General features: G+C 52.2%; 3 protein-coding genes across 5 annotated transcripts; all 3 read left to right on the top strand.

Moving 5' to 3' along the window:
- The first annotated feature begins 77,659 nt into the window (after window positions 1-77,659).
- EEIG1 (estrogen-induced osteoclastogenesis regulator 1) lies at window positions 77,660-118,200 on the top strand. Of its 2 annotated transcripts, none has more exons than XM_011711479.3 (11): window positions 77,660-78,667; window positions 105,193-105,313; window positions 105,515-105,544; window positions 108,234-108,350; window positions 110,036-110,082; window positions 110,225-110,379; window positions 112,684-112,788; window positions 112,875-113,070; window positions 113,595-113,716; window positions 113,809-113,878; window positions 115,258-117,935. In XM_011711479.3, exons 1-11 carry the CDS (start codon window positions 78,522-78,524, stop codon window positions 115,301-115,303), a joined length of 1,155 nt encoding a protein of 384 aa, XP_011709781.1. In that variant the 5' UTR covers window positions 77,660-78,521; the 3' UTR covers window positions 115,304-117,935. The 2 variants fall into 2 exon arrangements, with proteins under 2 accessions (XP_011709781.1, XP_011709780.1); XM_011711478.3 differs by lacking the exon at window positions 115,258-117,935 and adding an exon at window positions 118,107-118,200 and having other exon boundaries at window positions 77,718-78,667.
- A 2,286-nt stretch (window positions 118,201-120,486) lies between these two features.
- On the top strand, window positions 120,487-123,663 carry LOC105463967 (dolichyl-phosphate mannosyltransferase subunit 2, regulatory). Its single transcript, XM_011711480.3, has 4 exons — window positions 120,487-120,625; window positions 121,256-121,345; window positions 122,121-122,223; window positions 122,991-123,663. The coding sequence occupies exons 1-4, from the start codon at window positions 120,623-120,625 to the stop codon at window positions 123,047-123,049; spliced, it is 255 nt and encodes an 84-aa protein (XP_011709782.1). The 5' UTR covers window positions 120,487-120,622; the 3' UTR covers window positions 123,050-123,663.
- A 4,226-nt stretch (window positions 123,664-127,889) lies between these two features.
- LOC105463965 (phosphatidylinositol-4-phosphate 5-kinase like 1) lies at window positions 127,890-137,859 on the top strand. Of its 2 annotated transcripts, XR_976610.3 has the most exons (11): window positions 127,890-128,009; window positions 128,841-129,038; window positions 130,246-130,296; window positions 130,512-130,666; window positions 130,959-131,083; window positions 131,408-131,442; window positions 131,531-131,586; window positions 133,154-133,266; window positions 133,873-134,026; window positions 136,499-137,241; window positions 137,534-137,859. XR_976610.3 is itself a non-coding variant. In XM_011711477.3 (10 exons), exons 1-10 carry the CDS (start codon window positions 127,980-127,982, stop codon window positions 136,764-136,766), a joined length of 1,185 nt encoding a protein of 394 aa, XP_011709779.2. In that variant the 5' UTR covers window positions 127,890-127,979; the 3' UTR covers window positions 136,767-137,859. The 2 variants fall into 2 exon arrangements, 1 of the variants encoding a protein (XP_011709779.2); XM_011711477.3 differs by having other exon boundaries at window positions 136,499-137,859.
- Window positions 137,860-140,135: the final 2,276 nt, after the last annotated feature.

Genomic DNA, 140,135 nt, shown 5'->3' with positions numbered 1-140,135 from the left:
ACAGAGTCATGCTCTGTCGCCAGACTGGAGTGCTGTGGCGCAATCTCGGCTCACTGCAACCTCTGATTCCCTGGTTCAAGCGATTCTTCTGCCTCAGCCTCCCGAAACTTTAATATTTTAAACCCTTTTGATAGCCTTTTGGAAAGGCATGCTTTGTAAACTGTATTTTAGGTGAGAGTACTTTCTTTTTTTGTTTGTCTTGAGACAAGTTCTCGCTATGTTGCCTAGGCTGGAGTGCAGTGGCACAATCATGGCTCACTGTAGCCTCGACCTCCTGGGCTCGAGAGATCTTTCCACCTCAGTCTCCCTAGTAGCTGGGACCACAGGAACACATCACATGCCCAGCTAATTTTTGTATTTTTTTGTCGAGACTGGGTTTTGCCATGTCAGCCAGGGTAGTCCCGAATTCCTGGGCTCAAGTCATCCTCCCGCCTCGGCCTCTTAAAGTGCGGGGATTACGGTACGAGCCATGGCATCCGGCCAGTTCTTTCTTCAATAATGTTTGCCCAACAGATCCACAAGGCAGTGCTGGGAATAGCTCGTGCTCAACAAATACAGCTGCTGTCATCATCATTACAGTGACCGATAATCCGAAGTGGTCACTATCGAGTCTTGATGTCACAATGGGAGCTTTGCGGTTTGAATGGGATTACAAAGGATGTGACCCTGGAACTAGAAGGTGGCAGGGGCACAGAAAGCAGAGTGGGAAGGACTTAAGACTGACTGGGGACGTGGGAACCAAGGCCAGTACAGGGAAGAGGCCACTGCCGGGAGGCTGTGAGTGCAATTTCTCTGAAAGAGGCAGGTGCGCGAGTCAGAAACTGCTGAGCTGTCCCCTTACCTTAGTCCGTGAAGACAACGGGCTACAGTGAAAGTAACAGTGAAGCCTGTAATTGCTTACTATGATGGCGTAAGCAAGAGGAGAAAACGCCACTCCCCTTATGTTCCATTTTTTTCCCCACAGGACAGCGCCAGGTAAGGGTGAGATGTATAACACATGGGGGTGTCTTCTCACTGCTGAGGGAATCCTCAGGAAAAAAAAGACTCCTGCTGTTTTATGGACTTGGTGCGGGTCAGAGTGGGACAAGAGGGAGAAGGGCTGGAGTGGAAAATTACTGATAGTAAAGTGTGTTCAAGATTCCTTGCACTGTTTGTGCTTGCGTAATCTCAGCACTTTGGGAGGCCGAATCAGGAGGATCTCTTGAGCCCAGGAGTTCGAGACCAGCCTAGGCAACATGGCAAAAACCTGTCTCTACCCAGAAAAAAAATAAAAATAAAAAAAGAGGGAAATACAAAAATTAGGCCAGGCACAGTGGCTCACACCTGCAATCCCAGCAATTTGGGAGACCAAGGAAAGTGGATCACTTGAGGTCAGGAGTTCGAGACCAGCCTGGCCAACATGGTAAAACCCCATTTCTACTAAAAATACAAAACTTAGCTGGGAGTGGTGGTAGGGGCCTATAATCCCAGCTACTCAGGAGGCTGAGGCAGGAGAATCGCTTTAGACCAGGAGGCAGAGGTTGCAGTGAGCTGAGATCGCACCACTGCACTCCAGCCCGAGTGCACTCCTGACGGAGAGCGAGACTCCGTCTCCAAAAAAAAAAGAAAGAAAAAGAGGCAGCTCCTCCTGCCACCCCACTAAGGCCTGCCAGGCTCAGCCTTTGTCATTGCTTCTGGCTGGGCCTGAGAGATCGCATGTAGGCTTGTAGCCAGGAACCTCGTTCCTCACAAGTAAGTGTTGGGACTTCTGAGTCCTCCTGTCTCTAACTTCCTGACTGTGCTCTGGGATGGGATTATTTAATTTCTCTAAAAGTCCTCCTCTGATAAGAAGGACGAGTGAAGTTAACAAGCTGTTGCTCACAGAACACGGAACACAGTGCAGGACACACAGCAGATGCTCAACACCAGGAGCTGCTTGCTTCAGTTGTCTTTGCTGTGTAACAAACCAACTTGAAACTTAGTGGCTGAAAACAATGATCATTTATTTGCTCATGATTTTGCAATTTGATCAGATCCCAGAGGGAACAGCTTGTCCATTTCTCAGTGGCAGCTGGACCCGCCCCACTGGGGCTGGGACTCTACCCCTAAGACGGCTCACTCACATGCCTTGCTTGGAAATCTCCCTGAAGTGCCTTCCTGACCCTTGCAGAAATTCTAGACAAATCGGTCGAGGTTCTCAGAGGGTGCGAAGGAGTGCCTGCTGGGAGGAACTGGCGGGGACAAACCCAGGCCTTTTGGTTAGAGATGATGAACTAACTTCAGTATGGAGGTTTACAAAGGGAGATGTGGTTCTCAAAATGGTCTGTCTGGCGGCAGAGCCCTAGAGGCTGTGCCAGAACGTGCTGATTCCCTGCCCCACCTCTTCCCCTGCCCAGCTCCTGGGTAGCCTTCAGGGCTCTGCTTGGACGTTGTTTCCTCAAAAGGCCTTTTTCCAGCTCCCACCGGTCCAGGCTAGCTCTCCCTGCTGCCCACACCCACAGTCCCCTGGAGGTCCTCTCTCTCTCATCCTATGTGGAGTTGCCCCTTCCCTTCCCTCAGCTCTCCCCTCCCCTCCTCCCTTCTCCTCCCTTCCCTCCCCTCCCCCTTCCCCTCCTCTTCTCCCCTTCCCCTCCTCTTCTCCCCTTCCCCTCCTCCCCTGGTCTTCTCCCCTCCCATCCCCTTCTCCCCTCCCCTCCCCTTCCCTTCCCTTCCTTTCCTCTCTCTCCCCCTCTCTCTCTTTCTTTTTAGAGAGAGTCTCACTCTGTCGCCCAGGCTGGAGTGCATTGGTGCGGTCTCGGCTCACTGCAACCTCCGCCTCAGCGATTTCTTCAAGCGATTCTCCTGCCTCAGCCTCCCGAGCAGCTGGGATTACAGGCATGCGCCACCACGCCCAGCTAATTTTGTATTTTTAGTAGAGACAGGGTTTCTCCATGCTGGTCAGGCTGATCTAGAACTCCCAACCTCAGGTGATCCGCCCACCTCGGCCTCCCAAAGTGTTGGGATTGCAGGCATGAGCCACCACACCCGGCCTATTTAGTTTTTTAGACAAAGTCTCACACTGTTGCCCAGGCTAGAGTGCAGTGGCGCGATCTTGGCTCACTGTAACTTTCGCCTTCCAGGTTCAAGCGATTCTCCTGCCTCAGCCTCCTGAGTAGCTGGAATTACAGGCGCTTACCACCATGTCTGGCTAATCTTTGTATTTTTAGTAGAGATGGTAGTTTCACCATGTTGGCCAGGCTGGTCTCGAACTCTTGACCTCAAGTGATTCACCTGCCCTGGCCTCCTAAAGTGTTGGGATTACAGGCATGAGCCACCATGCCCGGCTGAGTTGCTTGTTTTCCTCACTGGTTGATCTTTGGCTCTGAGACTTTGTCCATCTTGTTCTGAAGATGCTCTTCCTCCCTCCCCCACTCCCACATTCTGTCTCACCCATGATACCCACAGCAGCCTCCTTACTGGCCTCCTGCCTCCAGGCCCTGCTGAGGTCTTCTGAGGCCCTTCTGAGGTCTTCAGAAGCAGATCTACTCATGCTACGCCCTGTTCCATCCTTCAATTACATCCCTTAACTCCCTGGATAAACTATCAGCTCCTTAACGTGACCTGTCGCCACTTCCCTCCTTATACTCTGCATTCCAGTCACATCGAGAAAGTTTACTTCCTTAAAAATATTGGCCTCTTCAAGATCGTGCCACCGCATTCCAGCCTGAGTGACAGAGCGAGACTCCATTTCAAAAAAAAAAAAATATATATATATATATATATATGGCTCTTTTCCTTTTTTTTTTTTTTAATTTTTTTGGAAACAGGGTCTTGCTCTGTTGCCCAGGCTTGAGTGCAATATGGCAATCTCAGCTCACCACAACTTCTGCCTCCCTGGAATCAGCGATTTTCCTGCCTCAGCCTCCTGAGTACCTGGGACTACAGGCGCACACCACCACACCCATCTAATTTTTTGTATTTTTAGTAGAGATGGGGTTTGCCATGTTCCAGGCTCATCTCAACCTCCTGACCTCAAGCGCTCTGCCTGCATCGACCTCCCAAGCTACTGGGATTACAGGTGTGAGCCACTGCGCCTAGCCCAGGCTCTTTTTCTAGCTCCCAAACCTTTGCCTTTGCTGTTACTTAAACAACTTTTTCCCTCATTACTTTCATAACTCCTATTCACCCCTCACATCCAGCACGGATCTCATCACTTTCTATAGGGAACTTCGTTGGGTCACACCCGGCCTGTGTTTCCTCTCACGTGTTTATGCACACACATGTAATCGTAGGTTTAAATGTCTATGTCCTGCTATAGGAGGGTTTCTCAATCCCAACACGATTAACATTTTGGGCTGGATATACTTTTTTTTTTTTTTTTTTTTTGAGACGGAGTCTCGCTCTGTCACCCAGGCTAGAGTGCAGGGGCTTGATCTGGGCTCACTGCAAGCTCCGCCTCCCGGGTTCATGCCATGCTCCTGCCTCAGTCTCTCGTGTAGCTGGGACTACAGGCACCCGCCACCACGCCAGGCTAATTTTTTTTTTTTTTTTTTTTTTTTTGTATTTTTAGTAGAGACAGGGTTTCACTGTGTTAGCCAGGATGGTCTCCATCTCCTGATCTCATGATCTGCCCGCCTCGGCCTCCCAAAGTGCTGGGATTACAGGCGTGAGCCACTGCGCCCAGCCACTTTTTTTTTTTTTTTTTTTTAGATAGAGTTTCGCTTTTGTTGCCCAGGCTGGAGTGTAATGGCATGATCTCGGCTCGCCACAACCTCCGCCTCCCGGGTTCAAGCGATTCTCTTGCCTCAGCCTCCACAGTAGCTGGGTTTACAGGCATGCGCCACCACACCCAGCTAATTTTGTATTTTTAATAGAGATGGGATTTCTTCATGTTGGTCAGACTGGTCTCGAACTCCCGACCTCAGGTGATCCGCCCACCTCAGCCTCCCAAAGTGCTGGGATTACAGGAACAAGCCACCACGCCCGGCCCCTCCAGTTGTGACAATCAGATTATATTCAGACATCGCCCAATGTTCCGTGGAGGGGGGGGGGGCAAGATCACACCAGTTTTGCCAGCTGTCCTACAAAGACAACATCTATTTTATTCCCACTTTTCGAGTGCATAGCACAGTCCCTGAGCGGAGAATTTAATATACCTTTTATTGTGATGTCAGTTGCATTGAATGCCGACAGTCTTCCTGTAAGCTGTCTTGCATTTTCCACATTTGAGACAGGAAGAGACTAAAGAGCCAAAACTCACCTGATGCCACAGGTTTTGTAAGTGGCAGAACTGGGGGTCCGCCTCAGGTGTTCCTGGCTGCACAGCTGCCTTTGTGAGTCAACCTCCCATGACAGCGTGAGCATGAATCAGCCTTCTGAAGCTGATCCTGTCCCTGGACCTGGGACAGGTGGATCGGGAGCCCCACCCAGAGTAGCCCGGCCCCATCTTGGTGCTGTGACCTTGGGGAAGTCCCACCTCCTTCGCACCTCCATAGTGCTGCCATTCCCCACCTGTGTGGCCTCCGAGGGCTGATGAGAAGAGTCAGTGAATCAGTGAAGGCCATAAATGGTGTGAGGAGCTGCACAAGGGTGAGGAGGAGCCCCAGAGCCCTGCACAGGGCCTGGCCTGAAGACAGCAGGAAGGGCCCCACCTGGGGACCCATCACTAACTGCACAGCTCTCCAAGGATTCCGCCAATCCCAGCAGCATAAACTCAACTGCCTGCAGCCTACAGCCACTCAGGCAAAAATCCCTGGGCTCAGACAAGGGTCCCAAGCTTGCTCCTGCAGGAGGCCAGTGGAGGTTGAGCCTGGCTTCAGGTGATCTTGAGGATCAGGAATGTGGGCCTGTCCTGCCTGTTTCTTCTTTCTTTCTTTTTTTTTAGACGGAGTCTCACTCTGTGGCCCAGGCTAGAGTGCAGTGGCGCAATCTGGGCTCACTGCAAGCTCTGCCTCCCGGGTTCACGCCATTCTCCTGCCTCAGCCTCCCTAGTAGCTGGGACTACAGGCGCCCGCCACCACGCTCGGCTAATTTTTGTCTTTTTAGTAGAGAGAAGGTTTCACCATATTAACCAGGATGGTCTCCATCTCCTGACCTTGTGATCCGCCCGCCTCGGCCTCCCAAAGTGCTGGGATTACAGGTGTGAGCCACAGTGCCCAGCCCTGCCTGTTTTCTTTTTACAAAAGAAGCCAGAATTCCAGGTTTTAACTGGAATCTCCCGGTTTACACATATTGACAACTAAGTATTTGTAAGCCTCCTATAAGACAGAGTCTCACTCCATCACCCAGGCTGGAATGCAATGGCATGATCTTGGCTCACTGCAGCCTTCACTTCCCGGGTTCAAGCGATTCTCCTGGCTTAGCCTCCCAAACAGCTGGGATTACAGGCATGCAACACCACGCCTGGATAATTTTTGTATTTTTAGTAGAGATGGGGTTTCACCATGTTGGCCAGGCTTGTCTCGAATTCCTGACCTCAAACGATCCACCCACCTTGGCCTCTCAAAATGCTGGGATTACATGCATGAGCCACTGTGCCCAGCCTTTTTTTTTTTTTGAGACAGAGTATTGCCCTGTCGCCCAGACTGGAGTGCAGCGGCGTGATCTCGGCTCACTGCAGCCTCTGCCTCCCAGGTTTAATTGATTCTCCTGCCTTAGCCTCCTGAGTAGCGGGGACTACAGGAACATGCCACCATGCCCAGCTAATTTTTTTTTTTTTTTTTTTTTTTTTTTGAGACGGAGTCTCGCTTTGCGCCCAGGCTGGAGTGCAGTGGCCGGATCTCAGCTCACTGCAAGCTCCGCCTCCCGGGTTCACGCCATTCTCCTGCCTCAGCCTCCCGAGTAGCTGGGACTACAGGCGCCCGCCACCTCGCCCGGCTAGTTTTTTGTATTTTTAGTAGAGACGGGGTTTCACCGTGTTAGCCAGGATGGTCTCAATCTCCTGACCTCATGATCCGCCCGTCTCGGCCTCCCAAAGTGCTGGGATTACAGGCTTGAGCCACCGCGCCCGGCCTCAACCCAGCTAGTTTTTGTATTTTTAGTAGAGACAGGTTTTTACCATGTTGGCCAGGCTGGTCTCGAACTCCTGACCTCGCGATCCACCCTCCTCGGCCTCCCAAAGTGCTGGGATTACAGGTGTGAGCCACCATGCCCAGCCCTTCCTGATATTTTCTGACTGTGTTTTGTTTGTTTGTTTGGTTGGTTTTTTTGTTTACTCTCATTCTGTCACCCAGGCTGGAGTGCAGAGGTGCAATCTTGGCTCACTGCAACGTGCGCCTCCCAGGTTCAAGCAATTCTCCTCCCTCAGCCTCCCAAGTAGCTGGGATTACAGGCATGCACCACTATACCCCACTAATTTTGTATACTTTTAGTAGAGACAGGGTTTCACTATTTGGCCAGGCTGGTTTTGAATTCCTGACCTCAAGTGATCCACCCGCCTCGGCCTCCCAAAGTGCTGGGATTACAGGCTTGAGCCACCACACCCGGCCCTTCCTGATCTTTTCTGGCTGTTTTAATGCCTGCTCAGTACTCAGGCCTCATCCCAGCTGTGGCACTTGGTCTTGTTTTGGGGAACATCTTTCCTCCACTCTTAGTTGTAAAATGAAACAATCCAAATGTAAACTAACTCAAGGCCATTTGAACTTTAAATCATTCTGAGCCTGGAGAGAAATGTGGCTATGCAGCCTGAGTCATGTGATATACAGCTGTCACTTCTGCCTTTTTTCCTGTAAATAGTTAGGACTAAGTGGCACCACAGATAAGAACCCCTCAGATCATTGCCCCTCCTCAGGGAGAAATAAACGAAACTTCTTTGGAATGTAACAATCTGTAACCAATCAGATCACTGGGGTGTATGCATGGGTCTTCTGTGGAAAATGTAATCCTGCTAAAATTTCTGCCTCTGCCTATGTAAGTGAACGCTTAACTTCTCCACTGTCTTTTCTCTTTTCTTTTTTTTTTTTCATGGAGCCTCACTCACTATGTCACCCGGGGTAGAGTGCAGTGGCGTGATCTTGGCTTCAAGCAATCTCCACTTACCAGGTTCAACCAATTCTCATGCCTCACCCTCCGGAGTAGCTGGGATTACAGGGATGCACTACTATGCCGGATGATTTTTGTATTTTTAGTAGAGACGGGGTTTCACCATGTTGGCCAGACTGGTCTCGAGCTTCTTACCTCAAGTGATCTGCTCACCTCAGCCTCCCAAAGTTCTGGGATTACAGGCGTGAGACACCGTGCCCGGCCAACTTCTCCACTTTCTTTTTCTTTTTCTTTGAGACGGAGTTTTGCTCTTGTCGCCCAGGTTGGAGTGCAACTGTGCAATCTCGGCTCACTGCAACTTCTGCCTCCCGGGTTCAAGCAATTCTCCTGCCTCAGCCTCCTGAGTAGCTGGGATTACAAGTGACTGCCACCATGCCTGGCTAATTTTTGTATTTTTAGTAGAAACGAGGTTTCGCCATGTTGGTTAGGCTGGTCTCGAACTCCTGACCTGAGGTGATCCACCCGCCTCTGCCTCCCAAAGTGCTGGGATTACAGGTGTGAGCCACTGCCCCCAACCAACTTCTCCACTTTCAAATGCTGACCCCATTTGTTTGGATTTGGTGTCACCCAGGTGGCTATCCTCAAGCTGCAAACTCAGATAAATTCTCTACTTAATCATATTTGCTAAATCTCAATATTTAAGGTTGACATAGTCCATGCAGTTTGGAGACAGGATCCCATTTCTGGCTCCTATGGTGAGGATATGACCCAGAGCTGGCCCACAAGGGTTACACATCCTCTGCCCATAGTGATTGGTTCAGGTATGAGCACATGATCTACCCAGACCAATGAGACTCTGCCCTAGACTTTTGCTCTTTCCATTGAAGTTTTCAAGGTGGAAGGATGAAAACCTGAGGCTCTTGGAGATGGGGGTGTTACCCAGGGGAAATCTAAGCAGACGACAGAAAGATTTCAGCTGGATTTTTTTTTTTTTTTTTTGGAAACAGAGTGTTACTCTGTCACCCAGGCTGGAGTACAGTGGTGCAATCTTGGCTCACTGCAACCTCCGCCTCCCGGGTTCAAGCAATCCTTGTGCCTCAGCCACCCAAGTAGCTGGAATTACAGGTGCACACCGCCATACCTGGCTAATTTTTGTATTGGGATTTTGCCAGGTTGGCCAGGCTGGTCTCAAACTTCCGGCCTCAAGCCTCAGCCATCCAGAGTGCTGGGGCAGCTGGGGTTTTGATGCAGGGTATATAAGCCCCAAAGTGGGGCTTAGCCTGTGAAGGTTCTTGGCTTCACTCAGGAAAGAATACAAGGGCAAGCTGGAGGTAGAGGAAAATAGCTTTATGGAAGAAGCAGCCCTACAGCTCTGGTGGTGTCACAGCTCTGTGACTGCTCCTGCAGACGTGCAGCCCCATAGGCAGGGAGGAGCAGCTCGGGGCCGTGTTGCAGTCATATTTATACCCACTTTTTTTTTTTTTTTTTTTTTTGAGGCAGAGTTTTGCTCTTGTTGCCCAGGCTGGAGTATAATGGCGCAATCTCAGCTCACTGCAACCTCTGCTTCCTGGGTTCAAGTGATTCTTCTGCCTCAGCGCCCCAAGTAGCTGGAACTACAGGCATGCATCACCACACCCAGCTACTTTTTTGTATTTAGTACAGACGGGGTTTCACTATGTTGGTCAGGCTGGTCTCAAACTCCTGACCTTAGGTGATCCACCTGCCTCAGCCTCCCAAAGTGCTGGGATTACAGGCATGAGCCACCACACCTGGCCAACTCAGATGATTTCTTTTTCTTTTCTTTTCTTTTTTTTCTTTTTTAAGATGGAGTTTCGCTCTTGTTGCCCAGGCTGGAGGAGTGAAATGGTGTGATCTTGGCTCACCGCAACCTCCACCTCCCAGGTTCAAGCGATTCTCCTGCCTCAGCCTCCTGGCTAGCTGGGATTACAGGCATGTGCCACCATAAGTGACTAATTTTGTAGTTTTAGTAAAGATGGGGTTTCTCCATGTTGGTCATGTTGGTCTCGAACTCCCGACCTCAGGTGATCCACCCACCTCGGATTCCGAAAGTGCTGGGATTATAGGTGTGAGCCACCGTGCCCGGCCAACTCAGATGATTTCTATTACTTATAACCAAGAGATCCTTACCTAAGATGTAGTTTATTTCAAGGTCTCAGTTTCCTTATCTGCAAAATGACAGTGCTGTGATTCAGGACACCCTCCTCCGACATGTAGCTGGTCCTCACAGAAGAGCCCCCACTGAATCCACACCTTCCAGCAGGAGAGGTCTCAGTGACATAGGGTCCAGGGGACAGAAGGATTCTGCTACAACAATGTTTCGCAAACTTTGATGTGCACTGAAATTCCTGGAAACCCCCCTTTTTTTTTTGAGACAGAGTTTCACTGTTGTTCCCCAGGCTGGAGTGCAATGGCGCCATTTCAGCTCACTGCAGCCTCTGCCTCTCCTGTTCAAGTGATTCTCCTGCCTCAGCCTCCTGAGTAACTGGGATTACAGGTGCCTGCCACCACGCCCAGCTAATTTTTGTATTTTTAGTAGAGATGGAGCTTCACCATTTTGGTTAGGCTGGTCTGGAACTCCTGACCTCAGGTGATCTGCCTGCCTTGGCCTCCCAAAGTGCTGGGATTATAGGCGTGAGCCACTGCACCCAGCCTAATTCCTGGAAATTCGTTAAAATGCAGATTCCCAGGCCCTACACATGGAATCTGTTCTGTCTGTGAAACCATCACCATAATTAAGACCATGAAAATTGGCTGGGTGCGCTGGCTCATGCCTGTAATCCCAGAACTTTGTTAAGCTGAGGTGGGTGGATCGCCTGAGGTCAGGGGTTCAAGATCAGCCTGGTCAACATGGTGAGTCCCTGTCTCTATGAAAAATACAAAAATTAACCAAGTGTGCTGAGGCAGAAATTTAAGGAAAAATAAATGCTGCATTTATTCAGTCCAAGGAAAGTAAGGGTTAAGTGAAAAACACAAGCTTTTCACTGCTGCAAGCAAGGCTCTAGACAGGTCGTGGTGACCTAGCCTGTAGAAATCAGCTCCAGACACCCCCCGAGCAAGGTTAAAAGAAGAAAAACAAATTCTTTTACTGTCTCTCATGTACTGAACTATTAGTTATGACCATGTTTGCTAATGGTTGTATTTAGTAAGATTTGCAAAGTTCCTGTTGTTCTTTCGATGTAGCTGCTAGGCCACTGGCTATGCAAAGCCACAGGTTAGCCCCAGGTCAGCAGTTATGCTATGGATTACGTGACTTGTCTTTGTAAAATTCACTGCCTTTGTTTTGCTCTTAGATGCTAGCCTATGTAAGCTAAAATCTGTTTTTGTTCAATGCTCAGCTTTTTGGATGTGAATCCACTGAGCCCGTGCGCACCTTAATAACCATCCTCCTATATTCAACCATATTGGTCTCTCCAGTCCTCTGTTTCCTGCAACAGTGGTGGTGGATGCTTGTAATCCCAGCTACTTGGGAGGCTGAAGCAGGAGAATCACTTGAACCTTGAACCCAGGAGGCAGAGGCTGCAGTGAGCCAATATCATGCCACTGCACTCCAGCCTGGGCAACAGAGCAAGACATCGTCTCAAAAAAAAAAAAAAAAAAAAAAAAAAAATTGAGAATTGTCATAAAAAGCTCCATCACTGCCAAGTTTCTTGGTGGCCCCTGTATACAATCATCCCTCCTTTCCCATTCCCATTCCCTCTCCACGCCCTCCTGCCTCCACTCCAAGCAGTCACTGGTCTGCTTTCTGTCACTGTAGATTAACTGCATTTTCCAGAATTTTACATAAATGACATCGTGCAGGCTGTGCTCTTTCTCTGTCTGGTTTTTTTCACTTAGCCTAAATTTTTTTTTTTTTTTTTTTTTTTTTTTTTTTTTTTTTTTTTTTTTTTTTTTTTTTTTTTTGTGACAGTCTCACTCAGTCGCCCGGGCTGGAGTGCAGTGGCATTATCTCGGCTCACTGCAAGCTCCGCCTCCTGGGTTCACGCCATTCTCCTGCCTCAGCCTCCCGAGTAGCTGGGACTACAGGCGCCGGCCACTATTCCCGGCTAATTTTTTTTGTATTTTTAGTAGAGATGGGGTTTCACCATGTTAGCCAGGATGGTCTTTATCTCCTGATCTCGTGATCCGCCCGTCTTGGCCTCCCAAAGTGCTGGGATTACAGGCGTGAGCCACCGCGTCCGGCCTTTGCTTGTTTTGCTTTGTTTGAGATAGAGTCTTGCTCTGTTACCCAGGCTGGGGTGCAGTGACATGATCACAGTTTAATGCAGCCTTGACCTCCTGGGCTCAAACTGACGTCTCACCTCTCAGCCTCTGAGTAGCTGGGACCACAGGTGTGCACCACCACCCCTGGCTACTTTTTGTATTTTTTTGTAGAGGCAGCATTTTGCCATGTTGCCCAGGCTGGTCTTGAGCTCCTGGGCTCAAGCCATTCACCCGCCTCAGCCTCCCAAAGTGCTGGGATTACAGGTGTGAGCCACCATGCCCAGCCTATTTCTTTTCTTTTAGAGACAGCGTCTTAGCATTGTTGCCCAGGCTGGAGTGCAGTGGTGCCATCATAGGTCACCGCAGCCTTGAACTCCTGGGCTCAAGAGATTCTCCCCTCATGCCTCCCGAGTAGCTGGGATTATAGGTGTCCACTACCATGCCCAGCTAAGCTATCTGTGTATTTTCTTTGATGAAGTGTCTACTCTATTTGAATTGTCTTCTTCTTACTAAGTGTTAAGAATTCTTCATATTTGGTTGGTTAATTACTATTGGGTTAAAATAAAAGAATTATTTTTATATCTGGTTACAAGTTCTCTGTCAGATATATTTTTCACAAATATTTTCTCCCAGTCTGTTTGCCTGCTTGCTTTCTTTCTTTCTTTCTTTCTTTCTTTCTTTCTTTCTTTCTTTCTTTCTTTCTTTCTTTCTTTCTTTCTTTTTCTTTCTTTCTCTCTTTCTTTCTTTTTTTTTTTTTTTTTTCTGAGACAGAGTCTCACTCTATTGGCCAGGCTGGAGTGCAGTGGCATGATCTTGGCTCACTGCAACCACTGCCTCCAAGGTTGAAGCAATTCTCCTGCCATAGACTCCCGAGTAGTTGGGATTACAGGTGTCCATCACCATGCCTGGCTAATTTTTAGTAGGGACAGGGTTTCACCATGTTGGTCAGGCTGGTCTCAAACTCCTGACCTCAGGTGATCGATCACCTGCCTCGGCCTCCCAGGGATTACCTGGGATTACAGGTGTGAGCCACCGCACCCGGCTGCCTTTCCATTTTTCTAGCAAGCTCCACAGACAGTGGAGTCTGAGAATCTCTCTTCAATGACAAACAGTGCAAATTAAAACAACAGCGAGGGGGTGGCCTATTGGAATAGCAAAGACAAAAAAGAGGGTCCAGAGGCATTAGTGGTGATAAAGGGTGGGGGCAGCATTCCTCAGACTCTGTTAGAAGGGGTATAAATTGGTATAAAAATCCCAGGAGGACAATTTGCTGATGGCGTCTCAAAAAATCTTTAGATGCAAGGTTCTTTGACTCAGTACGTTCAGTTCAGTTCCAGAAATTTTTCCTGAAAAAATAAGCAAGAACAGTAGGTTGTCTGTCCAGGATCTTCAGTCCTGGGGGTTGTGCTGAGGGGGGTGCTGCAGACGTACTTGGCTGGCCGTCCTTGGGATCTTGGTGCTCTGTTCCTGGGAGGCTCAGGGCCCTTTTGCCGTCAAGCATGGGTGGAAGGCTCAGAGGGTCTGGGAGGTCATTGGGGTTGGAATTCGATCCGTCCCCAGCAGAGTGGGTGGAGGAAGGTGTGTGCAGGTCTCACTCTATCGCGTCCAGAGTCCAGATGCACTGTGGCCCTGGTCTGGCCATGAGAGGGCTCTGGGATTCAGGTTCTAACCAGCTACCACCAGTGCAAACTGGGAACTGGGGACAGGGCTGACACAGCTTCCTGGACCCTAAGAAGGGACAACCCTTTGCTCTTCAAGCACCAATAATTTCCCTGGGACTCAGGGAGCTGGGGCTTTGGCCAAGGTCTGGCCAGCTCTGCTGAGGACTGGTGTGAGAGGGGATCTGGGAGCCTGGAGACCTGGGTTCTAGATTACATCCTGCCCTGTTGTGCCATTTAGGGCAATCCACCTCCCCTTCCTAGGCACCAGTTTCCCTAGCTGGGCAGTGAAGGAGGTAGATCAGAGACTCAGTTCCCTCTGGCCCCTCCAGGGGGATTGAAAGCACAGGTGCTAGAACTAGCTAGACCCGAGGCCTGATTCTAGCTCCTTCCCTTCCCTTCCCTTCCCTTCTCCCCTCCCCTTCCCCTCCCCTCCCCTCCCCTTCCCCTCCCTTCCCTTCCCTTCCCCTCCCCTCCCCTCCTCTCTTCTCTTCTGATGAATTATTGCCCTGTCTCCCAGGCTGGAGTGTAATGGCTCAATCTCAGCTCACTGCAACCTCTGTCTCCTGGGTTCAAGCAATTCTCCTGCCTCAGCCTCCCGACTAGCTGGGATTACAGGCACCCACCACCATGCCCCGCTAATTTTTGTATTTTTAATAGAGACGGGGCTTCACCATGTTGGCCAGGATGGTCTTGAACTCCTGACCTCAGATGATCCACCCGCCTCAGCTCCACAAAGTGCTGGGATTACAGGCGTGAGCCACAGCGCCTGGACACTTTTTTTTTTTTTTTTTTTTTTTTGAGATGGAGTTTCACTCTTGTTGCCCAGGCTGGAGTGCAATGGTGAGATCTTGGCTCACTGCAACCTTCACCTACTGGGTTCAAGCGATTCTCCTTCCTCAGCCTCCTGAATAGCTGGGATTACAGGCGCACTCCACCACACCCGGCTACTTTTTGTATTTTTAGTAGAGACAAGGTTTTCACCATGTTGGTCAGGCTAGTCTCGAACTCTTGACCTCAGTGATCCACCCAGCTCAGCCTCCCAAAGTGCTGGGATTACAGGCATGAGCCACTGCACCCAGCCAGCTCCATCGCTCTCTGTGACTCAGTTTCTTTCTCAACTTAAAGCCCCGCAGTGGCTCCTCACTGCACTTTTGGAAAAGGCTGTGTGTGATCTCTGTTCCTTCCTACCTCTCTGGTTCCAGTTCGTGCCACATTGCCCTCATCCATCAGACCCCAGCCACACTGGCCGCACTGCCTTTCAATGCAGGGGGCCCTAAACTCCTCCTCCAGTCCCAGCGCTGTCGTGAATACTCTTGCCTCTGCCTTCCCTGTTTCTCTGACTCTCACTGGAGAGCTCCTATTCATTCATCACAGCTCAGATGCAACTTCCTCAGGGCAACCCTCTGTGACTCCAGACACAATCACTCCTATGGCTGACCCCTTTCATAGCACAACTGCGATCATTAAACTATTATTATTATTATTATTATTTGAGACAGAGTCTCACTCTGTCGTGCCCAGGGTGGAGTGCAGTGGCGGGATCTCGACTCACTGCAGCGTCCACCTCCCGGGTTCAAGTGATTTTCCTGCGTCAGCCTCCCGAGTAGCTGGGATTACAGGTGCCCGCCACCACGCCCGGCTAATTTTTTGTATTTTTAGTAGAGATGGGGTTTCACTATGTTGGCCAGGCTGGACTCGAATTCTTGACCTCTGGTGATCTGCCTGCTTTGGCCTCCTAAAGTGCTGGGATTACAGGTGTGGGCCACCCCAGCCGGCCTCATTAAACAATTTTATCTGCAAGATTGTTTGATGTCTTCTCCCCTGTGGCTCCCTGAGATCCCTGAGAACAGGGCTGAGGCGGTCTTGTTTGGGGCTGTGTCTCTTACCCCTTGCACAGGATTGGCATAGAATAGGTGCCTGTTTCAGGAAAAACCCTCTCAAACCACCACAACAGTCATCAACATAGAAGACTTCTGTGACCAAATGTCTGGGGGGGTTTCCCCATGCACCAAGCATCAGACACTAGGTCTGTGTCCTCCAATCCAATTCACACACTGTCTACCTGGAGATAGCATCAGATCCCACAGGTTGGAGGATCAGTCCCCAAGACTACCCACCACCCCCACTTCAGACACCAGCAGCAAGTTCAGGCCTCTGGAACTTCTTTTTTTTTTTTTTTTTTTTTTTTGAGACGGAGTCTCACGCTGTTGCCCAGGCTGGAGTGCAGTGGCGCGATCTCGGCTCACTGCAAGCTCCGCCTCCTGGGTTCACGCCATTCTCCTGCCTCAGCCTCCTGAGTAGCTAGGACTACAGGCGCCCGCCATCGCGCCCGGCTAATTTTTTGTATTTTTAGTAGAGACGGGGTTTCACTGTGGTCTCGATCTCCTGATCTTGTGATCCGCCCGCCTCGGCCTCCCAAAGTGCTGGGATTACAGGCTTGAGCCACCGCGCCCGGCCAGGCCTCTGGAACTTCTGACTGACAGGCTTCAAGTTGGGGTTCCCACGACTCCCTCTTTGGGTTCGATTACTTTGTGGGAGTGGCTCACGGAACTCAGGGAAATGTGTTTAGTGGTTTATTATAAAGGATATTGCAAAGGATATGGATGAAGAGACGCACAGGGTGAGATATGGGGGAAGGAGCGTAGAGCTTCCATGCTCTCCCCTGGCAGCCGCCCTCCGGGAACCTCAGCATGGTCAGTTACGCGGAAGCTCTTACAACCTAGTTCTCTCGGGTTTTTATGGAAGCTTCAGGATGCTGTCATTCCTTCACCCAGGGTGTGAGGTGGTCTTAAAATCCAAGATCAGAAGGGGCAAAGTGGTTCATGCCTGAAATCCCAACACTTTGAGAGGCCAAGGCAGGAGGATCATTTGCTTCCAGGAGTTCAAGACCAGCCTGGGCAACTTAGTAAGACCTCATCTCTACAAAAAACAACAAATTAGCCGGGCATGGTGGAGTGTACCTGTAGTCCCAGCTCCTCAGGAGGCTGAAGTGGGAGGATCACTTGAGCCCCGGAGGTGGAGGCTGCAGTGAGCCTTGATTGCACCACTGCACTCCAGCCCGGGTGACAGAGTAAAATCCTGTCTAAAAAAGAGTCCTGGCTTAAGGCAGGTGAAAGGAAGGCAGGAAAAGGTTAGAGGGATTCTGTTTCTTGAGGCCTCACACACCTAACATTATAACAAAATAGTGCCCTAGTACTTTTGAAGAAGGTACCGCTGACAGCATCTTTCATTCACTCTCAGATGTGCTTCCCCCACTTCCCATGTTACCATTTCTAAAATCAAGACATATTTTGTGATTGTTGTGATTGGTTGGCATCTATGCCATCTGCCTCAATGCTTGCACGTGTGCATCGATGCATGCAGCTTGAAAGGACACTGGGGACAGCAGTGGTGTGCTCTGAAGAAAGGCTGCGTTTCCTGAGCTCTTGATGACACTGAGGACAAGATTGTCTGGAAAAGCACAGACTCAACAGCTCTGAATGAAAAATTGACCCGGGAAAGTCAGACTCTGCATGTGGAGTGTTAGGAACACCTTTGCTAAATTACCTTGATTGAACTTGATTGAAAATTCCTTTTTATTTATTTACTTAACTTTTTTTTTTTTTTTTTTTTTTTTTTTTTAGGCTGGGCATGGTGGCTCACGCCTGTAATCCCAGGACTTTCAAAGGCCGAGGTGGGTGGATCACCTGAGGTTAGGAGTTTGAGACCAGCCTGGCCAACATGGCAAAACCCCATCTCTACTAAAAATTAGCTGGGTGTGGTAGCATATGCCTGTAATCCCAGCTACTCAGGAGGCTGGAGTATGAGAATCACTTGAACCTGGGAGGTGGAGGTTGCAGTGAGCTGTGATCACGCCACTGCACTCCAGTTTGGGCAACAGAGTGAGACGCCATCTTGAAAAGTAATAATATAGCTACTAATTTTTTTTTCTTTTTGAGACAAGGTCTCACTCTGTCACTTAGGCTGGAGTGCAGCGGCACCATGACGGCCCACTGCAGCCTCTACCTCCCCGGGCTCAGGTGATCCTCCCATCTCAGCCTCCCAACTAGATAGTACTACAGGCACATGCTACCATGCCCAGCTAATTTTTGTATTTTTTTAGAGACAAGGTTTTGCCATGTTGCTTGGGCTGGTCTCAAACTCCTGGGCTCAAGTGATTCTCCCACCTCAGCTTCTCAAGTACCTTCGATTACTGACAGGAGCCATCTCATCCAGCAATTTCCTTTTTATGTATTCACAATGTATAGTAGGTGATAAAAACCTGTTTAAGTAAGTTTAAATACCTGTGTGTTTAAGTGCCTTACCTGTTTAAGTAAGTTTAAAAGAGGGCCTTTGATAAGTATAAAATAAAGTTTTGTTTTGTTTTTTTCTGAGACGGAGTCTGGTTCTGTCGCCCAGGCTAGAGTGCAGTTGCGATCTCAGCTCACTGCAAGCTCCACCTCCTGGGTTCACGCCATTCTCCTGCCTCAGCCTCCTGAATAGCTGGGACTACAGGCGCCCGCCACCTCGCCCGGCTAGTTTTTTTGTATTTTTTAGTAGAGACGGGGTTTCACCGTGTTAGCCAGGATGGTCTCGATCTCCTGACCTCGTGATCCGCCTGTCTCGGCCTCCCAAAGTGCTGGGATTACAGGCTTGAGCCACCGCGCCCGGCCAGTGATCTTTTGTTTTAAGTGTAGTGTATGTAATGATCAGGTCAGGGTATTTGCGGTATCCATCACCTTGAGTATTTATCATTTCTATGTGTTGGGAACAATTTAAGTCCTCTCTTCTAGCTATTTTGAAATATACAATACATTGTTGTTATCTGCAGTCACTCTACTCTGCTGTGAACAACAGAAGTTACACCTTTCATCTAACAACTGCATTTGTATCCGTTATGAAAGGGTGTTATATTGATTCAATACTATGATGTAGTTCCTGCCTTAAACGGCTGTGGTGCAGATCAGTGCAGAGGCTCATGCAGGGCGCAGAGCTCTGGCCCCTGCATACCAGGTGTGATCCATGAATGGGCGTCTTCCCAGCCAGCAGTTTCTGGAATCGGGGGCTTGAAGCCATGTGGCATGTTGTTCTCAGTATATCCTGTAGGTGGTGCTAGATAACCAAAGTCAGGCACAGCCCTGGGCACAGACAGCCCTGAGTTTCAGGCTCTGGGTGGGAACGGTGAGGCTGGAGGGAGATGGCTGGAAGGTTCTGGCCCTGGGGGGAGAAGGCTCTTCCTCCACCCCAGGGAGAGGACGTGGCTGGTTCTACCAGCCTGTCTAGCCCGGAGATGGCTCTGGTGCAGGGAGAAAGTTCAGGAACAGAAGGCAGGGGCCCATTCTGCCTGGGCAAGCTGTGCGATTCTGGCCCCCTCCTTTTCTTGGCCTTAATCTCCCTGCCATGCAGTGGGATCATGGGAGCCTGCTCAGCCTGGGCCCTGATAGTCAAGGCTCTGAGGGGGCCAGACAGCCTAGACCTGCCCTGCCCAAGAGGCAGCCAGGAGCCCTGGGACAGACCTCTCCCTATCAGACTGTGCCACCTCCCCTGAGATCATGACATTCCCTTACTCCCTAGATGGGGAAACTGAGGCCCAAAAGGATTAAGTGACTTTCCAAAGGCTATACAACTGAGAGGTTGGAGCCAGGGGTGAAAGCTGGAACTCCTAGCTCCTTCTGCCACGTCCTTGGGTCAGAAGCAGGTGCAAGGCAGGGTGGGAGAGAATTCTCCCCTGAAGAAAATGAGCTGAGAGAAATTCCTTGTTAAGATGAGGGGGTAATCATACATGCCTAATATATCTTCCTACTAAAACCATGAAAAATATTTTTATTTATTTATTTATTTATTTATTTATTTATCACCCAGGCTGGAGTGCAGTGGCACGATCTCAGCTCACCACAACTTTCTGGGTTCCAGCGATTCTCCTGCTTCAGCCTCCCAAGTAGCTGAGATTACAGGCACCTGCCACCATGCCTGGCTAATTTTTGTATTTTCAGTAGAGACGGGGTTTCACAGTGTTGGCCAGGCTGGTCTCAAACTTCTGACCTCAAATAATCCTCCTGCCTCAGCCTCCCAAAGTGCTGGGATTACAGGCATGAGCCACCATGCCTGGCCAAGATTTTTTAATTTAATTTTATTTTTTCTCACTCTGTCACCCAAGCTGGAGTCCAGTGGCACAATCTTGGCTTACTGCAACCTCTGCCTCCTGGGTTCAACCTCTGCCTCCTGGCATGAGCCACCATACCTCGCTAATTTTTGTATTTTTAGTAGAGATGGAGTTTCACCATGTTGGCCAGGCTGGTCTTGAACTCCTGACCTCAGGTGATTCTCCCACCACAGCCTCCCAAAGTGCTAGGTTTACAGGCGTGAGGCACCACGCCCGGCCTATTTATTTATTTTTTTATTTTTGAGACAGAGTCTCACTCTGTTGCCCAGGCTGGAGTGCAGTGGCACAATCATGGCTCACTGCAGCCTCAACCTCCCTAGGCTCAGGTGACCCTCCCCCCTCAGCCTCGAGTAGCTGGGGCTAAAGGTGCACACCTCCAGGCCTGGCTAATTTTTGTATTTTGGTAGTTTTACAGTGTTACTCAGGCTGGTCTCCAACTCCTGGGCTCAAGTAATCTGCTCACCTCAGCCTCCCAAAAGTGCTGGTATTATAGGTGTGAGACACCACGTCTGGCCTCATTGTGGTCTTAATGTGTACTCCCCTTATGACTAATAATGTTGAACATCTTTTTCTTTTTTTTTTTTTTGGAGAGAGTCTTGCTATGTCACCCAGGCTGGAGTGCAGTAGCATGATCTCGGCTCACTGCAACTTTCACCTCCCAGATTCAAGCGATTCTCCTGCCTCAGCCCCCGAGTAGCTGGATTACAGGCTTGCACCACCACACCTAGCTAATTTTTGTATTTTTAGTAGAGACGAGGTTTTACCATATTGGCCAGGCTGGTCTCGAACTCCTGACCTTAGGTGATCTGCCTGATCCCAAAGTGCTGGGATTACAGGCATGAGCCACCACGCCCAGCCATTGAACATCTTCTTATGTGCTTATTGGCTATTCATATATCTTCTTTTGTGAAGGAGCTGTTCAAATATTTTACCCATTTTATTTTATTTATTTATTTATTTATTCTGAAACAAGGTCACCCAGGGTGGAGTGCAGTGGCGTGATGACAGCTCACCACAGCCTCGACCTCCTGGGCAATTCTCCTGCCTCAGCCTCCAGAGTAACTAGGACTACAGGGGCGCCACCACACCTGGCTAGTTTTTGTTTGCTTGTTTGTAGTGATAGGGTCTTGCTTTGTTGCTTAAGCTGGTCTCAAACTCCTGGGCTCAAGTGATCCTCCCACCTCCGCCTTCCAAAATGCTGGGATTACAGGCATGCGCTACCACACATAGCCTGACTTTAAAAAATCTTGGCCACAGCTGGGCGCAGTGGCTCACGCCTGTAATCCTAGCACTTTGGAAGGCTGAGGCGGGCAGATCTCTTGAGGTCAGGAGTTTGAAACCAGCCTGGTCGATGTGGTGAAACCCCGTCTCTACTAAAAATAAAAATAAAATAAACTTTAAAAAATTAGCCAGGCATTGTGGCAGGTACCTGTAGTACCAGCTACTTGGGAGGCTGAGGCAGGAGAATCGCGTGAACCCAGGAGGCGGAGGTTGCAGTGAGCTGAGATCATATCACTGCACTCCAGCCTGGGCAACAGAGTGAGACTTGGTCTCAAAAAAAAAATTAATTAATTAATTAAAAATAAATAAATAAATAAAACCATGACTAGGCCAAGCATGGTGGCTCACGCCTGTAATGCTAGTACTTGGGAGGCCAAGGGGGGCAGATCATTTGAGGTCAGGAGTTCAAGACCAGTCTGGCCAACATGGTGAAACCCCATCTCTACTAAAAATACAAAAAAAATGTAGCCAGGTGTGGTGGCGCACGCCTGTAATCCCAGCTGCTTGGGAGGCTGAAGTAGGAGAATTGCTTGAACCCGGGAGCAGAAGTTGCAGTGAGCCAAGATTGCGCCACCGCACTCCAGCCTGGGCGACAGAGCAAGACTTCGTCTCTACATAAATAAATAAATAAATCCATGATGAGCTGCTAGTACACACCCACTAGAAGGGCTAAAATTAAGAAGACTTATGATCTTAAGGGTTGGTGAGGGTGTGGAGCCTCTACGAGTCCCATCTGTTGCCGGGAATGTCAAATGGAAACCACTGGTTTAGTTTCTTTAGTGTTGCTAGAAGGGAATACCTGGGGCTGGGTAATTTATGAAGAAAGGAAGTTTACTTGGCTCACAGTTCTACAGGCTATACAGGAAACATGGTGCTGGCATCTGCATCTGGTGAGGGCCTCAGGGTGCTTCCACTCATGGCAGGAGGCGAGGGGATCCTGCCACATGGTGAGAGGAGGAAGCAGGAGAGAGGAGGAGGTGCCAGGCTCTTTTCAGCAACCAGTTCTCCAGGGAAGCTAAGAGTAAGAACTCACCCCTGCAAGAACTGCACCAAGCAGGCCGGGCGCGGTGGCTCACGCCTATAAATCCCAGCACTTTGGGAGGCAGACAGGCGCAGATCACGAGGTCAGGAGATCAACACCATCCTGGCTAACACAGTGAAACCCCATCTCTACTAAAAATACAAAAAAATTAGCCAAGCGTGGTGGTATGTGCCTGTAGTCCCAGCTACTCGGGAGGCTGAAGCAGGAGAATCCCTTGAACCCGGGAGGCGGAGGTTGCAGTGAGCTGAGATCGTGCCATTGCACTCCAGCCTGGGTGATAGAGCAAGACTTCATCTCAAACAAACAAACAAACCTGCACCAAGCCATTCATGAGGGATCAGCCCCCATGATCCGAACACTTCCCATCAGGTCTCACTTCCAACATCGGAGATTAAATATCAACATGAGACTTGGAGGCGACAAACATCCAGACCATAGAAACCACTTTGGAGGACAATTTTGCAGTTTTGTCTGTTTGCTTGTTTGTTTGTTTGTTTCAGATAGGGTCTCACTCTGTTGCCCAGGCTGGAGTATAGTGGCACAATCACAGCTTACTGCAGCCTCAACCTCCTGGGCTCAAGTGATCCTCCCACCTCACCCTCCTGAGTAGCTGGGGCTACATGCATATGCCGCCACGCCTGGCTAATTTTTGTATTTTTTTGTTGTAGAGACAGAGTCTTGCCATATTGCCCAGGTTAACCTCAAACTCCTGGGCTCAAGAGATTCACTTGCCTCGGCCTCCCAAAGTGCTGAGATTACAGGTATGAGCCATTTGCAGTTCACAAAAAGGTAAAGCCATGGCTGAGTGCGGTGACTCACGCCTGTAATCCCAGCACTTTGGGAGGCTAAGGTGGGCGGATCACCCGAGGTCAGGAGTTCGAGACCAACATGGTGAAACCCCATCTCTATTAAAAACACAAAAATTAACCAGGCATGGTGGCTCAGGCCTGTAGTCCTAGCTACTTGGGCTTGGGAGGCTGAGGCAGGAGAATCACTTGAACCCGGGAGGCTGGGCTGTTGCAGTGAAGTGAGATCGTGCCACTGCACTCCAGCCTAGGTAACAGAGTGAGACTCGGTCTCAAAAAAAAAAAAAAAAAAAAAAAGACTGGGTGCGGTGGCTCATGCCTGTAATCCCAGCACTTTGGGAGGCCGAGGCAGGTGGATCATGAGGTCAGGAGATCAAGACCATCCTGGCTAACACGGTGAAACCCCGTCTCTACTGAAAATACAAAAAATTAGCCGGGCGTGGTGGTGGTTGCCTGTAGTCCCAGCTACTCGGGAGGCTGAGGCAGGAGAATGACGTGAACACGGGAGGCAGAACTTGCAGTGAGCCGAGATAGCGCCACTGCACTCCAGCCTGGGCGACAGAGCAAGACTCCGTCTCAAAAACAAAACAAAACAAAAAACAACAAAAAAAGGGTAAACCCACAAATCTGTTCTTAGGTATTCACCCAAAAGGAAAGAAAACATATGCCTCTCTGAGGCCTTATTCAGTAACGTTCATGGGAGCTTTACTCATAAAAGGTATAAACAACCTCAATACCCAGCCACAGGTGAGTGGTTCAATAAACTGTGGTGTGTCCCTCCCACAATGGGCACCGTAATAGAACACTACTCAGTAATAAAAAGGAGCAAGCTATGGATACACACAAGTAATAGATGAATCTCGAAATAATGATGCTGAGGGAAAAGGAGTCAGAGTACATACCGCATGATTACATTTATGCAAAATTTCAGAAAATGCAAACTCATCTATACTGACAAGTAGACCAGCAGTCGCCGGATGAGGTCGGTGGTCAGGGAGGGCGGGAAGGAAAGGATTAACAATGGGCACGAGGAATTAGTGATGCTGTGGAGATGTTCACCATCTTCATGGTGGTGCTGGATTCCCAGGTGGTCACATTTGTCAAAACTTATCAAACTGTACATTTTATTATTTGTTTATTTATTTATTTTTTGAGACGGAGTATTGCTCTGTAACCCAGGCTGGAGTGATCTCGGCTCACTGCAACCTCTACCTCGTGGGTTCAAGCAATTCTCCTGCCTCAGCTGAGATTACAGGCATGCACAACCACGCCTGGCTAATTTTTTTTTTTTTTTGTATTTTTAGTAGAGACAGGGTTTCCCGGTAGAGACGGGGTTTCACCATGTTGGCCAGGCTGGTCTCAAATTCCTGACCTCAGGTGATCCACCAGCCTTGGCCTCCCAAAGAGCTAGAATTACAGGCTTGAGCCACTGTGCCTGGCCCAAACTGTACATATTAAATATGTGCAGCTTACTGATCATATATCAATAAAGCTGTAATAAAAAGGAATTATTAACTTCAGAAAAAATAGAGTAAGAAAGGAAATAAATGCAATGCTTAGTTATGAAAAATAGTTACCTAAAAAACTTGGCTAGGCAAGGTGGCTCAAGAATGTAATCCTGCACTCCAGCCTGGCAACAGAGCAAGACTCTGGCTCAGAAACAAACAGACAAACAAACAAACAAACAAGTTTATATGAATACCGAAGAGTGATACCTCAGTTTTAAAACTCACTCTTCTCCATAAGGCTGGGCATGGTGTCTCATGCCTGTAATCCTAGCACTTCAGGAAGCTGAGGCAGGAGGTTCGCTTGAGCCCAGGAGTCTGATATCAGCCTGGACAACATGGTGAGACCCTGTCTCTACAAATATATATATGTATGTTTTTTTTTTTTTTTTTTGATATGGAGTTTCACTCTTGTAGCCCAGGTTAGAGTGCAATAGCACAATCTCGGCTCACCTCCTGGGTTCAAGCTATTCTCCTACCTCAGCCTCTCGAGTAGCTGAAATTACAGGCATGCACTACCGTGCCTGGCTAGTTTTTGTATTTTTAGTAGGGATGGGGTTTCTCCATGTTGATCAGGCTGGTCTTGAATTCCTGACCTCAGGTGATCCGCCCGTCTCGGCCTGCCAAAGTGCTGGGATTGCAAGCGTAAGCCACTACGCCCAGCCCCAAAATATATTTTTTTAAAATATATATATATTTTTAAAAAATTTACTGGTCACAGTGGAACGAGCCTGTAGTCCCAGGCTGAGGTAGGACGATTGCTTGAGCCTGGAAGGTTGAGGCTGCAGTGAGCTGTCATCCCATCGCTGCATTCCAGCCTGGGAAACAGAGCAAGACTTTGTCTCTAAAAGGAGAAAAAAAGGGGCTAGGCGCGGTGGCTCACGTCCGTAATCCCAGCACTTTGGGAGGCCGAGGCGGGTGGATCACGAGTTCAGAAGTTCGAGATCAGCCTGGCCAACATCGTGAAGCCCCGTCTCTACTAAAAATACAAAAATTAGCTGGGCGCAGTGGTGTGTGCCTTTAGTCCCAGCTACTCAGGAGGCTGAGGCAGGAGAATCACATGAACCCGGGAGGCAGAGCTTGCAGTGAGCTGAGATCGCACCACTGCACTACAGCCTGGGTGACAGAGCAAGATGCCATCTAAAAAAAAAAAAAAAGAAGAAGAAGGGACCAAATAAAATACATAGAGAAGTGGACAAATCTGAGACGTGACTAATGATTTAGCTCTAAAAGGCCACATGGCTTCCACAGTGGACGAATCCTCTTTCATTGTACTGGGTGGTTGGTAGATAGTGGAGGGTAGATAGGTGACAGGGCTGAAACAAATCTGCCCAAAGATAGCAGCATATGCTTATTATTTAGAAATATAAAATGTGTACGTGCTGGAAAGAAACTGCCCACACAGCCAAAGTGGTTGCTTCTAGGGAGGCGGCGTGGGGAGACTGGGGAGCAGACAGGAAACCAGTGCATGTTATCTGCCTTTAGGGTAAGTTTATTTTGCTTTCCCTGCACGTATGCTATTTTACCAATTCTAAGATGCCAAAGTATTCACATTTTAACGTCTTTCTTTACTTCTTTACTTATGTACTTATTTATTTATTTTTGAGATGGAGTCTCGCTCTGTTGCCCAGGCTGGAGTGCAACCTCCATCTCCTGGGTTCAAGCGATTCTCCTGCCTCAGCCCCCCAAGTAGCTGGGATTACAGGCAACTGCCACCATGCCCAGCTAAGTTTTGTATTTTTTTTAATATACTTTATGTTCTAGGGTACATGTGCACAACGTGCAGGTTTGTTACATATGTATTCATGTGCCATGTTGGTGTGCTGCACCCATTTACTCATCATTTACATTAGGTAAACCTCCTAATGCTATCCCTCCCCCCTCCCCCTACCCCACAACAGGCCCCTGTGTGTGATGTTCCCCTTCCTGTGTCCAAGTGTTCTCATTGTTCAATTCCCACCTATGAGTGAGAACATGCGGTGTTTGGTTTTCTGTTCTTGCGATAGTTTGCTGAGAATGATGGTTTCCAGCTGCATCTATGTCCCTACACAGGACACGAACTCATCCTTTTTTATGGCTGCATAGTATTCCATGGTGTATATGTGCCACATTTTCTTAATCCAGCCTGTCACTGATGGACATTTGGGTTAGTTCCAAGTCTTTGCTATTGTGAAGAGTGCCACAATAAACATACAAGTGCATGTGTCTTTATAGCAGCATGATATATAATCCTTTGGGTATATACCCAGTAATGGGATGGGTGGGATGGCTGGGTCAAATCGTATTTCTAGTTCTAGATCTTTGAAGAATCGCCACACTGTCTTCCACAATGGTTGAACTAGTTTACAGTCCCACCAACAGTGTAAAAGTGTTCCTGTTTCTCCACATCCTCTCCAGCACCTGTTGTTTCCTGACTTTTTAATAAGTTTTGTATTTTTAGTAGAGACAGGGTTTCGCCATGTTGGTCAGGCTGTTCTCAAACCCCTGACCTCAGGTGATCTGCCCTCGTTGGCCTCCCAAAGTGCTGGGATTACAGGCATGAGTCACCATGCCCGGCCCATTTTAACATCTTTAAAATCAAGATAAATCTTTCCATAATCAGTGCTGCACCTGACCACTATAATTGGCAGTGTTTTCTCTGGACAGCATGTGAGTCACGGTGCATCTTACTATCGGTGATGCCTTAGATTCACTGATGTATGGTATTATTTTGATAAAGTGGAAATTATTTTAAAGAAAAAAATGAGCTAATTGCAACAGCTGCTATGTATTGAGCTCCTACTGTAAGTCTTCTAAGCACTGCAAATGTTCCCATTTAGTATTCTATTATTTATTTGTTGACTTAATTTTTATTTTATTTTATTTATTTATTTTTTTTTGAGACGGAGTCTTGCTCTGTCGCCCAGGCTGGAGTGCAGTGGTCGGATCTCAGCTCACTGCAAGCTCCGCCTCCCGAGTTTACGCCATTCTCTTGCCTCAGCCTCCCGAGTAGCTGGGACTACAGGCGCCCGCCACCTCGCCCGGCTAGTTTTTTGTATTTTTTAGTAGAGACAGTGTTTCATCGGGTTAGCCAGGATGGTCTCGATCTCCTGACCTCGTGATCTGCCCGTCTCGGCCTCCCAAAGTGCTGGGATTACAGGCTTGAGCCACTGCACCTGGCCTGTTGACTTAATTTTTAAAAAGTTTTTGCAGAGATGAGGTCTTGCTATGTTGCCCCGGCTGGTCTTGAACTCCTGGCCCTAAATGATCCTCCTACCTTGGCCTCCTAAAGTGCTGGGATTGCAGGTATGAGCCACCACGCCTGGCCTTCATTTAGTATTCTAAATAACCCTTGGATTGTTGTTCAAAAGTTTGAGATGAGGAAATGGCTCAGAGATGTTGAGTAACTTTCTTTAAGCCACCCAGCCAGTAAGTGATAGACAGTCGTCCAAAACAAGGGGCTGCCTGCCTCCTGAGTGCACGGCTTCTGTTTTGACTAGTTTGAAAGAAATCCTCAGTTCTAAGGCCCAAAGAGAAATGGGTGTTTGCTCACAACCACAGAGATACTAAGGCCGAGTTAGGCCAAGACATGGGCCTTTAATACCCAATCCAGTGTCCTTCTCTTGAACCTGGGCTCTCCCTTTCTTCCTGCCACTCAGGACATTCCTGAGAGCTGTACCGTAGCTCCTAAAGGCAAGTGACACTTACGGGGCCCAGGTCGAGCCCTGGGAGGAGGGAAGGGCAGGGTGGCCCTTGCCTGTCCTACTCATGTGAACCTGGTAGGTACTCAGCAAACCCGGGTCATGTAACACAGCTGTGTCTGGGTCAGCATCTGGGCCAGCATCTGGGTCAGCATCTGGGCCAGCATCTGGGCCAGCATCTGGGCCAGGCTGGCCTCAGGCTGGAGCAACCTCCGAAGCCTCCACAGGAAAAGCCTGGGGCCAGCAGAGTGGAGGGATATTGTGTGGGAGGCCAGGGTCTGTCCAGAAGCTGTGCTGTCATAGCAACCTCCCTTCTACTTGATGGTGTGTTTGCTTGGCAGGGCTGGGCTCAGGCAGAGGACTGCAGATGGATGTGGCAGCAGGGACGGGGTAAAGCTGGCCAGGCCACTCCACAGGCTTTGCCTCTTTTGCCAAATAATTGCCCCTGCCTCCAAAACTTGTTGGAGTGCTCAGTACCTTGTCACTGTTTATTGAGCACTGTTCCACCAGGCCTAACAACCCGTGCTATTCAGAAGCCCTGAGAGGTCAAGCCACGAATCTGCAGTCACACAGCCAGGAGCCTGTTGACTTCAAAGCCTGAGTGCCAACCCCTTACCGACACTACCTGTCCCATGATGCTTACATGTGTCCAATGGTACATGTCAATGTGAGGCGCCAGCCCCTTAAAGGGGAACCCACATCCTGTTTCCTGTTCTGCCTCAAAGATAAGAATTTGCGATAATGAGGCATCATGAGCTAACCTCTCATGCAAGGCCCTGCCTTCTCTTTCCTTCCTCTCTCATCTGCCCCAGATACAGGGGCCCCAGCAGCTCCTGCCTGCACATGGCTACGGTGCTCAGCATGTGTGGCGCCTGTGGTGTTCCACACCTAGTGTCTCCGAGCCTCAGTTTCTCCTGCTATCAAATGGGAGGAAAAGGCTGGGCACGGTGGCTCATGCCTGTAATCCCAGCATTTTGGGAGGCTGAGGAGGGAGGATCGCTTGAGCCCAGAAGTTTGAAACCAGCCTGGGCAACGTGGCGAGACCCCCCATCTCTACAAAGCATACAAAAATTAGCTGTGTGTGTAGCCTGTAGTCCCAGCTACTCAGGAGGCTGAGGTGGGAGGATCGCTTGAGCCTTGGAGGTCGAGGCTGCAGTGAGCTGTGATCATGCCACTGCACTCCAGCCTGGGTGACAGTGAAACGCTGTCTTAACAACAACAACAACAACAAACAAACAAACAAATGGGAGGAAGAAGAAGGCTGTGGCTTCTGTGGGGACTGGCGAGCTGATACGTGTTCTGTGCCTGGCCCAGTGCGTGGTGAGAACCCAGGAGAAGGCACTGGAGGTCAGGGACTTGGCTGTGATTCCTGGTTCTGTCACTGTTCAGCTGTGCAGCCTGAGATAAGTCTCCGCCCCTTTCTAAACCTCAGTTTCCTCCTCTGTGTGATGGGGGTGGTGGCCCTGCCTCACTTTTCATTTAATGAAGAAGGTCCAGGTGTGAGGCTAGCATTACTACAGTTCATCTCCACTTCTCAGCTTCCTTGACCCTCTCCTCCTACTGAAAAAGCCCATCTAGACCAAGAAGGCTCTGTTCCCGGGGGCCCTGTGAATCCTCGAAGGGCCCCGCAATCACAGAATCCAACCCCTTCCTCTGCCAAATGCACATCTGAATCCGTTTCACCAGAGTATGATGAGAATTCCGTGAGCTGATGCTTGTAAACTGCCATAGGGAACACCCCCTCCCACCTTCCATAGGTAAGCAAAGGGAAGCCAGCAAGGATGTTCCCTGCAGCTGGGTTTAGAATGGAAAGGTGCAGGCGTGGTAGCATGCACCTGTGGTCCTCTCTACTTGGGAGGCTGAGGCAGGAGGATCGCTTGAGCCCAGGAATTTGAGGCTGCAGGAGGCTATAATCACTCCACTCCACTGTAACCTGGACTACAGAGGGAGACCCTGTTTCTAAGAAAGAAAAAAGGCCTGTGCATGGTGGTTCACACCTGTAATCCCTGGAGTTTGAGACCAGCCTGGACAACATAGGGAGACCCCATCTCTGTGGAAAAAAAAAAACCCACAAAACTTCCTTTTTTTTTTTTTTTTTTGAGACGGAGTCTCGCTCTGTCGCCCAGGCTGGAGTGCGGTGGCCGGATCTCAGCTCACTGCAAGCTCCGCCTCCCGGGTTTACGCCATTCTCCGGCTTCAGCCTCCCGAGTAGCTGGGACTACAGGCGCCCGCCACCTCCCCGGCTAGTTTTTTGTATTTCTTAGTAGAGATGGGGTTTCACCGTGTTAGCCAGGATGGTCTTGATCTCCTGACCTCGTGATCCACCTGTCTCGGCCTCCCAAAGTGCTGGGATTACAGGCTTGAGCCACCGCGTCCGGCCAAAACTTTCTTTTCTTTTTTTTTTTTTTTTTTTTTGAGACGGAGTCTCGCTGTGTCGCCCAGGCTGGAGTGCAGTGGCCGGATCTCAGCTCACTGCAAGCTCTGCCTCCCGGGTTTTTACGCCATTCTCCTGCCTCAGCCTCCCGAGTAGCCGGGACTACAGGCGCCCGCCACCTCGCCCGGCTAGTTTTTTGTATTTTTTAGTAGAGACGGGGTTTCACCGTGTTAGCCAGGATGGTCTCGAACTCCTGACCTCGTGATCCGCCCGTCTCGGCCTCCCAAAGTGCTGGGATTACAGGCTTGAGCCACCGCGCCCAGCCTTTTTTTTTTTTTTTTTTTTAAAAAAAGGCCCTGCTGATCCTGGACTTCTGGGATTCAAGGGCTCAGGAAGCCCCTCCCTCATTGTGCCAGAGCTGGTCTGAGTGACCAATGGCAGGGTGCTCTGCCGCTCTGCTTTCACTTCTGTGATGTGGTTATAAAAGACTGCACTTTCTTTTCTTTTCTTTTCTTTTTTCTTCTTTTCTTTTCTTTCTTTCTTTCTTTTTTTTTTTTTTTTCTTTTTTTTTTTTTGAGACAGATTCTTACTCTGTTGCCCAGGCTGGAGTGCAGTGATATGATCTTGGCTCACTGCAACCTCCACCTCCTGAGCTCAAGCAATTCTCCTGCCTCAGCCTCCTGACTGGCTGGGATTACAGGCTCCCACCGCCACACTCAGCTAATTTTTGTATTTTTAGCAGAGACAGGGTTTCACCATGTTGGCCAGGCTGGTCTCGAACTCCTAACCTCAGGTGATCCACCTGCCTTGGCCTCCCCAAGTGCTGGGACTGCAGGTGTGAGCCACCACGCCAGCCATAAAGACTGCACTTTTTTCTGGGGCTCTCTCAGTGCTCACTCTGTGGGAAGCCACTGTCACATCACGGGGACACTCAGATAGCAAGGAACTGAGGCCTGTAACAATCACGGGGTGAGCCTGGAAGCAAATCCCAGCCCCTTTAGGAGACTGCAGCCCTAGCCCACAGCCTGGGAGAGACCCTGAGCCAGACCGCCCCCAAATTCCTGACTCCTGGAATCTTTAAGATCATAAATATTTGCTGTCCTAAGCTGTTAGGTTTTGAGGTAATTCGTTATGCAGCAAAAAATAAGTAATTGAGGGCTCCATTAAATACATTTTAGTGGCCGGGTGCGGTGGCTCATGGCTCCCAGCACTTTGGGAGGCCTCAGTGGGTGGATCATGAGGTCAAGAGATCGAGACCATCCTGGCCAACATGGTGAAACCTCGTCTCTACTAAAAATACAAAAATTATCTGTGGCATGCGTCTGTAGTTCCAGCTACTCAGGAGGCTGAGGCAGGAGAATCACTTGAACCCGGGAGGCAGAGGTTGCAGTGAACCGAGATCACGCCACTGTATTCCAGCTTGGGTGACACAGCGAGATGCCATCTCAAAAAAAAAAAAAAAGTACATTTTAGTTTACACATGCTATGGAATGCCAGACCCCAAAGTTAAAAATAATGAGGTAGATTCAGGCGTCCAAACGTGGAGATATCCAAGGTATGCTGCTAAAGGAAAGGACATCTTTCAGAACAATATATACGGTATGACGCTTTTGTATAAAAACGTGACGTGCCAGGTGTGATGGTTCACGCCTGTAATCCCAGCACTTTGGGAGGCCCAGGTGGGTGGATCAGCTGAGGTCAGGAGTTCAAGACCAGCCTGGCCAACATGGTGGAACCCTATCTCTACCAAAAAATACAAAAATTAGCTGGGTGTGGTGGCGCCCGCCTGTAGTCCCAGCAACTCAGGAAGCTGAAGCAAGAAAATCACTCGACCTGGGAGGTGGAGGTTGCAGTGAGCCGAGATCGTGACACTGCACTCCAGCCTGGGTGGAGTCTTTAAGACTCTGTCTTGGAGACTTTGTCTCAAAGACAAACAAACGAACAAAAACCAAAACATGATGTGCATATGTAGCAAAAAAGTCTGGAAGACTATACCCAAACTATCAGTAATGGTTATCACTTGTTGCAGTGCAAGGAGGGATGACAGGGACCTTCATTTGTTCTGTGATGTTTGCATGTTTTAGATGTCTGCATTTGGTAAATTGATGGAAAAACATAACTTTTAAAAGACTTGCCCGAGGCGATTTTGATAGAAAAATGTAATAAACTGGCTTCATTCACCGATAACCTTTGAAATCTCAGTACTTAACAGATTAGAAGTTTATTTCTTTGTTCTTGTAAAGTACAATCAGCAGCGCAAGAAGGGGTAGGTGGGAAGGGGCTTTGGGACATGGAGCAGGGATCCTGGCTGATGGAGCCTCTGCTGGCTTCACATGTGGCCTCCTTGGCAGCCCTGGGCACAGACATCCAGCTGGCAGATGGGGCAGGCCAGAGAGTAGAGGAGGAAGTGGGAGTTCTTTACAGGTCTTTATAAGTCTAGAATTGGTGCCCAGTTTTTTCACATTCCATTGGCCAGACCTGCTCGCCTCTGGACATGGCCCCTACTCACTGGCTGCAGGACCACCTACGCCTTGGCCCCTAGGTTGACTTCATGCCCACTTTCTTTTTTTTCTTTTTGAAACGGAATTTTGGTCTTGTTGCCTATGCTGGAGTGCAATGGTGCAGTCTCGGCTCACTGCAACTTCTGCCTCCTGGGTTGAATCGATTCTCTTGCCTCAGCCTCTGGAGTAGCTAGGATCACAATCATGCACCATCATGCCCGGCTGATGTTGTATTTTTAGTAGAGATGGGGGTTTCACCATATTGGCCAGGCTGGTCTCGAACTCCTGACCTCAGGTGATCCACCCGCCTCTGCCTCCCAAAGTGCTGGGGTTACGTGAGCCACCGCCCCTGGCCTATGCCGGCTTTCACTGCCGCTCTCCTGTCGCAGAAGCTGCCCCCAGAGGCTGCCAGCCACCCAGAGGAAGTAAGTGCTGATGTGGCACATTCTAGAAGTTAAAGCTCCCCGCATGGTGGCCCAGCCTGCCCAGGGCAGTTGGCCAGTCAGAAACACAGCCTTCTGACCCAGTGTCTCTCTTGCCTTTTTCTGTCCTGGGTAGGGCCCGTCATCTGGGGTGTGGCTGTTTGAGGATGGACTCCAGGTCACAGAGCCCCAGGAATTGTTTGTAGACTGTCATGTGTATCCGCATGAGTCTGCAAACCGGCAGCACCGGACTCACCAAGGTCGAGAAGCGTGATCGCTCCTGTTCCCTGCGTGCACACTGAGTGGTGTGCTAAGGACCTGCCCTGCAGGAGCATGCAGGAGCCTCCCAGCAACTCTCCGAGGAGGCTCCAAATGGAGAACCTGGAAGTCAGAGAGGCGACGTCACTCACCCAAGGTCTCCCAGCTCCTAGCTGGTAAGGGTGGGAAGAGAATGCAAGCAGATCTGCCTGACTTCAAAGCCAGTGGTTTTTTTGTTTTGTTTTGTTTTGTTTTCACATAGAGACAGAGGCTAAGCACGGTGGTTCATACCTCCCAACACTTGGGAGGCCCACACTTTGGGAGGCCAAGGAGGACAGATCACTTGAGCCCAGGAGTTTGAGATCAGCCTGGGCAACATAGTGAGACCCCATCTCTATAAAAAATTAGCCGGGCGTGGTGGTGTGTGCCTGTAGTCCCAGCTACTTGGAGTACTTAACATGGCATGTGCAAATGCCCTGAGGCAGGCATGGGCAGGTGGGAACAGGGGTCTAGAGACCAGGGGGAGGAGAAACAGAAAGGAAGGCGGGAGAGTGGGTGGGGGACACCCTGGGGGCCATGCCAGCCACAGGAAGGGTTTTGGATTTTACTGGAACAATTCAAAGCTACTGGAGGATTTAAGCAGGGAAGTAGGGATCTTTAAATTGTGGCTTTTGGGTTCTTTTCTGAGAGTTTTCAAGTTTTGAATTTTTATTTTAATAATCTCATAAAATTACCAGTCTCATACTGTACCTTGTGGAGGCCAACAACCTAGAGCCCGGCCTGTGTTAGCATTTCTGCTTCTATCTGAGCCAAATAGGGGTATGTCAAGGGCCCCAGGTCAAAGAGAAAATAACTGAAAAGAGAGGGAAACTGTATTAGTTAGCTATGGCTGCCTGCATATCATCCACCCACCCACCCCCAACTTAGCAGTTTAAAACAACAAACTTTTGGCCAGGCGCAGTGTCTCATGTCTGTAATCCTAGCACTTTGGGAGGCTGAGGCGGGTGGATCACCTGAGGTCAGGAGTTCAAGACCAGCTTGGCCAACATGGTGAAACCCCATCTGTACTAAAAATATAAAAACTAGCCAGGTGTGGTGGTGGTGGTACTCGTGAGGCTGAGGGAATGTGATGAAACCCCATCTCTACTAAAAATACAAAAATTAGCCGGGTGTGGTGGCGGGTGCCTGTAATCCCAGCTACTTGGGAGGCTGAGGCAGAAGAATCGCTTGAACCCGGGAGGTGGAGATTGCAGTGAGCCGAGATTGCACCACTGCACTCCAGCCTGGGCAACAGGAGTGAAACTCTGTCTCAAAAACAACAACAACAAACTTGTCTCCCAGTTTCTGTGGGTCAGGAATCCAGGTGCACCTTAGCTTGGTCCTTTGGCTCAAGGTCTTGCACAAAATCTCAATCAAGGTGTCAGCAGAGGCTGGGGCCCATCTCAAGGCTCAGATAGAGGAGGATTTGCTTACAAGCTCACTCACCTGAATGCAGGCAGGATTTTGTTCCTCGTGGCCTGTTGGGCTGAGGGGCTTAGCTCCTCAACAGCTGTTGGCCAAGGCATCCCTCAGTTCCTTGCCATGTGGGTGTCTCCATAGGGCAGCTCATACAGTGGTGGGAGGCTTTGCCACAGCCAGCAAGCCAGAGAGGACAAGCAGGAGGGAAGCCACGGTCCTTTTGTAACCTACTCTCAGAAGTGACATCCCGACTGAGTGTGGTGGCTCATGCCTATAATCCCAGCACTTTGGGAGACCAAGGCGGATGGATCACCTGAGGTCAGGAGTTTGAGACCAGCCTGGCCAACATATAGTGAAACCCCATCTCTACTAAAAGTACAAAAATCGCTGGGCGCAGCGGCTCACGCCTGTAATTCCAGCACATTCAGAGGCTGAGGTGGGTGGATCATGAGGTCAAGAGATTGAGACCATCCTGGCCAACAAGGTGAAACCCCATCTCTACTAAAAATACAAAAATTAGCTGGGCATGGCGGCGCATGCCTGTGATCCCAGCTACTCAAGAGGCTGAAGCAGGAGAATGGCGTGAACCTGAACCTGGGAGGTGGAGCTTGCAGTGAGCCAAGATCAAACCACAGCACTCCAGCCTGAGTGACGAGCGAGACTCCGTCTCAAAAAAAAAAAAAAAAAATTAGCCAGGCATGGTGGTGGGCACCTGTAATCCCAGCTACTTGGGAGGCTGAGGCAGAAGAATCACTTGAACTTGGGAGGCAGAGGGTGCAGTGAGCCAAGATCGTGCCACTGCACTCCAGCCTGGGCAACAGAGTGAGACGCCTCTCAAAATAAATAAATAAATAAATAAAATACAAAAATTAGCCATGCGTGGTGGTGGGTGCCGGTAGTCCCAACTACTTGGGAGGCTGAGACAGGAGAACCACTTGAACCTGGGAGGTGGAGGTTTTAGTGAGCCAAGATTGTGCCACTGCACTCCAGACTGGGTGACAGGGCAAGGCTCTGTCTCAAAAAAAAAAAAAAAAAAGCTATGTCCTGTCCCTTTTTTTTTTTCCTGAATTACCCTTTTTCTAAAAAAAAATAAATTGAGCTGGACACGGTTGTTCATGCCTGTAGTCCCAGCACTTTGGGAGGCTGAGGCAGGCGAATCACCTGAGGTCAGGAGTTTGAGACCAGCCTGGTCAACATCGTGAAACCCCGTCTCGACTAAAAATACAAAACATTAGCCAGACATGGCCTACGTACCTGTATTCCCAGCTACTCAGGAAGCTGAGGCAGGAGAATAGCTAGAACCTGGAAGGCAGAAGTTGCAGTGAGCCAAGACGCCATTGCACTCCAGCCTGGGCAACAAGAGTGAAACTCTGTCTCAAAAAAAAAAAAAAAAAATTGAGACAGGGTCTTACTCTGTTGCCCAAAGTATCAAGCCTATCAAGGCTCACTGTAACCTCAAACTCCTGGGCACAAGGGATCCTCCTGTCTCAGCCTCCTGAATAGCTGGGACTACAGGCGTGTGCCACCATGCCCAGATGAGATTTTAAAATTTTATTTTGTTTATTTATTTTTTTGAGACAGAGTCTTACTCTGTTGCCCAGGCTGGAGTGCTGTGGCGCGATCTCGGCTCACTGCAAGCTCTGCCTCCCGGGTTCACGCCATTCTCCTGCCTCAGCCTCTCAAGTAGCTGGGACTACAGGCGCACGCCTGGCTCATTTTTTGTATTTTTAGTAGAGATAGGGTTTCACTGTGTTAGCCAGGATGGTGTCGATCTCCTGACCTTGTGATTCGCCTGCCTCAGCCTCCCAAAGTGCTGGGATTACAGGCGTGAGCCACCGCGCCCAGCCGAGATTTTTAAATTTTATTGATTGATTGATTGATTGATTGATTTTTAAGACGGAGTCTCGCTTTGTCACCCAGGCTGGAGTGCAGTGGCGCCATCTCGGCTCACTGCAAGCTCCGCCTCCCGGGTTTACGCCATTCTCCTGCCTCAGCCTCCGGAGTAGCTGGGACTACAGGTGCACGCCTGGCTAATTTTTTTGTATTTTTAGTAGAGACGGGGTTTCACTGTGTTAGCCAGGATAGTCTCGATCTCCGGACCTTGTGATCCTCCCGCCTTGGCCTCCCAAAGTGCTGGGATTACAGGCCTGAGCCACCGCTCCCGGCCGAGATTTTTTAATTTTTTTTTGAGACAGAGTCTCGCTCTGCTGACCAGGCTTTGGTGTAGTGGTGTGATCATGGCTCACTGCAGCCTGGGCTCAGGTGATTCTCCTGCCTCACCCTGGGACTACAGGCCTGGGGCACCGGGCTTGGCTAATTTTTTTTGTATTTTTTGTAGAGGTGAGGTCTTGCTATGTTGCCCAGGCCAGTCTCAAACTCCTGGCCTCAAGGTTCTGGGATTACAAGCATAAGCCACTGTATCTGGCCTCCTTTTTATCTTGGAATAATGTTAGATTTACAGGAAAATTGCAAAGATAATGTACAATAGCTGGGTGTGGTAGCACACACCTGTAGTTCTAGCTACTTGGGAGGTTGAGGTGGGAGGATTGCTTGAACTGGGGAGGTTGAGGCTGCAGTGAGCTGCAATCGTGCCACTGCACTCCAGCCTGGGCGACAGGGCAAGACCCTGTCTCAAAAAACAAAACAAGGCCAGGCGCGGTGGCTCAAGCCTGTAATCCCAGCACTTTGGGAGGCCGAGACGGGCAGATCACGAGGTCAGGAGATCAAGACCATCCTGGCTAACACGGTGAAACCCCGTCTCTACTAAAAAATACAAAAAACTAGCCGGGCGAGGTGGCGGGCGCCTGTAGTCCCAGCTACTCGGGAGGCTGAGGCAGGAGAATGGCGTAAACCTGGGAGGCGGAGCTTGCAGTGATCTGAGATCCGGCCACTGCACTCCAGCCTGGGCGACAGAGCGAGACTCCGTCTCAAAAACAAAACAAAACAAAACGAAACAAAACAAAATCCCATAACCACAGTTCCTGCGTACCTTCACCCAGTTTCCCTAATGTTATCATCTTAATTTACCATGAAACATTTGTCAAAAGAAACCAACTTTGACACGTTACTATTAACTAAACTCCAGCCTTTATTCAGATTTCATTCATTTTTACACTAAGGTCTTTTTTCTGTTCCAGGTTCCAACCCAGGATATCACATTGCATTTTGTCATGTCTCCTTGATTTCTTCTGGTCTGTGACAGTTTCTGTCTTCCCCCAGATTTTCTCAGTCTTTCTCAAGTCATGACCTCGAGCTTTGAGGAGAACTAGTGAAGTATTTTGTGAATGTCCCTCAGTTTGTGTTTGTCTGTATTTTTTTCATGATTAGCTCGGGTATGAGCTTGGGAAAAGATGCCCAGAGGTGTGTGGAGCCCTCCTTAGTCCATTATATCAGGAGGTACATGAGATTCCCGTGATTAAAGTATTAGCCTTAATGTATTGACCTTTGTCACTTCACTAAAGTGGTGTCTGCCAGGTTTTTCCCCCATTAAGTTACTATTTTTCCCTTTTCTATACTCCGTTCTTCAGAAGCAAATCACTAAGTCCAGCCCACACTCAAGGGGTGGAAAATTAAATCTACCTCTGGGGGACAGTATCATAAATTAATTGGAATTCTTCTGTAGGGACGATTTGTCCCTTCTTTACCATTTATTTATTTACTCAGTCATTTACTTACATCTGCATTAACTTGTCTATGCTTATTTTATACTTTGAGCTGTAATCTAACACTACATTATGCATTTCATTGCTAAATTATTATCATTTTGGCCATTGGAGCGCTTTCAGATTGATTCCTGATCCCTTTGACAAGCCCTTGTCCTTTAGGTTTTTTGTTTGTTTGTTTTTTGACACAGAGTCTTGTTCTGTCACTCAGGCTGGAGTACAGTGGCACAATCTCAGCTCGCTGCAACCTCCGCCTCCCAGGTTCAAGCGATTATCATGCTTCAGCCTCCCTAGTCTGGGATTACAGGCATGCGCCACCACGCCCGGCTAATTTTTTGAAATTTTAGTAGAGATGGGGTTTTTACCATGTTGGTCAGGCTGTCTCGAACTCCTGAGCTCAAGTGATCCAATCTTCTCGGCCTCCCAAACTGCGGGGATTACAGGCGTGAGGCACCGAGCTCAGCCAGGTTTGTTTTTGTTTTTGAGACAGGGTCTCACTCTGTTGCCCAGGCTGGAGTGCAGTGGTGTGATCTCAGCTCAATGCAGCCTCAATCTCCTGGGCTCAAGCCAACCTCCCACCTCAGCCTCCCTAGTATCTGGGACTACCGGTGTGCACTACCACGCCTGGCTAATTTTTTAGTTTTTTGTAGAGAGGGGGTTTCACCATGTTGCCCAGGCTAGTCTCAAACTCCTGGGCTCAAGTGATCTGCCCGCCTCGACCTCCTAAAGTGCTGGATTACAGGCGTGAGCCCTTGTGACCAGACGTCCTTTCGTTTCTGAGCACGTCCTTGCTTTCCGGCACTTTACAATGCTCCAAGCTCACCTTGTATTTTCCCTGACTTAGCTATAGAATCAGCCATTTCTCGAAGGAGACCTGATTGTTTTTGTTGGCGAGTGGTATTTAGAAACTAAAATCTGGGCACTGGGCCTATTTATTGCACCCAGGATGTCACAGCTTCTAGGCCCTGTCAGCTATGCCTGACATTTGCTGTCCTCTATGCATTAGAATCTAGTCACTAGGCCCTGCTCTCACCGGGAGAAGACCACTTGAATGCATGAATACCCAGAGTTGGGGATCCTTGGAGGCCATCCTGAAGGCTGACTGCCTCAGTGACTTAAAATTAATTGGTGCAATTGCAAAGGTCAGAAGCAACCCGCACGTGCATTGGCAGGGGGTGTGCAGGAGCACACGGCAACTGTGAAGGGGAATGAGAGGAAGCGCTTTCCCCACTGATGATCTCCCAGATCCTTTGCTAAGTAAAAAGAGCCTGAGGCAGAGCCACAGATGTGGCATGAGAATGTTTTGAAATGAGAAGAAAACACAGAACTTAAGTTTGTATTTGCAGTTGGGTGCGGTAGCTCACACCTGTAATCCCAGAACTTTGGGAGCCCGAGGCAGGAGGATCACTTGAGTCCAGGAGTTGGAGAACAGACTGGGCAACATAGCAAGACCCCATTTCTTAAAAAAATTTAAAAATTAGCCGGACGTAGTGGCTTGTGCCTGTAATTCCAGCACTTTGGGAGGCTGAGGCAGGGGGATCACGAGGTTAGGAGTTGGAGACCAGCCTGGCCAACATGGTGAAACCCGTCTCTACTGAAAATACAAAAATTAGCTGGGCTTGGTGGTGCATGCCTGTAATCCCAGCTACTCGGGAGGCTGAGGCATGAGAATCACTTGAACCCAGGAGGTGGAGGTTACAGTGAGCCGAGATCATGCCACTGCACTCCAGCCAGGGCGACAAGAGCAAAACTCTGTCTCAAAAAAAAAAAAAAAAAAAATTGTCCAGGCATGGTGGCTCACGCCTGTAATCCCAGCACTTTGGGAGGCCGAGGCTGGTGGATCACCTGAGGTTAGGAGTTTGAGATCAGCTTGACCAACATGGAGAAACCCTGTCTCTGCTAAAAATACAAAATGAGCTGGGTGTGGTGGCGCATGCCTGTAATCCCAGCTACTTGGGAGGTTAAGGCAGGAGAATTGCTTGCTTGAACCCGGGAGGCGGAGGTTGCAGTGAGCTGAGATCGTGCCATTGCACTCCAGCCTGGGCAACAAGGGCAAAACTCCATCTCAAAATAAATAAATAATTTAAAAATTGCCATACATGGTGGTGCATACCTGTAGTTCCAGCTCCTCTGGAGGCTGAAGTGGCAGGACAGCTTGAGTCCAGCAGGTCAAGGCTGCAGTGAGCTACGATTATGCCACAGCACTCCAGCCTGGGTGACCTAGAGGGACCCTGTCTCAAAAAAAAAAGGAAAAAAAAAAAGTATTTGCAAAGATGATCCCTGGAAAGACACACAAGGAGCTCATAACACCGATTTCTCAGGGAGAGAGGTAGAATCTGTATATAGAAAAAAACACCGTCGTAAGAAGTGAAGGACAGGCTAGGTGCGGTGGCTCACAGTTGTAATCCCAGCACTTTGGGAGGCCAAGGTGGGTGGATCACAAGGTCAGGAGTTCAAGACCAGCCTGGCCAATATGGTGCAACCCCATCTCTACTAAAAATACAAAAATTAGCCGGGTGTGGTGGCATACATCTGTAATCCCAGCTACTCAGGAGGCTGAGACAGGAGAACTGCTTGAACCTGGGAGGTGGAGGTTGCAGTGAGCCGAGATCGCGCCATTGCACTCCAGCCTGAGCGACAGAGCGAGACGCCATCTAAAAAAAAAAAAAAAAAATGTAGTGAGGGACAATAGCTGACAATTTCCCTGTGGTTTGGGAAGAGAAAAGCAGCCGTCAGGCCAAACCCCCGGGGGAGCCTGTGGGCTGGACCCAACATGGTGGGGCGCAACCTCATTTCTGCAAAACATCATCGTCTGTCATATGCGGTTTGTGCGGTGGTCTGAACACTTGCTCTCATCATTCTGTTTGTGTTTAATTTGTGGCCGCATGGTGGAGTGGTCAGGAACATAGAACCAGCCAGGCGCAGTGGCTCACGCCTGTAATCCCAGCACTTTGGGAGGCCAAGATGGGCAGATCTCCTGAGGTCGGGAGTTTGAAACCAGCCTGACCAACATGGAGAAACCCAGTCTCTACTAAAAATACAAAATTAGCCTGGCGTGGTGGTGCATGCCTGCAACCCCAGCTACTTAGGAGGCTGGGGCAGGTGAATTGCTTGAACCTGGGAGGCGGAGGTTGCGGTGAGCCGAGATCACGCCACTGCACTCCAGCCTGGGTAACAAGAGTAAAACCCCTCTCAAAAAACAAACAAACAAACAAACAAACAAACAAACAAAAAAACATAGGCCCCCAGGAGCCTGACTGCGCATGTCCAAAGCCCAGCTCTGATACTTCTCAGCTGAGTGACTACGGGCAAACAACTCGCTTCTCAGAGGCTTAGTCTCCTCTTCTGTGAAATGGGAACAAACATAGTCCCTACCTGACAGGTGATTATGAGAATCTGGTGAGTTTATACATGTCAGGTGCCCAGAGCAAGGGCTGAATAAACATGAGCTAGTATGATTAAGTGCATGCATATGTAGAGAACAGAAAAATTGCAATAGTCAGTGGTACCCTTGGGACTCAGAGTTCTCCCGCCGCCACTTTATTTTCTTTGAGACAGTGTTTCACTCTGCAGCCCTGGTTGGAGTACAGTGGCGCAATCTCACTGCAACCTCTACCTCTACCTCCCCGGTTGTACAACAGGAGGCTGATTCTCCTGCTTCAGCCTCCCAAGTAGCTGGGATTACAGACAAGTGCCACCACACACGGCTATTTTGCATTTTTATTTATTTATTTAGAGACAGAGTCTCCCTCTGTTGCCCAGGCTAGAGTGCAGTGGCACGATCTTGGCTCACTGCAACCTCCACCTCCCGAGTTCAGGCGATTCTTCTGTCTCAGCCTCCCGAGTGGCTGGCATTACAGACACACGCCACCATGAACGGCTAATTTTGTAATTTTAGTAGAGACAAGGTTTCACCATGTTGGCCAGGCTGGTCTTGAACTCCTTACCTCAGGTGATCCACCTGCCTCAGCCTCCCAAAGTGCTGGGATTACAGTTGTGAGCCACCATACCCGGCTCTAGTTTTTGATTTTTAGTAGAGACAGGGTTTCACCATGTTGGCCAGGCTGGTCTTGAACTCCTGGCCTCAAATGATCCACCTGCTTTGGCCTCCCAAAGTGCTGGGATTACAGGCCTGAGCTACCACGCCTGGCCAAGATCTCCCCCTTTTAACTAGGTCTCTATCTTCTTCAATCTGGAGGAATGGGGGGCTCCCACGGTGCCCATGCTCATGCCCAGCCCCATACTGTTCCCTCATGGACTGGCATTGCTTGTCCCCTCCCTATTCTCCTTTCCTCACCCTCAGTCCAGACTGAGATATGAGCGTGGCAAGGCAGGGAGTGCCTGTTCATCCCAGTATCCCCAGTGCCCAGCCTGGAGCCTGGCACAAACAAGTATTCAGAACATGTTTGGTGAATAAATAATGCAAGCAGGCCAGGGGCAGTGGCCCATGCCTATAATCCCAGCACTTTGGGAGGCTGAGACGGACAGATCACCTGAGGCCAGGAGTTCGAGACCAGCCTGGCCAACACGGTGAAACCTGTCTCTACTAAAAATACAAAAAAATAGCTGGGTGTGGTGGCAGGTGCCTGTAATCCCAGCTACTCCAGAGACTGAGGCAGGGGAATCGAACCCAGGAGGCGGAGGTTATGGTGAGCCGAGACTGGACCATTGTACTCCAGCCTGGGCAACAAGAACAAAAATCTGTCTCAAAAAAAAAAAAAGTTCCTAACCTTCAACTCAGCAGTTCTTCTTCTCAGCACTTATCCTGGGATAATAGTTTAGGACTTGCAGAAAGATCTGGCTCAGGGATCTTCATCTGAATGTGCAGGGTGTGGTCTATAATGGCATTCGCCCACCTCGGCCTCCCAAAGTGCTGGGATTACAGGTGTGAGCCACCATGTCCCACCATAGTTTCTTTTTTTCTCTTTCTTTCTTTTTTTCTTTTCTTTTCTTTTCTTTTTCTTTTTTTTTTTTCTTTTTTTGAGACTGAGTTTCACTCTGTCACCCAGGCTGGAGTACAGTGGTTCAATCTCAGCTCACTGCAAGTGCTGGAAGGAGGCTCGGGCAGGACTGTGTAATGATAAGGCCATGTGGATATGGGTGCTGGAGGATGAGAGGCCAACTTGGAAGTTCAAGCCCCAGCCAAACCCCCAGTTGAATGCACCCACGTGAGTGACCCCTGCTGATGCCACGTGGAGCTGAATGGGCCAGTTTCTGGGTACTCTGCAGTTCAGCAATAGATAATTGAAACATATTGTTCTGCAACTTTAAATAATCTTAACAATATGCATATGTATCATGAATATCCTCCTCTGGCATTTCATATAGACAGGCTCATTGTTTTGAATGACTGCAGTTTTCCATGGGAACGGCAAGCATAATTGACTTATCCATTTCCTCCTGATGGACATTAGGTGGCTTCCAGTTCTTTGCCATGACAAACAGTGCTACAGTAAATAACCCCCGTGTGAATAACATTGCCAATTTCATGGACGTTAGCATTTCTTTAGGATAAGTTCCCAGAAGCGGAATTACTGGGTCAAAGGGTTTGCATTTTGCGTGTTTTCACAGATATTGCCAAACCCTCCTCTAAAATGGTCAGATCGATTTATACTTCTGTGGGCAGTGGACAAGTGGGCCTGGCCTCCAACCCTTGTCCGTACCTGGTGTGACCCACCTTGAAGAGCCATTTAAGTAGCAACACTGGCTAGAGGGAGTGTGTGGAAGTGTTAAGAGTGGCCGGGGTTCGGGGGTGGGGCCAGACTCGGGAAGATAGGCTGCGGCCACGGGAGCCCTGGGTTCCTTCCTCTTCTGCCCGGGCAGCTGTGCTCAGCACATCCTTTCTAAGGCGCTTCCCCAGCTGACCCGCCCCCCAGACGGGCCCAGTTCCTCCAGCCTTGACCTCCACTCACAGTGACCCTCGACTCAGATGGGCCCCAGTCCCAGCCCCTGCCTCCTGTAAAGAGGGGGACCCTCCAGGCTCACCTAGTAACCCTGGACAAACCTCTGATCTCTGAGCCCATTTTTGCTTTTGAGAAAAATGTGGATGAAAATAAACCAACGGTTGGGCTCTGTTGTTTATTGTTTATTACTTCAGTGAACAGGTATTTATTTAATAATTTACTTATTTATTCTTTTTTCACTCTATTGCTCAGGCTGGAGTACGGTGGCATGATCTTGGCTCACTGCAACCTCTACCTCCCCGGTTCAAGTGATTCTCCTGCCTCAGCCTCCTGGGTAGCTGGAATTTCAGGTGCGTGCAACCATGCCTGGCTAATTTTTGTTTTATTAATAGAGGCGGGGTTTTACCATGTTGGCCAGGCTGGTGTTGAACTCCTGGCCTCAAGTGATCCGCCGGCCTTGGCCTCCCAAAGTGCTGGGATTACAGGCATGAGCCACTGTACTTGGCCTTTTCTTTAAAAAAAAAAAAAAATTATTTTATTACTATTATTTTTTGCTTTGTCACCCAGCCTGGAGTGCAGTGGCACAATTTCAGTTCACCGCAACCTCTGCCTCTTGGACTCAACCATCCTCCCACCTCAGCCTCCCAAGTAGCTGAAACTACAGGTGCATGCTACCACATCCCCAGCTAATTTTTTTAATTTTTTGTAGAGACGGGGTCTCACTATGTTACCCAGGCTGGTCTCAAATTCCTGAACTCAAGCAATCTGCCCACCTCGGCCTCCTGAAGTGCTGGGATCACAGGCATGGGCCACCATGCCTCACCTATTCTTTCAGCAAACACTTACCATCCTAGCCTATCAGTCCCCGTGACCTGCTTGGAGAGGCAGAGACCAAACAGGTAATCACACAGATACGTATTCAGAAGTTCAGAAGTACTTCTTTTTTTTGTTTGGTTTTTGAGACGTAGCCTCGCTCTGCCGCCAAGGCTGGGGTGCAGTGGCATGATCTTGGCTCACTGCAACCTCCACCTCCTGGATTCAAGCGATTCTCCTGCCTCAGCCTCCCAAGAAGCCGGGATTACAGGTGCCCGCCACTACGCCCAGCTAATTTTTTGTATTTTTGGTAGAGATGGGGTTTCACCATGTTGGCCAGGCTGGCCTCGAACTCCTGACCTTGTGATCCGCCTGTCTTGGCCTCCCAAAGTGTTGGGATTACAGACTTGAGCCACTGTGCCCAGCCTCAGAAGTACTTCTATGCAGGGCTTTGTTATGTGAAATGGAGTCAGGTACATACACAGGAACCTGATTTGTGGGAGGGCAGGGCAATGACCTGGCTGTGGTGCTGAGAGCAGAGGATGGAGGGGCTGAGCCACTGGAGACCAGGGTGACTGCATTCCTGGATGCAGGATGGCTTGTGCAAAGCCCTGAGATGGGAGGAGCGGGTCATTCTTTTCTGGGACTGAGAAGCTGAGTGAAGAGGAGAGATGAGGCCGAGGGTGGCCAGCAGGGCCATGCCATGGGGCCTTGTGGGTCACAGTGGGGACGTCGACCTTGAAATGAAGAACGCTGGGGAGCCATTGACAGAATGGTGAGATTAAATGAGATGCATCACAGAACGTTCTTAACCCGTGGTTAGTGCTCAGTAAATGTTGCTATTATTATCATCATTATTATTTTCTTACTTTCTCTACCTTCTAGGTGTAAGGTCAGAGAATTCCCTTGGATCCCAAAAGGGCCTGACTAGGCCGGGCCAGCTATGTTCCTTGACTAGGAAGGACCCCAGAACTAGCCCCACCGTTTTCAGGAAAGGGAGTGCAAATCCGGAGGGCATCTGCAACATGCCCTCAAGGTCACCAGAGAGGCAGTGCTGGAACTTGAACTCAGGGCTCTGACTCCAGGCCGAGAGCTCCCTCACCCCATCCCCACTACTAAAAGCAAGTCCTCATCACCTCTCTGTCCTGCCTGAAATCCTCAGTGGCTCCCCAGTGCCCCCAGCATGCCCCCGGCCTGGCATTCAAGGCCCCTGCTTGGGGTTATTTCTCTCTCTCCTCATGTGAACCCCAATCCAAAGCAAAGAGCACTGCTCCGCGATCCCAGAGGACACAAGGGCCCCTGCTCTCGCATATCCCTGGTGCCTTCCTCACCTGGAATGCCACCAATGGAGGCGTTCCTACGGCCCAGGGTGCCAGCCTGTCCTCCTGTGTTAGTTCCCTACCTCTGCTGTAACAAATTTCCACAAACTTAGTGGCTTAAAACAGCGTAAGTTAAAGGCCCGGTGCAGTGGTTTACGCCTGTAATCCCAACACTTTGGGAGGCTGAGGCGGGTAGATCACTCGAGGCCAGGAGTTTGAGATCAGCCTGGCCAAAATGGTGAAACCTCATCTCTACTAAAAATACAAAAATTAGCCAGGCATGGTGGCGGGCGCATGTAGTCCCAGCTACTCTGGAGGCTGAGGCAGAATTGCTTGAACCCAGGAGGTGGAGGCTGCAGTGGTCCCAGATCGTGCCACTGTACTCCAGCCTGGGCGACAGAGGGTGACTCCATCGAGAGAGAGAGAGAGAGAGAGAAAGAGAGAGAAAGAAGAAAACATAAGTTCATTATCTTACAGATCTGGAAGATAGAAGAGTGACATGGTCTTATAGGGCTAAAGTCAAAGTGTCCACAGCAGAGCCTCATTCCTTCTGGAGGCTCCTTCTGGAGAATCTGTTTCCTTCCTTTCCCAGCCTCTAGAGGCTGCCTGCATTCCTTGGCTTGTGGCCCCTTTCTCTACATTCAAAGCCAGCAATGAAGGGCTGAGTCCTTCTCACGCTGCATCTCTCTGTTCTCTCTCCTGCCTCCTCCTACATGCTGAAAGACCCTTGTGATCACACTGGGCCCCTGGATGGACCCAGGATAATCTCTCTGTTTGAAGGTCAGCTGATTAGCAACCTTCATTCCATCTGCTACCTTCTCCTTGGCCATGTCAACTGGCACCTGCGTGCATAATCACAGGATTAGGATCTGGAGTTGGGGGAAACCCTTGTTCTGCCAGCCACACCTCCGCTCTTCTCTCACTGGAGCCTGCCCTCCCTCTCCTCAGCATCCTCTTCAGGCAGGTGCTCTCAGACAGACAAGCAGGAGGAAGTGTGTGCCGCCCACGCTTCCGGGGAGGAAATAAAAGGTCCCACCAACACACCTTTGTGGGGGGTGTTTTTGAGTTTGTAAAGGGCTTTCACATACTCGAGGGGTATTATATGTTCTGCTCCACATCTGAGAAAGCTCATGTGAGAGAGGCCAAGTGGCTGGGCCAGGGTTGCAGGGTGAGGAATGGACTGTTGCTGGGCTCACCCCCAGGCCTGACCCCAGTGCTTCCCCTTCTTCCCCCAGAAACAGCCTCGCCTCCCCTAGTCCATCATAATGGTTTCCCAAGGTCACTTCAAGTGAGTCCTGTGGCCAGTCGGCCCTTATTTCTGGCTTCTTGCCAAAAGTCACGGGGTCATAATTGAAAGACTTCCTCAAAGCCTGCAAGCCATCTCGCTGGAAGTTTCTGCTTGAATTAGAAGCAGGAATTGTTCCCCATATGCCGCCAATGGGGCTGTCAGAGGTGCAGGCTTCCAAGGGAGCTATTCGTCACTAAGTCTCAAAAGCCTTAAACACGCGCACACCTTTTACCCATTGGTGCCACAGGAAGCCATGGACAAAGGTACAGAAACGTACATACTAGGTTTATGTCATAGCATTGTGTGGAAAGCAAAATATCCAAGCTACCCAAGATGTCCATCACTAGGGCCTCGATTCAATAAAATGTTGTGACCAGGTGCTGTGGCTCACGCCTGTAATCCCAGCACTTTGGGAGGCCGAGGCAGGCGGATCACCTGAGGTCAGGAGTTTGAGACCAGCCTGGCCAACACAGCGAAACCCTGTCTCTACGAAAAATACAAAAATTAGCTGATCGTAGTGGTGCTTGCCTGTAGTCCCAGCTACTTGGGAGGCTGAGGCAGGAGAATCGCTTGAACCCAGGAGGTGGAGGTTGCAGTGAGCTGAGAATGTGCCACTGGACTCCAGCCTGGGCAACAGAGTGAGGAGACTCCGTCCCCCCCCCGTCCCCCCAAAAATATACATATATATAATAAAATAAAGTAAAATGCTGCAGCCACTGTTGTAGCACTACAGTCATTACAGATCTTTTTGTAATACTAATCTTCTCTGTATGGTTCCAATTTTTAGTATATGTGCTGCAGAAGCAAACACAACAAATCTCAAGGTAGATCTCCATTTACTGATGAGATACTGAGATAGCCTGGAACAAGGACACGAAAATTCTCCACTTCATTAGTTACCAGGGAAATGAGAATTAACGTCGAAAGGAAATACATCCACATACCTATTAGAATGGCTAAAATTGGCCAGGCAAGATGGCTCACACCTCTAATCCCAGCACTTTGAGGCTGAAACGGAAGGATCCCTGGAGCCCAGGAGTTCGAGACTAGCCTGGGGTGCATAGTGAGACCCCTGTCTCTATGAAAAAAAAAAAAAAAAATTAGCTGGGCGTGGTGGCACAGCTACTCGAGAGGCTGAGGCATGAGGTTCGCTTGAGCCTGGGAGGCAGAGGCTGCAGTGAGCCAAAATTGAACCACTGCACTCCAGCCTGGGCGACAGAGTGAGATCCTGTCTCAAAAGAAAACACAAAAGCAGGTTCTGTGTGTATAGTTTGATTTCCTTTCTGGGGAAACAAAAGTGTGTGTGTATGTGTTTTCTGAGTGATGGGATCGGAGGTGAGGTAGGCTTTTTTCTTTAAAGTTTTCTGCATTTGCGTAATGCTTTTTTTAAAAAAAAAAATCATACATCTGCATTTATATTTATAATAAATAAAGCAATTTCCATTTTGTAAGAGGAAAACAAAACAAGTGCCCTGAGCAGGGCCTGGCCCCTGCTGACCTCACAGAGGCTCCTCTTCCCTGGCTGGTCCTGTACAACCGGAGACGGGAGTTGACACAGACTCGAGGGCTTCCTGTGCTGCGGCAGCTGCGCTCTTCCCCAGGAGTGCAGTGGCTCCCAGGGCAGTGATGGGAGCCGCGGTGCAGATGCTTCCCGGAAGGCCCAGGGTCAGCCTCAGCTAGACCAGTAAATCACCCACTGGTGCCGGCCCTGGCTGTGCTGCCTGCTGCAGGGGTGGGAGCATTTCCTCTGCAGAGGCAGGGCCAGCATTTTGAGGAAATGCACAGCATGCTGCATTTGGAAGAGCACGGAAGCCCACTCACAGTTAGCTTTGAGTGGTTGAGTAATTTATTTATGTATTTATTAAATTAAATTAATTAATTAATTAATTTTTTGAGACAGAGTCTTGCTCTGTCACTCAGGCCGGAGTGCAGTGGTACGATCTCAGCTCACTGTAACCTCCATTTCCTGGGTTCAAATGATTCTTCCACCTCAGCCTCCCGAGTAGCTGGGACTACAGGTGCCTGCCACCATGCCCGGCTAATTTTTTGTATTTTTAATAGAGATAGAGGTTTCACCATATTGGCCAGTCTGGTCTCGAATTCCTGGCCTCAGGTGATCCGCCCGCCTCAGCCTCCCAAAGTGCTGGGATTGGCTGGGTGCGGTGGCTCACACCTGTAATCCTAGCACTTTAGGAGTCTAAGGCAGGTGGATCACCTGAGGTCAGGAGTTCGAGAACAGCCTGGCCAACATGATGAAACCTAGTTGCTACTAAAAATACAGAAAAAAATTAGCCTGGCATGAGGGCGCGTGCCTGTAATCCTAGCTACTCGGAAGGCTGAGGCAGGAGAATTGCTTGAAGCTGGGAGGTAGAGGCTGCAGTGAGCCGAGATTGCACCTGTGTACTCCAGCCTAGGCAATAGAGCAAAACTCCATCTTAAACAAAAAAAAAAAGAAAAAAAGAAAGTGCTGGTGTGAGCCTATTTTATTTTTTGAGACAGGGTCTCCCTCTGTCATCCAGGCTGGAGTGCAGTGGCATGATCTCAGGTCATTGTAACCTCCATCTCCCAGGCTCAAGTGATTCTCCTGCCTCAGCCTCCTCCCCAAGTAGCTGGGACCACAGGCACAAGCCACCATGCCCAGCTAATTTTTGGACATTTTGTAGAGACAGGGTTTTACCATGTTGCCCAGGTTGGTCTCAAAACTCCTGACCTTAAGTGGTCTGCCTGCCTTGGCCTCCCAAAGTGCTGGGATTACAGGTGTGAGCCACCACGTCCGGCCCCAGGAATTTATTATACGGACAAAGGAGGCGGCTGGTGGAGAGGTCAGGCTCTACAGTACAGCTCCCTAGGGACCAAAATAAAGACCTGGGAACCAGCAGGACCCTCAAAATAAAGACCTGGGAACCAGCAGGACCCTCCAGAGTCCTTAGTGCCAAGGGCTGTTTCATTCTCTGCTTCCCTGGGCATATGGCTATGCCAATGGGTAGTTCAGATGCCAACAAAGACCACTTCTAGTTTTCTTTTTTTTTTTTTTCCGAGATGGAGTCTCTCTCTGTCTCCCAGGCTGGAGGGCAATGGCAGGATCTCTGCTCACTGCAACCTCCACCTCCCAGGCTCAAGCGATTCTCCTGCCTCAGCCTCCCGAGTAGTTGGGATTACAGGCACCCACCACCATGCCCAGCTAATTTTTATATTTTTAGTAGAGACAGGGCTTCACTGTGTTGGCCAGGCTGGTCTCGAACTCCTGACCTCACATGATCCGCCCACCTCGGCCTCCCTATGTGCTAGGATTATAGGCGTGAGCCACCGCGCCTACCCTAAGACCACTTCTGAGTACAAATTCCCAGGTAGAATCTGGCCCATCTTGGGTCAGGTGGCACCCAGTCAGCCAATGGTGTGGGATCAATTTTACTAAGATGCCTTCCAAGGAGTTCTCAGGGGTTCTCAGAGGAGCTGGTGTGGGCTGGGTGGCTCCCCAAAGGCTGTCCACTACACTTTGCAAACAGAGGAAATGTGATTGGGTGGTTAAGCCCCCCAAGCAACATGGTGTCTCCCTATGTGACAGCTGTCCTGAGGGGCCTGGGCGTGGAAAGCCAGCCTGGTCCAAGCCTCCTCCCAGGGAATGCTTCCTTACCCGGATTCTGTGCTGTAACACATCCCTGCTGACAGCTGCTGGGACACCTGCCCCAGAACAGCAAAGCTCTGCCCCGAAAGGGTGATGGCAAAAGTGCTCTGAGGAATCTGAACTGGGTTACACGGGGGGAAGACCAGGCTCTTGTCAGCAGGAGCAGGGGTGGATGGACACACTCAGGGCAAGCCGCCAAGCCAGAGTAATGTGAACGGTGGGGCAGCCATCAGCTTCTGGGGGCATATCATCACTGTCACTAGAACTATAGCCCCATGGCAGCAACACTGACACGACAACAACCATGGCAAAGAGCATACATACTTGTGACAGGCTAAGCACCTCCCATGCTGGGTGCAATCACCAGGGCCTGCTACACATGGATCCTTAGAGACCCTCATTTAACCAGTTCACTTAATGCCAACATGAGCACTAGTCCAGCACTTTCTGCAGGCCAGGCGCCCATTCCTAGCAGCTCACATATATTCACTCATGCAACCCTCCAATAACCCTAATGAGGGTTTTTTTTGAGACGGAGTCTCGCTCTGTCACCCAGGCTGGAGTGCAGTGGCCGGATCTCAGCTCACTGCAAGCTCCGCCTCCTGGGCTCACGCCATTCTCCTGCCTCAGCCTCCTGAGTAGCTGGGACTACAGGCGCCCGCCACTTCGCCCGGCTAGTTTTTTGTATTTTTTAGTAGAGATGGGGTTTCACCGTGTTAGCCAGGATGGTCTCGATCTCCTGACCTCGTGATCCACCCATCTCGGCCTCCCAAAGTGCTGGGATTACAGGCTTGAGCCACCGCGCCCGGCCTTTTTTTTTTTTTTTTTGAGACGGAGTTTCACTCTTTCGCCCAGGCTGGAGTGAAGTGGCGCCATCTTAGCTCACTGCAACCTCCGCCTCCTGGGTTCAAGCAATTCTCCTGCCTCAGCCTCCCAAGAAACTAGAATTATAGGTGCCTGCTACCACGCCTGGCTAATTTTTGTATTTTTAGTAGAGACGGGGTTTCACTATGTTGGCCAGGCCGAACTCCTGACCTCAGGTGATCCACCTGCCTCTGCCTCCCAAAGTGCTGGGATTACAGGCGTGAGCCGCCGCGCCCGGCCCAGATAAGTACTAGTATCTCCATTTTACAGATGTGCAAAACAAAAGTGCAGAGAGATTCAGTAACTTGCCCTTATTGATAAAGGCAGGAGTCAAACCTGGGCAGCCTGACTCCGACCTCATGCTCATATCCACTGAGCTACACCATCTCCCAGACACTGACATGTGCCTGATGCATGTGCCTGACGCTTTCCAGGTACTGGGATGCAGACCAGGACACAGATTCTACAACTGTGACCTCACTGCCTGAGGGGAGACAGACATAAAGAGCAATGGCGCCAACAATGAGTTGTCATTGTTGTTTTAAGTGCTGCAAGCTTAGTACCCTAAGAGTATCTAGAAAGGGACCATTCTTCTTTGGAGGGGTCAGGGAGAGCTTCCCTGCAGAAATGACACCAATGCTGAAGTCTAAAGAGTGACAAGGAGGGTCGGGCGCAGTGGCTCACGCCTGTAATCCCAGCACTTTCGGAGGCTGAGGTGGGTGGATCACCTAAGGTGAGGAGTTCCAGACCAGCCTGGCCATCATGGCTAAACCCAGTCTCTACTAAAAATACAAAAATTAGCCGGGTATGGTGGCGTGCGCCTATAGTCCCAGCTACTTGGGAGGCTGAGGCAGGAGAATCTCTTGAGCCCAGGAGGCGGAGGTTGCAGTGAGCTGGGATCACACCATTGTACTCCAGCCTGGGCAATAGAGCAAGACTCTGTCTCAAAAAAGAAAGTGACAAGGAGTAGACCAGGCAAAGCAGTGGCAGGGGGGTGTGCAGCAAAAGAGGTGCAGGTGAGAGGGAACAACATGTCCAGAAAGGTAAGTGCTCTGCTGAGTCACCGGGGCAACACTGACAGGGCACGATAAGGACCTTGCCCTGGCCTCCAGGGGTCTGGCCACTCTCTCTATGACCCTGTACCACTTCCCTACCAGCTGTCATTGAGGAATACTCTCAGCTCTCTCTCTCTCTCTCTTTTTTTTTTTTTTTTTTTTGAGATGGAGTCTTTCTCTTGCTCTGTTTCCCAGGCTGGAGATGACATGATCTCAGCTCACTTCAACCCCCACCTCCCGGGTTCAAGTGATTCTCCCGCCTCAGCCTCCCGAGTAGCTGGGATTACAGGCCCCCGCCATTATGCCTAATTTTTGTATTTTTGTAGAGATGGGGTCTCACCACGTTGGCCTGACTGGTCTGGAACTCCTGACCTCAGGTGATCCACCCCGCCTCTGCCTCCCAAAATGCTGGGTTTACAGGCATGAGCCGCCGCGCCCGGCCTCACAGCTCTCTTTGAGGTGGCAGCAGGACAAAACTGTGGATGTGTCCAGGAGACGTTTGCTACCAGGTAGCCCAGAAGGAAGTTAATCACTTTAGTGCCTGGTTTGCAGGAGTTACAATGATTCAGGGGAAAGGCTGTTGGTTGCATTCTGGAAGGGAATTCAGCCGGCCCGGCTATCCTTGTGTAGAGATGCTAATCAGAGGCCGGCTGGGGCAGTGCTCTCCTTGATGGTAAGGCCCTAGTGGTTTTGCAGAACAGCTCTAGCCGAGGGCTAGTTTTGGACATTCCTGGCTTTCCTAAATGAGTTAAAAGGCAAACATGAGGGTTTTATGAGTTCTTCGTCTTCAGCCACCTGATGAATCTTCCTGAAAAGATGGTCAATCTCTAGACCCTGCTGGCAGCAGCAGGACTGTCACTATGAACGTCTGGGCAGCTCTCAGGGGTCAGGCGCTGCTCAGAACAAATAGGGATCAAATTGACCAGCTGAACAAAGATAGCAGCACAAACAGTGGGAGTAGGGGACCAGCTGTCTTCTACCCTCTAGGAAAAGCCGGCTTTGCCTTCCTGTAGGGAACATTAAAAATGTTCTTGCCTTGTGGCCCAGAGGCTCTACTACTGGCAATTAGCCAAACATATCCTGATGGAACTGGCTAAATCCAGTGTAGATGTCTTCACCACAGACCTGTGCAGCCATGAAGACGATGTTCCACCAGCAGCAGCCTGCAAGGTCACTAGCAGGTAAAATAAAACAAAACGTATCATATCATCCCATTAAAAACAAACAAACAAACAAACAAAATCAGCTGCATTTCCACACATTAACAACCAACTATCTCAAAAGGAAATTATAAAAACAATTATATTTATAATGGCATCAAAAAGAATAAAATCGGCTGGGTGCAGTGGTTCTCGCCTGTAATCCCAGCACTTTGGGAGGCCAAGGCGGGTGGATCACCTGAGGTCAGGAGTTCAAAACCAGCCTGGCTAACATGGTGAAATCCTGTCTTTACTGAAAATACAAAAATTAGCTGGGCATGGTAGCAGGTGCCTATAATCCCAGCTACTCGGGAGGCTGAGGCAGGAGAATCTCTTGAACCCCGGAGACAGAGGTTGTGGTGAGCCATTGCACTCCAGCCTGGGCAACAAGAGCAAAACTCCATCTCAAAAGAAAAAGAAAAAGAATAAAATACTTAGGAATTAACCAAGGTGGTGAGACTGTCCAATGAAGACTACAAAGCATTGCTGAAAGAAATTAAAGAAGACATAAATAAATGGAAACATATCTCATGATCATAGACTGAAAGACTTAATTTTTTTTTTTTTTTTTAATTGTAGAGATGATAGTCTCCCTATGTTGCCCAGGCTCATCTTGAATTTCTGGGCTCAAGCAATTCTCCACTTTGGCCTTCCAAAGTGGTACGATTACAAGCATGAACCACTGCACCTGTCCCGAAAGACCTAATATTGTTAAAATGTTTATGCTCCCCAAAGTGATCTACAGATTCAGTGCAGTTAAAATCTCAATGACATTTTTGCAAAAGTAGAAAATTATGTCCTAAAATTCATATGGAATCTCAAGGGACCCTGAATAGCCAAAACAATCTAGAAAAAGAAGAACTAAGCTGGAGGACTCATACTTCCTGATTTCAAAACTTACTACAGAGCTACGGTAATCAAAGCAATGTGGTACTGACATAAAGACAGACACATAGGCTCATGGAATAGAACATAGGGAGCCTGGAAATAAACCCTTGCATATATGGTCAAATGATTTTTGACAATGGTACCAGGATAATTCAATGGGGAAAGAATGATCTTTTCTTTTTATTTTATTTTGCTTAATTTAATTTATTTATTTTGAGATGGAATTTTGCTCTTGTTGCCCAGGCTAGAGTTGCAATAGTGTGATCTCAGCTCACTGCAACCTCCGCCTCCCGGGTTCAAGCAATTCTCCTGCCTCAGCTTCCTGAGTAGCTGGGATTACAGGTGCCCACCACCACACCTGGCTTTTTTTTTTTTAGATGGAGTCTCTCTCTGTTGCTAGGCTGGAGTGCAGTGGCATGATCTCAGCTCACTGCAACCTCTGCCTCCCGGGTTTAAGCAATCCTCCTGCCTTAGCCTCAGCCTCCCGAGTAGCCTGGACTATAGGTACACACCACCATACCTGGCTAATGTTTTTGTATTTTAGTAGAGACAGGGTTTCACCGTGTTGCCCAGGCTGATCGTGAACTCCTGAGCTCAGGCAATCCACCTACCTCGGCTTCCCAAAGTGCTGGGATTACAGGCATGAGCCACCATGCCTGGCCCAAGTTTTGTATTTTTAGTAGAGATGGGGTTCCAGCTGCTTGGGAGGCTGAGGCAGGAGAATGGCGTAAACCCGGGAGGCGGAGCTTGCAGTGAGCTGAGATCCAGCCACTGCACTCCAGCCTAGGCGACAGAGTGAGACTCCATCTCAAAAAAAAAAAAAAAAAAAAAAAAAAAAAAAAGATGGGGTTTCACCATGTTGGCCAGGCTGATCTCAAACTCCTGACCTCAGGTAATCCACCTGCCTCGGCCTCCTAAAGTGCTGGGATTACAGGTGTGAGCCACCGCGCCCACCAAGAATGGTCTTTTCAACAAATGTTGGTACAAAAGAATGAAGTTGGAGCTTTACTTAATACTGTATACTGTATAAAAATTAACTCAAAATGGGTCAAAAACCTAAATGTAAGATCTAAAACTATAGGGTAATAGCTTGACACCATTGGATTTGGCAATAATTTCTCTGCTATGACATCAAAGTCACAGGCAACAACAACAAAAATAGACAAATTGGACTTCATGAACATTAAAAAATTTTGTGCATACAAAGACAATATCAATAGAGTAAATAGGCAATCCACAGATGGTAGAAAATATTTACAAATCAAATATCTGAAAAGGGATTAATATCCAGAATATATAAAGAACTCCTAAAAGTCAACAGCAAAAAACAAATAACCTGATTCAAAAATGGGCAAAGGAACCAGGTGAGGTGCCTCACACCTATAATCCCAGCACTTTGGGAGGCCGAGGTGGGAGGATTGCTTGAGTTCAGGAGTTTGAGATCAGCCTGTGCAATAAGATGAGACTCCATCTCTACAAAAAAATACGAAACAATGCCGGGCGCGGTGGCTCACACCTGTAATCCCAGCACTTTGGGAGGCCGAGGCGGGCGGATCACAAGGTCAGGAGATCGAGACCATGGTGAAACCCCGTCTCTACTAAAAATAGAAAAAATTAGCCGGGCATGGTGGCGGGTACCTGTAGTCCCAGCTACTCGGGAGGCTGAGGCAGGAGAATGGCGTGAACCCGGGAGGCGGAGCTTGCAGTGAGCCGAGATTGCGCCACTGCACTCCAGCCTGGGCGACAGAGCAAGACTCCGTCTCAAAAAAACAAACAAACAAACAAAAAAACGAAACAAAATAAGCTGGGTGTGGTGGCTACTTGGGAGTCTGAGGTGGGAGGATCACTTGAGCCTGGGAAGTCAAGGCTGCAGTGATCCGTGATCATGCCACTGCACTACAGACTGGGTGACACAGCAAGACCTTGTCTCAAAAAAAAAAAAAAAAAAAAAACCAGACTATTCTCCAAAGATTCTCAATATCACTAATTGTTAGGGGAATGCAAGTCAAAACTACAAGGAGATATCATTTCACACTCATTAGGATGGTTACTATTTTAAAAAAAAAAAACCAGACTGGGGGCAGTGGCTCACGCCTGTAATCCCAGCACTTTGGGAGGCTGAGATGGGCAGACCACTTGAGATCAGGAGCTTGAGACCAGCCTTGGCCAACATGGCAAAATCTGGTCTCTACTAAAGATACAAAAATTGGCCAGCTGTGGTGGCAGGTGCCTGTAATCCCAGCTACTTGGGAGGCTGAGGCATGAGAATTGCTTGAACCCAGAAGGCAGAGGTTGCAGTGAGCAGAGATGGCGCCACTAACAAATACTGGAGAGGAGGAGAAATTTGAACCTTTGTACATGGGTGGTAGGAATGTAACGTGGTGCAGCCACTGTGAAAAACATTATGGCAGTTCCTCAAAAAATAAAAAATAGAATTACTATATGATCCAACAATTCTGCTTCTAGATTTACAAAATGATTGAGAGTGGGATATCATACACCCATGTTCATGGCAACACTATTCACAATTGCTAAAACATGGAAGCAACCCAAGTGTCCATCAACAGATGAACAGATAAATGTCGTATATACAAACAATGGAATATTATGCAGCCGTAAAAAGAAAGGGAATTCTGACACATACTATGACACGAATGAATGCTGAAGACATTAGGCTACGTGAAATAAGACAGTCACAAAAAGATAGGGCCAGGCGTGGTGGCTCACACATGTAATTCCAGCACTTTGGGAGGCCGAGGCAGGTGGATCACTTGAGGTCAGGAGTTCAATACCAGCCTGGGTAACATGATGAAACCCCATCTCTACTAAAAATACAAAAATTAGCTGGTCGTGGTGGTGGGCACCTGTAATCCCAGCTACTCAGGAGGGGGAGGCAGGAGAATCACTTGAGCTGGGAAGCGGGGGTTGCAGTGAGCCAAGATCTTGCCACTGCACTTCAGGCCTGGGCAACAGAGCAAGACTGCCTCAAAAAGAAAAAAAAAAAAAAGATACTGTACGATTCCAGATATAAACTACTTAGAGCTGTCAAAATCATAGAGACAGAAAGTACAATGGTGGTTGCTAGGACTTGGGGGAAGGGGAAATGGGGAGCATTTAATGGGTTCAAAGTTTTTTTTTTTTTTTTGAAATGGAGTCTCCTCTGTCGCCCAGGCTAGAGTGCAGTGGCGCAATCTCGGCTCGCTGCAAGCTCCGCCTCCCGGGTTCATGCCATTCTCCTGCCTCAGCCTCCCGAGTAGCTGGGACCACAGGCGCCTGCCATCAGGCCTGGCTAATTTTTTGTATTTTTAGTAGAGACAGGGTTTCACCGTGTTAGCCAGGATGGTCTCAATCTCCTGACCTCGACCTCGTGATCTGCCCGTCTCAACCTCCCAAAGTGCTGGGATTACAGGCGTGAGCCACCGCGCCCGGCCTGGGTTCAAAGTTTAAGTTTTGCATAATAAAAAAAGTTATAGGGATGGATATTGGTGAAGGGTTGCACACCATTATGAATACATTTACAATGGTGGTTGCTAGGGCTTGGGGGAGGGGGAAATGGGGAGTGTTTAATGGGTTCAAAGTTTAAGCTTTGCATAATGAAAAAAGTTATAGGGATGGATATTGGTGATGGTTGCACACCATTATGAATACATTTAATACTCCTGACCTATATACTTAAAAATGGCTAAGATGTAATTTTATGTTATGTATATTTTGCCACGATAAAATAATTAAAGGGAAAAAAAAAAAAAAGAAAATATCACCGCAAGCTTTGAAAAAACCATCCGAGTCTACACACGACACTGTTAACAAAGGTTCTCTGGGAAGGAGCATTACAGAGGACTTTCACTTTTTAAACTCTCCCTTTCTATAGTATAAAATTTTGCAATGCTTGAATTTTGTAATGATGAGCGTGTAGTACTTTTGATTTGAGATATTTCTTCTTCTTGGGCAGCTGTTGCCCAGGCTAGAATGCAGTGGTGGGATCACGGCTCACTGCAGCCTTGACCTCCTGGTCTTAGGCGATCCTCTCCAGTAGCTAGAACTTCTCCAGTAGCTGGAACCACAGGGGTGTGTGTGCCACCATGCACAGGTAATTTTTTCTTTTTCTTTTTTCTTGTTTTTTTTTCTTTCCTTTTTTTTTTTTTTTAAAGACGGAGTTTCGCTCTTGCCCCCAGGCTGGAGTGCAGTGACACATCTCGGCTCACTGCAACCTCCGCCTCCCGGGTTCAAGCAATGCTCCTGCCTCAACCTCTCAGTAGCTGGGATTACAGGCCACGCTGCCACAGTCGGCTAATTTTTGTATTTTTAGTAGACACAGGGTTTCACACGGCCAGGCTGGTCTCCAACTCCGGATCTCAAGAGATCTCCACCTGCCTCAGCCTCCCAAAGTGCTGGGATTACAGGCGTGAGACACCGTCCCTGGTCCCAGGTAATTTTTTCTTTTCTTTTCTTTTCTTTTATTTTTTGAGACAGAGTCTGGCTCTGTCGCCCAGGCTGGAGTGCAGCTGCGCAATCTCAGCTCACTGGAAGCTCCACCTCCCGGGTTTACGCCATTCTCCTCCCTCAGCCTCCCGAGTAGCTGGGACTACAGGTGCCCACCACCAAGCCCAGCTAATTTTTTTTTTTTTTTTGTATTTTTAGTAGAGACGGGGTTTCATCGTATTAGCCAGGATGGTCTCGATCTCCTGACCTTGTGATCCGCCCGTCTCGGCCTCCCAAAGTGCTGGGATTACAGGCGTGAGCCACTGCACCCGGCCGGCCTCAGGTAATTTTTTCTTAAAAATTTTCTGTAGAGACAGGATCTCCCTGATTCCCAAGCTGGTCTCAAACTCCTGGGCTCAAGTGATGCTCCTGACCTGGCCTCCCAAAGTGTTGGGATTACAGGCCTGAACCACTGCGCCCAGCCGTGTTTTCTTCTTTTTTTTTTTTTTTTTTTTTGAGACGGAGTCTGGCTCTGTCACCCAGGCTGGAGTGCAGTGGAGCAATCTTGGCTCACTGCAAGCTCAGCCTCCCGGGTTTACGCCATTCTCCTGCCTCAGCCTCCCGAGTAGCTGGGACTACAGGCGCCCGCCACCTCGCCCGGCTAGTTTTTTGTATTTTTTAGTAGAGACGGGGTTTCACCGTGTTAGCCAGGATGGTCTCGATCTCCTGACCTCATGATCCGCCCGTCTCGGCCTCCCAAAGTGCTGGGATTACAGGCTTGAGCCACCGCGCCCGGCCGTTTTCTTCTTTTTAATGTAAATGTTTATTGCTGTAATCTTCTCTCTTTTTTTTTTTTTTGAGACGGAGTCTCGCGCTGTGTCACTCAGGCTGGAGTGCAGTGGTGCGATCTCGGCTCACTGCAAGCTCCGCCTCCCAGGTTCATGCCATTCTCCTGCCTCAGCCTCCCAGTAGCTGGGACTACAGGCGCCCGCCACCACGCCCGGCTAGTTTTTTGTAGTTTTAGTAGAGACGGGGTTTCACCATGTTAGCCAGGATGGTCTCGATCTCCTGACCTCATGATCCACCCGCCTCGGCCTCCCAAAGTGCTGGGATTACAGGCTTGAGCCACCGCGCCCGGCCAATCTTCTCTCTTAAGTACTGTCTGAGCTGCATCCCACATGTTTGGATATGTTGTGTTTTCATTTTCATTTGTCTCAAAATATTTCCTAATTTCCGCCCGCCCTCCCTTTTTTTTTTTTTTTTTTGAGACAGAGTCTTGCTCTGCCACCCAGGCTAGACTGCAGTGGTGCAGTCTTGGCTCACTGCAACCTCCGCCTCCCGGGTTCAAGTGATTCTCCTGCCTCAGCTTCCCGATTAGCTGGGACTACAGGCAGGCGCCACCACATCCGGCTAATTTTTGTATTTTCAGTAGAGATGGGGTTTTACTATGTTAGCCAGGATGGTCTTGATCTCCTGACCTCCTGATCTGCCCATCTCGGCCTCCCAAAGTGATGGTATTACAGGCGTGAACTAGCATGCCCAGGCCCTTGTGATTTCTTCTTTGACCCATTGGTTAAGAGTGTGTTGTTGGCCTGGCATGGTGGCTCAAGCCTATAATCCCAGCACTTTGGGAGGCCAAGGTGGGTGGATCACCTGAGGTTGGGAGTTCGAGACTAGCCTGACCAACATGGAGAAACCCCCTCTCTACTAAAAATACAAAAATTAGTCAGGCATGGTGGCGCATGCCTGTAATCCCAGCTACTCGGGAGGCTGAGGCAGGAGAATTGCTTGAATCCAGGAGGTAGGAGGTTGTGGTGAGCCGAGATTGTGCCATTGCACTCCAGCCTGGGCAACAAGGGCAAAACTCCATCTCAAAAAAAATAAATAGTGTGTTGTTTATGTGAATTTTCCAGTTTTTCTTCTGCTATTGATTTCTAGTTTCATTTCATTGTGGAATATGTGCTATTTTATTTTTTTTGAGATAGAGTCTTGCTCTGTTGCCCAGGCTGGAGTATAGTGGCACGATCTCGACTCACTGAAATCTCTGCCTCCTGGGTTTAAGCGATTCTTCTGCCTCAGTCTCCCAAGTAGCTGGGATTACAGGCACCTGCCACCACAACCAGTTCATTTTTAGTTTTTATTTTATTTTATTTTTTATTTATTTTTTATTTTTATTTTTTTTTTGAGACGGAGTCTCGCTCTGTTGCCCAGGCTGGAGTGCAGTGGCCGGATCTCAGCTCACTGCAAGCTCCGCCTCCCGGGTTCACGCCATTCTCCTGCCTCAGCCTCCCGAGTAGCTGGGACTACAGGCGCCTGCCACCTCGCCCGGCTAGTTTTTTGTATTTTTTAGTAGCGATGGGGTTTCACCGTGTTAGCCAGGATAGTCTCGATCTCCTGACCTCGTGATCCACCCGTCTCGGCCTCCCAAAGTGCTGGGATTACAGGCTTGAGCCACCGCGCCCGGCCCATTTTTAGTTTTTAATAGAGATGGGATTTCACCATGTTGGGAAGGCTGGTCTTGAACTCCTGACCTCAGGTGATCCACCCCCCTCAGCCTCCCAAAGTGCTGGGATTACAGGTGTGAGCCACCACACCCAGCTGATTTTTACAACCAGAGAAGCAGTGATAAAAAGAGAAGAATGTCTTGGCTAGGTGTGGTGGCTCATGCCTGTAATCCCAGCACTTTGAGAGGCTGAGGCAGGTGGATCACCTGAGGTCAGGAGTTCAAGACCAGCCTGGCCAACATGGCAAAACCCCATATCTATTAAAAATACAAAAATTGGCCAGGAGCGGTGGCTCATACCTGTAATTCCAGCACTTTGGGAGGCTGAGGCAGGCAGACCATAAGGGCAGGAGATCGACACCATCCTGGCTAACATGGTGAAACCCTGTATTTACTAAAAATACAAAAAATTAGCTGGCATGGTGGTACACGCCTGTAATCCCAGCTATTTGGGAGGCTGAGGCAGGAGAATTGCTTGAACCTGGGAGGAGGAGGTTGCAGTGAGCCAAGATCAGGCCACTGCACTCCAGCCTGGGTGACAGAGCAAGACTCCATCTCAAAAAAAAGAAAAAGAGAGAGAGAGAGAGGAGAGCATCTTGATAACATAGTGGATAAGAGTTCAGGATCAGGATCCAAATTGTCTGGATTTGAAATCAGCTCCATCATTTACTATCCTTAAGACCCTGAGCATGATGTTGCCTCTTTATGCCTCAGTCTCCTCACCTGTGAAATGGGACATAACTCATGACAGTGTTGTGAGGATTTTAAAAGTTCTTATGCAGAAAACCTTAGATTAATGCCAGGGGTGTGTAGTAGGTAGGTATTCAGTAACATGTTAGCTGTGATGATGGTGAGTAGGAGGAAGAGGAGGGGATAGTGGCAACAGTATAGTCTGGGAATGAAGCCACAGGCACATACGGCTGAGCTCCCTGCCCTAAAGGAGCCCAAAGGACTCCTGACCCCTGCTTTACCACTTACTCCCTGGAAGGGTTAGTGCCAGTTGGATTCGGATGTCCATTTGTTTGCTCACTTATATAACAATTGTTCCCTGGCCCCTGTAATGAGCCAGGCTCTGGGTTGGGGCAGACATAACCTCGCTGTGCCTCTATTCCTTCAACTGTGAAGTGAGGATGGTGATGGTACCACAGGGAGGATTGCATCTGATGAGATCTTAAGAGCACAGCTGGTCTGGGGCATGGCTCCCATAGTGAGATCGACACACAGAAGCTGTTGTAGTTGTTTAGAAAAAAAAAATCAGGGCCAGGTACAGTGGCTCACACCTTGTACTCCCAGCAGTTTGGGAGGCTGAGGCAGGTGGATCACCTGAGGTCAGGAGTTCAAGACCAGCCTGCCAAGATGGTGAAACCCCCTCTCTACTAAAAATACAAAAATTAGCTGGGTGTGGTGGTGGGTGCTTGTAATCCCAGCTACTAGGGAGGCTGAGGCAGAAGCATTGCTTGAACTCAGGCAGCAGAGGTGGCAGGGAGCCACGATCGCACCACTACATTCCAGCCTGGGTGACAGAGTGAGACTCCATGTAAAAAACAACAACAAAAACAACAGCAAACAAACAAAAAACAAACCCTGTGAAATAGGTAATATAGATATTCCCATTTTAGAGATCAGAAAACAGAGGCATGGAGCAATTAACTACCTAGTTCAAGGTAACAGAACCAAGAAGTGGCAGGGCTGGAATTTGAATCCTGGGTGATGTTTGTCGAAAGAAAAAAGGAAGAGAAAGGTGAGGTGCAGGATCTCAGGTTTCTAGGTATGAACAGCAGAATCAGAGATCAGGATCCTGAGTAAGCATCAACCCCAGTCCCACTCCTCTGCGGATTCGCGAGTGGAACTGAGGTCTGGAAGGGCAGGACCCCAAGGCCAAACAGGAAATTAAAATCCCAGGTTTCGGCTGGGCGCGGTGGCTCACGCCTGTAATCCCAGAACTTTGGAAGGCTGAGGCGGGCGGATCACGAGGTCAGGAGATCGAGACCATCCTGGCTAACGTGGTGAAACCCATCTCTACTAAAAATACAAAAAATTAGCCAGGCATGGTGGCGGGCGCCTGTAGTCCCAGCCACTCGGGAGGCTGAAGCAGGAGAATGGCGTGAACCCAGGAGGCAGAGCTTGCAGTGAGCTGAGATTGTGCCACTGCATTCTCTCTCAGTGACAGAGCGAGACTCTGTCTCAAAAAAAAAAAAAAAAAAAAAGGCAGGTTTCCAGCTCCTGGCCCTGTGAACCCAGGCAGTTAGGAGTTTGGCATGTATGGGAAACCCTTGACAGTGTTCAGTTCCCTCCTGTGGCTGGAAAGAGTTGTAATGGGTAGACAAGGCAGGGTACAAAACACGATGTGATGTTAACAGCCAACATTTGGGCCGGGCATGGTGGCTCACGCCTGTAATCCCAGTACTTTGGGAGGCCAAGGCAGGGAGATCACCTGAGGTCAGGAGTTCAAGACCATCCTGGCCAAAATGGTGAAACAGTGTCTCTACTGAAAATACAAAAATTAGCTGGGTGTGGTGGCAAGTACCTGTAATCCCAGCTACTCAGGAGGCTGAGGCAGGAGAATCACTTGAACCCAGGTGGCGGAGGTTGCAGTGAGTCTCACACCATTGTACTCTAGCCTGGGCGACAGAGCAAGACTCTGTCTCAAAAAAAAAAAAAAAAAAAAAGCCACCATTTGGTGAGCATGGCCAGGTGCCAAGTAGTAATTCAGGAGCCTTTTATTCACACTACTCCTCATGACAGCATGGTCACTAAACCCACTTTTCAGCTGTAAAAACTGAGGCTAGAGACTTCAAGGAACGGGCTCCAGGTCCCACAGGTAACAGCTGGGGGAGGTTGGGATGCACACTCTGTTCAGATCTCCAGTCCCTGCTGCTCCCTCTGTCTCCCACTACTCTCCGTGCCTCACCACTAAATGCCACTACTGATACTTTCACATTTAAAAATATAGCTGTTGTGGGGTGTGTCTCGGGGGAATGAAAAGAAGGAAGTTGGTTAATGGGTAGAGAAATACAGTTAGATAGAAGAAATAAATTCACCAGGCGCTGTGCCTCATGCCTGTAGTCCCAATACTTTGGGAGGCCGAGGCAGGTGGATCACTTGAGCTCAGGAGTTCAAGAACAGCCTGGCCAACATGGTGAAACCCTGTCTTTACTAAAAATATAAAAAATCAGCCAGGCGTAGTGGCACGTGCCTGTAGTCCCATCTACTCAGGAGGCTGAGTCAGGAGAATTGCTTGAGCCTGGGAGGTAGAGGCTGCAGTGAGTTGAGATCATGCCATTGCACTCCAGCCTGGGTGATGGAAGTGAAACCATGTCTTTAAAAAAAAAAAAAAAAAGCAAATTAAATAAGTTCTAGTATTCAATAGTAGAGTAGAGCAACTATAGTTGACAATTATTTACAATATGTTTCAAAATAGGTAGAAGAATTGTAATGTTCTCAACACAAAGAAATGATAAATGTTTGAAGTGATGGATTTCTCAATTATCCCAATTTGATCAGTACACAGTGTATACGTGTATCAAACACCACCTGCTATATCAATAAAAAACAAAACAACAATAGCCGTTGCCAATGGTAATGCCAGGGACTATGACTAAGAACTCAGAAAATAAGCAGAGCTCAGCAAAGGCTAAAGGGCTGTGTGTGTGCAGGTACCTAGAAGGACAGGGAGGTGACCCGGCAACTCCTCTTCTGAGTACACACAGCCCCGATCACTGGGTGAAAGGTGTGGGACTCCTGCCAGGTTATGTAAGCCTCACGCCAGCCTGCCGACTCCTGGCCTGCTGGGTGGGGACTCTGAGAAGGTGCAGAAGACCGATTCTAGGTTTGGGGGGTCTGCTTTGGGGTATCTAGCACATGGTCAGGCTGCCCAAGAAAGGCCTCAGAAATGCTGCCCTCCACTCCCAGTGGGGCCAGCTGGCCCAAGGACACTTCCCAGAAATGAGACTTCCGCTTGCCCTTTGGGAAGACCTTCAGTCCCCCTTTATGGCTTTGGTTGACCCTGCACAGAAGGAATTCAACTAGACTCCATTTCCTAGGTGGCTCTGTGCCATGCAATGTTCCCTCATAACATATGGAACTGTGCAGAGAAGGTGTCATGTCAATCTCCATTTTACGGGTGAGGACACTGAAGGGTGAAGGGTGAAAGAGGTTCATGACTTGCTTGAAGTGATACGGCCAAGGTGTGGCAGGGCTGTGGTTTGGACCCAGGTCACTACAGGTGGGAGGAAGTTCCTGGGAACTGTGTGCACATGAAGTATTTTGAAATCTAGGTGGCTAGTAGAGAAAGGAAACGTGAAGGGGGCTAAATTCCTGAATTACAGGGGGAGACAAAGGCCATGTAGGGAGCTGACCCCTGGAGTAATCACATCATCTTTCAACACCTTCCATGGTTCCCCATTACCTTCAGGATAAAGGACAACATCTTTCTTTCTTTCTTTTTTTTTTTTTTTTTTTTGAGATGGAGTTTTGCTCTTGTTGCCCAGGCTGGAGTGCAATGGTGTGATCTTGGCTCACTGCAACCTCTGCCTCCCGGGTTCAAGTGATTCTCCTGCCTCAGCCTCCCGAGTAGCTGGGACTACAGGTGCATGCCACCACACCCAGCTAATTTTTGTATTTTTAGTAGAGACAAGGTTTCACCATGTTGGCCAGGCTGGTCTCGAACTCTTCACCTCAGGTGATCCGCCCGCCTTGGCCTCCCAAAGTGCTGGGATTACAGGCATGAGCCACTGTGCCCAGCCTCTTTTGTGTTTTTAAGAGATGGGGTCTCACTTTGTTGCCCAGGTTGGAGTACAGTGGCTGACTGCAGCCTCAAACTCCTGGGCTCAAGCGATCCTTCTGCCTCAGCCTCTTAAAGCATTGGGATTACAGGTGTGAGCCACCTCACATGGCCTCAACACCTTCATATGGTCTATAAGCCCCTCTAGTGGGATTGGGCTTGCTTTCATTTCCAGCTTTGCTCATGCCTCTGCAGATCATGGGACCCTGTGTCTTCTGCTGCGGGTCGACTCGGACTGTCCTCTCCAGCGGCTCCCCTCTCTTCTGGCTGCTTCTATCCACTCGTCAGGCTTGGGCTTACATGTCACTTCCTCAGGGAAGCCTGCCCTGACCACCCACCCCAAGCAGACCTTCTCTGTGTTCCCACTGCTGCCTGAACCCCGGCCACTACCACCCTAACTAGGTGTATCACAACAGTCATCATTTGGGCCACATCCATGTAGCCCCAGTCCCAGAGCAGATGGTTGGATAAACCCCTGTGAGTGAAAAATGAATGAGTGGAGTGAATGAAGTGGCAGACCTTAGAAGGCTAGGGTAGGAGGCAGACAGAGGGCAAGGCTGGGGAGGCTGCTGGGCTGACCTGCATGTTGTAGGAACAACAGCAATGCCAGGGCAGGGCCAGCTCTCAGAGGCCAGAACACAGGCTGGAGAGTTTGGACGTTGCCCTGCCAGCGATATGGAGTCCCAGGCTGAGGCCTGCTGGAGCTGGATTAGGAAGGGAAAGCTGGCCTCCAAGCTGAAGGGGCGTGGCTCTGGAGAAAGTCACCCAGGGGTCTCTGGACGTCATGTAAATGGGACCAACATACTCTCATGTTTCAACCTGGGAATCTGGCCTGGTTTTGCGGTGTTGGGTCAAGTACGGGGCCTGGACTTTCACACACAACCCACAAACCAAATCTCAGGAAGAACCTCAGGAAGCAGGGGCTGTTGTGAGCCTCACTGAACAAATGGGGAAACTGAGGCCCAGGGAAATGGAGTGCCTGACCCAAGCCATATAGGGACTCTTCATCCCCTAATAACAACTAGGTATTGCAGCTTGCTCAGAAATGTAGGCCATCCAACCACGTGCTGCCCAACAGTCATTGGCCATGTGTGGTTACTTGAATTTAAAATTTGAATTAAATGAAATTTAGAATTCAGTTTCTCAGTCACACCAGGCACATTTCAAGTGCTCAATAGCCACATGTGGCTACTGGTTATCAAATTGGAGAGTGCAGATATGGGGCATGTCTATCACTGCAGAAAGTTCTTTGGACAGTGCTGGTCTAGCCCATGGAGGTACACAGGTCCTCATCCTGACTCCCAATCTAGAATTCTTTCCACTGAAGTAGATTGACTCCTCTCTCTTAGCTAGGGCTTCTTCATAAGAGGCTTCTATGGGGGCAAAAAGACACCATAAACAAAGTCTAGGGTCTAGGAAAGGTGACTCACGCCTGTAATCCCAGTACTTTGGGAGGCTGAGGTTGGAGGATTGCTAGAGGCCAGGAGTTTGATACCAGTCTGGGCAATATAATGAGACAATCTCTACAAAAAAATAAAAAATTAGCTAGCTGTGGTGGCACACACCTGTGGTCATAGCTACTCAGGAGGCTGAGGCAGGTGGATTACTTGAGTCCAGAAGTTGAAGGTTACAGTGAGCTATGATCACACCACTGAACTCTAGCCTGGGTGACAGAGTAAGACCCTGTCTCTAAAAAATAAAATAAAAAATAAACAAAGCCTAAAGATGACTAAATGGAAGCAGCCGGGCACGGTGACTCACGCCTGTAATCCCAGCATTTTGGGAGGTCGAGGCAGGCAGATCACTTGAGGCCAGGAGTTCAAGACCGGCCTGGCCAACATGGTAAAACCCCATCTCTACTAAAAATACTAAAACTAGTCAGGTGTGGTGGCAGGTGGTACTCGTGGGGCTAAGGCAGGAGAATCACTTGAACCCAGGAGGCAGAGGCTGCAGTGAGATCACACCACTGCACTCCAGCCTGGGTGAGAGGAAAACTCCATCTCAAGAAAAAAAAAAAAAAGATAATAAGCAGAAGCAATACTTTAACGTATATGAGGTTGAAGCCCACGCTACGTAATAAGCCACTACAAATAAATAACAAAAAGATTATTTCCCAAATTTAAAAATGGACAAACAAAAGATGTAGACAGGCAATTTATAGGAGAAATTAAAATCACCAAAAAATATGAAAAGATGATCATGAAAGAAATGCAAGCACTGTAGGATAGCTTTTTTTCCCTCTTTTGGTCAGATTGGTGAAGATGGAGAAAGCGTGGGAATGGCCACTTTCTTATACTGTTGGTGGGAATATAAATGTGTATGATCTTTTTGGAAGGCAGTTTGTCGACATCTCTCAACAGTAAATATGCAAATACTCTTTGACTCAGTAATCCCTGGACTGGAACCTGGTGCCGCCTGACTCCAGATCTCGTGTTCTGAACCATGACTACCCTCTGTGAGTGATGGTCAGGCTTGGGGTGGAAAGGGCAGAGTTGGCTGATCAATGGGGAAACTTGTGGATTTGACCGTGGGAGGCTTAATCAGGACAGACTGCTGTGGGCGAGTTCTTTGCGGCCTTTATCTTCTCGTGTGACTGGCTCAGATATTAGCAAGGATCCCAGCACAAATCAATATGCCCTTGGTCAGCCACTTCGGTGGCTCGCCTGCCATTCCAGTTCTGCAAATAATTGGAGGCCAGTCACCGATGAATCAGCACTGACCGCCCTTGGCAAGCAGGGCTGGGGAGACGACTTGGCATGGCATAGCTGTGAAGCAGTGTGAAGCAGGCACTATGCTGGGTGTCAGGTGCCCAAGAGAGCAGGCCAGCTGGGTGGCTGCCCTCAAGGTGATTTGGGCAAGTGGTATTCCCTGTCCCTACCTCAGTTTCTCCTTTCTTTCTCTTTCTCTCCTTCTTCTCTCCCTTCTTCCCTCCTGCCCTCCCTCCCTCCCTTCCTTCCAATGAGAATGAAATACGCACCAGCTGTGGTGGAGACAGAAGACAGAAGGCTAAGCCCTCATTTTCTTTGCATACAGATTTTTGGCAACATGAGCACACAGAGCAGGGAGTGGGCAGTGTACCTGATGGGGGGATAGGATGGGAGGGGATGCCGCAGCTAAAGCTAGACATTGAGTAGGTGTCACTAAGTGGGCAGGGGGGTAAGCCTAGGACCTCTGGGCATCAGGGCTGCAGGGGCCCAAGGGAGGCAGGCAGGGAGGGGCTGAGCGGTTGCTTCCAGGGGGTCCTGAATGTCAGGCTAAGAACCTTGGATTTTGGCCGGGCGCGGTGGCTCAAGCCTGTAATCCCAGCACTTTGGGAGGCCGAGACGGGTGGATCACGAGGTCAGGAGATCGAGACCAACCTGGTGAACATGGTGAAACCCCGTCTCTACTAAAAAATACAAAAAAAAAAAACTAGCTGGGCGAGGTGGCGGCGCCTGTAGTCCCAGCTACTCGGGAGGCTGAGGCAGGAGAATGGCGTGAACCCGGGAGGCGGAGCTTGCAGTGAGCTGAGATCCGGCCACTGCAACTCCAGCCCGGGAGACAGAGCGAGACTCTGTCTCAAAAAAAAAAAAAAAAAAAAAAAAAAAAGAACCTTGGATTTTATCCAGAGAATGACAGGGAAAGGCTTTTGTTTATAATATTCTTATAATTATATATTGTTAAATTACAAAACTAATTCATCTTATAAAAATCAAACAATACCCTATATATATATATATATATATATATATATATTTTTTTTTTTTTTTTTCTTTTGAAACAGAATCTTGCTCTGTTGCCCAGGCTGGAGTGCAGTGGCATGATCTATACTCACTGCAACCTCCGCCTCCTGGGTTCAAGCGATTCTCCTCCTGCAGCCTCCCAAGTAGCTGGGATTACAGGCACCTGCCACCACGTCTGGTTAACTTTTGTATTTTGTTTGTTTGTTTTTTGAGATGGAGTCTCACTCTGTCGCCCAGGCTGGAGTGCAGCAATCCTGACTCACTGCCACCTCTGCCTCCCGGATTCAAGCCATTCTCCTGCCTCACACTCCCAGGTACCTGGGATTACAAGCGCCCCCCACCACACCCTGCTAATTTTTTTTTTTTTTTTTTGAGACGGAGTCTTGCTCTGTCACCCAGGCTGGAGTGCAGTGGCCGGATCTCAGCTCACTGCAAGCTCCGCCTCCCGGGTTTACGCCGTTCTCCTGCCTCAGCCTCCCGAGTAGCTGGGACTACAGGCGCCCGCCACCTCGCCCAGCTAGTTTTTTTTTGTATTTTTTAGTAGAGACGGGGTTTCACCGTGTTAGCCGGGATCGTCTCTCGATCTCCTGGCCTCGTGATCCGCCGGTCTCGGCCTCCCAAAGTGCTGGGATTACAGGCTTGAGCCACCGCGCCCGGCCCCACCCTGCTAATTTTTGTATTTTTAGTAGAGATGGGGTTTCGCCATGTTGGCCAAGCTGGTTTTGAACTGCTGACCTCAGGTGATCCACCCACCTCGGCCTCCCAAAGTGCTGGGATTACAGGCATGAGCTACCATGGCCAGCCCCTTTTTTAAATACATAGATTCTTTTTCTTTTTTAATTAAAAAAAAAAAAAAAAAAAAGAGGAGGGATCTTGCTATGTTGCCCAGGCTGATCTCAAACTCCTGGGCTCAAGCCATCCAGCCATCCTCCTGCCTCAGCCTCCCAAAGTGCTGGGATTACAGGCATGAGCCACCATGGCCAGCCTATACATATAAATATATATATACACATATATGGGTGTGTGTGTGAGTGTGTGTGTGTATATATATATATAATTTAAATATTTATTTGTTTAGAGACACAGTCTTGCTGTGTTCACCAGAAGAGCCTGGACCTTTTGGGCTCAGGCTACCCACCCACCTCAGGCTCCCGAGTAGCTGGAACCACAGGTGCACACCACCACACCCAGCTAATTTTAAATTTTTTTGTACAGATGGGGGTCTTGCCATGTTGCCCAGGCTGGTCTTGAACTCCTGGGCTGAAGCGATCCACCACCTCAGTCTCCCAAAGTGCTGGGATTACAGGTGTGCGCTACCATGCATTCCTTTGACCACCATTTTTGGAGCATCAATTACGTGGCAGGCCCAGTACTGGACATGGGGACTCTACAGGAGAGGTATCTGACCCTGTGAAGCTCACGATCTAAAGGGAAACAGAGCTAAGGAAATGACATCACAAGGTTTTTCCAGGGCTAGATAAAGATAAAGATTCTCTAAGGTCCTCCCACTTTCTCCAGGTGTGATTGTATTCTGGAGCCTGCAGTCACATGGAATTCCTTCATTCCTCTCTACTCCTTCCCCACACCTAAGCCAGTACTTAGACTCCCCAACCTCCCAACTCCAAGAACCGTGGGACATTCAATCAAAATCAAAATAACTGGGAATATTCAAAAGGCTGTACATCCTTCCTGGGCTCTTTAGCTTTGACCATGACTTTCCATAACTATTATCATTGCTCTGAAATGGGTTCCCTTTCTCTTGCCATTGCTCTATCTCCACCCTGGTTACCCTGCTCAGTCTCCCACTGGGACGGCTGCAATTGCCTCCTCAATGTCTGCCTGCCTCTGTTCTTGCCCCCCTGCCAATCAATCCATTCTCAGCAGCCAGAAGGAGTGTTTAAAAATGTTAATTTGGGCCGAGGTGGGTGGATCACCTGAGGTCAGGAGTTCAAGACCAGCCTGACCAACATGGAGAAACCACGTCTCTACTAAAAATACAACATTAGCTGGGCGTGGTGGTGCATGCCTGTAATCCCAGTTACTTGGGAGGCTGAGGCAGGAGAATTGTTTGAACCCAGTAGGTGGAGGTTGCGGTGAGCTGAGATCGAGCCATTGCACTCCAGCCTAGGCAACAAGAGCAAAAACTCTGTCTCATAGGCCGGGCGCGGTGGCTCAAGCCTGTAATCCCAGCACTTTGGGAGGCCGAGATGGGCGGATCACAAGGTCAGGAGATCGAGACCATCCTGGCTAACACGGTGAAACCCCGTCTCTACTAAAAAATGCAAAAAAACTAGCCGGGCGGGTTGGCGGGCGCCTGTAGTCCCAGCTACTCGGGAGGCTGAGGTAGGAGAATGGCGTAAACCCGGGAGGCGGAGCTTGCAGTGAGCTGAGATCCGGCCACTGCACCCCAGCCTGGGCGACAGAGCAACACTCCGTCTCAAAAAAAAAAAAAAAAAAAAAAAAAAAACTCTGTCTCACACACACACAAAAAAGTTAATTTGGCCAGGCACATGGTGCATGCCTGTAATCCCAGCACTTTTGGAGGCCAAGCTGGGTGGATCACCTGAAGTCAGGAGTTCGAGACCCGTCTGACCAAAATGGTGAAACCCGTCTCCACAAAATACAAAAAATTAGCCAGGCGTGGTGGCGCATGCCTATAATCTCAGCTACTTGGGAGGCTGAGGCAGGAGAATCACTTGAACCTGGGTGACAGAGGTTGCAGTGAGCTGAGATCGTACCATTGCACTCCAGCCTGTGCAACAAGAGCAAAACTCAGTCTCAAAAAAAAAAAAAAAACCCATAAAAAATGTTAATTTGAATCCTGTCACCCTTCTGCCTGCTCACATGCTCCAGTGGTGTCCCCTGGGACTCAGAATAAACTCTAAACACCTGCTAGAGGTTGCAGTGAGCTGAGATCGCGCCACTGCACTACAGCCTGGGCAACAGAGTGAGACTTGGACTCAAAACAAAACAAAAAACACCTTGTAGGCCCACAAGGGCCCATGCGCACAGGCCCGTTTGCTTCACCGCTCTCTGTCCCCTGTACTCACTCTATTCTAGTCACACGGAGTCCTCCAAACATGCCAGCTCATGCCTCTGTCCCCAGAGCTTCCTGTACCTGGGTCTGCCTTATTACTTGGGTCTTGGCTAAGATGACACCTCATAAAAGCCTTCCTTGACCACCCCATCTGTATCAGGACTCCCAACCCAATCATTCTCTGACCTTTCCCTGGGTTTCCTTCTCCAGACTACTTGCCTGTGATCTGGCAAACAATTATCTTATTTGGTACTAGGTTCCTTATGCATCTGGTCAGGGCCTCGGGGAGGTAGGACAGGCCATGCTTGGGAATCTGGGGGGCTGGGGAAGTGTGGAGCTCCCTGCTCCTCTCACAGGCACAGCCTCTTGAAATCCTCACAACATTCTAGAAAGGTGGAAATCCTGATTCCCATTCTACAGGTGAAGAAACGTGGCTGAGATGGGAAAGTTTACAGCATTCTTCAAGATTCCTTTCTACACATGCAAAGGTGCATCCAAAGCTTGTGTGGCATCGGTTGTCAATGGCAAAGTAGCCAGATTTTGAACTCAGCTCTGTTGCAAGTGGTCCCAGCCAACCATACCGAACCCCTTCCCAATTCAGAGACCTGAACCAAGGCCACACCGCCACCATGCAGCAGAGCCAGGATCCCAACTCAGGCTTGTCTCACCCAAATCTAGCACGCTGTCCTGGCACCACACTCTCCCCCTTCCCCAGGCACCATCAGGGAAATGAGGGAAGGGAAATTTCCTGGGTTCCCAGGCCACAGGCCGCAGAGAGATAAATACCCAACCCCAGCTAAGCCTGGCAGTCAGGCCCACCCTGCTTCCTGTTGCATGGCCCAAGTTTACTCAGGGTCATAGCTGAGAAGCCAGCCAGGCACTGGGATGTCCTTGACTGGTTCTCCACTCTGAAGTCCCCTCCTGGGGTCAGGTAGCCACAGGCTCTGCCCTTGTGGAGCAGGCCCAGCCAAGATTAGTGAGGCGAGCACACCCCACACTGTGCAGCACAGTGTAGCACTCTGAGCCTGTGCTTCCGGGGCAAGACCCCAGGCAAGTGTTTTAAATCCCCTAGGCCTCAACTTCCCCGTTTGCCAAAGGGGACACACAGTCGCACTGGAAGCTGCTGTTAACATTTTTCTTTAATCTGGTTAATTCTGTGATCTAAATTATGGGACAAACTGCAGAGAAGTATGGATTGCCACCCATCTTGCATTTGGGAAGCAGGAAGAAATCAGTCCTTGGTCACCACATGTCCAGACCTAATTCATCCCTAAGTCCAGTCAAACCTGTCTCTCAAAAGCCTCAGACCTAGCCTCTTGCTTTCTCCACAATGCTGAGGTTGCACTGTCATGATCTCTTGCCTGCATCACCAACAGACTCCTCATCCACCCATTTCCCCCACCTTGTCCCCTTCACACTGCCTGCAGCTAGAGCAAGCTTCTTAGGACAAAAAGCAAATCCGGGCCTTGCCTGGTGGCTCACACCTGTAATTCCAGCCCTTTGGGAGGCCGAGGTGGGCGGATCACCTGAGGTCAGGAGTTTGAGACCAGCCTGGTGAACACGGTGAAAGCCGGTCTGTACTACAAATACAAAATTAGCGGGGTGTGGCAGCACGCACCTGTAATCCCAGCTACTCAAGAGGCTGAGGCAGGAGAATCGCTTGAACCCGGGAGGCAGAGGTTGTAGTGAGCGGAGACTGAGCCATTGCACTCCAGCCTGGGCGACAAGAGTGAAACTCCGTCTCAAAAAAAAAAAAAAAAAACAGCCGGGCGCGGTGGCTCACGCCTGTAATCCCAGCACTTTGGGAGGCCGAGGCGGGCGGATCACAAGGTCAGGAGATCGAGACCACGGTGAAACCCCGTCTCTACCAAAAATACAAAAAATTAGCCGGGCGCGGTTGTGGGCGCCTGTAGTCCCAGCTACTCGGGAGGCTGAGGCAGGAGAATGGCGTGAACCCGGGAGGCGGAGCTTGCAGTGAGCCGAGATCGCGCCACTGCACTCCAGCCTGGGCGACAGAGCGAGACTCCGTCTCAAAACAAACAAACAAACAAACAAACAAAAAAAAACAACCCAGCAAATCTGACCAGGACACTCTCCATCTCAACGCGTGTCTGTGGCTTCCTCCTTATGGTCTACAAGACTTCGGGAGATCTGGCCTTGCCAGCCCCATCTCTTGCCCCTCTCTCAAACTGCCACAGTACAGCCAGATGTAGTTGCCCGAAACTTTCTGCAGGCACCACGATCTCCGGCCACCAGGTCTCTGGCAGCTCCCTGTGCCTGGACCCTGCGTGACTCAGGGCACGCATCCTGTGGATGGCTTGGGTCCCTTTGATAGAGAAACTTTCTCTCTGAGTCTGCGCCCCAACCCATGTCAGGTGCCTCCTCTGAGCTCCCCTGGTTACCCTGTTACAAATCTTATCCATAGATTTGTCGCTGCCTGTGTCCCTGTCTGCTTCTCCACCTGGTGGTCTTGAGCTGCGAGCATTTGGAAGGGGCAAGCCCACCAGGTTCCCCACTAGGTCCCAGCCTGGCTCAGCGGAGACTGTCCCTAAACATTTGGGGACTGGAAGAATGAACCACAATATGCCGAGGGGCCCAGGAGGTACAAGGCTTTCGAGTGGGCTCTGCCCCCAGAACAGCTAACTAGTCAGTGAGACCAGCCACGCTGGGCAAGAAACTAAAGGACAAGAGAAGGCTTAGATAACAGCTTGGAATGTTACAAGCTGGGTCACAAGGCTGCGTGACGGACTGCGCCAGAGCCACCTCCTCGACGAAGCCTTCCAGACGCTTCTCTGCTCAGTGCTGAGGAGCACCAGAGATTCAGGGCGAGCAAGCGACCTGCCAGGGGCTCTCTGGGCGCCAGCTTTCTGAGAAAGGAGACTCGCTACCTTCTGGGCCTGCTTCAGGGTTCTACGAGCTCAAGTCTGGCGGGACCCTGGAAGGCCGCTGCAGCCACAAACTGTTTCTCCTTGTCATTGTTTCTTCTTTTCTTCTGCTCTCGCTCTCCCTGCCCCGCCAGCCCCGCGACCTCCCACTGCCTTCCCAGGGCCCCTCTCCCTTCCCTCAGCTCCTCCCTGCCCTAGGAGGCGGGCCCGGTCGCACGGTGCACCAATCCAAGCGCCCCGAACCGCCTCTGCCTCCCACGAGTCCCACCCCACGCCGCCGCCCGCCAATCGCGCTGCGCGCCAGCCTCGCCGGGCCGCCCAATCGCGGGCGGACTGAGCCGCCGGCGCCCCGCCCCTGCCGCGCTCGGCGGCGGCTCTGCTGGCGGCCGCGCGGGGCCCAGGCATTCTCCAAGCGGCGCTGCGCAGCGTCGGGCTTTGGCTGCAGCGTCGGGGTCGCAGGGGGCGGCACTGCTGCTCGAGGGGTGCTGGGCGAGGCGGGCGCCACCGGCCGGGCCGAAGGGCGCCTCAGCTCCGCCGGGGCCCGCGGCGCGGGTCCCAGGACCAAGGAGGAGGCTGCGCCCCCGCTGCCCCGGGCCGGCCCGGTGCCTGCCCTGAGGAGGCCGGAGGCCAGACGTTCCCGGCCCGCAGCGACCCCGACGCGCCTCCTGGAGAGGCCCCCGAGCTCCCGCCAGCTCCCTGGGGGTGCCCCACCTTCCTGGGCTTTACCTGCGCTGGCCGCCGGGCACCCAGCTGCGGGGGCGTGAGCGGCAAGGGCGCCTCCCCCGGCCGCCAGCGAGGCGGGGGCGGGGCCGCCCTCCGCCCTTAGCCTTACCGGCCCGCCAGCCTGCCCGCCGCCCTCAGTCTCACCGGTCCGCCCGTCGCGCCCGGCCGCGCGGCGTGAGCTCCCCGGAGATCGCGGCTCGGGATGCTGCCAGCCAGCGCGGCCGCTCGCGCGCAGCCCAGCACCCCCGCCCCTGCTTCTGCCTCCTGGGCCATGCACCACTGTTTACATGCCGGTGAGGTCCCCGGCCGCTCTGAACCCTTCCGAGCCCCGGCTCCCCGAGGGTGAAGCCCGCCGGCGCGCGAACTGGACTGGTCGGTCGCTCAGACCTGGGGCCCCGGACTCCGATCTCCGCCGTCTCCGCCACCATCAGGGCGGGATCCGGCTCTGGTGTTTTGAGGAGGGGGTGTGGTGTAGGGAAAGGAATCCCGTCCCTCCCCACCTTTTTTCGCCTTCACGGCTTCAGACTCAGGGAACTCGCTCATGGCTTTCTTGATGAAGAAGAAGAAATTCAAATTCCAAACCACTTTCACCCTGGAGGAGCTGACTGCGGTTCCCTTCGTGAACGGGGTCCTCTTCTGCAAGGTCCGGCTCCTGGATGGAGGGGATTTTGTCAGCTTGTCGTCAAGGTAGGAGCTGGGGCGGTCGCGCCTGCAGCAGGAGGGGTGATCAGCGAAATCTAGACACTTGGCAAGTGTGGAAGGGCCCCTTGGGGCCGGGGTGGGGAGGATCCGGGGGATTCTATGTGCCTGGGGCAGGTTGCACAAGGCAGGACTGGGCCTGAGGCAGTTGGCAGGGTGCCAGGCAGCCGCCGCCAGCGGAATACCTGGGGGTCTAGTCTTTCAGCCTTTTCTTGGGGCCCTGCGTGCCGGCTGCAGTAGGCCCATTCTGCAGACTTGCATGTAGAGCCTATCAGGGATTTGTAGCCTGAGCGGGTGTGCAGGGAAGGGGTGTTCCAGACCACCTTGCACCCGAACTGGCCACTGGGGCTGTCATATGATTCAGAGTCCAGGCCAGCCACGGGTTCCCCGGCACCCCCAGGCGCCTGGGAAGGCCCGATCGCAGGCACTGCCTAGTCTGGCTGGAGGGAGATGGCTGGGTTTTGGCCTACCCAGCCCCCTCCTAGTGACTGTCCTCCTCTGGCTGGAGCTGGGCTGCTTTGCATTGCAAATGCCCTTATCGAGGAGGCTGCTGCCCTCTCTGAAAGAGGCTCCGTTGAGTTTGGTTTTGTGTTGTTCGCCCCCATCCTGGCAGGTCCAGCTGCCCAGCTTGTTGCTGAGTGCAACTGAGTTCCCAGGCTGTCCCTTGCCGATTGGGCCCACCTGGGGTCACATCGTCCTGGCCTGTCTCAGAAGAGCCTTGGAGTCCTACCGATGGGAGTGTGACTCTTGACAGTTACTTTCTGGGCCTCCTCCTCTGGAAAGTGGGCCTAATACAGGTGGAGAAGCTGCAGCAGCTAGAACTTGGGGCAGGCCGGACGCTGTGGCTTACTCCTGTAATCCCAGCACTTTGGGAGGCCGATGTGGAAGACTTGCTTGAGGCCAGGAGTTCAAGACCAGCCTGGACAACATACAGAGATTCCCATCTCTATTTTATTTTCTTTTTTGGGGGGACACAATTTAACACTGTTGCCCAGGCTGGAGTGCAGTGGCACAATCGTGGCTCACTGCAACCTCCACCTCCCGGGTTCAAGCAATTCTCGTATCTCAGCCTTCTGAGTAGTTGGGATTACAGGTGCCTACCACCACGGCCAGCTAATTTTTAAAAAATTTTATTTATTTTTTAGATGGAGTCTCACTCTGTTGCCCAGGTTGGAATGCAGTGGCGCGATCTTGGCTCACTGCAACCTCCACTTCCTGGGTTCAGGCGATCCTCCTGCCTTAGCCTCCTCAGTAGCACGCCACCACGATAATTTTTTTTGTATTTTTGGTAGAAATGGGGTTTCACCATGTTGGCCAGGCTGGTCTCGAACTCCTGACCTCAAATGATCCACCCCCCCCCCCGGCCTTCCAGAGTGCTGGAATTACAAGTGTGAGCTACTGCACCCAGCCTCCGTCTCTCTTTTTAAAAAATAAAATAGAATGGAGGCAGGGCCTGGCCGAGTGCCTGGGACAGGCTGCTTCCCTACCTGGTCTGCCCTTTGCTCCCCGGGCCTCCTTGTGAGCCCTGTTAGCCAGAGCTGCCTCCCTGTTCTGAGAGCCCATGTGTGCGTGTTATAGGCAGAGAAACTGAGGCCCAGAAAGAGGAAGTCAGTAGCTTGCCAGGGATCTCGAAGAAGTCTGTTGTTAACTGAACTTCGCAGGTTTGGGGACCTGTTGGATGAATCCAGAGGTCAAACACTCTGCTGGGAGGAGGGGAAGGAAGGGGAACTGCACAGCCTAGCTCAGATTTAGGAATCTCCGGTGTGGACAGGGTGGGGTGCCTTTTCTGAGCATTGGCTCCCTGTTCTGTTGGGAGCTGCTTATCTGAGGAATTTGGACAAGGGCTGCCCTTTGTGGTGGGGGTGGCTGGCCTCCTTGGTTGCCTGGGAAGCCTGTGATCCTGAGGCCACCCACACAGCAGTCTGAGGTTTCAGAGAGAAGGCTGTGCTCACAGCTAGGACCTGGAGTTGACTATTCACTGGCTGAGTGACATTGGGCAATTTACCTAACCTCTCTGATTGCAAGAACCAGCAACCACTGGTGCTGGGCTCCCTGTTTTACTAGCACCTCTCACTTAAGCCCTGGACTGTGTCATGGAACAGGAGTGGAGGTGGGGGCTGCACAGGATTATTTTTTTTATTTTTTATTTTTTTGAGACAGAGTCTCGCTCTGTCGCCCAGGCTGGAGTGCAGTGGCGCGATCTCGGCTCACTGCAAGCTCCGCCTCCCGGGTTCACGCCATTCTCCTGCCTCAGCCTCCTGAGTAGCTGGGACTACAGGCGCCTGCCACCGCGCCCGGCTAATTTTTTGTATTTTTAGTAGAAACGGGGTTTCACCGTGGTCTCGATCTCCTGACCTTGTGATCCGCCCGCCTCGGCCTCCCAAAATGCTGGGATTACAGGCGTGAGCCACCGCGCCCGGCTGCACAGGATTATTATCGCCATTTTAGAGAGGTGGAAACAGGCTCTGAGAGGAGATATTTGCCTGAGTTGATTCAGTGAAGCCTGCATTCAACCCTTTTGTGCCTCTGAACTTCAGTTTCCTCTTTGGTAAAATGGGGATGTTATACCCACCTCTAGGGTATAGTTAATCTGTGTGTTATGTCTGGCCCAGGCACACTGCTGCAGCAGTTATGACTTCTGTGGGTAGAGGGGCCCAGGCCTGGGCCCAGACCTTTCCAGGTTTTTGGCTGGGCGGTGGTTGTGGGGGAAACCAGATCCAGTCAGCAGGGGGCCTGTGTGTGAGCTGGGAGTGGGGACAGGGTCTTGGATCCCATTGAGGAATATAAATTTTGAGCCCCAGGCTGAGGCCTTGCCTAACCTCCAGGCCCTGGAGCCACTGTCCCCCTACCTGTTGGCCTTTCCATTACCCTAAACCTGCTTCCCCATTAGGGAAAGTGTGGGAAGTTCCAGGTCTTAGTCCACAGGGTCTGGATTTCACCTCTGTTTTCCCTTCTTCCCTCCTGGCAAGGGGCCTCGAATTCCCTGAATCCAGCTGAGCCCAAAGCATTTACCAGCCCTGTCCTACATGCAACCTGAATGGGGCTGAGGAGGGAGGAACTGACACTGAGCTCCCGCAAAGCTGGGCAGTTAGTGGCCACCAGGCACCTGTTTGCTGCTGGGCAGGTGTGACTGGAGGCAGCAGACGGTGACATTGGAACCTGAGGCCAGTTTAGAGCTGCTTTGGCTTTTGCTGTGTTTTTGCCCAGTAGGTGGGGGTTCCTGGGTTCCTACCCCGCCCACCCTGGTCTGCAGCCTGGGAACCCTGCTTCACAGTCTGCCCCTCTAGCCAGTGAAGGACCCATTGTTTCCAGGTTGGGGTAGAGTCTGGGAGAACTGGACCTGGTTAGATCCTGAGCCCAGATCAATAGCATATTTCCCCTACCCCTAGGAACCCCTGAGATGGCCCAGAGACCTGGTGGTGGCAGCATGAGTAGTGTCAGTGAAGCAGGCCCAAGGCCCCACTCCTGCAGCACCCGCCCTCCTGGCTGGAGTGTTTCCCTGTGTGCTGGGTGCCTTGGCAACAGCTGGGTACACCGCTCGCCTGACCCAATTTGAGCAGGTAGAGCAGGTGGTGCATCGGGCTGTTGCTCAGCCTCATCTTCCCGAGGCCTCCTTGAGAGCAGCGATCCTCAGGCTGCTGTGCTCTGAGCTCCTGCACTCTGTGCCAGGCAGGGTGCTGAGTGTTTTGCAGATGGTATTTCCATGAATCCTCTCAGCCATCCGGAGAGGCACCAAAGCCAGAGAGGTGAAGCCACATGCCAGAGGTCACCCAGGTGGTAAATGGCAGTTCAGAAATTAACACTTCTATCATTCTGTAAACCGCCCTTGATTGTATGCATTCTGTATGTTACGGGCTTGCCTAGCCCCTCAAATAGATGATTATTTGGGTCCCTGCAGTCACCTACCCCATGGACTGATGGCATTATCCCACTTACAGGTGAGGAAGCTGGGGTCAGGAAAATGAAATGACTGGGTCTGTGCTACTCAGCTTGAAATTGCAGAGATGGGGTTTGAATTTGGGCAGGTCCAGCTCTAAGGCCCTGTCTTGCCTTGATGGCAGTGGGCTGGAAGCAGCTGCAGACCCGTGTGACAGTCCCAGACCTTTGAGAAAGGCTCCATTCCATGGATTGGGTAGTTCAGGAAAGTCTAGAGCTGTGTAGTTAGGAGGCACCATGGTAGGTTTGGTGAAGTCCAAGGAAAAGGGTCTCCAGGACTTTTCAGGGGGTGGGGCTGAAGTCACTGCTATGGATTTGGGGCCAGGCCCGGGCTGGCACTGGGGCATTGTGAACATTTGCCAAGGTCCCTGCCTGGAGGCCTCCCAGGCATATGTATCCACATGGCATCTGGGAGGCTTTCCCAGGGGTCCCAGGAGAGAGGCAGAGGTCCTAGCCAAGTCTGGTGAGTCGGGGAGCTGCCAGCCTGTCCAAGGCAGCCCTTGGGCAGGAAGAATCCCAAACACCCAAGAGATCTCTGCTCGCAGCTGGCACCAGTTCTGTAGCCTGCCCCAGGCATGTGGCTGGTGGTGCCAGGGAAGAGGAGTACAAGGGAGGCACTGACTTACCTCATAGCAAGTCTTTTCTGGAGGAGATGGGCAGAGAGCGTTTTCTCAGCCAACAGATGGGGAAACTGAGGCCTGCAGCAGAGAAGTGACTTGCTAGGGCCACTTACAGGAGGAGCTGATGGCGTAGCTGACTTGGGCCTGGCTCTGACCTCTGTCCCCTATGTCTTAGTAACTCTCTGTATGAAGGAGGCAGGCTGGGCCAGAAAGGGGAGGGAGTCCTTCTGGGGTCTCCTTGTACTTTGTACTTGGGTGCCAGACTGTCCAAGAAGCAGACAGCCTGTGACTTAGAGGCCCCTTCTCTGGCCTTTCTTCTTTGGTAGGCTTGAATCCTCAGTGGGCTTTTCATTTGGGCAGTCTTTGGTGGACGCGTGGCTGCCCACCACAAAGATGGTGCCTGCCTTCCATGGCACGGCTGGGATAGTGGCCCCAGAGGCACGGGTGGGGTTCTTTGAGTGTGAAGAAGGCCTTGGCCAGGTCGGTGCTGCAGCTGGGGGCCCCATGCCAGGCCTGGTCCCTGGGGAGGCCAGCCTGGCCGGGTCTTTCCTCACACTCCACACACGTGTGGCCAGAGCCTCCACCCCCCCGTCCCTCGCCCGCCCTTCTGGGAAAAGGCTGTGGAATGCTGCTTGAATCCACCGCCGGGGGAGGCCTGCTCGCAGGCACAGTGCAGAGCTCCAGGAGGGCAGGATGGAGGTGGACACAGAATTCCATCCCTAGGGGCTGAGTGGAGCAGGGGCCGTGGAGGTTCGATGGGATTCTTAGATTGGCAGGGCACCCACTTTCCTTCACAGAGCAGGAGCTCTGGAGGCTGAGCACACTGGGGAGGGAAAGGAGGCTGGTGGGCACATGTGCCTGTTCCACTTTCCCTGAACACACGCTTTGTCTTGGGCTTTTGGAGGTGATCATGATTAGACAGCCCTGTTTCCATGGAGCTCCCAGCTAGGTGGGGGCAGTGAGCTTAGTGGCCATCGTGAAAGCTTCAGAGCCAGGCAGATCTAGGACATGTCCTTTTGCATCCCACTGGACCCCGGCAGGCCAGCTGGGGGGGGCATTTCTGTCCAGGTATCTGTCCATTTATTTGACAGATGTGGATCGAGCACTTAGCTCAGGCTGGACATGGTCCTTGTCCTCATGTGGCACATCACTGAGATAGGGAGAGCTTCCTGGAAGAAGTGACCGTTCCTGGGAGCCTTGAAGGCAGAGGGGAATTGGACAGGAAAGAGATCGGGATAAGCCTTTGGCATAGAGGCCCCTGGCCGACAGGCACTTGTTCCCAGGGTCAGGCGAGGAGCTGGGGTACTGGGAGGGTGGAGGAGGGGATGGAGTACGTTAGGGTAACGGATGGCCAAGCTGGTGTGTTCCTGGCCTCAGGAGTACCTACCCAGGGGCAGTGGAGCCACGTGGCCTGGTTGCCAGGTGGAGAAGGTGCAGAGGCCTGACCTGCACCCAGGGAGGGGCAATGGGAATTGGCTGGCAGGTACTGCTAGCCTGGCGGTAGCAGGCAGAGGAGTAGGCAGATTGGAAAGAGGGCTGGCAGGCAGAGTGGGCAAGTGGGCTTTCTCAACCGCAGGGCTGGCATCATGCCTAGTACTTAGTAAGTGCCAGGAGATGGATAGGGGCACAGTGGCCAAATGTAGCCAGGGTTTGTCAACCCCTGCAGTGCGCCAGTCGTTTGTGATTGCATGAAAATCTAGACTTCCCATTTGTTTTAAGTTGGAAGATCTGGCAACAGTGCTCTGTGGCGGTGTTTGGCTCAAGGGGCTTTCTAGCTGCCTCTTGGCGTGGGCTGCCCGCTCGAGTTCCCCTGACCCCGCAGCATGCCTTGGATCCCTGATGTGTGAGGCCAGCCTGGTCCCCTGGGTGCCGTAGAAGGCCTTCCAGGTGCAGACTGGGGGCACAAGGAGGCAGAGTGGCCTGTGGAGAGAAGCCCTGCTGGCAGAAGTGGGCATGGCTGGGTGGCCTCAGAGGCCAGCCTGGGCAGCAAAGCTGTGGCACCAGGCCATCTGCTGGTTCCCGCGAGGTCAGACTATACTGCTGGTGGCTGTGGGGAAGCCTGAAGCTGCCCTGATTGTGCCTGGCCTTGGTGTCTGCTCCTTGGACCTAGCCTTTGCTGCCAGCTGGCTACACTGTTGGCAGGTGCCACCCTGGCAGCCCCTGTTGCCTACCTGCCAGCCTGGCAGCAGCCCTGACCCGAGATGATCTGGCTTCGTGGAGCCAGGCTATTTCCTGAGGCCTGTTCCTCGCTTCAAGCTCCATCTTGGGAGCTGCTCTGGCTAGAGGCTCTTAGCAGCAACCACATCATGTGCTTGAGGGCCCTGCATGTCCAGGGGTGGCAGGGGGCCCTGAGTCCCTTTGAACCCTGCTTGTTCAGTACCTGGGAGTCCTGACTTGCATTTGGGAGGCCCTACTTGCACCTTGGGATGGCTGCTGGCATGTCTGCTAAGGGGTCAGGAGCCGACGGACTCTTTGTGTGGCGTCTGGTGACTGCTATGCGGTGACCCTTCAGTCACTTGCTTGCTGCTGGGGACAGGCAGTAATATCTTCAGCACAACCAGTTTAGATGTATCCTCATCTTACCAGGGAGTCCCAGGAAGGTTTAAGCAGGGGGGAGAGACCAGATTTGCTTAGAAAGGGACCCAGAATTAATGTAGGGTGGGGAGGGTTGTTGCTCTGTATTATCACCTCCCTGGCAAGTGCTTTGGATTGTGGGGACTCCAGATATGCCCTGGGACCGGTCAGCCACCCACTATGAGGTCAGACTGCTGTCCATGGCTCAGTAAGGCCCGAAGCTGCCCAACCTATGGCTGGCTTCTGTGTCTGCATAGGGCTGTGGTGGCAAACCCTGGGTCTCTGCCCTGAGCCTCTTTTGGCACCCCGGGCTTGGAAGCGCTCTCACATGCAGGCCTGAAGCTGACCGCACCCCCACCCTGCCCGGTCCTCTGTCCCGCCAGCCGGCTGGTTTCGGTGGCTGAGAGGAAGAGCTCTGACAGAGGCCTTTCTGCCTGCTTGTTCTGCCTCCCTGCCTCCGGGCCTGGGGGAGATGTTCCCATCCTGCTTCTGCCACTTGCTGCCTGTGTGACCTTGGGCAAGGGACTTGGCCTCCAAGCCTCGGTGACCGCCCCTGTGAAGCAGGGCTGCCAGTGCCTGCCTCCTAGTGCTCTCGGAGGACGCGGTGAGATAATGTCTGTCAGATGCCCAGCGCGGCTCCTGGCATACAGTGCACACGCTGCATGTGCTACAGTCTGTCCTCCTGTCTCCAGGCAGAGTTATGGCAGGGTCAGTGCCCCTGCATGGCCGCTGGCACTCCTGTGTGGGCCAGGACTGATGAGGTGCTGCTGGGAGAGGGCACTTTTCACTCGGGGCAGGGGTGGGGGTGGGTGAGGAGCACACGGGGTGTCTGAGCTCAGGGTCCCCAGTGGGGTCTGCGTGTTTTCTTGTCCCTTTTTTGGCTTGAACTTGCCCCACGGGGGGATGCTTTGCTGTGAGCCAGTGCGAGTTGGAGCGTTCCTGCTGGGCGGGCCCAGGCTGGGCTGAGGGCCTTTAGGTGAGGGAAGAGACCATCTGCACAGCCGGCTCTGGGACCCGCTCTGGCAGGCAGAAGACAGCCTCCACGGAGGCGGAGGGCACTGGCTGTCAGGTTGCTGGTGGGCAGGCGTGTGGGTGAGAGAGACAGCAGCCCCTTGGCACATGGGAGGCCCCGCCACTCCCAGCCTCAGGCTGGCCTTGTTGGCTTCCACTACTCCTCACCCTTCTGGTTTCTGTGCCTTTGTTCCTGCAGTTACTTCTTCCTCAAGTTCCCTTCCCCCACTTCTCTGCTCACTGAATTTCTTCTCAGCCGAAGAGTCACCTCTTCCAGGAAGCCTTCCCTGGCCTCTTTTGGCCTTGTACACTCTCTGTGGGCCCTCATCTCAGAGCACTGCAGTCTCTGTCCACATCTCTAGCTCATTCCCCAGACTGTGGGCCCTTCATGGGCAGGAGTAGTCCTTGCATCATGCTTCTTGGTCTTGGGGCTTCCTGCTGTGGGTTGGCACTGTTCTGGTGCCGGGGCTTTTCTGCCCTGGCTCTGAAACAGTGTGAGTGCTGGTGCAGGACCTCACTGTGGCTGCTACCAGCTGCTGGACCCACCCCCGCACCCCCCCCATTCCCTCTTCAGGCCCGAGGTGTCAGTCTGTGTCAGGAACAGCCCTCACTTGCATACCGGACAGCTGGGTGCCTCCATGGGCTCAGAGGCTGCAATTGAGAGGCAACTGGGGGCATCAGTGGTTTGGGTGGGGTGGGCTCCTCTGTGTGGGGTAGGGATGCTCATAGCAAGCAGAATGGGAAGGAGGAGGGGACTGGGGCCTGACTCCAAGCATGGCAATTGGACCTTGGCAGTTGCTTGATTTCTCTGTGACTGTGACTAAAGGCCTTGTCCTCTCAGCCTCAGCTTCCTCCTCCATCAAACAGGGCTGGTCAGGAGGGCTCCCTACTCAGCACAGGGCCAGGCACCTGGCAGCTAAAAACAGACTAACCCTGCCCAGAGAGGGGGTGGCCGCTTGGTGCTCAGGGAGGGCAGAAGTCTGGGTGCTAAACACTCTTACCTCTTACCACTTCCTCTCTGAGCAGACTCTGCAGGTGTGGGGCAGACCTGTGGCTCCCTGGTCCCCCTAGGCTCCCCCCAGACAATTTTTTGGGCACCTTCTGGGTGCGGGGCTTAGGCTGGGCCCTGGAGATGTGGCCCCCACCCCTGCAGGGCCCTTCAGTGAGGGGAGGTGCACAAATCCAATCAGTGGTATGGCTACGGGCCCTGGGGAGGTGATGCTGGGCTTGGTTCTGGGGCATGAGTAGGATTAGCGGGTGGCAGGTAAAAGAGCAGCCTGCGACAGAGGCATGGCAAGGGCGAGCATGCTGAGCGGGAAAGAGGGGTCAGCGGGCCTGGGAGGGAGCTTGAAGTCACGAGGAGTCAAGGGGAGGGGTTTGGACTGTGTCTGGAGGGGTGGGAGCCACAGAAGGGTGTGAATTCGAGTCACATTTGTAGTTTAGAACCACCAAGGGCAGCCATGGGGTTGATTGCTTGGGGCTGCAGGTTGCAGAAGGGCAGGTGACTGTCAGCTGAGAAGGGCGGGTTTCCACCTCTGTCATCATGGAATTACTCAAAACAAAACCTGAGGCATACTGTGCAGTGCTGAGGATGAACAAGCTGCCGCCACTCACAGCAGGAACCAGTCTGACAAACAACGTTGAGCAAAGAAAGCCGGGGACAAAAGAGTGTATGATGCGGCCAGGCGCGGTGGCTCACTCCTGTAATCCCAGCACTTTGGGAGGCCGAGGTGGGAGGATCATTTGAGGTTACGAGTTCAAAACCAGCCTGACCAACATGGTGAAACCCCGTCTCTACTAAAAATACAAAAAAATTAGCCGGGCATGATGGCACATGCCTATAATCCCAGCTACTTAGGAGGCTGAGGAGGCAGGAGAATCACTTGAACTCGGGAGGCAAAGGCTGCAGTGTGCAGAGATCGCGCCACTGCACTCCAGCCTAGGCGACAGAGCGAGACTCTGTCTCAAAAAAAAAAAAAAATGTGTATGATACCATTTATACAGAGTTCAAAAACCTTTCTGATGCAAGTCAGGGTGGTGCTGTCTTTGCTGAGGGGAGTCATGTCTGGAAGGACCTTCCGGGGCCTGTAATATTCTGCTGCTTGGGGGTTGGTTTCATGGGTATGTTCTCTCTGAGAATCTGTGAGTTCTGCATGTCTCTGTGCCAAAGACAAGCCTCGAGATGCCCCACACTTTTGGGTGGTGCTGGGTGGATGCATGAGTCCTCTAGACAAAAACGAGGCACCTTTTTGGGTGCCCAGAAGCCTGGAGGAGATCCTCGGGTGTTTTTCTTGGTCTTTCTGGTGAGGCAGCCTGAACCGTTCTGACCTGATAAGCATCACTCTTGTTTATGAGGCAGTAACTCATCCTGGCAGCTGCAAACAGTCTTCTCTGGCTGGAGATTTTCCTTCTGCCTCTTGCAAACTCCAGCAGGGCCTGCTGGGCTATGGGGCTTGGCTATTCTTGGGGAGGACGGGCTCCTGAGGCTGCCAGAGAACTAGATCTTTCTGAGCTTTGCTTTCCTCATCTGTGAAATGGGTTAATAAGGTCCTCCTTGATGCTTGGGTGAAATGGGTTAATGCCTGTTATGTGCCCATCATAGCCCCTGGCATGGAGTACGGGCTCAGTAAAGGCTGGCAGCGTTGGTATTCATCCAGAGCAGTTATTATAAGGACCCTAGGGTTGAGAGCAGAAACAAAAGGTCCATATTCCTCCCTCTGTCCCTGTAATTGTTTTTCTTCTCTCTTCCTGTGGTTCACCTATCCAGCAAACATTTGTGATTAGAACCAGGCTATTGCCTTGGCCAAGACAACCGTCCCTGCCTGGGCCCAGAGCCAGGGGAGACTGTTAGGCACATTCACCTCTCAGAGGAGTGCCGAGCACAGTGGGGTGAGGGAGCATTGCCACTCCGCCTGCTCTGCCCTGAACCCTGTCTTTGTGAAGGGGCGTTTGACTGTGCTCTCCCTAAATCCCAGGAGAAGGCCTGACCTTGGGGTGTAGCAGCCCCTAAGGGTTTTTTATGTTGGCCACACCCATCTTGGATACAGGCAAGACCAAGGCCAGGCTCTTGGGATGTGTCCCCAGTGTCTAGCACAGGCCTGACGTGTAGTAAGTCCTCAGTACATGCATGTGGAGTCCGTGAATGAAAGGCAAAGATCGGTCCAGGATTGGTCTGAGTCTTCAGGGAATCAGATGTCCGGGGAGGAGGTGGAGACCAGTGAGTCAGGGCCTCACGCTCCTGCCTGATGCTTAGCCCATGGTGGTTGGAATCTTAGAGAACTGATGAAGACGGCTAGGAACACAGGTCTGAGTCTGTGCAGGGCTGGGAGGAAAAGTGACTTTGGCGGAGTGGTTCATGATTATCTCCTGGTCACCTCAGAAGTCCAGGAAGCCTTAGGGCATATTGTATGGATCACTAGGAACAGCTGGGTGGCAGAGCCAGCAATGGCAGTGACCCCTGGCCCCTTGCACTCTGCAGAGAATATGGTCCTACCCTTCCATGAAGGTGGCATGAGAAGGCTTAGAGGAGCCCTTACAGGAACAGGAGTGTGAAGGGCGCTCATTTAGTCATTACTTACTGACCTACCATGTGCCCGGCGCCATCCTTGGGACAGGGAAAGCAGCAGTGAGCAAAACAGAGGCCCTTCCTCCAGGACCTCCACACTCTAGGAGACAAGAACCTAAGACCCAAGCCTAGAAGAGGAAACCTGCAATATGTAGGGGGTGCCCTTGGGATGGGCTGGGATGGAGGGTAAGGGTAGAGAGGACAGAGGCAGCCCCATGACTTGAGTCTAGTCATTCGAGGAGCCAGGCCCTGGGGATGGGAATCTGTTCCTCCTCTCTCTCCCCTTCCTCCTTGGGTGAATCAACCACCACCCAGGCATGAGTCAGCCAGGAGTGGCTCAGGCATGCCTAGGCCACCTGCTGGTCCCCCTCCCTGGATGTCCCAACCAGGGTGTCCCAGCCAGGTTTAAGATCTAAGGAAGCCAGGCTTGGTGGCTCACGCCTGTAATCCCAGGTACTCAGGAGGCTGAGGCAGGAGGATCATTTGAGCCCAGAAAACATAGTGAGATCCCTTACCTCAAAAAAAAAAAAAAAGACCTGGGGAAATATCCTGATCCATGGTCCTGGGGTGGAGAACAGGGTGGGGGACTGGGTCAGGGCTTTTGTGTGCCCAGCTTCCTGCTGGACCGTCTGCCTCAGAGGGGAACTCAAGGTGCCTCTCAGTAGTTACTTCTGGGGGTCTAGTCCCTGCCCCCATTCAGCATGGGTGTCCACTGTGCCAGGTCCTATAGCAACTCCATGAGACAGGGACAGAACTGCGACTGAGGCCTAGAAAGATCAAGTGTCCAGTAGGTGCCAGAGCCTGGCCTTGAGCCCCAGTCTCTGCTTCCCGATGCCTTGTGGGCAAGCCTGCTGGGAGACTGGTGGGTGCAGGAAGCGAAGTCCCCTGAGCAGAGCCAGTCCCGAAGCTCTGTGTTTGCTGTGGGCATGGATCCTGGGGGAAGCTGCTACCACAGCCCAGCCTGACACCCGCTGTGTCTTCTTGCTTTGAACTGCTGGAGTCTTGGGCCCAACCCTGGCACGGGAGCCCAGCTTGCAGCTCTGGGGTCAGACAGCCGTGGCTTTAGGTCACAGCCCTCTCCCGGCCAGTAGACCTTGGGCAGATGACTTCCCTGTTCTGGGCCTCAATTTCCTTGGCTGCGATGGGATAATGGGCTGACAGCACCCATCTCCTAGGGCTGGGTGTGGATTCTTGAGGTCGGGGAGAGTGCTTGGCTCGGTGCCTGACATGCAGCAAGTGTTCAGGAGATGGAGGGCTCATCTTTGGAACTTCTGCAAGGCCTGCCTGCTGCAGGACGTTTTCCCACTTCTCCCTCCTAACTTGGGACCTCCTAACTTGGTCCCCAACACCAGCAGGTCTTGATGGATTTGGCTCAGAGCCACACCCCACTGGCCCCACACTTTGACCCAGTGACCATCCCTCCCTTGGCATAAACCTGGTCTCAAAACCTCTTCCCTGGGATTGAGACTCGAGGTGAAGGGTCAGCCCACACAGCACAGGGTCCACAGTTGCTAGCGTGACAGATGCCCATGCCACAATCTCTGGAGAATGGCTGCACTGCCTTGGCAGATTTCCCAGGGATTCTGCAAGATCAGGAAGTGGGGGTGGGTTCCTGAAGGGGGGCCTGGGAGTACAGACCACCCCTCACCTCCCATGTGACCTGCAGCGAGTGCCTGGACTCCCCGAGTGTCTGTTTCCTGGTCTGTGAAGTAGAAGCAGGAAGATGATGCTTGAGAATCACTCGGCACGCAGGAGGGTGCCTGGGAAACAGGAGCCAGGCTGAGCCATACTGGGTGCCAGGGGCGTCTTTGCCCAGTTGCGTGGGATTCTTGGTTAAAGCCAGTAGTTTACTTTGGGTCCCTTCAGTGGCCTGCTCGCCTCTTGGGCTGTGAGAGCAAGAGGGTGATCATTGGTATCACTGGAGAGTGGCATCCACAGGACGTTTGCCTGGGCAGTAGCTCAGGCCATCCGCACAACCTGACTCTGGGTACAGAGGACAGAGTAGGGCAGCCACTTGCCTGTGCTTGTAAAATAGGGATGCCCACACCTGCCTGCATGGGTTTTTTTTTTTTTTTTTTGAGATGGGGTTTGCTATGTTGCCCAGGCTGGTCTTGAACTCCCGGGCTCAAGCAGTCCTCCAGTCCCAGCCTCTTTAGTAGCTGAGATTACAGGTACACACCACCATGCCCAACTTGTGTGGGGTTTTTTGAAGATCAGTCTCAAGGTTGCTGCTTGACTGGTAAGCAGTAGGATTCAGACCTAGATGTGTCTGACTCTAGAATCCTTTCACCTAACCTTGACGTTTCCCAGCAAGCCTGAATGACCTGGCTTCCCTCCACTCTGCACCCATGCCCTGCCCTTTTTCCGTCTTGGAGTTTCTGAAGCCCCAGTGGGCTGTCCACTCTGTGCTTCTTTGGGTCACTTGTGATGCCAGCTTCCCTCCTGGCCCACCTGCCAATCCCAGGCCACCACTAATAGGGGTGTCTTTGGCAGTGGAACAAAGTGTTTTGGGGCTGCCGAGTGGCTGCTCTGAGTGTTCCAGTGTCGGCCAGAGTGGCTTGGCTTCCAGAAACTTCTTGCTGCCTCCTTGCAGGAGGAGGTGCTGGCCATGCTAGGACTGTGAGCTGCTCCCCCTGAACCCCTGGCAGGAGCCAGACGCTGCTGTGCTGCCACGCTGGCTCTTCAACCCCTGGACAGATGCCTTGGCTGGTCCCCGGGGCAGGCTCCTCCCAGGCGGCTGTGTTCTCTTCTCTTCGGGGAAGCACAAGGCAGATGTTGTCGATTTAAATTGTTTCCTTATTAGACTCTCTCTCTCCCCGGCCTGGGCTTGGTTTCATCAGCCGGGAACTCTGATTGCATCACTTTGCCGCTCACTTCTCTAGGAACCAGGCCAAGGCCTGGGAGAGCAGGCAGGGTGGGAGTGAGCGTGGCTGAGGGAGGGGCAGGCGAAGGACTTAAGTGATGGACTTAAGTCATGGGGCCCTGCTCTGGGGGACCAGCACTGTCAGGAACCCAGGAGCACAGCTGGAACCTGGAGTTCCACATGGCTGTCACAGCGGTACTGTCTCTTAGCGGTACTGATTCTGTCCCTGCATCAGAATCACCTGGCAGCTTGTTTAAAATGCCCTTTTAAGGCCTGCAGCAGTAGCATTCAACCAGGGTTGATTTGGTGATCCCTGGAGACATTTCTGGTTGTCACACCTGGGGCTGTGCTACTGGCAGGGTGCTGCTAAACGTCCCACAGTACACAGGACAGCCCCTCACAAAGAGAAACCCTGTCCTGCAGAGTCCATGGTTCTGACAGGGCTCACTGGGAATCTTCATTTGTCATGAGCCGGTGGAATGTTTTTTGGTTTTTGTTTTTTTTGTTTTTGTTTTTGAGATGGAGTCTTGCTCTGTTACCCAGGCTGGAGTGGGATGGCGCGATCTTGGCTCACTGCAACCTCCGCCTCCCGGGTTCAAGCGATTCTCCTGCCTCAGCCTCACGAGTAGCTGGGATTACAGGCACGTGCCACCATGCCCAGCTAATTTTCATATTTTTAGTGGAGACGGGGTTTCATCGTGTTGTCCAGGCTGGTCCCGAACTCCTGACCTCAGGTGATCCACCCGCCTCGGCCTCCCAAAGTGCTGGGATTACAGGTATGAGCCACCGCGCCTGGCTGCCAGTGGGTATTTTTATGTGAGAACCCCTGTCCTGCTGGACCTCACCCCTCTCTCTTTGCTTGTGAGTTTGAGCACCTGCCCCCCGAGGGCTTCGTGCTGGGCATGCAGTGGAGGTGAGGTGTGTGTCTCTGAGTACTGGAACTGGTAAGACGAAGTGTTGAGAGTGGGCATGGGGTCAGGCTGGAGCCCTGTCACAGAGACTGGACTGCCCCACTGATACCTGGATTCCCTTTTCCTGACTTTCTGCTCCTGTGAGGGTTGCCAGCCCGGCATGTACTTTTGCTCCAACTCTGAGGAGAGCCCCTGATGGACCCATTTGACCCCTGTCTGTAGGGATCCTGTGAGCCTGGCAGCCTGAGGCCAGGAGGTGACTCCCACAGCCCTACGGCACCTGGTCCCGCATCACCCTGGTGATGGAGACCTGGGGTTGTCAAGGCTCTGGGATCTTGTTGCACCTATTGGGCAGTAATGCTGGATCAGGCTGGGGCCAGGTGCTGGGGATGTGGCAGCGAAATGACCTCGGGACCACAGAGGCAGAATTCTCTGCATCCTCCCTCTGTTGAGCAGTGGAGAGAGGTGCTGTGGGACTACAGAGTCACCCCAACAGCCTTGTGTGATGGGCAGGTTGTCCTTTTACAGATGAGGAAGTTGAGGCTCACTGAGATGGGGTTCCCCAAGTCACTTGGTGGCCTCTTCTCCTCACCAGCCTCATCTACCCCCTGACTTTCCAGGGAGGCTCTTCCTGGGAGCCACCTCCCTCCTTCTGGGTCTTCCCTGTGCTGTTCCCACTGCCTGGGACCTCCTTCCCCCGAGGTCTTCACTCAGCTGACCTCTGCCTGAGGTCCCGATTCTGATGTCACTGTCCAGGGAGGCTTCTCGGCCTCCTGCCCCCAGCCTGCTGTGTTCACAGCCTTCGTAGCTCCTTCTCCTTCCTGGGAGACTGGCGGTGACTGCAGTCATTCCTGTGTAATGACTGTGTCCCCCCTCAACCAGGGGCTTCTCCAGGAGGTTGCTCGCATTGTGTCCCGCACCCCAAGCCGGCACCATAGTCAGTCCTCGTGGATGCAATTGTAGAGGTCCCAGTCCAATTTGGGATACGGGTCCCTGTGTCTCCGCACACCACCCGGCGTGCTTCCTGGGATGGATCAAAGGATGGTCAACTCACTGGGCAGCCTTCCCAGGGCCGGGAGAGCTCCTGGAGAGTTCTGCCGGGCCAAGGACACCAGCCTGGTGGGGTGTTCTACTGTTTCCAGACAGCCCAGAAATAGCCAAATTCCGCTGCTGGGATGGCCACAGTGGCTGTGGTGGGTGCAGGGCTTGTCCCGCCTTGCTGAGATTTACATGTCTAATTGTATATCTTAAAGCTAAAAATGAAACCCAGTCTCTGTAATTACCTGTTCCTGGCAGTGGGTAGCTGGGGAAGCACGCCCTGCAACCCTAGGCCCAGGAGGGCCGTTCATCTCTGTCTCTTCCCAGGCAGGCAGCCAGCCCTGCCAGCAGGTCCCATGTACTGCTTGGGGTGACTCCACTTGGTACCTTGGGAGGACCCAGGCCTTGAACCAGGTAGCTGAGGTTTCAGATCCCTTTTGTTTCTAAGCAGCCTTCCTAACCCATACCCTTTTCTCATTTTCAATTTAAATTTCAATTATGGAAACAACTCTTGGACAGAAACGAAGAAAGTGTCTCTGGTAACCCTTCCACCGCACCTTTGGTCAGACCTGCTCTGAGCTCCCCGCCTGCCTTCTGGCCATTATCCCCTCACACCTGTGTGAATAAGCCTCTTGGCCAGGGAGCCTGAAGTCCAGGATTCTGGGTTAAAACAATCTCCTTCTCTGGACCTTGGTTCTGTCATTTTAAAACTTCAGTTCTCCAGCCCAGATCTGGGCCACATTAGGGTAAGTGGGTGGTGGTTGGGCAGTAAGGAGGGTCCGTGGTCCTATGATTTCGTTTTTCTTTTTTAATCGAGGTGGGATCTTGTTAAGTTGCCCAGGCTGGTCTCCAACCCCCGTCCTCAAGTGAGTCTCCTGTCTTAGCCTCCCAGAGTGCTGGGATTACAGGCATGAGTCACCATGCCTGGCCTGTTTTCTTAATAAACATCTTATTTATAGTTTTTCTTCATAGCTGCTCTTTTAGTTTTTTTACACTTTCCGCTTTCTGAGACAGGCAGCTGTTGTGCCTCTAGTCACTGCAGATGTGTGTTGGGTACTGGCGTGCACAGCACCCAGCAGCCCAGGCCTGCCCTCTTAGCACTCGCAGACCATGGAGGTCACAGCCAGCTCTGGTGGCATTCAGCTCTCAGGACCCTGGGCCCTCCCCCAAGGGTCTCATAGTGCTGGGGTGGGTCGTTCTGCAGAGTGGCATTTCTACCCCGGGCCACAGTGCAGTCCCCAGGACTGCCAGGGAGTGGGTTCCCTTCAGTCAGGTGTGCTTTAAGAAACGCTCACAACGGATACTTCCCGTTCAAAACAAAGAAAAAAGGGACACCCATGCCCCCCATCCTCATCCTTTCTGTTCTTCGTTACTCACCTGAATCTCCAGACCCTCCAATGGCCAGAGGTGGCCTTCATTTGCAATTTGATGTGGGCACCTCCTGTTTTCTGTGTGCTTGTGGGCATTTACATATGTCACTTTAAAAAAATTAAATAAAAATGGGGTCCTGTAGATCCCCTTCTGCATGTTCCCTTCCTGCAGGTCTGATGGGGCCATCCCTCTCTGCTGGGGAGCACAGCTCGCCCTCCATCCCCTCCTTCCCTTCTGGCATTGCCTGCTGGGTACCATCGAAGCAGTCCTCATTACTTCCCAACTTCTGCTGCCGTGACCAGTTGCATACACGTGGACACCGCGGGGACTGCCCCTCCATACAGCCCCTCTGTAAGCTTGGGACCAAGGCTGCCTCTCCAGTCTCCCTGGCCCACACCCACCCCGGCACCCTCCACCCCAGCCACACTGGCCCCCAGCTCCTCCTTAAATGCGACAGATACATTCCTACCCCAGGGTCTTTGCACTTGCTGTTTCTTGTGCCCGGATTGCTCTTCCCCCAGGTATCTGTGGTATCTGTGGCCACTCGCTTCAGTCTTTGCTTAGATGTCACCTTCCTATGAAGACCTCCTCTGGCCCTCATTCCCTGGTGCCCCCATTGCCAGGGATACTGTCTGCCTCCCTGGTTGGTTCCTTTTTCTCTGTTGCACCACAGGCTAGCTGGCACGCATTTGCCTGGGTTTGTCTGTCTGCCACCCACTGCCAGAGTATAAGCCTCTTGAAGGCAGGGATTTCTGTCTTCTCTGTTTATTGTTTGTGCTCCTAGAGCCTTCAGCAGTGCCTGGCACCTGGTGGGGACTTAATAAAAGGTTTCTGAATGGATCAAGGCTCTGAGATGTCCTCAATCCTGACCTGGCCAGCTCCCAACCTGGGGCTCATGGCTGCCTGCCTGGCATCCTCATTCCTGCCTCTCATCACGAGCATCCTTCACCCCACCCTGACCTGATCCTGCATTCATCTCCCCCCATAATCCCTGCCCCATGCATGGGACTTCATGCCACCTGCCTGGGGGTGCCCAGCTGCTTCCCACCAGAGGGGCCCCGGGGCTGAGGGGGAGGCAGTGTGGGCTCTGAGTCAACTGCACTGCTGTGTCCCAGCTGTGACACAGAGTCTGGACACAGATGGGGCTGGGGTCGAGACTAGCTCTGCTGTGACTTCGAGTGAGTTACGCTGCATTTCTGAGCCTCACTGTCCTCATCTGTAAAGTGGGCTGTGGTAGCAGTCACCTCTCAGTGTTGAAGAGTTCTTGGCCGCACACAGTAGGCCCTCAGGAGGTGGCCGCAGCTGCTGTGTTTTTTTTACCCTTGCTGTGACCTCTGGCCATGGGCCAGGGCAAGGCTGCTTGCCTCTTCCTGTGGGAGTGGTGACTTCTAATAGGTGATTGTTCAGAGCCCTGTAGAAACAGGAGGGAGGCCCAGTTCGAACCCTGGGAGCTCTTCCTGTGGAGGTGGGGAATGTGCCTGTTACCTGAGCCAGGAGGGCTCCACGTGGCTTTCTCTGGCTTGGCCCTGGAACTGCAAATGGGCCTTAGGCTTCCTGGCTGGCGTTCCCACAGCAAACTCTCAAAAGGAAAGGGAGAAAGCCCACAATTCACTGTGAGCTTTTGTTCCCAGACACTAATCCCAATTCCACTGGGTGTTTCAACATGCCCAGAGCACTGAGCTGCCTCCCCAGGCCTCCAGCAGCTGCTTCCAACCCCAGGTGAAGTGCGGGGACCCATGGCCACTCCCCGCCTTCCCCCTTTCAAGCTTGGGCCTCTTCTGGCTGCCTGGGAAGAGTCTCTGCTCTCTTTGCCCTTCCACTCCCCTCCTCTGTGGCTGTTCTCAGCCTCTGCCTAAGCCACAGTCCACGGGGGCAAGACAGAGCCACTGTCAGAATCAGATGCAGTCTTCTCACACCCTTGAGGTCTGGCAGGACCTGCCCCTGCTCCTTCACCCATCTCATCCCCTCTGATCTCCTCCCAGCTCCTCTTCAGCCACCGTCCTCTACAGTAGTTTTCCACCTGCCAAGTGTGTTTCCACGTCAGGGCCTCTGCACTTGCTGCTGCCTCACCTGAAGGACTCTTCCCCCATCTTTGCTCAGTCCCCACTTCAGTCCAAGCCTTGCTCAGATGTCACTGCCCTAAGGGCCATCCCTAACCCCCCACCTGAAGTAGCCACCTCATCTCTACCTGAACTCCCCACTCGCCTTCCCTGTGGTGGTCTCCATTTTTATATTTATCTGATCTACCACTTATTTAACAGCTTTATTGAGATTTAATTCACATACCACACAATACACCCATTTAAAGTGTATGGTTCAGTGGTTTTTAGTATATTCACAGTTGCACAACCATCATCACAACCAATTTTACAACATTTTCATCACCGCAGAAAGAAATCCCATACCCATTAGCAGTTACTCCTTTTACCCTCAAGTCCCCTGTGTTAGTCTGTTCTCACACTGCTATAAAGAAATACCCAAGACTGGGTAGTTTACGAAGGAAAGAAGTTTAGTTGACTCACAGTTCCACATGGGTGCCGAAACTTACAATCATGGCGGAAGGTCAAGGGGAAGCAGGGGCCTTCTTCACATGGCGGCAGGAGACAGAAGCAGCAGCAAAGGGGAAAGAGCCCCTTATAAAACCATCAGATCTCATGAGAACTCACTCACTATCATGATAACAGCATGGGGGAAACCACCCCCATGATCCAATCACCTCCCACCAGGTCCTTCCCTTGACACGTGGGGATTACAATTTGAGATGAGATATGGGTAAGGACACAGAGCCAGACTATGTCATCCCCCATCCCCTGGCGGCCACCAATCTAGTTCCTGTCACTATGGATTTGCCTTTTCTGGACATTTCATATAAATGAAATCATAAACTCTATAGTTCTTTCAGGCTGGCTGCTTTGATTTAGCTTCATGTTTTCAAGGTTAATCCCCAGTTAGCATGTATAAGTGTATCGTTTCTCTTTATTGCTGAATGATACACCATTGTATGCATAGAACACATTTTATTTGTCCATTTACCAGTTGATGGACATTTGGGTTGCTTTCACTTTTTGGTTATGAATAATTCTGTGATGTACATTTGTGTACAAGTTTTTGTGTGGACACATTTCATTTCTCTGGGATATATACCTAGGGGTGGAATTGCTGGGTCGTATCATAACTCTATGGTTCACCTTTGGAGGAACTGCCATACTGTTTTCCAAAGGGGCTGCACCATTTTACATTCCTACCAGCAGTATATGAGGGTTACAGTTTCTCCACGTCTTCCCCTTTGATTCTAGCCATCCTAATGGGTGTGAAGTAGTATCTCATTTTAGTTTTGATTTTCATTTCCCTGATAGCTAATGATGTTAAGCATCTTCCTGTGTGCTTGTTGACCACTTGTATATGTTCTTTGGAGAAACGTCTGTTTGGATCCTTTCCCCATTTTTAGTTGGATTATTTGTCTTTTTATTGAGTTGTGGGTGCTCTTTATATATTCTGGATACAAGTCCCTCAAATATCTGATTTGCAAGTATTTTTTCTTATTTTGTGGTTTTTCTTTTTTTTTTTTTTTGATCGAGTTTCGCTCTTTTTGCCCAGGCTGGAGTACAATGGCACGATCTCGGCTCACCGCAACCTCCGCCTCCTGGATTCAAGTGATTCTCCTGCCTCAGCCTCCCGAGTAGCTGGGATTACAGGCATGCGCCACCATGCCTGGCTAATTTTGTATTTTTAGTGGAGACGGGGTTTCTCCATGTTGGTCAGGCTGGTCTTGAACTCCCAACCTCAAGTGATCCACCCGCCTCGGCCTCCCAAAGTGCTGGGATTACAGGCGTGAGCCACCGCGCCTGGCCATCTTTTTTTTTTAAGATAGGGTTTCACTGTTTCACCCAGGCTGGGGTGCAGTTGTGCAATCACAGCTCACTGTAACCTCAAACTCCTAGGCTCAGGCCATCCTCTTGCTTCAACCTCCCAAGTAGCTGGGACTACAGGCATGCACCACCACTCGTGGCTAATTTTAAAATTTTCTGTAGAGGTGGGGTCTTGTTGTGTTGCCCAGGCTGGTCTCAAACTCCTGGCCTCAAGTGATCCTCCAAAAGTGCTGGGATTACAGGTGTTAACCACTGTGCCCAACTAAAAGTTTTTAATTTTGATGACATTCAATATATCTGTGTTTTTCTTTTATCATGTGTACTTTTGGTATTATATCCAGGAAATAGTTGCCTAATCCAAGGTCATGAAGATTTTACCCATATGCTTTTTTTTCAATATTTTATAGTTTAGCTCTTACACTTAGATCTTTGATCCATTTTCAGTTAATTTTTGTATATAGCATGAGATAGCCCCCCGCACCACCTCCCTCACACACACACTTCATTCTCTTGCATGTTGATATCCAGTGTCCCAGTAATATTCATTGAGAAGACTATTCTTTTTCCCACTGAATTATTTTGTCACTGTTGTCAAAAATCAATTGACCATAAAAGTGAAGGTTTCTTTCTTTTTTCTGAGACAGAGTCTCCCTCTATCGCCCAGGCTGGAGTGCAGTAGCGCCGTCTTGGCTCACTGCAACCTCCGCCTCCTGGGTTCCAGTGAGTCTTGTGCCTCAGCCTCCCAAGTAGCCGGGATTACAGGCACATGCCATCATGCCTAGCTAATTTTTGTATTTTTAGTAGAGATGGGGTTTTGCCGTGTTGGCCAGGCTGGTCTCTAAGGTTTATTTCTAAACTTTTGTAAACTGAATAATCTCAGTTGTATTCCATTTGTCTGTCCTCATGCTAGGACCACCTGTTCTTGGTTATTGTAACTTTGTAGATAATTTGAAATCAAAAGTGTGAATTTTAAAATTATGTTTTACTTTTTAAAGACTGTATTGACTATTCTGGTCCCTTAGATTTCCATGTAAAGTTTAGGATCAGCTTGTCAAAGTTCTGCCAAGAAGCCAGTGTGGGGCTTTGATAGGGATTGTGATGAATTTTAGAACTATTTGGGAGTATCATCTTGACAACATGTCTTCCAATCCATGAACATGGGATGTCTTTCCATTTATTTAGATCTTTAATTTCTTTCAGCAATGTTTTGTAGTTTTCCAGAGTATGTATTTTGTACTTTATTAAATTTATTCCTATGTATTTTTTTCTTTTTGATGCTCTTGTACATAGAATTGCTTTCTTTGTTTCATTGTGTTTGCCAATATATAGAAATAATTGATTTTTGTATATTGATCTTGTATCCTGCAACTTTTCTGAACTCATGCATTTTTTATTTATTTATTTATTGTTGTTTGTTTGTTTGTTTTGAGACAGGGTCTCACTCTGTTGCCCAGGCTGGAGTACAGTGGTTTGATCTCGGCTAACTGCAACTTCTGCCTCCTGGGTTGAAGAGATTCTCCCATCTCAGCCTCCCGAGTAGCTGGAACTATAGCTACCTGACCTCAAGTGATCCGTGCCCACCTCTGCCTCCCAAAGTGCTAGGATTACAGGCATAAGCCACCACACCTGTAATCACGTATTAGGCCAGGCATCATGGCCCATGCCTGTAATCCAGCACTTTGGGACGTGATGGCAGGCAGATCACTTGAGGCCAGGAGTTCAAGACCAGCCTGGCCAACATGGCAGAACCTCATCTTTACTAAAAACAAAAAATTAGCCAGGTGTTGTGGTACATGCCTATAATCCCAGCTACTCAGGAGGCTGAGGCACGAGAATCACTTGAACCCAGCAGGTGGGGGTTTCAGTGAGCCAAGATCACACCACTGTACTCCAGCCTGGGCGACAGAGTGAGACTCTCTCTCAAAAAGTAATAATAATAATAATAATAATGGCCGGGTGTGGTGGCTTCCAGCACTTTGGGAGGCCAAGGTGGGCAGATCACCTGAGGTCAGGAGTTCAAGACCAGCCCAGCCAACACAGTAAAACCCCCTCTACCAAAAATAGAAAAGTTAGTCAAGCATGGTAGCATGCACCTGTAATCCCAGCTACTTGGGAGGCTGAGGCAGGAGAATTGCTTGAACCCGGGAGGCAGAAGTTGCAGTGAGCTGAGATTAGGCCCTTGCGCTCCAGCCTGGGCAACGAAAGCGAAACTACATCTCAAAAAAATAAATAAAATAGTTTTTTAGTGGATTCCTTAAGGGTTTTCTGTATAAAAGATCAAGTCATCTGTTAATGTAGTTTAGTTCTTCCTTTCCACTACTAGGTATTTTTCATGTTTATTTGTTATTCTTCTTTCTCCTCCCACTAGAATGTAAGCTGGTTACTGCTGTGTTCCCAGTGCCTAGAACACGGCCTGGCACACACTGGTGCTCAGTTGTTTGATGATGAATGAATCATCATCATGAATGAATGAATAAGTGGAGCCAGCATGACTAGGCTCAGGTGATGCCCCCAGCCCAGGGCCCCCACTCCTGTGGCACCTACCTATAGGGCTTAGATCTGTCCCTTCCTCCCCTGTCTTCAGCCCTGACCTTTTCTGCTTGTCCCCAGTCTTGGTTGCAGAGGGTTGTTGGAGCTCACCCTCCTAACAGGCTAGGTGCATTCTGGTTCTCTTGGTCCCTGGTGTCCTCACAGAGCCTTCACCAGGCCAGGCACTTTGCAGGATTCATTTCACTCAGTGCTCCCACAACAGTGGCCATGACAGGGGCGGTGTGCCCCAGTGAGTGTGCAGGTGTAGCCCCGGTCTGCCTGCCCTGTTGGCCCTTGTCACAGCCTTGGCAGGAGCACAGGGTAAGCCTTGGTCACATCCTCAAAGCCTTGTGGAGCCAAGAAGGGGTTGCCTGGAGGGGGCTCCTCATAGAAGGTGAGGCTTAGGGGCTTTCATTGGCTAGGAAAACGGGGCTCCCTCATTCATGCTGTGCCCTCTCTCTGGAACTGTCTCCTCCACCTGGCTACTTCCCAGGCTCATTCTATCCTGAGCTTAAATGTCACCTTCCCTGACTCACCCCTTCCCCCGCCCTCTCCTGGTGACACTGAGTCATCACTGGGTAAATACAGTCTGCAGTGGCTCATCCCAGCACCTGCTTGGCACTCAGAGACCTGGGTGGTTCCTCAGGGGCACAGCAGGGTACTGCAGGCCCCACAACGCCATGGGTTCTCCTTGCCAGGCTTTCCCGGGCTCCTGAGCCGAAGTGGCGACTGAGAGCCCTGACTCTGAAGTCAGACAGTCCTGGGTTTAAATCCTGCTTTGCCAGTCACTGGGGATGTGAGCTCGAGTGGCAGGTAGGGTGGCCTTCTCTTGAAGCTTCAGTGCCCTCAGCAGTAGAAGGGGTGGCATAGAGCCCACCTTGCAAGACTGCCGTGCAAAGCAAACCTGGTGATGCTCAGGGGAGGGTTGACTGTGGCCCTCTCCGACCCTCCCTGAGGCCTCGATCTGGCAGTTAACCCACTCTCCTCGGGTCACTTCCTTAGCTGTCCCCTTGGCAGTTCTGGTTAGGAGGATGAGCTGGAGATAACGTCTCTAACACTGTCCCCTCCCTTCCCTGGCCACCCCTTCCTGAGCACAGGCTCTGCCAGGCAGGCTGTGTGGAGATGCGGAGCTGCTCGGGGATGCAGAGCTCAGTTCCGCCACGTGCCACTGCCACCCCCAGATCCTGCCGAGGCCCCCGCAGCAGTTGGGAGGGGCTTGGATGAGCTGCTGCCACTGGCTCCCACTCACTCCCAGAGCACAAAGCATCTCTCCAGTAAAGGGGTGCTGAATTTTTCAGCGTGGTCATGCTCTCCAACTCAGGAGGAACGGGGAGCAGGGGCTAGAAGACCAGATCCCTCTGCTTAGTGTTGGTGAAGCTGAAGCCCCCAAGTCGCTTTCTCCACACCGAGTCCAACTGCTTGGGTTAATCCCTGTTCTGCTCTTCCCTGTGGTGGCCTCAGGCAAGGGTCTTAGCCTCCGGGCCCCCGGTTTCTTTGGGGATTAGGCTAATGGTGTGGCTGTTCCAGGCAGAGGTTGGAAAGGTTTGGCATGACCACCTTTCTCTGGCACTTGGAGCAGGCTCCAGGGTCTGCTGGCTCTTGTGAAGTTCTTTGAACAGTGCTGGGCACATGGGAAGCGCTGTGTGGGTATCGGCTGTTGTTACTATTGCTGCTGTTGTTATTAGTGGTAAAGAATTGGGCTCTGGAGTCAGGAGGAACCACGCTTCAGGCCCAGCTCAGCTATCTACTGGCTGGGAGGTGTGGGGCAGCTTGCCTAGCCTTGGTCTCTTCATCTGTGAAATAGGCTGAGTAGTCCAGCCTAAGACTGTTGTGAGGGTCACGAGGCAATTGGCAGATCCTGGCTCTGGAGGAGGTAATGGCAGTGCAGTTAACTGCCCAAGGTCTCAGAGCAAGGTGGCGGGAGCAGCGCTGGGTGCAGAGGGAGGCTCTGCAGGTTGCCAGGCTTCCCGGGGAGGGACAGCTGCCCTAGCTCACCTCACCCCTGCCTTGTGTTTGTCTCATTTTTATTACCTTTTTGCTGTTGTTTTTACAACTACACAAGTACATTCTTGTGAAAACACAGCTACTTTGTGACACAGGGTGAAAGTGAAGCTTTCCACTGCCTCACTCCCAATGGGCAGGGCTCTTGCTGTGTCTCTGGTACCACATGGGGTCCCCTGGCGTGGATGCGCATGCCTGTGCTCACCTGTCATCTCTGGCCTGCAGGGAGGAGGTACAGGAGAACTGCGTGCGGTGGCGAAAGAGGTTCACCTTCGTGTGTAAGATGAGTGCTAACCCGGCCACTGGCCTGCTGGACCCCTGTGTCTTCCGTGTGTCTGTGCGCAAGGTGAGGCCAAGGGTGCATGTGGGGCTGCTGGGCTGGGCTGTAGGCCCCTCCCCTCATGAGTCCGCACCCCCAGCTGAAAATGGGGAGGGTTGCTCTGCCCCTTGTCCTCCTCCCCTCAAATCTGGGGGGACTGGGGGGAGATGCATGAGGTTCCTGGGATTTCCCAGTCAACTTGCTGCTCGTGTCTCCCTCCTTGTGCAGGAGCTGAAAGGCGGGAAGGCTTATTCCAAGGTAAGAGGGGCTGTGCGAAGGGGGGTGGGATGGAATGCGGGGTGGCACGGGACAGGCACAAGGGAAACCTCCAGCCCCTTCTCTGCCACAAGCAAGAGACACTCAGCCCTACCTGAGATGTGTTATTTTTTAGAAATATCTTTATTGATGGCCTTTGCACTCAATATAAAGGCAGCATACGGTTGTTGGAATATAAATGGTACAGAAGTTCACTGAGCAAAAGGGCCAGTTTCTGTCCCCTTTCCTCTCTCCAGGCCTCTTTCTGGGACCCCATTATTGGGATTGATTAAGACCTTTGCAGAACTTGTAAAAAGGAAAAAAGGAAATATGCTATACAAAGAGAGCAGCAAATAAAATCTATGCATGTGGTTGAGAGAAATGCAAAATGAGCACCCTCTATGTGTACTTAAGTGCATGCAAACAATATGATATATATATTTTTTTTTTCTGGAGACAGAGTCATGCTCTGTTGCTGAGGCTGGAGTGCAATGGCACAATCTTGGCTCACTGCAACCTCCACCTCCCGGGTTCAAGCAGTTCTCCTCCCTCAGCCTCCTGAGTACGGCTGGGCATGGTGGCTCATGCCTATAATCCTGGCACTTTGGGAGATGGAGGCAAGCGAATTGCCTGAGCTCAGGAGTTCAAGACCAGCCTCAGCAATATGACAAATCCCCATCTCTACTACAGTTGCAAAAAAAATTAACCAGGTGTGGTGGTGCACGCCTGTAATCCCAGCTACTCGGGAGGCTGGAGCACAAGAATCGCTTGCACCAGGAGGGTGGAGGTTACAGTGAGCCGAGATCGCGCCACTGCACTCCAGCCTGGGTGACAGAGCGAGACTCTGCCTCCAGATAAATAAATAAATACATACACAGATTTGCAGCTTGGTTTTTTACTTAATCCATCCTGGGCATCTTTTTGTGTTATCACAAATTTCTATGTGCTTTCTAAGGGCAGCAGTGTCCCGTGGCATGGCTGGAGATGGTTGACTCAGCCAGCCCTGCTGCTGGACATGTGCATTGTTACCAGGGTTTCACTGCACCCACAGACAGTTCACCCCTACATAGTATTAAGAAGAGCTTTTCTACTGAGTAAAGAGGGAGAAGACAGCTCTGGCTTTGAATAAGCCTGCTCTGCCTTCCATCCCTCTTCTCCGTGGTATACTCTTGGCTTCCTCTTCTCATGTCCTGGGAGGCTTAGCCCAGTGGCAGGAAGGTGGGCTCCATCAGCTGGGAGGGGAAATGCCTTTGCCTCACCTCTCACCCGAGGGAGGTGCTATACAGGGCGCGGCCCTTCCCACTGACCGGAGCTCAGGAACTCAGCCAGCTGGGCCGTGCACTCTGCCCTGGCCCGGGGCGCTGACATCCCTCTCCAGAAGCAGAGAGCAGTATGGCTAGAGCCAGGCTGTGGAGGGTGCCGTCAGAGTGGAAATTTCTCTGATTCACACGGTGAGGACTGCTGCCCAGCCAGGAAAGGAATTACCAGCAAACACCTGGGAGCATCTCGCCTCCACTGGCAAACATTTACCAGGCACCCAGCACATATCAGGCACTGCCAGGCCCCTTCCCTTCTGTTCTGTAATTGAACTCCCACTGCAGGCTTTACTCCCATTATACAGAGGAGGAAACTGAGGCCCTGAGAAGCGGCTGGACGCGGTGCTGATCAGGCCTAGCTTCAGTCTAGTCTCTATTGGGTTAGCTGTTTGGCCCTGGGCAAGCTTCTTCCCCTCCCTGAACTTAGTTTTCTCATCTGTAAAATGGGGATTAGTCTGAGTCCATGGCGGGGCTAGGATCTGAATCCACTTCCCTGATTCTGGAGTGTGTGCCCTGAACACTGCAGTAGAGACTTGCAGGCAGCAGGTACTTGACACCCATCCCTCATTGGTTCGGTTGGGTTCAAACATTGGTTCAAATATTCCGTTCTCTCTCTCTTCTGAGCCTGTTGTATCTGGAGCAGAGCTGGGCAGGAGGTGGAAAGCAGAGGCTCTGGGGCCTCCTAGACCCTTTGCAGAGGGAACCAGAGATGTCCTCCAAGTCCCCAAGCCTGGCACCACCTTGTCTCAACCTCAGTTTACCCTCCAGGTCTAGCAGACTTGGCCTCCATCCACAGAGCTTTCTTAGCACATGCCCTCTTTGCCCTTACTCCCACTTCCCTCCCCATCCCTCGATCCTCTGCCCAGAGTTCCTGAGGGCCTGTTCAGACCCTGAACTCTGCCCAGCAGCCCCTCACTCTGGCCTCTACCAGGTTGCCTTCCCTGGGGCTCCTGCTCATCCTGCAGGGCCTGTGGGGGTGTCCCATCACTTCCCACAGGCCTTCCCTCCTCCCCTGCCTGCTGACCCGGCAGCTCCCTACAGCACGGCCTTGTTTCCCAGGGAACAATGCATCTGTGTCACGGACAACAATGTCCTTTCATGTCAGGCGCACTGGCCCCGGTGCACGCTGGGACGTGGCACAAAGGGTGCTTTGTCCAGCTCAGGGATGTGAGCTCCTGGCTTTGCCATGTTGGTGCTGCCGAACCGGGGCCTCTGTCCTTGGGTCCAGTTATGCAACAGTCAGTCGGGGCTGTGGGGTGGGCCCAGGGGCTTTGTCTGTCTCCCTCCCCAACTTTTGCCAAGTTACCCCTTCTGGGCTTCCGCCAGTCAGGAGTCCACACTCTCTCAGCCTCCCACACGCTCCTCTCACCTCCTAGCTGGGCTTCGCTGACTTGAACCTGGCTGAATTTGCGGGCTCGGGCTCCACGGTGCGCTGCTGCCTGCTCGAGGGATATGACACGAAGAACACTCGCCAGGACAACTCTATCCTTAAGGTACCAGGGATCCTGCCGCCTCTGCCACCCTGACCATGGGGTGGGGACAAACCGGGCTGCTCATCAGAACCCCCTGGAGAAGGGTTGTTAAAAATACAGGCCTTACCTGAATAGGTAGACATCGGGAAGGTGCAAGTCCAGGAATCAGAAAACCACTATCAGAGGGAGGCCTGGCTTAGCTGCTGGCCTTAGTTTCCCCATCAAGATCAGGGCGGGGCCCTGATTGTCTCCAAGGTTTGGCAAGCGCTTGCAGTGGGTCCACATCATACTGACTGCATGCCCTCTCTTCTCTCGTGGTCCCCTGACAGCAGCCCCACGAGCTGTGGTGTCTTTGATTAGTCCCAGCTTCAAATGGGAGGAAGTTGAGGCACAGACATTAAGTCATTTACCTGGAGTCACAGACAGAGCTGGCATCTGACCCCCAGCCAGTTGACTTCTTGGCCCAGCTCCTAATCCTGCCCCAAGTGACAGGCGGTAGGTAGCCTGGCCCCTAGTGGATTATCAGCGAAAACGATGGCTGCTGAGGGCTCTGGGGCAGGCATGGGCAGGTTTCCAATAGCCAGGGCATCCCCACCCCCAGGCAGCTGTCTTGTTGGCCTTTTGGGAACAGAAATGTCTGGGTGTCCATCATCAGCACACCTCTCTTCCTCTGTTTCCACACCTTCCACCTGGCCAGGAAAACCGGCTGTCCAAACAGCACCTCTGCAAGGGGACCCAGGGAAAGCCTATTGTATCTGGAGCAGAGCTGGGCAGGAGGTGGTGAGCAGGGACTCTGGGGCCTCCTAGACCCTTCGCAGAGGGAACCAGAGATGCCAGAAAGGGTCCAGACTGTCTTGGGAGCCGGAGCCTTTCAGCCTCAGTCAGGCTGAAAAGCACAGCCACAGTAGCCCTGTGCACCTCAGGCCAGATCAAGGGAGCCTGGGGGCCAGGTAGCCTTGGGTTCAAGGGCAACTCCCCCACGTCCTGTCTGCAGGGTCTTGGGAGTCACTTCCCCTCTCTGAGTCTTGGTTCCCTCATCAACAGCCTGGGGCTAGGCTGCTTTCATGGCCGAGTGAATAAGCCATAGAAAGCATCAACCTAGTGGTCACCCTTTCATAAGTGGTGGCCCCAGCATCTGTGCGCCTCTTTCCCACCTGCTCATCCTTTGCCTGTCACTCCATCTCAGCCTAGATTTTAGGATCCAAATGTTGCCACATTTGGGCTCTTAAGTTTGCAATGACTTCATGCTTTATTCATCAGACTTTCACCAAACCCTGCCCGCCACCTGCTGTGCCAGGCCCCATGAGCCCTCTTCCCTCTCCTGCCTGCTGGGTTAAGCTCTGTACTCCCTACACAGGGCCGGGGGTGAGTGTGTGACTCCACCCTGGAGAAGCTCACTGTCTAGGCCTGTAGCTGACTGCAGTCCGCTCACTCTGCCAGGCGCAGGGCTAAGCCCAGGCCTCACCTTGCTATGCCCTCCCCTCTGGTCTGCCAGGCAGGCCTTGGTACATCTCTGTCCTCCACACAGGGAAACTGGGCTCAAAGAGGTTAGGTGGCTTTGCCAGAGCCCCCAAGCCAGAAGGGGGCAGAGAGACAGGACTGGAGTCCAAGCCCTTCTGAGGCCAGAGCCGAAAGGCTACAGGGGGCCTTGCTCCTGGGCGGGCTGTGGGTGGCCAGGGCATGGCTGATTGCTCCCCTTGCCACAGGTCACCATTGGTATGTTCCTGCTCTCTGGAGACCCCTGCTTCAAGACGTGAGTGCTGGCACAGGCCTAGGGGGCGGATGGGAGCCCAGTCCTGGGCACTGGGGGTGGAGGAACAGGGAGTCTTGGTGTCCTCCGTTTTCGTCTGGTCCTGAAGCGGGGCACCCTAGTCACACCTGTCTGTCTTCCCAAGGCCACCATCTACTGCCAAGTCCATCTCCATCCCAGGCCAGGATTCCTCCCTGCAGCTGACATGTAAGGGTGGCGGGACCAGCAGTGGTGGCAGCAGCACCAACTCCTTGACTGGGTCCCGGGCCCCCAAGGCCCGGCCCACCATTCTCAGCTCAGGTACAGTTCCTCATCTGCCCGCGCCTCCCCTGCTAGTGGCCCAAGGGCTTTACCTCCATGTCATGCCCAGGTCCCCAGGGAGATGCTGACTGAGGGGAAGGTGATGGTGGGAGGGTGTTTGCATGCTCCTGCTGGGCTGATGACATCTGAGTACCTTGTGTGTGCTGGCTATGCTGCTGGGCCCTGAGATCACAGCAGTGCCCTGGACTGAGACTGATGTGGCCTCCCCATCCTCATGGCCCTGCAGTCTAGCAGGAGAAACAGGCCTCAGCCAAGTCATAGGTAAATGACATGCATGTCTACCTGCAAACAGGGTAAGAGCTGGGGAAGACAGGCCCAGAAGGTGGGATCCATCCGGGGCCAGGGAAGGCTTCCCTGAGGATGTGGTGTCTGAGCTGCATTCGGAGGGTGAGGCACAGTATACCTGGCAGAGGGACGTGCTGGGACCTCTTGCTCTCCCACGTGCTCTATGACCTTGACTGGCCAGTTTGCCTCTCCCTGTCTCGGTGTTCTCTGGAAAATGGGATTGGTAATAGCAGTTACATCCCAGGTCACTTTGGGGATTAACTGTCCACATGTGGGCACCTGCCCTGCACATGGTAAGCACTCAGTGGGCACTCTGGTTTTTGTTTTTGTTTTTTTAGACAGAGTCTCACTCTGTCACTAGGCTGGAGTGCAGTGGTGCAATCTCGGCTCACTGCAACCTCCGCCTCCCGGGTTCAAGCATTTCTCCTGCCTCAGCCTCCGGAGTAGCTGGGACTACAGGCGAGCACCACCATGCCCAGCTAATTTTTTTTTTGTATTTTTAGTAGAGACAGGATTTCACCGTATTAGCCAGGATGGTAGCCAGGATGGTCTTGCTCTCCTGGTCTCGTGATCTGTCTGCCTCGGCCTCCCAAAATGCTGGGATTACAGGCGTGAGCCACCACGCCTGGCCGGGCACTCTGTTTTTATTAAATTATCACTGGTAATAATGTTATGAAAAATGTGAAAGAGCCCCAACCCCCAGAGGAGATGGCGTGGCAATTAGGAGGAGGGGGTGCTGCCCGGACAGGAGGCTCTGGCCTGCCCCCAGGTGTTTGCTGGGCCCTCTCAACCCTAAGCAGGGCCCCCAGAGGTATGAGCCTTGGACCGCCCCCAGGTGATTAGTGAACAAGGCATCAGGTGGCAACCCTGATTATCCCACAGAATCAGTTAGAGCACAGGCCTCGTGTGGCCGAGCAGATGCTTGCCAAGTGATTCTGCCTCTGTGAACTGGGAGCGGTGAGGGACCCTCTGACCTCAAGGGTCTGGCCTTCCTTCACTCCCTCTTCCCCTGCAGACCCAGCCAGCTGAGGCCCGGAACAGAAAGCTGGGGGCTTCCCAGCACAATTACTCTCTCCAGCCCCTGGATGGGAGTCCCCAGAAGAGAGATGTATCTGGGGATCAGGCCACCCCAGCGCAGGTGGTACCTTCGTGTGAAGTAGAAGAGGCCCCTCCCCCAGGCAGGGTGGGACTTGAGTGCCCACTTGCCTCTGGAGCTGGGCTCACCCCATATGCAGAGAACCTGTTGGGGACTTGAAAAGCCACATAGTTATGGATGGGCACACAGGCCAGCCTGGGGTATCACAGGCCAGCCTGGGGTGTGTTGGGCAGGAGGGCGGGTGGGTACTCAGAGCCCTGGGTAGGTCCCACCTGGTCCCTTATGCCTCCTGTTGGGGAGTGCCAGGAAAATCTGTTTTGAAGTTGGACTTATGGGTAACTTGGGACAGGACTGTGGGCCTGTCCCTTTGGGCCAGCCTGCTCCCCTTCACCCTGTCCCTTCCACTCCAACTCTGCTGACCCAGGCCCCTTCCAGCCTCGGGGCCTCTGCCAATGCTGTTCTCTGTGCCTGGAAGGCCCTTGCCCTCCTGAGGCCTTAGCTGGCTCCCTCCAGCGATATGTCCTGGAGGTCTGCCATTAAGGCCATCTCCTTGGAGAAGCCTTCCCTGTCCTCAGACTGGGCCAGACCCCCAGTAAGCACTGTTCCCTGCTCTGTACCTCTCACTGCACTTGTGGGTAATGGAGGCAGTTTTTGTTCAGCATTCCTCCTCGCTGGTCTGTGGTGGGTACCCCACACAAGGATGCCCTCTGTGGAATCAACGGACCTGGGTTCAGAAGGTGACCTGTGGCTCAGGCTGGTTGCTGCTCCTCTGAACCTGTTTTTCAGTCTGTTAAATGGCTCCCCGCCATGGGAGGTTCTGTGAGGGCACGCTGTGAAGGGCAGTGGTGAGCAGCACTGGGTGACCCCTGTCACCTCACCCCTTGCTGCTTTCTGCCTTCCAGGGCTGCCAGAGGAACCCGACCAGAACCTGTCCAGCCCTGAGGAGGTGTTCCATTCTGGCCACTCCCGCAACTCCAGCTATGCCAGCCAGCAGTCCAAGATCTCTGGTGAGTGGCTGCCTGGCCCTGCCCCTGCGGCCTCCTCCTTCCTCGGGATCCCCCATTATGACGCTCCCCTGCGGCGCCCCCAACAGGCTACAGCACAGAGCACTCACGCTCCTCCAGCCTCTCAGACCTGACGCACCGCCGCAACACGTCCACCAGCAGCAGCGCCTCTGGGGGCCTTGGCATGACTGTGGAGAGCCCTGAGGGCAGTGAGCGGGAGCACCGGGCCCCGGAGAAGCCACCACGGCCACCCCGGCCCCTGCATCTATCCGACCGCTCGTTCAGGTGAGGCCTACTGCTTGGTGCCCCCTGGAGAACAGACCCCTCCCAGTGGTGCCTTGAACCTCCGCTTGAACCTCTGTGTTACCTACCTGTAACACAGGGACCGTAGGGTCCCCAACTCAGTGGATTGGGTGGTGATGATTCCACCAACTCATGGCCCTGAAGGGTGCAGCCATGCCCGGCATGCAGCAGGTTCTGTTCATGGCTGCTGTTGTGGTTTTGCGGATCGGACAAGAGCACAGTCTGTGGGCCTGACAACTGGGCTAAGCCTTAGAGCCACTCCTTATGCGCTGGATGGCCTTGGAAAGCTGACTTACCTGCTCGTTGCCTGGCATCCTCGTCTATAAAACCGGCTCATGATGGCAGCTGCACCCTATTGTGCACTCAGGGGTTCAGTGGAGCACAGCACGGAGCACACAGGGGCATTCTGAGCACTGCTGCAGCTGGCCGGCATTATTGTCGTGGTTTTGTGCTTGCGCCTGTTACTGCCCTGACCATTGTGACTTGCCCCCCAAAATCCGACCCAGGCGGAAGAAGGACTCGGTGGAGAGCCACCCGACCTGGGTGGATGACACGAGGATCGATGCAGATGCCATCGTGGAGAAGATCGTGCAGAGCCAGGACTTCACGGATGGCAGCAACACCGAGGGTGAGCCGTGCCGGGCTGGTGGGGGCGAGGCCACCTGCTCCAAGGGCTAGCCCTGCCCCGCTTAGCCTCCATCCTCCCCTGTGTTCCCACAGACAGCAACCTCCGGCTGTTCGTGAGCCGTGATGGCTCTGCCACGCTGAGCGGCATCCAGCTTGCCACCAGGTAGGGCAGGCTCAGGGAGGGGTCGTCGGGGTGGCTGGGGCTTGGGGGTGAGAGCAGAGTCCCCACAGTCCACTCACCTGGCCTTGAATGCCAAGTCTTGTCGCCACAGTGTGACCCTGGGCCTGTCATGTCTGAAGCTCCCTTTCCCCATCCGTCAGGCAGTGTGGACACCACCACCTCACCTGGGAGCCTGGGGCAGTGAGGGCACGGACGGGTTCGGTCAGTTCCCATGGTTCACAGGGTCGCCTCAGGCGGTGCCTGGCACAGGGCTCGGCACATGGCAGGGGCCTCACAGGTTTATTTAGAATCCTCCCTTCCCCTTCCTCCCAGCTCCAGGGACTGGGAACAATGGTGGTGGTGATGCCGCCTCATGGGTTTACTGAACAAATCTTTCCCTAGCACCATCTAGGCACCAGGCCCTGAGCGAAGGCCTGGTTTAACGCAGGCTGCTGCCTACACGGCATCCACAGATGGCGGGGATAGATGAGACCAAACTTGCAGGAACTACAGTTTATAGAGTCTATGCCGCGTCACAGGCATTCATTCGGAGCATGTTGACTGTGTGCCTGGCTCTCCATGTGCTTTTGGCTCACCGAATGAACGAGCGAGTGAGCAAATGAGCTTCCCACCGGCAGGCTGCTGAGGGCAGGTGGGGAGCCTGCCTAACATCCACATCCCCAGGGAAGAGACATGGCCAGGCTGCTGCGCCGAGGCTGCCCTTTCACGCTGCTCTGCTGACTCCTGCTGGCCACAGCCTGGAATGGCAGCCGTCACCTTGCAGTAGTCTTCCTGGGCTGCTCTGGGGTGGGGGTGGGGGAGCGGTGAGCAAGAAGGAAACTGAGGGGCTGGCTTCCTTAGGGGTTTGTAAACACACCCCTCCCTGGCCCCCTCTGAAAATGAGGAAGCATCTCCGGGAAAGAAACCAATCTGGTTGGGAGTGAGATCACAGCAGAGCTACATGCTGAGCCCCAAGAGTCCCCGACTCCAGGACTCTGCCTGGGCTCAGCAGGGAAAGGAGCTGACCAGGTTTCCTGACTTCCCACTGCCCTGTTGGCCACCCTCACATCCCTCTGAGCCTCAGTTTCTTCACCTGTCAAGTGGGGCAGGGTGCAGTCACTCCCTGCCAAGGTGACTATGAGGATGGCATGGCACAGCCAGACGTGCCTGGAAGCGCTCTGCAGGCCCCACAGACTGATGTTTACTATCTGTGTCACTGTGGGCAAGGGACTTACCATCGCTGGGCCTTGGTTTTGGCCCCTTTGCAACACAGGGCTGGTTAACAGCACCTGCTTGTGAAACACCTCCAAAGGCCTGGTCCAGTGGAGCGCTCAGGACATGGGACATTGAGGGGGACATGCTGACCTGTGTCTCACCTGCAGGGTCTCTTCTGGGGTCTACGAGCCAGTTGTGATTGAAAGCCATTGAGGAGCAGGTGTCCGGGCTGGAGAAGAGTACTGCTTTCTCTGGAGTCCAGACCCGCATCATTCCATGAGGAACGTTCCCCTTCAGATCACCTCTGCACCACATCTCCTCCATGCCTCCTCCATGCACTCCAGTCCACACTGTCCCCCTAGCATCATTCCATTGCCCTCCCCTCCATGCTGGGACCCTCCTGGCCCACCAAGGCCCAGGCACCACTGTGAATATTCTCCTCTGAACCACTAGAGGGCAGGCCAGGCGGGCCAGGCGGGCCCATACAGCTCGTGGACAAGAAGGAGCTGGCCAGGACTGTTGCTGCCAGAGACTGACCCGGCCCTCTGGCTGAGGACATGCAGCAGCTCCTAAATGTAGAGATGCCTGTGACTGAGGGGCTTCTCTACCTGTGTCCCCACTCACTCCAGGAGCATTGGCTTTGGTCACGTCTTAGCAGCAGGGCCTTGCTCCATTGTTCCCTTGCCCTGGTGGTGGGGGGCCAGACCGCCTCCCGAATCCTGCACCTGTCACTGTCTGACTGCTTAGTGCTTCAGCTGTCCCTTCCTGTGTCCTGGGGGACCTGCTGGCGGCCTCTTCCTGGGAGCCATGACCTCACACCCCACCCACACTCCAGATCGAGACCCCTGCCTCCCCCGGTGAAAGTCCTCCCGCTGCCTTGCAGCCTGCACTTTGCACATGCTCACCCCCAGCACAGTCCCGCTGGCCCCTCACCTCCCCTTCCCTGGGCCCCTTCCCAAAGACTCCTGGTCACTGCCTGCTGTGCAGTCAGAGGCCCAGGGTCCAGCAGCCCGGCGGGAACGGGTGCTGCCTCTCCTCCCTCCAGTTAGCTCCAGCTCAGGTCTGAGACCTGTGCTGAGAAAGGTCTGAGCACTGACGGTGCCCTCTGCCCAGGGCTGGGTCCTGAGCAGCTGGTTTTCCTGCAGGAAGGTTGGAGCAAGCAAAGTCCTTCTCTGCCCTCAGGGTCAGCTGCCCAGACTGGGGTGGATGCCAGAGAGGCAGGTGGGCTGTGGCTAGACTGGTCCGGAGCTGGCTTCATTGCCAGAAAAGCCTCAGCCTTCCTCTGTAAGCATCCCCCGTTCTGGGCAAAGGGGAAGGGCTCCTTTAAGGGGTGTGCTTTCCCAGCGGGGAGCAGTCTGGCCCTGCCCCCTACTAAAGCCTCTGCTCTCAGCACTTTCCCCCAAGTCCTTGTAACTTGCTTGAAGGTGGGTTCTGGCTGCCAGCCAGTCCCTGGACAAACTCTCCTGCCCCTTTAAAATTTCACTCGTTTTGTATAAACCCAGCAGGCTGGTGTTTACTTAGCCCTGTAGCTTTTTTCATTTTTTCTTTCCTTCTTTCTTCTTGAGTTCACGGTTCAATATTGTCTCCTCCCCCAGGTGAGGGGAGGTGCTGCTTTTCTGCCCCACTTGCCGGCTGGTTCCAGCAGCGCTGGGGCCCAGCTGGGGGGCCGGGATGGGGGCTTCTCTCTCTGGGAGGGGTGTAGGTGCCCTCCCCAGACGGGGAGGGTTCCTTCCCTAGTTCCCCATCTTCCCTTGCTGGTGAGAGTTGGGCTGCTTGGTCTTGGAACTCCCTGGCATTGGGACCAGAGCATTTCTAGCATTTGTTGTTGTTTTACTCACCTAACCCTTAGAAAATGAATGTTAGAAGGTGCCTGCCGAGGTGGGACAGAGTGTTTACTCTGGCTAGAGAAGGCTCTGCTCAGCCCTGAGAGTCCCTTCCTGCCCCACAGATACTGGCACTTTAAAAAGGAAGCTGACCGCACTGTGTCCAGATGAATTCGCCCCCAGAAGATGGGGGGAGTTCTGTCCTGCCCTTCTGTGTCTGTGTGACCTCACCCAGCCTAGGAGGGAGGTGCATTCAGGGTAGATTTGCCTCTCATTCAAAGTTCTGGGGCTTTGGGCAGAAAATAGCTGGCTTTGGTGCTGTTGGGGAGACTCCTCCAGACCAGGAACACCGGAAGGAGACAGAGCCTGCCACATCCTCCCACGCCAGGCCCTGGGCCAGGGTGATGGGACTGAGAATTCGGCCACAACCAAATTGATGCTGGCTGGAGCCAGAGGCCAGAAAGCCTGGCTTTGTTGTTCCCATGTGGGAGCCCTGTCCTCAGCCCTCCTGTCCCCTTGAGCTCAGTGAATTCCCACCAGGCGCCCACAGCTCCTGGACTTCAAATTCTATATATTGAGAGAGATGGAGAGTATATCGGAGATATTTTTGGAAAGGAATTGGTCTATGCAATGTCAGATTGGAATCTTCTTGAAAGTTTAACGTTTTTATTAGGAGATTTAAAAAATAAAGGTCTACAATATGTTTAGGGTTTTTTTTTTTTCTTTTTTTTTTTTTTTCCTGTTTACTGCACAAACTGACCACATGGCATGTCTGCCAGGATGGAGGGTGTCCATGTTCTCTGTCTTTAGGGAGGTGATCAAGGAGGTGGGGGGAGGTGTCTTTTTTTTCTTTGAGTCCCCTCCTTTCTAACAGAATGTTGCCACCACTACTTGACTGGGCTGTGTTTGTTCCTCTGTCCCAGCTTCTGTTGTAGAAAATAACATTGTTAGGGGAAATCAGCCTAGTGTCAGTGTCTTGGTTTGAGGGGAAAAAATTAAATGTTTCGGTTTTTGTTTCTTTTGCTGTTTTGTTTTTACCTTGTTACTTTATCATATTGACTTTAGGGTCAAAGGCAACATCAGAAGGAAGTCAGATATGTATAGTGACATTCCAGGGGTGGGGAAGATGTAGGGGTCCAGGGTTCTCCCGGTCCTGGCTACAGGCACAATCATCACCACCTTCATCATTCCAGATTCCTGAGGAGGAAACAGAAGGCCGTTACCTGCCAGCCTCATACTGAGCGAAAGCTCTGTCCTCAGGGCCAAGTTCTAACCACTGCCCTGTAGACCTTCTCTGCAATCAAGTGGCCTCTAAGGAGCATGCCTGAGGACAAATAACTGTGCCTGTTTCCTCACCTGCAGATGGGGTTATCAACGCGAGTGTGCAGCCTGACCTATAGGAGGTGTGAATGTGTTCCCAAACTAAAGCCCCAGGCTGCCATCGTTTACAGGCCCAGGCTTGCCCTGGGCCCCTCACCCCTGTTTCTGACCCTCCCAAGTCGCTCTGGGACAGGCAAGTCACTCTGGGTCTTTAATGAGCTTGGAGGTGGCAGGAAGCTACAATGGTACTGGCCAGGCCAGGAGGAATCAGGCCACCAGGGCTACATCTCTATCCCAGGATAGCATTCACCCCACTCCTCAGGGCTGACCCCCACTTACGGCCTCTTTAAACCCTGAAGGCGGATTCTGCCCCTTCCTCTGTTATATGCACAACCGGGGAGGGAGGTAAAAGTGGGCTCCTAGCTGAGCCCAAAGTCTCCTGAGAGATAAGGGAAAAGAATCGGATTGTAGGTTTAAAAATGTTGCTCTTGGCCAGGCGCAGTGGCTCACGCCTATAATCCCAGCACTTTGGGAGGCTGAGGCTCTAGGAGGCAGATCACCTGAGGTCAGGAGTTTGAGACCAGCCTGACCAACATGGAGAAACCCCATCTCTACTAAAAATAGAAAAATTAGCTGGGCGTGTTGGTGACTGCCTGTAATCCCAGCTACTCAGGAGGCTGAGGCAGGAGAATCACTTGAACCCAGGAGGCAGAGGTTGCCATGAGCCAAGATTGTGCCATTGCACTCCAGCCTGAGTGACAGGATGGGCTTCCAACAAACCAACGAGATAAATGCCAGAGGGAGTGAACCATGCCAGGCTCAGAGTACATCTCTCCCCAAACCCCCCAGGTGGGGACAGCAGGCCAAAGGCCTCCACATAACCCCTCAGGGAGGCCTGGAGTCCAGATGCTATACTCCAGGATCTAAACAATCACTGAATTTTAAAGCTGGCTGGTTCAAAACTCTTACTTTGGGCCGAGCGTGATGGCTCACACCTGTAACCCAAGCACTTTTGGAGGCTGAGGTGGGCGGATCACCTGAGGTCAGGAGTTTGATACCAACCTAGCCAACACGGTGAAAACCCATCTCTACTAAAAACACAAAAATTAGCTGGACGTGTTGGCACGCGCCTATAGTCCCAGCTACTCGGGAGGCTGAGGCAAGAGAATCACTTGAACCCAGGAGGCGGAGGTTGCAGTGAGCTGAGAACACGCCACTGCACTCCAGCCTGGCCGACAGTGAGACTCCCATCTCTGGGGGAAAAACAAAAAAACAAAAAAAAACTCTTACTTTGGGCCAAGCCTCCACGGGGTGCCAGGGATACAGCAGCAATCTCAGATCCTACCCTCAGGGAGCTGACAGGGCCGGATGAACAAGTGTGTCAGTGAATTAAAAGGCACAGGAGGCTGGGCACGGTGGCTCACGCCTGTAAACTTTTGGAGGCCGAGTTGGGAGGATCGCTTGAGCCCAGGAGTTCGACACCAGCCTGGGTAACATAGAACTCCGTCTCTAAGAAAGAAAAAAAACCCTTCCCAGCTGGCTTCCCTGAGGAATGTGGCGTCCCAGTGAGGCTGGATGGATGAGGAGCAGCCGGCCGGTGAGTGGTGGGGGCCCGCGTTCCTATCTCGGAGCTGAAGAAGCGTGGAAGATGATCTGGCCCAACATCCCCTTGTTCTCAGAGGAAGGATCCTCCAAGATCGGGGAGGGGCCTGTGCGTGGGTTCTGGTCCGAAACATGTCTGGGCTGCTGCGAGAGGCAGCCGGTGAAGGAAAGGAGGGGACATCCAGAGGGTGGCCCAGGAGGCCAGGCGATGGTGAGGAGGGCGCCCCCTCTCCACCAATCCAAATCCTCCCCATTCATGCGGGCTGGGGACAGACCCTCCCCCGCCCATCCTAGGCTGAAAAGTGAACATTCTCTGCGCCTCTCCCACCTACAGACTAGTTACGGCCCCCCAGTTCCCGTGTCGGCTTCACCACTGACTCGGATTGGGATCTACCTTTCTCTGAGCCTCGCTTTTCCCATCTGAAAAATGGAACTTCCGATCCCGCACTCCCATCTCACTCTGACCCCAGGACTTTGGGATACTTAGAGATTGGCTTTTGGTGGGGCGGCGACAGGACTGTGGCCATGAAGGCCAGGGAGTCTGGGTCCCCAACTCGGTCCCATTCCCTAGGGAGATTCGGGCAGCAACCGGCCCCACAATGCTCTTGAGAACTACACTTCCCCGATATGCAAAGGGGAGGAGGCGGTTCCTGCTAGTCTCCGACGACGTGGGCCTGAGCCGGCCTGGGGACTACGACTCCCGGCGCGCTCCGCAGCCCAAAGCCGGAAAAGCGTGAATCCGGAACCGGATGTGGCTTGCGGCTCCGGTGACTGAACGCGCGGGGAAATGGTGAGATTGGGACAGAGTGCCGGCGATAGGGGCGTCTGGGGGTGGGGTCTCGGGTGCTCAGGAGCTGGGGCATGGGCACTGGAACGGGGATTGCTCTCCCGCCCCCCCTATTGTACGGACGATAACGCGGAGGCCTGGCATTCTCTCCCAGCCTAGAAACTGATCCCTAGTCAGCCCTCTAGCATCTGTTTTTTTTTGTTTTTTTTTTTTTTTGTTTTTTGTTTTTTTTTTTTGAGACGGAGTCTCGCTCTGTCGCCCAGGCTGGAGTGCAGTGGCGGGATCTCAGCTCACTTCAAGCTCCGCCTCCCGGGTTCCCGCCATTCTCCTGCCTCAGCCTCCCGAGTAGCTGGGACTACAGGCGCCCGCCACCTCGCCCGGCTAGCTTTTTGTATTTTTTAGTAGAGACGGGGTTTCACCCTGTTAGCCGGGATGGTCTCGATCTCCTGACGTCGTGATCCGCCCGTCTCGGCCTCCCAAAGTGCTGGGATTACAGGCTTGAGCCACCGCGCCCGGCCTCCTCTAGCATCTGTTGAATGGGAAGCTTAGACCGTGATCGGGCCGCGACGCCCCGCCTCCATTAGTACGCCAAAATAGAGTCACTTCGTCAGCTGAGACCTCCCTTTTCTCCAGGCCACGGGGACAGACCAGGTGGTGGGACTCGGCCTCGTCGCCGTTAGCCTGATCATCTTCACCTACTACACCGCCTGGGTGATTCTCTTGGTATGTCATTCTCCCCGTCCGCTGCTCACCTTCCCGTAGCCCTGGCACCGCCAAAGCAACTTCTATGTAGGTTCTAGGCACGGCGCTGGCTTCATTGCCTGCCTTATCTCTTGAAATCTTCAAAACAACGCTATGAGGAAGATGCCAGTGGTGCCGCATTTTTTAGATGAGATAGCTGAGGCTCGGGGAGAAGGATCTGGCCCAAGATTGCATCCTTAGCCGCTACACTTAAAACTCTGTTTCCAGCTTGCTTTGACTTTTGGGGGAGTTATGTTCCTTCTGGGTTAGCCTGCTGACTCAGGCATGGCGAGCGCCAGTGATATCTGTGAAGGCCTTTAGGATATTTTTTTCTTGTGGGAAAACTTGTTGGTCATTGCTTAAGAAGTGCAGTGTGTTTGGAAGTGCAGAACTTGCTATCCTTTAGGGAAAAAATATTAGTGAAGAATCCCTGGAGGCCCAGGTTGGGAGTCAGTCGAGGATTCCTCATGTACTATTTGCTAGGCTGTGAGTGCCTTAGGGCTGGTCTCTTGTCCCCTGTTCTCTTGTCCCCACCACCAACCTATGGCAGGCACCAAAGCAAGTGCCCGGTAAATACCAATAAGAAATTAAGGAAGGAAACAAACCATGACACCCAAATGCCATAATCTTAAAGAAAAGCAAATGCAGGCCCAGTGCTCTGAATGGGCCAGCCCCTTAGATGCTGGAGGTGGTGTGTTTGGGCTTGGGGGCTGGGCAAGGCGAGCAAGGCTCACCAGAGCTCTGCCCTCGATGCCAGCCATTCATCGACAGTGAGCATGTCATCCACAAGTATTTCCTGCCCCGAGCCTATGCTGTCGCCATCCCACTGGCTGCAGGCCTCCTACTGCTCCTGTTTGTGGGTAAGTCATCACTTCCTCCCCTTGACCCCGGGCAGGGTTTCGGGGGGACCCCACCTCTGAACATGCTTCCACACTTTGGCACTGCTGGAAGCTCCTTGCCCCGAACTCACCCCTGGGGTTTTCCTGTTCATCCTTTGAGGTTGCCAGTCAGTAACCTCTGGGTTTCCTGGTGCCCCAGGCTTTTTGGACTCCAATGACCTGTCCCCCTCTTTCCTGCCCCCAACCCCATCATTGCTCTGCTCACACCTCAGTCACCCTCTTGTCACCCTGGCTTCTAATTCCTGCACCTCTCTCTCTCATGGCTTCCTAGGGGCAGGGACTGTGTCTCCATCATTACTGTGCATCTAGAATGGGCTGTGGCACTGAGGTTGTGCTCAGAAAGTCATTTGGATGAGTCAGTCAATAGCCGGGTGCCTGGATGATGGGTGGATGGATGGGTGGGTGGGTGAGGTATAGGAGGTGGGTAGGTATAGAGGTGGACAAGTGGTTGACTGGGTGATCTATAGATGGGTGGATCTTGTTCCCCTTGGAATCTGAAACACTAAATGCAGCATCTTTGCCTGAGGCAGGCACTCAGCTGGTGTTTGTTGAATGAATGTGAGTGGACCTATGGCTTGACGAATGACTAGGGAGATAAGCAGGTTCCCTGGAGAGTGGTTGGGTAGGTTCACAGCCCTGCGTGTGGGTGGCTCTGCTGTGTCGTGCCCTGGCCTCCCAGCAGCCCTGAGCTTAGATCTTATGTGGCCTTTCTGGTCTATGTATTCCAGGACTGTTCATCACCTACGTGATGCTGAAGAGCGAGAGGGTGACCAAGAAGGCTCAGTGAAGGTCCCGCGGGGATGAGGCTGCCAGCCCCTTCTCTGTTTCCCCTCCAGCACAGGGACCAAGTAGGGGAGCCTGCAGAACCTGTCCAGGCACAGTGGCGCCTCCAGCCTGCCTGTCCTGCAGAGTCCCCATGACATGGAGCTTACCCCTGCCTGACCGGACCCCCCTCCCTGACTCTCACTTCCAGAAGCTAGGAGGGAGGAATACCTGGAAGACTCCAGTCACCCCCTTCTTGCTCAGGGCCTAAAAGATGCTGGTCTCCCAACCTCACTCTCAGACTCCCTGCCACCTTTTCCCCCGGGTTCTGCCATGTTGCCTCACTTCCCCTCCTGTCACATGCTGACATTGGACTTAGCGGGTTCTAGGGCCGCATGTGTGACCTCTCTGACCTCTCTCCACAAGTCCTGCTCCTCCAGCAAGGCAGCTTTCCTTAGCCGGACACAGCCCAAGACCCCGCAAAGCCTTCTGGACCTGGAACGCCTGGGGAAGGACTGACAGACCCCAGGACCAGCCCCGGGCCTCAAGGCATATTAGCTGCTGACCGATCGCTCCTCATGGAGCTCCCCAGGGCTGGCCTGTTTGGGAGAGCTGACCAATAAACACTGATCATGTGTTTGTCTCTGTGCTGTGTTTACCCAGGGTCGGGGCTGGAGCGGGCTGGGAGTGGTCTTGGGTCAGGAGATCCTGTACAGTGGGGTTGACTCAGGGGCCTTCTGCCCTGACCCCGTGCGCTGGGGATAAAGCAGGGACTGGGAGAGATGTGCTTCCTACCCAATGGAGCTCACAGCTGGGAGTCATTGAAGGCCCTGGCACCCCTGTGCCATGCCTCCTCTGTGCCAGCTTGGGCAGGTTGGATTTATTACTTTAGGGACCCTTGGGCCACTCCCCTAAAAGCCCCACAGCCCAACTTAACGTGGCCCTGAGCAGCGAAGGCTGCTGTGTGTTCAGGTTGGCTGGACTGGCCCAGCCCCCAGCCCTCCAGCAGTCCCACCACACCTGGGCAGCTGGCTCTCCCATTTGCCACCGCACCTGGTATAAACCCCCATTCCTCAAACCCGGGACCCTCACTCTTCTTCCAGTTGGCAGAGGTATCTTCCTCATCACAGAGAAAAAAGAGGCCAACTGCAGACACCCGCCCTGCCCCTACCTGCTCCATACTCTGTCCTCCAGTCCAGGCAGAGCTGCCTACTTGGGTTCTGGATCCTAATCCACCAACCTCCAACTACTATAGTGGGAGCCTGAGGTCACAGATGGCCCCACCTTGTTGTGAGAAAAATCTCCACAGGATTCTCCCACTGTTTCCTAAGTGTGCTCGGGGATCCCACTTACAGGCCCTCTGTCAACCCAGTAGTTCCCACTAAGTGTCTCCCTCTGTCCATTTCACCACCAAGCTTCCCCAAAGGGGGTCCACATCTGCCTCCTGCATTTCCTCACCTCCTGCCACACTCAGCATCTGTCCCCATCTCCAGGCAGGCTCCAGCCACTGAGGCCACCAGCAGTGTCCACTCTATTTTTTTTTTTTTTTTGTAATTTTTTTTTGTGATGAAGTTTCGCTCTTGTTGCCCAGGCTGGAGTGCAATGGCATGATCTCGGCTCACTGCAACCTCTACCTCCCGAGTTCAAGTGATTATCCTGTCTCAGCTTCCCAAATAGCTGGGATTACAGGCATGCGCCACCACACCGGCTAATTTTGTATTTTTTGTACAGACTGGGTTTCTCCATGTTGGTCAGGCTGGTCTTGAACCCTTGACCTCAGGCTATCCACCTGCCTTGGCCCCCCAAAGTGCTGGGATTACAGGCATAAGCCACCATGCCCAGTTGATGTCCACTCTTTAAATCCAAAGGATGTCTGCTTGACTCTCAGCTGCATTTGGCCTGTGACATCCCCTGATCCGCTGTCAGCCACTTTCTTGATGTCTGTGATGACCATTCTTTTTGTTTGTTTGTTTGTTTGAGACAGAGTCTCTCTCTGCTGCCGGGGCTGGAGTGCAGTGGTACGATCTTGGCTCACTGCAACCTCTGCCTCCTGGGTTCAAGTGATCCTCCTGCCTCAGTCTCCCTAGTAGCTGGGATTACAGGCGCCCGCCACCACGCCCAGCAAATTTTTTTGTATTTTTAGTAGAGATGGAGTTTTGCCTTATTGACCAGGCTGGTTTCAAACTCCTGACCTCAGGTGATCCGCCTGCCTCAGCCTCCCAAAGTGCTGGGATTACAGGCATGAGCCACCATGCCGGACTGTGATGACCATTCTGCTATTTGATGTCTCACTCATGCTGTCTTCTGCCACGTGATGCTGGGCTCCTCAGGGATGTGTCACAAGCCTTCTCACTCTTGCCAGGCTCACCTCTGGCCCGATGCGTTGCACATGGCCCAGCTGCCCACCTGACATCCTCATCGGATGCCATGGTGGGAACCTCAAATGCATTCTCTCATGAGCTGAATTCTCATACTTCTCCCAGATCTGGCTCTCCTCCTCATGCCTTGCCCCCTCTAGTGACTGGTGTCCCATGTCCTTAACCTGGCTTTCTTCCTCATCCCCCCATCCACAGGACCCCAAGCTTTATCAATCCTCCCCTTTTCTCCCGGCCTCCAGCCACCTTCCTGATGCAAAGCCACCATCCTCTTCCCTAAGTCACAGATGGCTTCCTCACCACTTCTGCCCACTGTGGCCCCACCAGTCCAACTATGCATAACAACCAGTGCCCTTCAAAAATGTGCACCTTGACCAGGCACCGTGGCTCATGCCTGTAATCCCAGCACTTTGGGAGGCCAAGGTGGGTGGATCACTTGAGGTCAGGAGTTCGAGACCAGCCTGGCCAACATGATGAAACCCCGTTTCTACTAAAAATACAAAAATGGCTGGGTGTGGTGTCTCACGCCTGTAATCCCAGCACTTTGGGAGGCTGAGGCGGGTGGATCACAAGGTCAGGAGATCAATACCATCCTGGCCAACATGGTGAAACCCCGGTTCTACTAAAAATACAAAAATTAGCTGGACGTGGTGGCGCATGCCTGTAATCCTAGCTACTCGGGAGGCTGAGGCAGGAGAATTACTTGAACCAGGAAGTCGGAGGTTGAAGTGAGCCGGGATCGCACCACTGCACTCCAGCGTGGCAACAGAAAGAGACTCTGTCTAAAAAAAAAAAAAATTAGCCCAGCATGGTAGCACATGGCTGTAGTCCCAGCTCCTTGGGAGGCTGAGGCAGAAGAATCGCTTGAACCTGGGAGGCAGAGGTTGCAGTTAGCCAAGACCGCACCACTGCATTCCAGCCTGGGTGACAGAGCAAGACTGTCTCAGAAAAAAAGAAAAAAAAAAATTAGCTGGGCATGGTGACGCATGCCTGTAATCCCAGCTACTTGGGAGGCTGAGGCATGAGAATCGCTTGAACCCGGAGGCAGAGGTTGCAGTAAGCCAAGATCGCGCCATTGCACTCCAGCGTGGGCAACAGAGCGAGATTCTGTCTCAAAACAAACAAAACCCGGCCGGGCGTGGTGGCTCAAGCCTGTAATCCCAGCACTTTGGGAGGCTGAGACGGGTGGATCACGAGATCAGGAGATCGAGACCATCCTGGCTAACACGGTGAAACCCCGTCTCTACTAAAAAATACAAAAAACTAGCCAGGCGAGGTGGCAGGCGCCTGTAGTCCCAGCTACTCGGGAGGCTGAGGCAGGAGAATGGCGTGAACCCGGGAGGCGGAGCTTGCAGTGAGCTGAGATCTGGCCACTGCACTCCAGCCTGGGCAACAGAGCGAGACTCCGTCTCAAAAAAAAAAAAAAAAACTCTCGCACTTTGGCGCCTCACACTCACGCCCATACCCACAGTACCTCTCTGGGTCCCCACAAGGCGCTGCCTCCCAGCCTGCTCTCCCTTCTTCACTCCAGCCACTCTAGCCTTTCACTTCCTGGACTCGCCAAGGCTCTTTGCACACCCTACTCACCTTGGTCCCATAGACACTCATCCAGCACAGGCTTATGCCAGGCACTCAGCCAGGAAGCAGGAGTGACATGGCCCCGCTTTCATGGCATTCCCACTCCAGGGGGAGACGTGATAAACAATAAACAAGTCAGTCTCTGACAGTGTTAGGGTGGTGAAGAAAATAGAGGTGATGTGATCAGGAGTGGGGGAAGGGAGCACTCTGCTGGAGTCTGGCAAGGCGAGTGGCAGTCTGGGGTCAAGAGTTTCAAGTAGAGGGAATAGCAAATGCAGAGGCCTCAATGGGAGAGTTTGGCGGGTAAGGAACAGGAAGGTCTGGGCGGCTGGGTGGTAAGTGTAGGGTGAGTGGTTTGAGATGGGCCTGGGGTCAGGGTGAGGGGTTTGGGTTTTGTTCCATTGCCATGGGAGCCACTGGAGGCTTTAATCACCAGAGTGACATCATCTGAATTATGCTTTTAAAGATCACGCAGGCAGCTGAGCCCCTCCCTCTCGCTCACCACTAAATCTCCAGGGCCTAGCACTGCTGGCCCACAGTGGGTGTTCAGTATCTTTGTGTTCAGTGAATGGATGTCCCGACTTTCCTGTGTGACCTAGAGGTAGTGACTTCTTTCTCTAGATCACTCAGTGTTTTCACCCAAAAGACAGGCAAAGGGAATTTCACGCCAGAATGGGTGGGTGGCACAGGATTTAGGTTACTCGTCTCCCCAGGCGGCCCTAGCGACCTGAGTCCCCCAGCCCAGGGCGGAAAATGGGGGTGCTCCCTTCGCGGGACCCCAGCCAACGTCCGGCGGCCCCACCCCAGCCGGACCGAGGTCTGAAGGATGCTGCAGCCGCGGGGGCGGGACCCGCAGGCCATCGCCAGCGCCTCCCGTGCAGATTGGATGCAGCCGTGGTCGGCGCCACCCGATTGGTCGGCCGCAAGGCAGGGGCGGGGCCTGACTCCTGCAGCGGGGCGGCGGGGAACGCGGCCAAAGCCCGGGAAGCTGCTGCGGGGGCGATGGCTGCGCCGAGCCCCGGGCCCCGCGAGGTAGGTGCGGACCCGAGAGAGGACAGGAGAGGGAAGGGTTGGTGGGCAGGGGTCGGGCCTCCCCTCGGCGAGCGGCGCGGACACGCCCCCATCCAAGCCAGGGAGGGGCCCTGCAGCCGGCGAAGAGCAGGACACGCCCCACACGGGGCACCAGGTATGCCGAGGGGCGGCCTGGCGGAGATCTCTCAGCACTTCCTCAGTTTCCTCATCGGGAAAATGGAGAGGATGCTAAAGCTCCTCCTTCAGGAGGCTGTTAGGAGGTCAAGCTCTCATCCAGTGCGGGGCACACAGTGGATGCCCACTACTGGTGGGCCAGCGGCTATGACCAGCATCGCGCTGGCCCCTCCGTGCTGGCCTGGAGGCGCTCAGCATAGGCAAATGGAATAGTTGTGACTGAATCACCGGCATCACAGCTCCTGTTATCAAGGGCTCCCGTGCAAGGAGCTCAAACTCAACAGTAACAAGAGTTCATACCTGCCACGAACAAGCTGTTCGAGTTTTCACGTTGCAGATAAAAAAATGAGGCACAGAAAGGTTAGGCGACTTACCTAAGGTCACAAGGTTGGTGAGAGACGGTCCGTCTCAGGCCAGGTTTGACTGCAGAGCTTACACCCTATCTACTGATAATCATAACCATCGCTCTACTCAGGTGCTGACTGCGTGCCAGGCACTGTGTGGCCCCTCTTGGGTACCAGCATCATCTATTTTACAGCTGAAGAAACTGAGGCAGAGAGAGATGAGGGGAAGTCTCACAAGTAGTGGAAGTGGGATTTGAATCCTGATCTTTTTCCTCTGTGACGCTGCCACAGGCTGTTTGTGTTCTCCCACCAGGTCCTGGCCCCCTCCCCTGAGGCTGGATGCAGAGCAGTCACCTCCAGCCGCCGGGGGCTTCTCTGGCGCCTCCGAGATAAGCAGTCTCGCCTGGGCCTGTTTGAGATCAGCCCGGGGCATGAACTGCATGGGATGACGTGCATGATGCAGGCAGGGCTGTGGGCTGCCACCCAGGTCTCCATGGACCACCCACCCACGGTGAGTGGCCCATCTGTCCCACAAATGTCCACACCAGCAATAGCAAGACGTGGCTGTTGCCCTGTCTGGCTAAAACTGCAGGTGTGGGGATCAGAGAGGGACATCAAGGGGAGGAAGGCAGAGAGGAAGGAACATTGTGATGTGGGAGCTGGAACGTCTGGGGTGTGTTGGGCGTGTGAGGAACCCCCTGACTCAGGTCGTTGCTGTGTGACTCTGGGTGGGTCTCTGCCTCTCTCTGGGCCTCAGTGTCCCCATCTGTATAATAGGGGGAGATTATACTCCTTGGTTTCTGAGGCCCTCCCAGCCCTGCCAGGGTGTATGGTTGAAAAGGGACCCACCCCCACCCTACTGGCCTGGCCCATCCTCTCTGGAGCTCAGGCTGAGGCAGGGCTGGCTCAGCAGAAAGGTGGCCCAACTGCAAGCTCAGCAGCTGGGCGGGCCTGGGTGAGCATGTGTGTGGCGTTCGTGTGTATGCATGTGTGCGCAGTGGGACCACATTCCATAGGCCACATCCGGGCACAGGGACCTGGAGATCCAGGGAGAGTGCAGAGACACGAGGGAGTTCTCTAACTCGAAAACTGACCTCATCACCTGCTGAAAAGCTTCCAAGGCTCCCCAGTACTCAGCATGACCTCCGGATCCAGCTGCATCCAGCCTTGTTCACACTCCATCCCTCCCTGACTAGCTTCAGCCACTTGGGCCCTCCTTCCCTTGCTGGCAGCCACCAGTGCTCTTTCTACTGCTGCGAGCACCCTGCTCCTTCTCTCCACGACCCTTTAGATTTCAGCTTAGAAGTCCCCACCCCCAGGAAGCCTTCTCTGATTTTTCCCCTCCCAGGTTGCATCAGGCAGGTCCCTTGGCTTCAGAGCCATCCCCTTGTACTGGACGGAATCTGGCTTCACTTGGCCAGCCTGTGAGTCTGGGAACGTGCCTGGCTTAAACTCATGGCCTGGTGCTGGGGACCCAGAATGGATGAAATACACTCAGGCCTTGCCGTGGGTCACTCTTGTCCCCCTGGCAGCCCTGGGAGGGTGAGCAACCCATCTGCCCAACTCAGGCACTCCTAGAAACAACTCCAGTCCCAGTTTGCTGAAGGAATCAAATTGGAGGAGATGGGGGGCGGGCCAGGTGCAGGACATCTGGAGATCCTGGGGCAGGCAGCAGGGGACTGAGGGGTTGCCCTGAGCTCCTCTACCTCTCCCTGCAGGGGCCACCCTCCCAGGACGATTTCTCGGAGGTCCTAACCCAGGTTCATGAGGTAGGAGGCCCCAGACTCCCATCTGGGGAGGGATGTGTGCTGGTCTTGCTCTCTCCTCTGCAGTTTTCCCATCTGTGCAGTGGGACTGAAGGCTTGTCCCTGAGCCTTGGGCCTTGCAGAAAGGGTGTAGTCACCCTGACCCTCCTGTCCCAGGACCAGCTGCACACACCCGGGCCCACGCAGACACTCCAGAGGAGGCTCTTCCTCCCCTGCAGGGCTTCGAGCTGGGCACGCTGGCCGGCCCCGCCTTTGCCTGGCTGCGCCGCTCCCTGGGCCTGGCGGAGGACGACTATCAGGCTGCCCTGGGCCCCGGCGGCCCCTATCTGCAGTTCCTCAGCACCTCCAAGAGCAAGGCCAGCTTCTTCCTGTCGTGAGCTTGCGGCAGGGGTGGGGCAGGGGTGGGAGTGGTACCCCTGGCTGGGAGGGCAGAATTCCCAGTGGCGGGGAAGGTCCCCTGAAGAGAGAAACAGAGCGGCCCTGATCTGGGAGGGTCAGCGCCGGACGGTGGACAGATGGGAGAGGAGAAGAGTGCGAGGGCCGAAGGCTAGAGGGGCGGTGCCGAGACCTGGTAGCGAGATCCACATGCACAGGTCGGGGAACGGGGCCGGGTGAGAGCCGCTGCAGTCAGGCCTGGGCAGTGACCTCTTTCTCTTGCCCCCCAGCCACGACCAGCGCTTCTTCCTGAAGACCCAGGGGCGCCGAGAGGTGCAGGCTCTGCTCGCCCACCTGCCCCGCTACGTGCAGCACCTGCAGCGGCACCCGCACTCGCTGCTGGCGCGGTTGCTGGGTACGCGGCTGCGGGCGGGGCTCGGTGGGGGCCGGTCCTAGGTGGCAATATACCTGGGGAGGGCGGGGTATGTGGGCGGGGCCCAAATGGGCGGATTTGGGGTTGTAGGGCATGGGGTTGGGGACATGCGTGGGGGCGGGGCACCACTGGAGTTGGGTTTAGGGGTGGGATCGGGTCGAGATCCGGACCCCAGACAAGGAAGGGTCCGGGTGCCGCGGATCTTGAGAAGGAGGCGTGGCCTGGCCCTGGGACTGGTGCCGGTGCCGGATGCACCCCGGGTCGTGGAGTTTGGGGATCCTCATTCGGCGCCCTCTCCCCTTCCAGGAGTGCACAGTCTGCGGGTGGACCGGGGAAAGAAGGTGGGTGAAGCCAAGGAGAGGTGGCTGGGTGGAGCGGGCGGCTGGAGGGCGACAGCCGGCCTCCCTCACTCCTTGTCCCGGCCCCCAGACGTACTTCATCGTCATGCAGAGCGTCTTCTACCCCGCCGGCCGCATCTCCGAGAGGTGAGTGGCCCAAGCAGGTTTGGTGCCCCACCCCAGCCGAAACTCACCGCCTGAAGCACCCACACTCACTATCCAGAAGGTGAAACTGAGGCCCAGGAAGGAGAAGGGGCGTTCCCAAGATCTGGTGGGTCAGAGACAGTAACGCTCACGCCCAGCATATCTGGAGCACTCAGTGTGCGTTAGGCGCTGTGTTGGGCCCTTCTCATGCTTTTTAATTCCCAGAAGGAGTCTGAGGGGCAGCTCTTATCCTCCTTCCTAGATGAGAAACCGAGGAAGGAGAAGGCCACACAGCTAACATGTGGGGAGCAGCGACTCAGACCCAGCCTCTGACTGCACCGTAGCCCCCTGTGCCCTCCAGTGCTGGCTCTGCCCACAGGTTCCCTGCCCCCTCCATTGGCTGCCCCCAGGCCCTCCTGGTGCCTCCGCCTGGGGTTGGATCCCTGTGTCTGGGACACCTTCAGGGGTAACAAGGTGTCCAGAGGCAGGCACAGGCAGGGCTCAAGCCTGGGCTGGGCCTCCAGTGGCCTGAGTGTGAATGCCTGCTCTGCTCTTATCTTTAACTCAGAAACAATAATAGACCAGGGTTCAGCTATAGGGCCCGGCATGGTGGGTCTCGCTTGTAATCACAGCACTTTGGGAGGTCAAGGCAGGAGGATTACTTGAACCCAGGAGTTGGAGACCACCCTGGGCAATACAGTGAGACCCTGCCTCTACAAAAAATAAAAAAATTAGCTGGGTGTGGTGGCATGTGCCTGTAGTCCCAGACACTTGGGAGGTTAAGGTGGAAGGATTGCTTGAGCCCAGGTGGTCGAGGCTTTAGTGAGCCGTGTTTGTTTCACTGCACTCCAGCCTGAGTGACAGAGTAAGACCTTCTCTAAAAAAAGAAAGAAGCAAGTGAGATTCCATCTCAAGGAAAAAAAAGGAAGGAAGGAAGGGAAAGAAGGGAAAGAAAGAAAGAGAGGGAAAGAAAGAAAGAGAGAGAGAGAGAGAAAGAGAGAGAAAGAGAAAGAGAAAGAAAGAAGAAAGAAAGAGGAAGGAAGGAAGAGAAAGAGAGAGAAAGAGAGAGAGAAAGAGAAAGAGAGAAAGAAAGAGAAAAAGAAAGAAAGAAAAAGAAAGAGGAAGGAAGGAAGAGAAAGAGAGAGAGAAAGAGAAAGAGAGAGAGAGAAAAGAAAGAAGAAGGAAGGAAGATAAAGAGAAAGAGAGAAAGAAAGAGAAAGAGAGAGAAAGAAAGAAAGAGAAAGAAAGCAAAAGGAAGAGAGAGAGAAAGAGAGAGAAAGAAAAAAGAAATAAAGAAGGAAGGAATATAGAAAGAGAGAAAGAAAGAGAAAGAAAAAAGAAAGAAAAAGAAAGAGGAAGGAAGGAAGAAAGAAACAAAAGAAAGAGAAAGAAAGAAAGAGAGAGAGAAAGAAAGAAAAAGAAAGAAAGAGGCAGGCAGGCCAGGGTTGTGCTGAGGATTGGGGATGATCTATGTAATAGTTCAGTGCACACAAGTAGTCACTGGAAGCTCTTGTGAGATTCTCTGTGTGTCTCAAATCTATGTAAAGCTGAATTCTGTCGCCTCACTCAGGTATGACATCAAAGGCTGCGAGGTGAGCCGCTGGGTGGATCCTGCCCCTGAGGGCAGCCCCATTGTTCTGGTGCTGAAGGACCTCAACTTTCAGGGCAAGACCATCAAGCTGGGTGAGTCACCGGGGTGGTCACTGCCTGCCCCTCCTTCATTCAGGGTGAAGTTTAGAAGGGTGTCCCTGCTGCCCTCTGCCTGAGTCATTAAGAGCCCAGTTTCTGCTGGGCATGGTGGCTCATGCCTGTAATCCCAGCACTTTGGGAGGCCAAGATAGGTGGATCACGAGGTCAGTAGTTCAAGACCAGCCTGGCCAAGATGCTGAAACCCCATCTCTACTAAAAACACAAAAATTAGCGGGGCGTGGTGGCACATGCCTATAATCCCAGCTATTCAGGAGGCTGAGGCAGGAGAATCGCTTGAATCCAGGAGGCAGAGGTTGCAGTGAGCCGAGATGGCGCCACTGCACTCCAGCCTGTGGAACAGAGCAAGACTCCGTCTCAAAAAATAAAAATAAAAGAGCCCAGATTCTGGAATCAGGCAGAGCAGAGTTCCAATTCAGGCTCCATGACTTCCTAGCTAGGTGACCAAGGCAAATTACAGATGAGTTTCTTTATTTGTGAGATGGGGACAGTAATGCCACGTGCTGTCACGGGGCAGAGTGTGTGGAGCACCGTGGCTGGCACATGATGAGCGCTCAGGTTGGGGCACTGATGCTCCGGCAGGGCCCCAGCGGAACTGGTTCCTCCGCCAGATGGAACTGGACACCACCTTCCTCCGGGAGCTCAACGTGCTGGATTACAGCCTCCTGATGGCCTTCCAATGTCTCCACGAGGATGAGAGGGGCCTGGGCAGCAGCCTCATCTTCCGTACAGCCAGGTGAGCCCCCCACAGGGGCAACAGCGAGATTGAGGTGGTGAGAGTAAAGGAAAGACAGACATGGGGGCGTGGGAGTGCCTTCCCTCTGCCGGGAGCAATGCAGCCAAAGACACGAAGGCTGGAAAGTGCAGAGTTTGTGTGTGTGTGTATGTGCATGTGTGTGTGTGCGTGCGTGTGTGCATATGTTTGTGTGCGTGCATGCATGGGGGGGTGTGCGTGTGTGCGCATGCGTGCGTGTGTGCGTGCGTGCGAGTGTGTGTAGAGGGGAGGGCTGGAGAAGCCTAGCTGGTAGGGCAGGAGGGGCACAGGTGGACTGCAGCAGGGGACAGAACAGATGAAGTCCACTTGGAGAAGAGCTTTGGTGATTATTTGAAGAATCTGCCCATTTTCCAATGGGGCTGTGGAACCCTCGAAGGTTTCAGAGCAGAGAAAAAGACCTATTTTTAAATTAAAAAAAAATTTTTTTAAAGACCTATTTTTAATTTTTTAAATTTTTGCTTTTTTTTTTTTGAGACGGAGTTTCGATCTGTCACCCAGGCTGGAGTGCAGTGGTGCCCTCTTGGCTCACTGTACAACCTCTGCCTCCTGGATTCAAGTGATTCTCCTGCCTCAGCCTCCTGAGTCTGGGATTACAGACACCCACCACCATGCCTGGCTAATTTTTTTTTTTTTTTTGAGATGGAGTCTTACTCTGTTGTCCAGGCTGGAGTGCAGTGGTGTGATCTTGACTCACTGCAACCTCTGCCTCCCGGGTTCAAGCAGTTCTCCCTCCCTCAGCCTCCTGAGTAGCTGGGATTACAGGCACACACCAGCATGCCTGGCTAATTTTTGTATTTTTATTAGAGATGGAGTTTCACCAAGTTGTCCATGCTGGTCTTGAACTCCTGACCTCAGGTGATCCACCTGCCTCTGCCTCCCAGAGTGCTGGGATTACAGGTGTGAACCACAGCACCTGGCCAATTTTTGTATTTTTAGTGGAGAAGGGGTTTTGCCATGTTGACCAGGCTGGTCTTGAACTCCTGAACTCAAGAGATGCATCTGTCTCAGCCTCCCAAAGTGTTGGGATTACAGGTATGAGCCACCGCGCCCAGCCTAATTTTTGCTTTAAAGGGTCCTTGCCCTTTAAGCTGGTCATTCTACTTCCAGGACCCTGAGGTCATCATCGTTGGCACCGTCTTCCCATCCTCATCTCAGTAGTGGTAACTGTCACTCCTTCACGCTGACTGGGAGCCTCACTGGGAGGGTAGACTCATCCCCATTTGAGAAATGTGAGAACTGAGGCTCGGGAAGGGTACATGAGGTTGCAGAATGACTTCTGAGGACTCATGTTAGTACTTGACCAGCTACTTCCATTTCTGTTCCCTCAGACCCACTCCTGAGGTCGAACAGAATTACGTAGGGGCTAAGACAGGCACTCCACTGATCCAGTGGGTGGGCAAGGGGAGTGAAGGAGGAGGTCCGCTCATCCAGCCGCCACCCGTCTCATCCCGTGCCTTGTTCCTTCCCCTCGGAGGAAGAACTTGGGATGGGTGAGGCTTGGGTAGAATTTGGAGTCATGGCTCCTCAAGCAGTCTGTGGCTAGGCTGGACATGTCCTGACCGGATGGTGGCAAGCCTGCCATGGGGCACAGAGCCTCCCACATCTGCGCATCCAAGCGAGGTCAGCTTCTCCCTTGCCTTCTCCCCCTAGCTGGTGCTTAGGCCACCGCTGTCATTCAGTCAGTGATTCCTGGTTTGCATGGAACTGTTGTGACATTGAAATACTTTTATGTTGGCTGTCCCAGCCCCACCCCCACCCAGTTATCAGCCCCACCCCCACCCAGTTCCCAGCCCCTACTCAGAACTTCCCCATCCCACATCTCCCCGTCATCCAGGTAGCCCACAGGGTACCAGCATTCTGCTCAGACGCTCAGACCACTGAGTTCTGATTGGCTAGCGCGGGCAGGGCTTTTTTCTCATTGGTGTATTTACCCCCAGACCCAGACAGGACAGGATTAAAGCCCCTCAGCGATGCCTGAGGACAAAGTTAGGGAATTGAACCTGCTTCTGCTGGGACTGGGCGCCCCGCCAAAGGTACCTTCTGGTATGGAATACATTTTGAGGCAAAATCATACATACGCCTTCTGCAAACTGGGGTCGCTGGATTTTGTTCACAAAACTTCTGCTCCGCGACCCTGAGACTTCTAGGGTTGGATGACTCCAAACAGAAATTTAGGAAATAGACTTACTTGAAGTCATATGGCACCACATTTCAAGGCTCAGTGGCCACCTGTGGCCAATTTCTAAGTACTGAACAGTGCAGCTCTAGCCCAACACTTTGACTTTTCTCATCTACCTGACTTCACAAACCTAGGCACACAGGGGGTGTGGGAATGAGCTGGTAGAGGGGTGGGCAGCCTGGCCAGGCTTGCAGAGCCGACTGGCTGGGGCTTCCTGGAGGAGGTGGCAGCTTCATCCTCCTGTCGGCCCCCAGGTCTGTGCAAGGGGCACAGAGCCCGGAAGAGTCGGGAGTCCAAAACCGCCGGCTGCTGCCCGACGCCCCCAACGCCCTACACATCCTGGACGGGCCCGAGCAGCGCTATTTCCTGGGCGTCGTGGATCTCGCCACGGTCTACGGGCTCCGCAAGCGACTGGAGCACCTGTGGAAGACACTGCGCTACCCGGGCCGGACCTTCTCCACTGTCAGCCCGGCTCGCTACGCCCGTCGCCTCTGCCAGTGGGTGGAGGAGCACACAGAGTGACGGGCGCCCGGCCCCACTTTCCGGATCTGGATGGTGGGCTCACGCCAGGAACACCGGTTCCCTTGGGCCCGAGCATCTCGCCTGCGCTTCCTCGTGATGGTCGCCAGAGGGCAGCATCCCCTAACTAATACCGTAACCGCGCAGCCCGGTTTGACGGTGGTGCCGTGCCCAGCATCATGCCAAGGATTCCCCTACTTTAGCTCATTTAGTCCTTAAAAAAATGCTATTATTCTCTTTTTACAGACCATGAAATGGAGGCTCAGGGGGTGAAGGGACCGATCAAGATCATTCAGCAATAAATGCTGGAACCAGGACTCAACCATGACTTTTGGATTCCGGAGCCTGTATTCTTAACCACCAGCTCCTGCAGCTTGGTCCTCATGATCTGGGCAAGGGGGGAGGCTGAAGGCTGCAGCCCTCTTGTCGTCCAGATGGGGAAACTGAGGCCCAGAGACTTTAAGGGGCTTATGCACCGGTAAGTGGCAAGGTCGGCCCCGAGTACCCAGGCCTCCCGACCCCCTGCTCCTGGCCCGATACTCTAGGGATGCAGGTGGGGGAAGGTGGGGTCCTGGGGGGCTGCCTGGAGCTCTGGGAGGCATTCTGAATGGTGTCTACTATTGATCTGAAGTGAGCTCTGCCCTTCTTTGAAAGTCACTTTTCTCATCAGTGAAATGGGGGCAAGGGTCCATGGTCAGACCAAGGTCTTGGCTGCACAGACATCACCGGGAGCCTGCATGGCCCCTGATCACTCCTTCTCCTTCCTCCAGCAAACTCCAGCCTGGCCTCTGACCCCAGTTCAATCTGACCATGCCCAAGCCCAAGTGGGCCTTCCCTCCAGAGCTGCTCCAGGGCCTGGCTGTGTGACTGGGGCAAGGTGCTAAACCTCTCTGTGCCTCGCTGGTCTAATCTGTAAAATGAAAGAATGGAAACAGACCTCATTAACTCATTAAATATTTGCTGAGCACCTGCCATGTGACAGGCCCTCTGCTGGGTAATGGGGACCTGGGGAGGAAGCAAGTGGCACAGATTCTGCCTTCATGGAACTCGCGGAACTCACAGTCTGGGGGAAGGGACCGCTACCTGATCATTTAATGGATAGTATTGGGGGAAAGGCTTTAACTTCTCCACTGAGACCAGAGAAGAGTCTGACATGTCCCTAGGAGGGTCCCAAGTTAAGAGCACAGCAAGGGCCTGGAGTGAGAGAAGGAAAACATTTCCGAGTGGGAGGGGGCCACGTGGGCCAAGAGTGGACCCCCAGGATTGGACGGTGCAGGACCTCGGGGAAGCCATTCAGCTGCAATGCACACTGCTACTCCACTGACCCATCAGATCCCACCAAAGAAAGATGGCTGAGGGGCGAGGCGTGGTGGCTCATGCCTGTAATCCAAGCACTTTGGGAGGCCAAGGTGGGTGGGTCACTTGAGGTCAGGAGTTTGAAACCAGCCTGGCCAACATGGTGAAACCTCATCTCTACTAAAAATACAAACATTAGCCAGGTGTGGTGGCGGGCGCCTGTAGTCCCAGCTTCTTCGGAGGCTAAGGCAGGTGAATTCCTTGAACCCAGGAGGCAGAGGTTGCCGTGAGCCGAGATGGCACCACTGCACTCCAGCCTGGGCAACACAGCAAGACTGTGTCTCAAACAAAACAACAACAAAAAAAGAAAGATGGCTGAGGGGGAAGCGAGAGGAAAGAGAGAGCTCTGGCTGCAGGGTTCCTGGAATATTTGGTTTTTGGGTTTTTTGGAGACAGGGTCTCCCTCTGTCACCTATGCTTGAGTGCAGTGGCATGGATTACAGCTCACTGCAGCCTCAACCTCCTGGGCTCAAGTGATCCTCCCACCTCAGCCTCCCAAGTAGCTGGGACTACAGGCATGTGCCATTACACCTGGCTACTTTTATTTTATTCTGCAGAGACAGGGTCTCGCCATATTGCCCAGGCTGATCTTGAACTCCTGGGCTCCAGCAATTTGCCCAATTTGATCCTCCCAAAGTGTTGGGCCCACAGGCATGAACCGCTGCACTTCACCAGAAGATATGTACTTTAAATATTGATATCACTCCTAGTTGGCTGGGTGACCTTGCCTGATTTCTCAACCTCTCTGAGCTGGCATGAGCTGAGTGGAAATTTCTTGTTCTTGCTTTAGCAGGAAGTTGTGACATAGAGTGTGTCATGCCCATCACTCAGGAGGTGATGGGCCAGGGAAACTCAGAGGTGGCAGGGAATTGCAACAGGAACTAGAGTCTGACTCCACATTTCTACCCGTCTGGATCCCACAGGGCTGAGTCAGTGCCACAGAGTCCTGCTGTCACACATAAGGATGACTCAGCCCCTCTCCACCTTTGGGTCTCTGGCCATGAGCCTAGCCGGGACCTCAGGCTGGAGAGGAAAGTGATTTGTTCAAGAACTCATGGGACCCAGGCTCTCCTAACTCATGCATTGATAGACGTGACCTAGCACCTAGTGTGTGCTGGGCACTGTGCAGGTGTGGAGGTGCCCTGGCCCACATGGAGCTTAGAGTCTGTGGGGCAGGTGGACCATAAACGAGACAACTGGTTAATATACAGGGCAATTTCAGAGTGTGACAACCACTATGAAATACTGAGTTGGGGTGAGGCAAGAGGGATGGGGGTGCAGTGTCAGCTGGGTGGTTGGCAAGGGCTTTTCAGAGGAGGTGATGCTTCAGCTGAATGACAAGAGGAGCCACTCTATGACTAGTGCCGTCCAGCAGAGGACACAGTGAGTGCAAAGGTCCTGCAGTAGGAACGGCTTCAGTATGATTGGCGGCCAGAGGGTGGCCAGGGTCGGTAAAGGCTGACTGAAGGAGTTCACCCAGTGTAGGATCATGTAGGTTGTGGTAAGCAGAGTAGGTTTTTGCCAAAAGCAAAGTGAAGAAGTTTCTCTGGGGCTGTAGGACTTCCCGGTCACAGTTCCACTGTAGTCTTATGATCCTCAGCTCCCCTGGGAGCCCGGACCATTTGGGCATGCTGCTGTCTCCATGTGGTCCTAGCAAGGGTGGAGTTGCCTCTCTGGGGAAGGAATCATCATCTCACCAGCCATTGTGGGCAGTGTGTGAATCCATAGGGAACTTCTCACCATTGTGCCCTCAGGGTTGGGCCTATGAGCAAAGAAACTTGAAGAATGAGGACTGAGAAGGAAGGGCCCTGGCTTTGGGGACACACTGCCTTGTGTGGGTGAGGAGCCATGGTGACTGAGGGTGAACCACTACTCCCCACATGTGTCCAGGCTGGAGTGGCAGAGACAGGAGAGTTTGTGCTCAAAGGAGGCCCCTGGGGGGCAGGGCCACTACAGCAGCCCTCCTCCCAGCCCCTGGACAGGCACTGAGTCCTACAGCACCAGGCCCAGGGGTGA

The sequence above is a fragment of the Macaca nemestrina genome, chromosome 14 (genome assembly GCF_043159975.1).
Source record: "Macaca nemestrina isolate mMacNem1 chromosome 14, mMacNem.hap1, whole genome shotgun sequence".
Classification (NCBI taxonomy): Eukaryota; Metazoa; Chordata; class Mammalia; order Primates; family Cercopithecidae; genus Macaca; species Macaca nemestrina.
This window is presented reverse-complemented; position numbering and strand designations above follow the sequence as displayed.

Coding starts and splice junctions, on each gene's coding strand:
- EEIG1 (XM_011711478.3), top strand. CDS start 78,522: ATGGCTTTCTTGATGAAGAAGAAGAAATTCAAATTCCAAACCACTTTC. Junction 113,071..113,594: donor CTATCCGACCGCTCGTTCAG/GTGAGGCCTACT, acceptor AATCCGACCCAG/GCGGAAGAAGGACTCGGTGG. Junction 113,879..118,106: donor GGCATCCAGCTTGCCACCAG/GTAGGGCAGGCT, acceptor TCATCATTCCAG/ATTCCTGAGGAGGAAACAGA.
- LOC105463967 (XM_011711480.3), top strand. Junction 121,346..122,120: donor CCGCCTGGGTGATTCTCTTG/GTATGTCATTCT, acceptor CCTCGATGCCAG/CCATTCATCGACAGTGAGCA. Junction 122,224..122,990: donor CCTACTGCTCCTGTTTGTGG/GTAAGTCATCAC, acceptor TATGTATTCCAG/GACTGTTCATCACCTACGTG.
- LOC105463965 (XM_011711477.3), top strand. CDS start 127,980: ATGGCTGCGCCGAGCCCCGGGCCCCGCGAG. Junction 131,084..131,407: donor GCTGCTGGCGCGGTTGCTGG/GTACGCGGCTGC, acceptor CTCCCCTTCCAG/GAGTGCACAGTCTGCGGGTG. Junction 131,587..133,153: donor GCCGGCCGCATCTCCGAGAG/GTGAGTGGCCCA, acceptor CGCCTCACTCAG/GTATGACATCAAAGGCTGCG.